We start from the raw sequence: 144,179 nt of genomic DNA on the forward strand, positions 1-144,179 counted from the left end.
GTAATTGGAAATCTATGCCGATTGTTCATTATACAAATAATATTGTATCAAAATATCCATTGTAAATTAGTGGTCTAGTCTTTTCAATATAGCTGCTATGATGATGATGATGATGATGATGATGTTGATGTTGTTGTTGTTGTTGTTGTTGTTGTTGTTAATCTTTGGTGAGATTCATAGCCTTTGGGGCTGGTTGGTAGCTGAACAGCTCGAGTCCTAACCAAGGACCTAGGAACTGTTAAGGTAACATTGGAGGATATAAGCTGTCCAAAGTAGGGTGGTTTTTTGTCAGAATGTTCAAGTCCAATGAATTTAGAATTTCCAAATAGCGAGGTAGCCTTTAGGTATTGCTCCAAGGGCTCCAATTACAATCGGGACAACACTCAATTTCTTTTTCCACAGTCGCTCAACTTCAATTTGCAAGTTCCAGTACTTTGTGATTTTTTCTTGCTGCTTATCTTCAATTCGTCACACAATCAGCCAGATGTTCAGACTGGGTTTGGCATTTTTGTTTATCAAGTTCTTTCCAAGGACCTGGTATAGGCAGATGTGGATGTTTGATAGTATTGCGGTTATCATCTATATGGATGTATTACTAAGAACAGGATGGAAGCTATTCCAAGTAAAGCCACCTTTTGCAATTGACTGATGGTGAATTTGTCACTGCGTGATGCTCCAGTTATTTTGGGATTGTACCCAAGGCACCTATTACTATTGGGACTATTTGCTTGCTTTGGTCACAGTCATTCTATTTCTATTTGCAGGTCTTTGTATTTTGTGATCTTCTCCAGTTCTTTCTCTTCTCTTCTACTGTCCCCCAGAAGTGCCACATCCACGATCCAAACTTTTTTGTCTTTCTTATCAGCAATTGTTAAGTCCAGGGTGTTATATGCCAGGTGCTTGACTGTTTAAATTCTAAAGTCCCAGAAAAAAATAGCTTCTTTATATTCTACGATTTTGTCTATTTTATGGCCCCACCAGTTCTTGCTTGCAGGCAAATGATATTTCTTGGTGCATCTTCCAATGCATCTTTATTACTACTTTGTCATGTCATTGCTTGTAGTCAATCTGTGCAATCTTCTGTTTGTTCAACTTCTTTGCATAGGTGACATTTGCTGTATGTTGATCACTTCTCAATTCTGGCTTTGTATGTATTTATTCTTAAGGCTTTCTTGCTCTTGGCCATGCCAGCTGTTTTTGTTCTTGTTGAAGTTTCTAGGCACTCCTTGAGGCATATTAACAGAATAACAGAGTTGGAAGAGATCTTGGAGGTCTTTCTAATCCAGAGGTTGGCAACCTTAGACATTCAAAGAGCCACAAAGGTCCTAATCAGAAGGCCCCTGTTCAGTTCTGGAGCCAACCGGAAATCCAGTTCCCCCACCATAGAGTCTCCTCCTAGCGTGGCATCCTTTTTCCTCTAGCTGTCCTAACCGAAAGCCCTATCAATTGTGAAGCTGACCGGTGACAGGGAGCTGCAGCACAGGGTTGAAAGAGCCATATGCGGCTTCAGAGCCACAACTAACCTCTGTTCTAGTCCAATCCCCTGCTCAAGGAGGTAATCCTATATCAATTCAGACAAACAGAAGTACTTAAAGTGATGATGTAACAACGTATCAGGCTTTGGTGATTAAGATTTGGTTGCAAACCACAGTCCCTGACATATATTTTAATTAGTCTGCCATGTTCAGCTTTGGTTATAGTATATCAGCCACAGTGTGACTCCGCTTGATAAAAATGCTGTTTACTAGAATCAAAACATCATACAATTGATTATTGTCTATCAGTGTGAAGTTATACATTATATATGTGCATGTGAACACATAGAGTATATAAAACTCTACAAAGTTTAGGTTTTGCCTTCTAGTAGTATCCTATGCATGTTTGGCTCAGTAGGTAACAAGATGGATTGCATTAGCTTTCTTCTGAAGCTAATACTTTCTATATAATCTATTACAATTGCCTATTTCTTTCATGGTTACATCCAGAAAAAGGACCAGCTTGACATTTGACATTGACAGGTTTGACATTCTCCACCTCCTACTGAGGCTCTTGCCATTATGAAGTGGTGGCCTGCTAAACCATCTGCCCCTGCTGTTTTCCTCCTCTTGTTTCTTTCTATTAAGCCCTGAGCAATTTGGCAATGATAAGGAGCAAACTGGGCATGGAAGTAACAGGAAGACAAATCATTAGCAGAAACAGTGAAGGAAGTTGTCCAAGTGCCCTCAACTCTAGAATTGGCAATATTGTGATTAACCAGATTTTCAAGTAGAAAATTGCTCCTTCAAATTTGTGGAAATAAAGAATTAGAGTGGCAGTTACAATAGTAAGAGATCAAGCTGATAGAAGAAGTGAAGCAATGCTGGTCTAGGATTGGAGAATCATCTGTAGTTGAATCAGTTATTGGGTCAGGACAATTGAACATTATAGTAAGTGTATATACAAAATAATTGTATATATCTGCACTAACCAAATATGGTTTATTTGATTTCGCTTCTCAGGTAATATGTACATACTATGTTCTGAAACTATAACTAGAATGGATGTTGTGTTAATTTTAATATTGTATTTCTTATTTTTAAAAAAAATTTAAATGCCTTTATCTTGCCTGTGAGCCGCCCAGAGTCCCAATGGGAGTGGGCGGCATACAAATTTCATTAAACTAAATTTCATTAAATTTCATTAAACTAAACTTATAGCTTAGCATATTATGCAGATGTTTTATTCACGGTTAAAAACACTTTGGCTTAACATGATACATTACTCTAGTCTTCATGTATGATTAAAGAAGTTGCCTTTTTTCTTGTATCTTTAACCACTAATATTCCAAAGTTTTACTTTTAACTTCCCACAAATTAAATATACTTTTTAAAAAAAAAACAGGCTTGTCTGTGGTATCTGCTTCACTCATGTAAAACTTACTGTTTATAAGAAAAAAAATGTTTTTATTTTCTTTATAGGCACCTTTTCTGGATATTTTAAATACAATGCTGGACCCTTATCTTCCCTTGACTATTGAGGAACAAGAAGAATGGGGAGATCCTGTGGGAGATGAGTCCAACAAAGAATATATTAAAAGTTATTGTCCATACCAAAATATTAAGCCACAGGTACTATTGAATTTTGTGCTGATTAAACATTATTGTACTATGTATAACTAAAACATTAAATTTAGAAAATTGTTCAGACAATTTAATGAAATCCACTCAAAATGAAGAGAAACTAAAACTAAGCATAATAAAAAGCATATAACTTATACTTCTAAAAAGCAGATTTCAATAAGCAATAGTAAGTAGGAATCCATGGCAGGAATAACTAATGGGAAAAGGAACTCAGCAGGGGTGGGAGTTCTTAAAAGGAGAAGATACCAAAGGCACAGTTACAAACAGTTTCAGTGGCAGGGAGGGGGAAATGGAGGAGAGAAGAAGCCAATGTAGGCAATTAAAAATATCAGTTATGCATCTTCTACTATTCAGTATTTTGATTGATTATTTATATGAAGAGGAAAGGTAGTCAAGTTTGCCAATGATACAGAATTAGGCAGAATGCCTAATACCCTAGAAAACAGAAACAAAATTCAAAATGATCTGGAGAGAGCTGAGAGAAATGTAGAATTTAATTAATAAATAAAAATGACAGAATGAAATTTCACAGAGACAAAGTCTATCGCTCATAAAAAAAGGAATGACATGCACAGGTGCAAGATAGCTTGGTTTGGTAATGCTGTCTGGATCACTGTTGCCAAAGTGCAATGGGCTACATTGCTGCGGTCAGACTACAATCTAATCAATAGGATTGCAATGACAATGCAGGCAAAACTGATGGAAGGGGATTTAAGGGGGATATATAACTCTCACATAAACAGGTAACTTTCCCATATCTATTGTGAATAGGTATGGCTGCACCATAAGCTTAACATTGTCTTGCTTTACCCTGACTTGCTTGGTTATCTATTTCCAAATGAGGAAAGAGTAGCTTCAGTATCAGCTAGGACAGAGTTAAAACCATAGCCAACGTTTTATTTGAATTGCTTTCTAGTCTCAGATAAAGAGTTTATGGAGGACTTTCAACACAAGACAAATACAACTGTTTATCAAGTCAGAGATTTGATCTTCTCAAAATTGTCATCTATGGCTACAGTCTGGATAGATTTTTCATCCATATAATTAACTCTGTTTAATGCTTTTTTTTCTGCTGACATGATAAAGCAACTTCCATCAAGTTAAAAATTAATGCCTGCACAGATTGGTATCAATAATTCCATCCTGCTAACTCAGACATTTCCTTTCCTGCTGTCACTTTTTCTTTTCTTTTTAGAATTACCCTTCTCTTTTTATCACAGTTTCTGAGAAGGATCAACGAATTCCCATGGCAGGATTGTTAAGATACATCAATAAACTTAGAAAAGCTGTACAAGATCATGCCAAAAGCAACAATTCAGATGATAAAGGTAGCGCTTAGAATTTCTAGATCACATTTGGGGTATGGCTAATGAAACAACTGCAAACGTTTCTCCAATCCACCAGAAAGAAGCATATGAAAGTAGTCATGATAAGTATGTTTTCCATAAAACTAAAAGTTCAATTTAGGAGCAAGAACAAAACTACGGCATTTACAGCATTGCTCTCTTCTTTCAAAAATCAGAGAAAAGGAAAAATGCTTTGGCCTCCTAGCAGATAAGTTGGGTTGAGAAACCAGATTTAGCAAACCTTTCACGGAATGGCGCAAGGAAGGACTACCTATATTCATGCTCTTTTTTTCTTCTTCAGTAAACTAAGATTTATCAAATTAGGATCATGATGCTGAATTAGACCAATTAATTTTTTGTGTAAGTGGCCCTTGTTTTTAGATTGGACTATATTTCATCATTTTGGAACAGGAATTGTATATATACATATGTATCCTGATATGATGACATATATTGATTATATTGGAAAAGATAGTATGTGTTACATGCAGTAAGTTAACATTTACATAAAATATAGTTGTTGTAACATCCAGAAATTAATCTGCATACAGAGAGGAAATTATTAACTTAGAAATAGATAAATTAATCAAATTATTAATTTTAAATATTTGTCTTAATATTTGAACAAATTTTCAATATTAAAGCAAATATCCCATTTCATCATTCATGTAGTTGCCAGAAATACTTAGCATTCCATTGTTATTCCTGACTGATGTGCAATTTTAATTCACCTTTTGAAAAATAGATATAAATAAATAGATAGATATAAAACAATTTCCTCTATTAATCCTTCAACTAATATCTAACTTCAAATGATTCATCAAGAATATTCTGTATTCTGTATGAGCATCTGTTCAAAAAGAGGAGAGAATTTGTAGCCAGCATATAGTAACTACCATGTTTCTTCAAAAACACGACCCACCCCAATAATAAGCCCAACCCTAATTTTGGGGAGGTGGGACTAGTTTTACCCACCCTGAAAATAAGCTGGGATGGGCGTCGCCAACACAAGTAGCGTTGTGGGCACTGGGGAGGCGGGGGGGGGCAACTGTCTGCCTGCAACTGCTGCCCACTAGCCCCTTGGGCCAGCATAAATAGTACTTTTGCCCTTCTCTTTCTGGGTACAGCGCTTCTGCTTAATAGGTCGCTTCCCCAAAGCCAGCAGCTCTGCGGTCAGCTACTTAGCTTTTTTCCTCTTTTTGGGAGGCTTGCAGGAGGTATTTGGCAAACGGGAGGAAAATAGGGAGGTGGATTTTCTTTCCTGTCATCCATTCCTCAAGCTCAGCACAGACTGAGGGAAGGATGACAGGCAGGAAAATCCCCCTCCCCATTTTCCTCCTGTTCTCCAAAAGCCTTCATTCCAAACACTGACGGTTCAGAATGGAGGTGCAGCCACAACACATCCAGCTCACCGAATCTGGCCTGTTGTACCTCAAAAAAAGACCACCTCAAAAATTAGCCCAAACACGATATTAGTATAATCAAACTGTGCTCATGGTTGTCAATTGTAAAGGATATGTTTCCACATGTGAAGCGCTTGATAATTATTGTAAAAGTAATATTAAAAAAATAACATAACTGGAACATATTTTTATTCAGAAGTAACCACCAATCACATTCTTTCCAAGGCGAGCACACACAGCACAATAATTTCAATTATACAAAGTTTGTGAGATATTAAAATAGGGGTACAGGTATAAAAAGTATTTTCCGCCTGAATTTTGTTCATGTGATGTGGGAACATTGCAGCAGCCTCAACTTCAGTTAGTGGTCACAAGTCCTTTGTTCAGTGCCGTCATAATTTTGAACGGTTACTATATAAACGTTCAAAGGACGACCTGTATTAGTTATTGAGAAACCTATCCACTGAATCACATTTTTGGTCCCCAAAAATACCTGAAATGCTCTTCTGTTGTGAAAATGAATAGGTAGAGGGCACTAGTAATTTATTTCCTGCATACCACCAGCCAGCAAATGTTCAAACAGCTATAGAAAAATACCCAGAGATACTTTTCAAAAGGTAATCAGACTTTCTTGTTTTTTTTCTTTGAAAACGTTTTGCTTCTAATCCTAAAAGCTCTTCAGTTCTAAAGAAGAATGAGAAGCAAAATATTTTTAAAGAAAAAAAACAAGAACGTTTGGTTGCCTTTTGGCAACCATGATCTGGATGATTGAGAATCTCCCTAGACATATAGCAAAATACTTTTCTGTCTGTGTTTTTAATGTGCATGGTTATTTATGTTTCAGAATAGCATATTTCCTGCCCTATTAATGTAGATTGCATTTGATATATTTTGGTTTCAGGAGCTCAAATGCCTAATATTATCTTAGATGTTCAGCCAGGAGGCAGCCATTGTTCTCCAACGTATGAGGATTCCTTAAAACAGGTAGAGATATCCTTTACAATGGATAGAGTCACAAATTAATACTACAACCTGTGAATACAATTGTTGGTCCTCTGAAATATCTTTTCCATTTCTGTATATACAAGCCTACCAAATCATAATCCCCCCCCTTCCCACTTAGGATCTGTAGCTCTTTTTTTTTATAAACAGGAATTTGTTGTAGTCATTGAGATTCTAGGTTTCGCCAATATAAAAATTTAACTTATCATAACCCATTAAGTGAATACTTTTGAAATAAACATTATTTTGGAAAGTGTTATTCCGAATCCAGGATCGTAGATGTCAAATTATCACCTGTAGCAGTAATCGTTACCAGGAAAAAGGGAGGGGCAGCTGAGATGGAGGAGGAAAGATGCACAGGGATTAGACTCATTCATCTTCCTTCTCACGAAACTGTGGATTGGCTAAATATGCATGGGATTCAGCCTCTTGGATCATATTACAGTGACCAAGGAAGATCTTCCCAGTAACTGGCTGGTAGTAACAATATACAAGGGCTTCTCTATCAGTATATCAGGGCTTTACTTTGCACTTTATACTGTATAGTCCAGATTCTGTAACTTTGGATAGAAAGGATCCATCTGCCTATAAAAGCTTCACATTCAGTAGAAAAATTACGCTGTTGAAAAGGAACTGCAATGGTTGATGTTGATTTCTCCCCAACATCAGTCTTCTTTGTTTATGGAAAAATCTGTTGAGATGGTTGATGGAATGTCTAGAACAGCAAGGAAACTAATGCTAGGGATTCTCAAGGAGATGAGAAATTGTATTCAATTTCTGGACTGTAATTTGCAGTCTTTTATAGATTTAAGTATGTAAAAACACAACTTACGCAAATAATGCATCCTTTTTTTTTCTTGTTGTGTTTAAATATTTTTAAAGTGTAGATGTGAACTTTTTGCCTACTATAGACAATACACACGCTCACATGAAAGTACTTCAGCCACAGGCTACGGTTGAAAGAAGCAAAGTAATTTTGAAAGCATTTTGTGACACCAGCTTCAGCGTTGGCTGCTGTTGTTCTGGTCACAAGCTGTGTTATACTTGACAGTAATGCTCAATTCACAGAAAGCTTTCCGGATATCAGTGAAAAGCCCATTACAGTAGCTGCCATTTTCTAAAGAGAATTCGGCAGGAAGAACTCTGATTACTCTTCAGACTGTAGACAAACCCCCATGATTATCCCCAGTGTTACAAGAGCACGAACAGCACTTCAAGGAGACCATCAATTGGGGTGGAAAGAGCTACAGAAAATACATCTCTAAAGTGTGGAAAAAGTTACGAGTACTGTGTTCTGTACTTTTTTTTTTTTTAGGTTGCAACACAACTAGCATTTCTATATAGTGAGGTTGGACTTGACAAGCAGGAGTAAAGCCAGGCTGGAATTTTTGTCCTTTTTGCAAAAGAAAGGAAAACGATTCAGCTAAATATTACCTGCCGAAGTGACTTCTTGAGAACTTTTTAACTTACTTTGGAAACTAAATTTATCCGGTGTTTGCCTGAAGAAAAGACAAGACACTTCTCCAAGTTCAGATGGTTTTGTTCACCTCAATAAAATTATTTTTTGTTTGAATTTGTCTTCCTTTCCTATATTGAAATATATGCAAATGGCTCGTAAGCAATAAGCAGAAAGCAGAAAATACAACCAAATTAAGGGGCTAAAAATCAGCAGTTAAAACTGATCAATTTAAAGCAATGCTTCAATAAAATTATTTTCATCATTTACTGAAAAACAGGCAGTGAAGCCTAAGTTCTTTTTAGGAAAGTTATTCTAAAATCTATGGCCAACAAGTGAAACAGCCCTTTCTCTGCTGTTGAGTAGAATGCAAGGAAATATTATCTATACCAGAATAGTGTTTGCAGAGAGAGAAATAAAACTATATCGTATCTTGTTGCTCTTTGATTTAAAGATCAAACACACACACCCTGAAGTGAACCTGGAAAGAAGCTGACAAGTGCAGGATTGAATTGGTATATTCCAGTGCCTTCTATTCTTCAAGAATCCTAGCACCTGCAGTCTGGACCAGTCCATGTTTGCAGATTGTCCTGAAAGTCAGGTTTATCTAGACTAGAGCATATTATAGAATCCAATGTAATATTAATATTATATGAGAAATTATTTTTCTTACTTTTAAAATTTAAACCTACCATCAGATCTTTATCCCTGCATTAGATAAGAAACAAAATGTAAGGTACATATTTAATAGAAACACACAATTTCATAGAATGTGAGAATTGGAGGAACTAGGAAAGCCAGCTAGAATGGTTCTCACAAGGCTTACAATTAATAGGAAAGTAATTTTACAAGCAACCATTTAAGCTAAGCGCAGTAAACAGTACATTGTAACTACTAGAGAGAGTTAATTTTTGGACTTCTTAGGTAATTCTAATTCTCCCATTAGAATTAGATCTAGCCTATAGAAATCTTATGAACAAGCTGGCATACCTTTTGTAAAGAAGTAACATGTAATCATCAACTAATGGATTTAGACTAATTAATAATAACATCTAACAGTACGTGTAAAGTAAATTAAAGGCACTGGAATAGCATGCCTTTTCTGCAACAAAGCACTTCTCTTTGAAATTGTCCATCATATGGAGTGGTTTGCTTGTCCTATATTCCAATACAAGTCCTTCACCTTTTTGCGTTTCAATTGTTTTCATGTTTACAACTTTCCCAGTATTACTGAAAATGGTGCTTAGCTTTATATTAGCTTCTGAAGGAATGCCAGGAACCAAAGATTGCAAATTTGTTATGGTTCCCTCTCCAAAATTTAGAACCATCATAAACACTTGATCCAACCCATCAAGTTCTCTTACATAAACAAAGACATTGGTATCATTCCATATGTAACACGTCCATCCCCTGTGAATGGGAAGCTCACTGGACCGAAGGGAATTGAGTTCTCGGTACAAATTGAGTGTGGAATTTGGGTAATTTTGTTGAATCTGAAATAAAGGAAAATCATTACTTAATTTATTAAATGCTTAATAAATACCCTTATTTGTTGTTACATAAAGTTCACTGGAGCCTTGGTAGGGTTGTGTGGGTGGTAAACTATAATCAAACATATGGTGTAACTTGACTATAGGTCAGTGATGGCTAACCTTTTTCTAAAGGTGTGCCAAAACTCTTGTGTGCACACACTAACACACATGCATGCCCACCCACCTGCACATGCACGAGAAACCTCCCACTGCACATGCACAAGCAACTACTGTGTGGGGGGAATTGTTACCCTCCCCAGGCTCCCGAGGCTTTCCTGAAGCTTAGGGAGGGTGAAAACGCCCTCTCCTGCCCCCCAGATGGGAGAGATCATTTTCGCCCTCCCTAGGCTTCAGGAAAGCCTCCGGAGCCTGGGGAGGGTGAAAAACAGGTCCAACGGGCCAACCGGAAGTTCGGAAATGAACTTCCAATTGACCTGTTGGACCTGTTTTTCGCCCTCTCTAGACTCCGGAGGCTTTCCTGAAGCCTGGGGAGGGTGAAAACAGCCTCCTTCGGCCCTCCAAAAGGCTGAAAATCAGCTGTGCCAGAGCAGAGGGCTGCCATGCCAACAAATATGGCTCCATGTGCCACCTGGGGCAAGCATGCCATAGGCTCGCCATCACGGCTATAGGTAGTCCTCAATTTACAACAGTTCATTTAGTGACTGTTCAAAGTTATAATAGCATTAAAAAAGTGACTTATGACCATTTTTATGACCATACTTATGACTATTGCAGCATCCCCATAGTTAGGTGATTTACATTCAGATGCTTGACAACTGCTTCATATTTATGGCTGTTGCAGTGTCCTGGGGTCATGTGATCCCCTCAACAAATTTCTCATTATCAACATAAATTATGGGCTAAATTATGGTCCTAAGTTGAGGACTACCTATGTGTCCTTCCTGTCCTGTATTTTAGCAAATTTTCGCCTGTGTTTTCTTCTTTAGAATATAAATTACTTTGGAACCCACACTGTTTTTGTACCACTGTAAGACATGCTATAGTTGGATAATGCACTAATTTAAGAAAATCCTCCCCACTTTATTTTCTACTAATTCTCCCCTAAAGTTCCCATATCAAGTTTTTTTTTAACTATACTGCACTGTATTTAAGACATCACACGATTTTTGTTAGCTTTTAATGGCAAACGAATGTAGGTGTTCAGATTTTATACTCACTTTCACATTTATATTTCGATAGTCAGGATTTACTGCTATCCAAGTTGAGTTGCCCTCACTAAAGCCAGCATGAAGGCTGTCATCCCATTGCATTGGGGCTTTTTCTAGAAAACGTGCCTAAAAATGAGAAGGACCTATTCAGTATTAAATTGAATTTGCATTTTTCACTAGGTACAGTTATATCTTATTTTCTGTATAGTCATATATCAACGGAGGTTACATGAGTATTAATAAAATACATTAAAACAATATAAAATGGGGTAGGTAGGAGAGCTAGCACCAAAGACTGCCACCATCTGCACTGGAAGACCTTGAACAGGAATACTGTTTGGAGCCATCTAGGACACATAGTCTTGTCCAAATAGGTATGACAAAGAACAGTGTTAGAAAGCCCATGGCTGTGACATTTTGACCTTGGTTCCTACAGTGGCCTCTATGCCTCTATGGAGACTGAGCTGTATTGTGTGTAACGTACCCTAACGATGCCTGCTTCATAATAAGCGACGTGATATTGTAATACAAAAAGCAGTGATTTATTAACAGCTTCATTAGGCATTCTTCATTAGGCATTTCTTATTCGCAGCCATCTTTTTTGCTCTCTTTATCTGCTTTTGAACTTTGCCCGTGTTTCTGTCCTCCCTTCAGTCTGTCATAAATCACGTTATCCAATAGCTTCATTCATCTCAATCCAGCTACTGTAATCTGAGATCCGGTTCCGCCGACGCTCTGCATGGAATGTCAACACAGGGAGTTGACATTGTGCCTCAAGCAGAGGCAATTCCCATCAAGGAGCAACTAGCCATTGCAGTTGCCCTGGGAGGGTTTTCTAAAAGTGAGGCAGGTAGAAGTCCCAACCAGGACAATTTGGGTTCAGATTTGCTAGGAGGGGGACACTAATGTGTCCAGGTTCAGATGCCTCTTAGTTGACTTTAGCACAGTAGTTAGAAAACTGAAGGTGTGAAAAAGTGTCAAAGAAATTAAGAAGGAGAGTCCCTGCTTGAGTGGCACATCTATATAACTGACCTTATATAAATTATGATAATTATCATTTGTAGGTGTGGTACATTTTGGGAAGGGAGATGTACCCTATTTTTGGAGTATAAAATGCATCTTTTCCCCCCTAAAAGAGCGTAGCGATGTTGGTGCATCTTATACACCAAATACAGTCATTTTTGACCTCCCGAAGCACCACCCCGCATCCCATTTTTGTGTTAAATGGGCCATTTTTTGCAAAAACGGAGACCGTTTTGCCTTCCCCCAGCCCCCAGCAGCACTCTGCAGGCTTCAGCAGGGCTGGGGGAAGGCAAAAATGCCCCTGTTTTTGTGAAAACAGGCTTTTCACAAAAACGGGGGCATTTTTGCCTTCCTCCAGCCCTGTTGAAGTCTGCAGAGTGCTCCTGGGGGCCAGGGAGCACAAAAACTTTTTTTCTTATCTCTTCGAAATTGTGGTGCATCTTATACACCGGTGCTTCTTATATCAAAAAAATACCATTTCTTGATGGAAGCAACATCCTGTTAGTGACAGGTTGAAAGAAATATGGCAGTGGAAATTGAGTTACCAGTGCCAGTTGTGCCAGTTTCCCCAGGTTGTGCCAGCCAAATTATTGGTGACTGTGTCCTTAGCTGTTGATATAAATGTTAAATCTCTAATAAGGCAGGATTCATCCATGATTCACTGCTAATGGGGAAGTAACGACAGAAATGAGATGATAACCTTGACAATAAGAGGAGCTGGTGAATGGGTTGGCTTCTTGTAACTTTTCTTTGGATCAGGGAGAGGCCTAGGATCACCCACAAATCTGCTCTCTGAGTCCATCCATAAAGAGATAATAAAATAATGGATGATCATCAGGCAAAAACCATCCATCCTAAACCAAAGTTCAGCATCTTCAAATGGGTACATCTACTTCTTCTCTTAACTACTTTCGGGAGTTTCTTGTTATTGATTTTGGGTGTGTAGAGTCTTCTGAAAGACAAGTTTCATAATGCTGCTGGGAAAGTTTTTTTCTACTCTTACTGAAAGAAGTTTTATGCAAATTTAAGGATTAAAAAGAAAAACAATTTTTAGAAAATAGCAAATGGTGGACTAGAATTTTGGAAAGTTAAACACTAAATTAAAAGGCTAGATGGATTTCAAAGAATATTTCTTATGGGATGCTTAAAATTTTATGGAAGAATATATCAAGATTTTGAAATTAACTTTAAGAAACCAAAGTTTCACATTCGTCACCACCAATCCATTCCAAGGCTGAGATTGGTATTAATCTATACAAATACTGTATCTACAGGAGCTGTTTCTGGCTCATCTAATGAGTGGCATCTGACCAGTTCCTGGAATCATAATGGTTCAGTGAGGACAATGGAGAGCAGTGGTTCCATTTTGTGGAAGCACTTTGGCACAACAAAGTTGGATTGATTTCAGCATCTTAGGAACAAGAGTCCTTGAGAGAAATTTAGGACTGAGAATTCCAGGTGAATGGCAGCAATAGGAGATGAACAAGTTGGTAGTTTTCTAGGAGAACATTTTGTAGGAGAACAGCAGCATCTTGGCAGCTTTCCTTTCTCTTCTCCATGGGATCCAGAGCTGGGTTCCCAGGATTGATGTTTGTGGATTCCATTGTGGTTGCTGGCAACCAGAGTGAGAAGTTCTGTACTGCAAGGATTTTTGCAAGCTGATTGACAAGATTGAACAAGGCTAGTCTTGCGTACCAACCTTGGGAGCTGACATGGGGAAGGGGTCTGTCTGCCAGATGTGTGATTCTCCTTGCAGTTCAGATGAGACCAGGATGAGGGAGGAGTGGGAAGGGGACTGGAATAGAATGAAGTGGGGTTTGGTAGTATGGCTGATGTGGGGTGGAGGCTCTGCTCAGGCCTAGGTGATGAATGGTTTACAAAAGAAATATAACCTGGTTGGTGGCTTTTTTATCCATTTGCTATGTCGGATTACATAAACTGCTTCAGCTTGAAGTGGAAGAGTGGGGGTGGGATTGGTGAATGGAGGAAAATGTGGGCATTTCAGTGGTGACAAGGGGAGTAATTATGGCAGATGGACAGCAGCCTCAGTGTTTAAGACAAATCCTATAATAGCCAGGCATGTTAGCTCTTGATCCTGAGGAATAAAGTCCTGAACATCTGAAGGGCAGAAGACTGAGAAAAGGCCTTTTTCATTACTTGATTTTACCTCCTCTATAACAAGCCTCTCAAAAGACTAAAGGGTTGAATTTTTAACTCACAGTTTCTGAAGTTGCATCTTCCATTCCTATTTCTTCACCATAATAACTTACAGGTGTTCCAGGAAGGGTTAAAAGAAGCATGTTTACGACATTTATATATTCTTTTCCAATCCGAGAGGATATTCTAGCAGTGTTGGAATCTCCAACCTAAAATTAAATAAGCCATTATTTCATTCCTAGTATACAAAGCTTGTATTATTTATGGAAATTCAAATCATACAAACTATTTATCCGGCAGTTTTAGAATTTATTATCATTTGATGGGCTAAAATTGGCTAGGGCATACTAAGCCAGCGGTCCCATATCTTTGCAGCTTGGCAGCCCAGCGGAGGGGGGAGGGGAACTGGGCCATGCAAGCAGCGGTTCATCACATATGAGCATGCACAGTTTATTTGTGCAGCTCTACTTGCACAGCCTGGTTGTGGATAGGCCATGGCCCGGTAATGGACCCCTGTGCTAAACCATAAGTACAACCATTAGTAGATCCATGTCACCTTTTTTCTCTTTCTCCACCATTACACTGATTTTAAATTTTTTATTATTACTATTGTAATTAACAGACAACAAAATCACACATTTAGAAGCCTTTCAACACAATTTCATCATTATAGTTTTAAGAAAGCAGACAATAACGCCTTTACAACATATGTTTTTTGTAAAATATTTCCCCAAGGAACCAACCCATAAAATTGAAGTAGACGGTATGCTACTCTCTCTTATCTTAATTTCCAGTTAATGTTGGAATTTTCTGATTTCTAAGAAAGTTTGCATTCGTATAACAACGATCTACATAATGAAGTATATAAATAGTTACATCATCTATGAAAAAAAAATCCCCGAATATTGATAGAATGGTTAAAGTTTCGCTCTGACAAAGGTATTCTTGGCTCCGAATGGGACAACTCTCCATGGCAACAATTCATTTCAAGTATTTAAAATAAATCCTTAAACTATAGTTTTGCTTTGGCACTTTTTTCATAAGTCCCCTTTATCTTGGACTGTTCTTTTCACAAACGATTATGCATCCTTTGTGAAAGAATAAATATTAACAGTTGCTTCATTAAAAATACATAAACAATTATACTGCAAACTAAAAATTTCAAAAATCCTCAAAATCAAAAACTTACCATCCAATTTGGCCATTTTCCTTGTGGCATATTCTTCATCCACAAAGCTATACTTTCAGAAATATCATTTCCTGAAACTGATTCCAAGTTCTTGAGGTGAAAATTTACAGGAAAATCAGCTTCTTGAATAAATGATGTCCCATAATACAACATCGTTTCTTCAATGTTGTTCTCAATGGTTTCTGTAGCCATAAATCTGCAAAGGAGGAGAATTTGTGTTCTTATGAAAAGGATTGGCATGATAAAGTACTTAAATAGTTACACCCTCTATGCCCAAAAGACTCTCTTAGTACTGATATGGCTGAACTATTGCTCTGACAGAAACAATGTGTACAGTGTAAGATAATATAAATAGAATGGGGAACATTAAAAGGACATTATACAGTACATGAGAAAATCCCATCATAAATGTTAGTTGAGAAACTCCAGGAACGGCATGCCATAAACAGAAAGCTTCAATTCTATGGCAAGACTGCATTCAAGATAGTGACAAAATTAGTGGACCAGAGGAATGCCATCAATATAATTTACTTGGACTTCAGTAAGGCATTTGATAAAGCAGACCATAACCTACTACTAGATAAAGTAGAAAATGTGGGTTAGACAGCATCACCACCAGATGGATTCGTAACTGGCTGACCAACCATACTCAACGTGTAGTCCTCAATGGAATCTACATGGAGGGAAGTATGCAGTGGAGTACCCCAAGGCTTTGTTTTAGGCCCAGTACTCTTCAACATCTTCATCAATGATTTGGATGAGGGAATAAAGGGGGAACTCATTAAATTTGCAGATGACACCAAGCTGGCAGGAATAGCCAACACTCCAGAAGACAGGCTTAAGATACAAAAGGATCTTGACAAACTTGAACATTGGGCATTATCTAATAACATGAAATTCAATGGTGAAAAGAGTAACGTGCTACATTTAGGCAAGAAAAACGAAATGCACAGGTACAGCAGAGGTGGTGCCTTGCTCAATAATAGTAACTGTGAGAGGGATCTTGGAATCCTAGTGGACAACCATTTAAATATGACCCAGCAGTGTGCAGCAGCTGCCAAAAAACCCAACACAGTTCTAGGCTACATAAACAGAGGGATAGAATCAAGATCACGTGAAGTGTTAATACCACTTTATAATGCCTTGGTAAGGTCACACTTGGAATACTGCATTCAGTTTTGATCGCCACGATGTAGAAAAGATGTGGAGACTGTAGAAAGAGTGCAGAGAAGAGCAACAAAGATGATATGGGGACTGGAGACTAAAACATATCAAGAACGGTTGTAGTAACTGGGTATGTCTAGTTTAATAGAAGGAAGGACTGGGGGAGACATGATAGCAATGTTCCAATATCTCCAATATCTTGCCACAAAGAAGAGGAAGTCAAACTATTCTCCAAGGCACCTTAGGGTAGAACAAGAAGCAATGGGTGGAAACTAATCAAGGAGAGAAGCAACTTAGAACTGAGGAGAAATTTCCTGACAGTTAGAACAATTAATCAGTGGAACAGCTTGCCTCCAGAAGTTGTGAATGCCGCAACACTGGAAGTCTTTAAGAAGATGTTGGATAGCCATTTGTCTGAAACAGTATAGGGTTTCCTGCCTAGGCAGGGGGTTGGACTAGAAGACCTCCAAGGTCCCTTCCAACTCTGCTATTGTATTATTGTATAAGACAAGTTTGTTCTTCTTTTCCTTTATTTTTTTTCTTTTTACACAGTATCTGTTAGATAATAAACTTGTGAACAAAATCCATATTGACTTATTGTTCAATATCTATACAGTGTTTATTCAATGTTACAGACTTCCAATCATATATAAAATAATAATCTGGGTGTGGGTAGAATAATTTCTCATTGACTATTTTTTTAGGATATGCCTGCTGTGTGTAGAGATAAAAGCCTTACATACTATTTTAAAAGATCTTCCAGTCTAAATAAACTGATTTTCTGTGATTTGCAGTTGAGGTTGGGAGAGGTGTAAAGTTCAACTGCTCCCTTCTCCTAGAAACAGAATCCTTTGGCTTTCAAGCAAATCTTAAAATACCCTCTCTCCTTCTGAGAAAATAATAGCTTTTCCAAATCAGATTTTTTTTCTATACTGAAAAACTGTGATTCTTTACTCAAAAGTTGTCATTTGTGACATCTAAAGACTTTTGAAGAGAAAATAACTTCAGAGAACTTTAGTGAACTTACTTCAATCAGGCACCAACGTTTAGGACAGAGAATGGCCATCACGTCCAGAATCACAGGAAGTCCAAAGGTGCTTTTTCAAAAGGCAACTGGACTTTCTTTGGGTTTTTTTTTCCTTGAAAACATTTTGCTTCTCATCCAAGAAGCTCCTTCAGTTCTGACTGAATGGGGGGGGGGGAATGGAAAGATTTATATTCTTTGCAGTCATCTGATCATTAGCACTTTGAAAGCTGATCATCAGATGCTAACAATCAGATGACTTGAAAAAATATAAATCCTTCCATTCCCCACCATTCAGTACAACTGAAGAAGCTTCTTGGATGAGAAGTGAAACATTTTCAAGGGGAGAAAAAACAAGAAAGCCCAGTTGCCTTTTGAAAAGCACCTTTGGGACAATCATGACCTGGATGATAGAGAATCTCCATAGACAGTCAGAGGAAGCAGACAAGACAGCAGCTGCTGCCAGCCTCTGTGATGCTGGGTCAAGATCCTGGCAGATCCTGGCAGAATGCATGTCACCAATGTCTGCCACAGATGATGAGCCACATACCTGTCCTTGCCAGCCCTTTTCCTCCAGCATCAGGTCAAAAGCAGCTGCCATCACTTGCTTAATTGCCTTTGGTTCTAACCTCTGAATAAGCACAGGAGGCCTCTTAAGAATTTATCTTAACTAACTCCAAAAAGGAAACAGTTTGGACAAGTAGTTAATTCCCCAAAGAGGCAGAACTAGAGAAGAAAACTGAAATATTTTAACATACGGTATTTGTTTTGTTTTTGTTGTTTTTCGTACTGGAAAAACACGGCATCAATCAATCATCCTGCTAAAACATGTGTTCTTATTAACTGTGAAGTGAAGCTAAAATGAATATCAGCAACAATGATTGACCTGGCAAAAATTAAAAGTCAGGTAGAATGAGACTTTGAATTGTAATAAAACACGTTATAAAAATAAATAATATTAAGTGCAACACGCAATACTAGCTGGCTGAATACTTATTCATGTTTTTTCCTTTCAAAGAAGGTATAACAGATGTATATTGCAGGATTTGAGATAATTGATCTGTGTGTTTGTGTGTGTGTGTGTGTGTGTGTGTGTGTGTGTGTATTTGCTGGGTAGGCAACAAGTATTGCCACTTATATTACAATGTAAGCTCTACTGAAATCAAAGTTTAAAATATCAAATGCTGCTGAGACTATAGAATTTGCTTCCCACAACTTCTGACACTCAGATATTTTTGAAGTCCGGTTCCCATTAACTCCAGTGAGCATGGTAATAGTCAAGAGTTTATGGGATATGTACTCCTATGCCTAAAAGGCCAAAATTACCACACAAAAAAACCAGACCATCTTCTCATAATGTTTCCCCTAGCATTGCAATTTGCTACTAACATTATCGAGCTATTTGATGGGTATGAAAGCTGATTTTCCCACAGTCAACAGCAAACAGACAGACACAGGTCTGGCCATTGCCCAACTACAGAGCAGATGGAGACTGTCCCTTCCAACACGGGCAGGTTTCTGCTCTGGAACACAAACCAGACAGGAGAGTGGCAGACGGATTTCAATACCTATTACAGTATAAATAGAACTCATATTTGATATGCAACAGTCGCTGGTATTCTGTTTTGTTTCTTAGTTTCTCTATAAGAACCAGAAATTCTCAGATCTTTATGTGGCTTCTTACCTGTTAAGTTTGCTGAGGGGAGATTTGACACTTGGGAACATTACAGCTTTGAGTAATACAAGACAAATAAAGCCAGGCTGATAGATAAAAATGAATATGGTTACCTGTATCTACCAGGTTCACTGCTGAACTTATTCATGGTATGCCGAAAACTGCGGACTATATCATGCAAGCCGACTTGGGTCGTGGTGTAGTCATGATACAGTTCAGAATAAGCTGTGATGTTTTCCTGACAAAACAGTGGGATGTTGTAATTATTCCTCTGATAATAGCCTCAAAGAAGTGCTCACAAGGTGGATTTGGCACACACCCCATACTTTTTTTTTTCAATTCCCAAAGCTCAGAGAGACTTATATTATGAATACTTTTAAAACAGAAAGTCCAAATAAACAAACTGGGCTTGTCTTTACAGCAGGCTCATGGAGCATGGATGCACCAAGGGGGCACCCGTGTTTATCCTGCCATGGGGGGCTCACAGGCTAAACATGTGCAGTCCAGTGAGGGCCCTGGGGCAGACCAGTGGGGACCCTTGGCAGGTGTTTCTGAGCAAAAATAGGCTGTGGAATCACCTTGGGATCTCGTACCTCATAGCGGCAGGACCTCTTTGTGAGAAAAAGCAGCAGGAGCAACTTACAACCTTCTCTATCAGTTTCATCATTGACTGGGTGGCGTGGGAAGCTGGCAGAGGAGGTTGCAAATGGCAGTTATATGACTGCAGTTTGCTGCTATGCTGGAATGGCAAACTGGACACTTGGGCACTTGGCTCGCAATAGTATGACTGCAGGGGTGCTGCAACGTCATGGACCGACTGTAAGACCCCTGTGTTCATCACCACTGTAATTTTGAACATCACTGAACGAATGGTCATAGCTGAAAAACTGCCTCTACTTTTATAACTCAAAAGTAGGACAGTGTGGGAAGAGTGACATTCCTGTAGTACGCCACGAATGACCCTAAGCACTCCCTAAGAACGACTCTTCCTAGATGAACAGTATTTTCTGGTAGGTTCAGAAAATCCCACTTGCAATCCTGCTTATGAAAGTTTAGTTTGAGAATTTTCCAGGAATATATTCTGAGAAGAAATCTCACAAGAACCAATAGCAATAGCAATAGCAGTAGACTTATATACCGCTTCATAGGGCTTTCAGCCCTCTCTAAGTGGTTTACAGAGAGTCAGCATATTGCCCCCAACAATCTGGGTCCTCATTTTACCCACCTCGGAAGGATGGAAGGCTGAGTCAACCCTGAGCCGGTGAGATTTGAACCGCTGAACTGCTGATCTAGCAGTAGCCTGCAGTGCTGCATTTAACCACTGCGCCACCTAACTCACTGCGCCACCTAACTCATTCTCTAAATGTCTTAGAGAATGCAGCGTATAATACAGCCAGAGTTACAGCCAAACCTATTTATATCTTCTATATTGTGCAAGAGATGTATATCTACAAAAGATTAAAAAATAACTAACTCAGAGGCAATAAATCTACGTTCCTGTCATCACAAATCTTCCACCAGCCTCTAACAGAACGGATGAAGCTTTGTGAATGAGAAACGAAACATCTCCAAGGAAAAACTAAGGAAGTCCAGTTGGCTTTTGAAAAAACCACCTTTGAGACAATCATGACTTGGATGACAGAGAACCCCCATAGAAATTTACCAGCCTCTAGTTTATGATTTGCACAATTGTCCCCCAAACACACTCCAGTTACTCTTAATATATTGCAAGTCACTGTATTACATTGACAGAAGCCTAGCAACCGATAAAGAATTATATAGCACCCAGCAAATGCAATAAGCATTTGTTCCTTATGGAAGGACAAAGCTGAAAAACTGTTACCGGCGGGAGACTTTTATTCACTTGTGGCTCATCTCTCAGATGTGTTGCTTCTAAGAGGAATTTAAGAGAACTGATGCTAAATCCATCGACTCCTTTGCCAAGCCAAAACTGAATAATATCCTAAATAAAAAGCAAAAGAAGAATGAGTGGGTTTGCTTCGTTGCACATTGTCATGCTTACAACAAGAACATTTCTCATTCTGTTCTAAACATCCAATGTTGCAATTTTTAGCTTTCTTTCATTTGTGTTCTCGTTCTTTTCTTAGATTCAGGAACAAACCTCAGTGCTGCTTGGCACATTTTGTCCAACATTCTGCATTGGCTACTGTGCTGAGTGGAGGTTTAAAAACATCTATTTCACAGCCTTTTTTGTCTGCATTTTGAGCCAGTGCTGACTCTTGGCAACCTCCTGGACAAGCTTGTGCAGTTTTCATGACAAAATTTTCAAACATGGTTTGAAAATGCCTTTTTCCTTAGGATTAGAGAAAGTGATTGGCCTAGAGTCACCCAGCTGGCTTCATGTCTAACCCAGGACTGGAACTCCCAGTCTCCAAATTGCCTTTAAGCCCCATGACAAAATGGCTTTTATTTCACTCATTGGTCCTTTCTGATTTTAAACTCTATTCTACCAGAAAAGTATATGTGAAACTAGCTTTCCTACAGTACCCGACTTTGGGTTGCAGGGAAGAAGTTTCTGTTTTTGGAAAATTAGCATCAAAACAGATGATTTGTAATAGAGAGACCCCATAGATAATACCTCTGTTTGAATCAACAGCCTTGCTGAATTGGACCTGGGCCCATCATAGCACAGCATTCCCCCCCACTTCACAATGACCAACCAGATGCTTCAGATCTGATTGCAAGCAGTTGGTAAAGACATACCTGCCTCTCATCATTGTTCCTCTACACTTGTGTGTAGAGGCATGCTGTCCCACCCTGAAAGCAATCATTTCTTTTTGCAGACTCATGCGGCTATGAAGCTATTGAATTGCCTGCAGAGAACATCTTGGTCCCTGAGCAGGTTAGATTTATCACTGAACATTCAACCATGGACCAATTTATAATTTAACAATTTCCAGCAGAGAAATACTTCAGTCTATCAAAAGGTCCCCTTTATGTTGCTTTCATTGATTTTAGGCTAGCCTTTGATTCCATACTACATGGAAGGCTCTGGAAGAAACTAACTGCCAAGTTGATAGATTATTGTTCCCTTAAACTGCTAGGGAACAAGATGGCTCAGCGGTTAAAGACGCGGAGCTTGTCGGCTGACAACCCAGGTTCCAGACCTGAGCGCTGCATAACAGGGTGAGCTCCCATTACTCGTCCCAGCTCTGCCAAGCTAGCAGGTTCAAAAACATGCAAATGTGAGTAGATAAAGAGGTACCACTTCAGTGGGAAGGTTATGGTGTTCTGTATTTTCATGTTAGCCACATGAGGACAGAAATGCCTCTCAGGCAATGCAGAGTCCCTCAGCTGAGAATCAGAGATGAGCACCACCCTTTGAGTCAGTCATGACTAAACTGATAATAGATCTCCAACATGGCACAACCACCTTTTAAATAAAGGACAATCTTGATGGCAATTTAACTGACACCCCCCCAACCCACCTAAAAGGGTGTTAAACAATCTTATAAAGCTTTATCACCTTATTGCTCTCTAGAGAACAATTTAAAATTTGTCTATAGCAAATTTTGTAGTATTCTCAAAAAAACTGCTTTAAATCTTCAGTTAATGAGAGACTTACTGAGCCTGTTAAATCCTTTAAGCATCTAGGTGTTCATTTTCAATCTTCTACTACTGGGTTCATTAGACAAATGAGCTTAACACAAGAGCTCAAGAAGCATCCCTTGAGATTACCAAATATGCATAGCAAACGGCAGCAACTACATCCTAGCAGCAAGTGGATTGAAGCAGCTAAAAAGCTAAAGATCTGAGTTTGATCCTATATGGTATGCTCACTTGTGCTTGTGCGTTAAGACATCTCTAGATTTGAGAACATCCAATTAAAATTTCTAAAAGCTATCAAACATTCTCCTCGTTTGACTTTTAATGTTCTTGAATGGCTAGAACTAGGCTGCATCTCCTTTGGGTCTTGCTTGAGACCTTAGATTCTTGTCAAAGAAGATCCTTTGTAGAACTTCTTTGATCCATCTTACTTTATGGAGTTCTTGGTGCTCGCAAAGCTTGTTTGTTTGCTTGCAGATGTTATATTATACCCAATAACTTGCACCAGTAATGTTACCTAGTCAGATAATGAAACATCTACAAGCAAAGATTCTAATTCAGAAAGCACCAAGCTGCTTCTTAAGCAGTTAGTGGTAAGAACCTATTGAGGAAAGAAGACCAAAGCTTTGGAATGATCTTCAGCTGCCTTCCTCCCCACTCTTCCAAGTTGTATTGTTTGATGGGAAGCCATCTAAAAATCTTAACAAAGAAATACTATTGATACTTACATGCATTTCTTCCTGAACATTAGGATTACGAAAATTTAAATCTGGCTGTTCTTTTCCAAACTGATGAAAATAACATTGGTTCCTCACAATATCATACTGCCAACTGGAATTTCCCAAGACGCTCATCTGATTGCATAAGAAATACAATATATTTTTAACACGCTATTTAATCTGATTCCCATGAAACCTTGAATATCCAAACATTAAAAATGGAGAATGGATTTACTTTTCTTTAAACAGCTATGTTTACAGCAAATGTATTTCACATGGCTATCAGAAAAACTACATCAAATGATGATGGTTCTTGACTTATAAAAAGTAAGAGTCTGTTTTTACTGTATAGGGGACAGATCACCACAGAATAAGCATTTTTAAAATGCTAAAAACTGACACTTGATTTTCAGCCTTTTTATTATCATACAGTAGCTACCGGTATCTCCGCTGAATATATTTTTTTATGTTTAAGTATATTTAATTATGATTATGCCTTTCTGATTTCATTGTGAGGATATCATATCATTATGAGCAATATCATCATGTGGAGTATCAGCCACTTTTTTGTGAAATAGTGGTGAATTTTGAACTGAGGAAGTTGGGTTTATAGTTTGGTAACTATTGGGTTTGGTTTTTTTAAAAAATCTAGGAGTATCTCATCTACTTCTAAGAAATGTACCCCATGCCACCAGGCAATCATTCTCTAGCCCCACGGATTGGCCTTGGCTTGTGATTTAACATCAAAGCAAAGAAAGATCCTGTCCCCTGGGAGGAAATTACAGCAGGAACTTCACTTGCCATGAGCTCCTCCAGGTGAATGAGAAAATTGGCAATGAATTCATCAAAAATGCATTTAAAAAAACCAAATCAGCTTTCTACCGGGAAACTAACAAAAGTCAATCATTAAAGCTTGTAATTTTAAATCATAAAAATACATGAGAGAAGTAGACAGACTCCTATCACACAAAGTCTTCCTCCTCCTTCTTAAAGATTAAACACAAGAGCACCCAATTCTTGCAGAATTCCCAACATACTTTTTGTGCCTTTTCAAAAATAATAATAATAATAACCTTTTTGCAAGCTAGGCTTAAAAGTTTGCCTCCTGCCATTTGGGGACCTGGTCATATTCCTAGCCCTTTGGACCTTGTTATCTACAATTAGATAGACTGGTCAACTATTTTGATTTCTGGTGATTCCTTTAATCTGCACCGTAGGTTCTGATGTCTTCATCTTCCATGTATATTCTGTATGAGTGGAGAGAAGAACTCCTGCTCCAAGAACTATGCACACTCAAACCGCACTTCCAATGTCCACATGCTTAGAGGAACACCCTATTAGAAATCATATTTGTGTAGGTATTCATATGCAAACTCCTTATCTCACTCACAACCCAGAACACGCAAGATACCTGAGTGCAGTGTCAATGCACTAACTGAGGTGTGTATGTACCAGTGGTGGGTTTCAAATTTTTTTAGAACCTCTTTTGTAGGTGTGGCCTGCTTTGTGGGAGTGGCTTGCTGGCCATGTGACCAGGTGGGAGTGGCTTGCTGGCCATGTGACTGGGTGAGCGTGGCCAACTTGTAAAATATGGTGAAACTCACTTAACAACGCTCTTGCTTAGCAACCAAAATGTTGGCACAGAAACTTGAATTTGAAGAGCACAAGTCTTAAAGCTGTCAAGTTACAAGATCCTTGCACCCCTAACCCTTTAGAAAAAAAAACCCCAGGGTTGTTCAAACTTGACAGCTTTAAGACTTGCGGACTTCAACCCCCAGAATTCCTTCTCTCGCTCTTCATCTTGATGATGTGCGGGCGGGCAGGGGGAGGGAACTGGAACCAGTTCTAAATGGCATGGTAGATTTGTGGAACCTCTTCTATAGAAGAGGTTAGAACTGGCAGGAACCCACCCCTGGTATGTACCTCAGTTGCTTTCTACCATTTTTCTGATTTCAAAGATTCCCCATGGGAAGGGGCTATGTATGCCTCCTCATTATTTACCATTTTCTCTCTTCTTTGATTCATTTACATCATAACTACTTTAATTTTATTGCAATGTTGTCCAATCCATTACGTCATGTTAATGAAAAGGATACATAAACTATTAATATGTGAACAATTACAAATACGCAGATCACATGGTGACATTTGCTTCAATGTTAAGAAGAGGAAGAGGCCCATATCGAGTTAAATACTGATAACTTTTTCTGGCTCAAGATAAATGACTATCATGAAAAAAAAAATAGCCTAACTGGATACCACAGAGCAAATATCAGGAAAATGAAATGGATTCATTTGTGGGATTAAACTGATCTACAAAAAATTATGTAGATTTATTAGGGGACTGGAGGCTAAAACATACAAAGAGTGGTTGTTGGAATTGGGTATGTCTAGTTTAATGAAAAGAAGGAGTAGGGGAGACATGATAGCAGTTGTGGCAACCCCAATATCTAAGGGTTGCCATAAAGAAGGGTGCGGTGTCATCTTATTCTTCAAAGCACCTGAGGGTAGAACAAGAAGCAATGGGTGGAAACTAATCAAGGAGAGAAGCAACCTAGAACTAAAGAGAAATTTCCTGACAGAACAATTAATCAGTAGAACAACTTACCTCCGCAAATTATGGATGCTGTAATACTGGAAGTTTTAAAGAAGAGATTAGACAACCATTTGTCTGAAATGTTATAGGGTTTCCTGCCTGAGCAGGGAGTTGGACTAGAAGACCTCCAGGGTCCCTTCCAACTCTTCTCTTTTCTTCTATTTTTGTTGACACTGCAAGCTACAGTGTGCTCTGACTTTAAGCAATATGATAAAAGAAAATATTATAGGAAAATGGAACAATGTCATCCCTGAACTTCCCATTCTCAAAGTAGTGAAACCACTTTCAGACAAATTAGCATTCTAGAAAGAAATAAAGAAGGATTTAACAATGGCTTCATTTGTTTTCTTCTGATGTCATGGCTAGCGGAGAGAGGAGACCGCTGTGATGAGAAGGCACTGGGGCTGAGATATCCACAGATGAAGTGGCATCTCACAAAGAATTAGTTATGAGACATGGGTTGTTGCCTGCTGAGTGGTTTGCACAGAGATAGGAGGAACATAGCAAGAAATGCACAAAAAGCATTCAGAGCAAGTAAAGTAAGAAAAATAGCAATGCTAATGCTTCACTAAGCAAATCACTTAGTGACTGCATGCATTTTTTGAAAGGTAAATTACTTCAAAAGTAGCTGAACTCTGCATTTTTCTTCTTTGGGAAGTTTGTAGATCAATGCTTGTAATGACTTAAAATGTCACTGCAGATGTGTCTTCTGAAAAGCCATTCCATCTGGCTTACTTATATTACACAGCAGTGCACTCTTTGCCTACAAGTATGCATGAACCTCTCTGGCAGTTTGAATTCAAGTCACTTATTTCTGACCTTAGTGATCGGGCTATTAATTGATAATGCTTTCAACTGAAAACTCTAGACTTTTTCTCCAAATAATCATTTTCTTGGAGCACGAGATGCAACTCTTAAATGTTTCACCATTGGTTAGTTCCATTTGGTATTACGGTAAAGCACTTAGGTACTTTGTCTGTTTTAGACATAATCAGTAGAAGTGTTTTTACTTCAACTGTGATCAAATTAGCAAAGCTAAACCAGTAAGAGCAAACAGACCGTTTCCGCGAACTATTTATTGCTGAGACATAAAAAAAAATTGTTTCCTAGTAATTAGTACATATCAGCATATGGCAATACCTAACAGTTCTGTTGTGCATATTGTTCCTGAATTTGTCCTTCCTGTAATTATAACAAGCTTATTTATTAACTATTTAATCAAAGCTATTATCATCCTGCGAGATCTTTAATGTGTGGGTGCCGGTGCAATCTTGACTCCTGGCAACTGCCTGGATAAGTCCCTGCAGTTTTCTGGCCAAAGTTTTTTAGAACTGATCTGCCATTGTCTCCTTCCTAGGGCTGAGACAGAGTAATTGGCCCAAGGTCACCTAGCTGGCTTTGTGCCTAATATGGGTTTAGATCGGGGTCTCCAACCATGGCAACGTTAAGCCTGGTGGACTTCAACTGCCAGAATTCCCCAGCAGCTTTGCTGCTGAATACACTGCATTTTGGTTTCTAGCCTGGTATCTTTAAGTAGTAGGGCAGTGATGGCAAACCTTTTCGGCACCGAGTGCCAAAAAGGTTGTGCTGAAACATCAGATGCCTGCACACATGCTCGTTGGAACCACGCTCCGTAAAAGCCGAACTTCCGGATTCTACCGTGCATGCACACCAGAAACCCAGAAGACAAATAGGCAAACCCATGAGCGCTGGGGGACATGGCTTTATATGCTACTTTGGTCACGCATGCCATAGGTTCATCATCACAGTACTAGACTATACGGCAAACCGGTTTGTTTCTAATTACGTTGCTTCATAGAAAATCATGCTATCCTAATTTTCTTCACCAATAGGGGTTTAAACTGAATTTAAAAAATCTGAAACGGAGGGCAAAGATACCCTGTTTGTAAGATCTGCATTTGAAGCTAATATTGGAACCCAATGCATTGCCAAACGCAGATCTGTTACATCACCTAAATATTACTTTGTATATGATTGGCAGCCTATCAAAACTTTATACTTACCCAGTTATTTGGAGGAGTGGTGATCCCATTGACATGAGCACAGTCATGCCAGATGTAATAATCCGTATATTTTCCAGTCCGATTCCGACTAAGCTGAAACCACTTGTGCTTGTCACTAGTATGATTGGGGATTAGGTCCATTATCACTTTTAAACCTTTCAATTCAAGATGCAAAGAATAGTATGTCAAACAGCCAGGCAATATACACATGCACTGTGTTTCAGAAAGAAGTAAAGTATTTTAATTTTAAAAGCATAGATGCATAATGGCAAATTGAGATTAACAAACCCCTTATACAAGTGTGCTGCAGAGATTAGTGAACTAATCCATGTGAAGCACCTGAAGAAATTTGAGATTAGAAAGAAGACTAAATGGTCATTGATGTAAAAATTGTTAGCATCCTCTCAAAAAGATTGTTATGGTACTAGTCCTGGGGAGAACTGGGATTAATTATCATTAATTCTTGCAGTTTACTATATTAATACAATTGGCCTTTCATTCCTCCATCCTTTGCTAACCCCCCCACCTTCCAGACTTGAAAACAGAAAGATTTTTAGAATTTTTTTTTAAATGATAGAGGCAGATAATAACTCTTTATGCCAGTAGGAACCTTTCCCACTCTCAATATGGGCTTTTTGCATCCAATCCAGTGGTGGGATTCAAATAATTTAACAACCGGTTCTCTGCTCTAATGACCAGCTGGGTAGGTGGGGCTTGGTAGTCATGTGACTCAGTGGGTGTAGCCAACTCAATGTCACTCATATCGATGGACGCTTTGCCTCATCTGTTACAATGTAATAAATGTTAACTGGAGAAGCAGTTTCTGTAAACAGGGCAATAAAGATTAGGCTAAAAACAATACCAGAATGTTTCCTTCCTGCTTTCCTTAAAGAATTAGCCCTGTAAAGTGGAAAAAACAAAATAAGATTTCTTCCAACAACCGGTTTTCCGAACTGCTTAGAAAGTTAACAACCGGTTCTCCTGAATAGGTGCGAACTGGCTGAATCCCACCACTGATCCAATCCTATATCATAGGTCCGTGATGGCGAACCACGGATGTGGCATGTAGAGCCATCTTTCAGGGCACTCCAGCTGTTGCCTGTTGCTCTTCCAGGTTCCAGCACACACATGCATGCTGGCCAGCTGGTCTTCACACATGCATGCATGCCAGAAACCAGAAGACCAAGTTACCGGCGTGCATGCGTACGCCCGAAACCAGAAACTCAGCTTCCCGGTACATGCATGCATGCCAGGGAACTGCTCTTCCGGTTTCCGGTGCTCCCCAGCAGGCGCATGTGCATGTTCTCATTTCAGTACTTGGTGCCAAAAAGGTTTGCCAACACTATAATAGGTTATAGTGTTGATCGAATCTTGGGTGATCTTGAAAAGGCTAAGCAAGATTGAAGCTGGTTAATATTTAAATGGGAGAAAATCCCTGAATATTGACTAAAACTGGGAAAACAGAATCACTTCTGCATTTTCCCCCAAAATATTACATGGACCTATGCATGAACCTGATCTAAGTCTAGGGGTGTCAAACAGGCCACACCCACTCCAGCTCCATGAAGAAAAAATGTGATACATCACATGACAGCAACATGACACCATGAGTTTGACATCCGTGACCTAAAAGAATCTTTACCTTTTCCCTTCACGGACGAAACAACATCAAAAATTGTTCAGGTTCAACACTATATATAATAAAGAAGTCTCCTTTGAGTCAAATTATGTCCCTAATGATTATATGATTAGCACATCCATGAAGGAAATAATTTGCTACTTGAAAGCAAAACTTTCACTCTTTGTATTCCAGTTTCAGTTTCAGTTTCAGTTGCGTTTATTTATAGGCCGCCCTTTTCCCTGAGGGGACTCAGGGCGGCTAACAACTTATATGGGAGAGGAGGACATACAATAACATAAAAACACAGTATATAATTAAAATCAAGCAACATTCATTCAACATTCGGGCAGGGGCAAATTATGGTCTTTACCCCCAGGCCTGGCGGGATAGCCAGATCTTGAGGGCTGTGCGGAAGGTCTGAAGGGTGGTGAGGGTACGAATCTCCACGGGGAGATCGTTCCAGAGGGTCGGAGCTGCTACAGAAAAGGCTCTCCTCCGCGTAGTTCCAAGTCATTCTTCCAAGTATTACTGAATGGAACCCATTAGATTTTTAAAGTGAGGCAAGAGGAACTGAGTATAGCCAACTTTACATACAGTTAGGTGTAAAAGAATAGAAAATGGTACTTCTTTCTTAACAATAAAGCCAACCTTTATCGTGGATTGCTGCAACCAGATCTTCAAAATCCTTCATGCTTCCAAGGATTGGATCTATGTCTTCAAAATCCTCTATTCCATATCCAGAGTCTTTTAGGGCTGATTTATAAAAAGATGTGATCCAAACAGTTTTTATATTAAGATACTGTATATGTTCTAGTTTTTCCTGGATACCTAATCAAGAAAAAAGTGGAACAATACTATAAATATCAAGTCACAAATTTTCTGAAGAACTGAATCATTACTGGTAGAAGATGCAATTAGATTAGGAAAATTAGATTCCCGGATTGTGTCATGGTTTAAAAAACCACTATTGTTTGGTTACATTCATACATCAAACCACAAAGAAGTAACTACATTTCAGCTTAACTGTCAAACCTGGAAGCCATCATTTACATTGGGCCTTGAGGCCTGCTACATTTTCTACTGTGGGAAAATTGGAGGGGGTTAGGGTTAGGGTTATATGGAATATGGGGGATATATAGTCAAAATAACATTCTTTTCTCAGAGAGTCAAGGGCACCTTGCACTGCAGCTGCGATGATTTGATTGGGAGATATCTCCAGTTTTGGATGGTGCCTGATTGTACCATGGGATAGACATGTGGGTGCTGGGCAGGGACTTGGACTTTCATTTGGGTGGGGAAAATCTGGAAACTTTCAGATTCAGGTTTTCCCAGATATGCCAATGTGACATCCCTAATAAAATGAAATTTTGAGGAAACTCAAGCCTCAGAGTCTTCTTTCGTTAGGATTGTTACTTGGAACCCTGAGATTAACATGTATGAAGTTAGCATTGTTCTTATACTTAATTATGAAAATCAATTATGATAAGATGAATAATACTGTAAGGAAAGATGTAACACTGGTTCAAACTGCTTAGAAATACTGGATGGGGACGTTAAAACAACTTGAGGAAACCACCTCTGCCAATTTTGATAGTGGTGGTAACTGATCAATAGGAACCAGCAGCTGTTTTTATTGCAATCCATCTTGCATTGCCAAGAGAACTAAATTGAAAGAGATTCTTAAAAGATATCATACCTTCTCAATGCTTTCTAGTGTAATGTGGAAATAGATACTATACTGTGTCATTATTTCAGATTCTTTGAGCCTTCCCATACTCTGCCTATATATCTCACCCACGATTATATATAACTTTGGGTTATTTTCTTTAGTATGTTTACGTAAAATGTAAGATTAATTTTAAGGTAATTGAGTTAATCTAGTACAAACTGACATTTGTTTACTGGATATGAACTGAAACAAGAAGTGGGACGCCCTAAATGCTCAAGGTGCAATGTTACACAATAGGCAACCTCAAGATATTGCTGGATCACAACTCCCAATACCTCCAGGGGCTTTGGCCAGTAGTGAAGGATGCTGGGAAATACAGTTCAGTAATGGAGAGACCAATGTTGTGAACATATTACCTGTAAGATTTCTATGCTGTTTTCAACCTAGCATTTGAGAATCTAAAAAGTATTTGGTTACCCATCTTAAGATGAACATTTTAAAAAAGTATTTCCAATTAACCTTTATTTGAAAGCAAGAATGTGCAACTTTCCTGTGCTGAGATCCATATTTAGATTTCAGATGGCCTGATGGAAGTTGCTTTTCACAAAATTAACAGATGGGCCCCAGACAAAAATTAAATCCCATTTTATTTCATTTACATTTATATTGAATCAGCATTAAATATAAGGACCGCTCTCTAGTTATGGGCTAGAAATTTCCCCCTTCTCATCTTAAAAGTTACAATTTGGTAATAAACTTGGGAATCTTTGGAATCACCCTCAAGTCTTTCGGAGGCTTTGGACCTTTCTTTTAAAGGAACCGTTTTCTGCAAAATTTCTTACTGTAGAACTTCTTTCTCTCTCCAAATAAGAGAATTTGACAAGATCGTCAGGCAAAAGAGCTTTAGAACTCAGTTCTTTTTAAAAACACACAATATGGCAAGGCTGCCATCCCTCAAACAGTTGAATGTACCCACCTTTGAGATCACCGTTCCCATCTTTGTCAGTGTCTTTAAATGACCGTGGATAGAGCTGATAAATGGAGCTGGCTTGCCACCAGTCAAGGCATTTGGGGGACAAGGCAATGATTGTGACCGTAGCTGCCACAAGCACCAGTGAAGCTGCAATGATCAACCAGAAGAGTATCTCTCTGGTAATCCTATAGCATGCCTTTGTGGAGTACTGAAGGAGCACCTCTTTGGGCATTCCTGCATAAGGCTGCTGAGTTAATCCATCCTGTGCTTCTATTTCCATGACGAGAGGACCAGCCCTTGGTGACCCTTCCTCAGCTGCTTCTTTGGCATCCAGCTCTTCAGCCTGAAGAAAGCCATTGTTGTCCAAGCCTTCTTTCTCTTTCAGCTCAAGAGAGAGGATTGTATTTTCTCCAGCCATTCCTTTTGTTCAGTGCTGTCTCCTCTTGCTCAGAAGCCTCATGTAGCTGAGAAGTGGGTTGAATACCTTCAATCAGTGAAATACATTCTTGTCATTTGTCCCTGGTTTATAAATAAACCTGACCAACCAGTCCAAAGTCTGACAAAGATTAAAGAGAGTCAAGTGCTCCAACTCCTTTGAACTTTTCTTTATAGTCTGGTAAAATGTTGCAAGAGAACAAAGATCTAAATGGACTTCAAAAGAAAAAAAAATTGCAGGGCTTTGGAATAGGTGGTGGCATTCTTTTTTTCCCTCTTCAGCAATGGATCTTTGTCCTTAACCCTTTGATGTCGGGAAGATGTTCCATAGCCAAGCTTCCTGCTATGGCAGTAGCATTATATTAATCCACTGAAAGTACAACTGAAGTTAAAAGGCTACTTTATTTTTAACTACTAGCTGATTGAATTTGTTTATAAATTTATAAGGCTGCCCATGACCCTGGGTGGTTAACACAAAAAGATTAGGCAACGAGTTACATTAAAATTAGACTAAACACCCAGGGCCGCCGAGAGAATTATTAAGCACTGGAACAAGACTAATATAGGCACCCTCACCTACACATGGGCACATAAATCAATAATGTCATAATTGTACATTTATTAATTATATCCAAACATAATTAAGTTCAAGCAAATATATTAAAAAGATCTTTTATTTCTGTAAAAGATAATAAAAACAATAATACACATTAGTATTTAAACAATGAAACAATATACAGATTTTTGAGATGACATTTCATAACCATTCATAAACTGAAAAGAAATATAAAACATATTCATAAATGAAATGAAACTAGATGGAAACGTAAATAAATAAGTAGTGAAATTAAAATTCAACAAATTACATAATAACTGTTTCAGATTAATAAAGGTTATGTGAAACAAGCCTGCAAGGTGGTTTTACTATACACACAATGTATAGAGTATGAAGTATATATCCAATATTGTTTTTCTTTTTCAAAATTTGGTTTTGTAATTTTTTAAAATGTACCGGCTACATCCTCCTCTCAGGCCTGTAAACACCTAAAAAGAAGGAGAGAAAATTAGCATAAAGTCAAAGCTGATTTACTTACTTAAACTAATAAGTTTTTTTAAAAAAGAATTTTATTAATCCATTTTCAAACTAACATACATACATAAATAAAATAAACACAAACAATCCCCAAAGGGAAAGAAAAGCATTACAATTAAACACATAAAGAAAAGAACAAAGAATCTGTAGATAACAGCTAACATCCTAAATTCACCTGATTTGGTAAGTCTCTAAAAAGAAAAACTAAAATTTCAGTTTTCACCAAGCCTGTCCAAGAATTTTTTTTTACCCAAAGGGAAAGATTATATGTAAAAGCAGATGAAGATCAACAATAAAACTTGCAAGGGGAATCAAAAATCAAGTCTTTCAGGCTTTCTAAAGTCTTTTTGGTTGGGAATCACCCAGATCTCTTGAAGAACTTCATTCCAGAGGACAGGCACACTGCTGTGCGGACTGCAATGGTTGTAAACGCCCTTCAACCTTTCACACTTCCTATATTCAGTTTTCTTCTTTTGAGTCTGTAAACAGCCGCATACAAATAGTAATGTGCATTCAAATTTGCAGAAAAATGTCTTTAATTTTTGTACTGTGTGACAAGTTGTCTCAGCTTTTGTTCATTCAGGAATTCATTGAAAGATAGAATTTGCCCAGGGAGGCTTAAACCTTTGACAACAAGCAATTTAAAATCAATTCCCTTTTAAAGTCATTTTCAATGGTTAAACTTGGGAAAATTGACAAATCCCATGAGAATGCAGCAATGTGACATGACAACTTGTGTGATAATAGAGAGGTCCCAAATATTTAATATGTTTGCAAGCGTTTGGAGCATTTTTTTATTTTTTATTTGAAAAAATGGAGAGGGAATGAACAGTCCATTATGAATGAGAACGTCATTGCATGAAGCTCATGTCTGGCTTAATGGGGACTAGATCATGGTAGAAAGGTCTCCTAATAGGAGTCATGTATACTTTGTAGAAGTTGAATTCTACATTTTTTGAATTATATTCAATGTCAGGGTTCTAAATAGCATCCAAAATTAAATCAGAGTCCAAGGCAAAGTATTGCTCAAAGTTCCAATTTATTAAGAAAGCCATGTTGGGCACATCTGGGAAAACCCGAATCTGAAAGCTTCCCAGTTTTCCCCATCCAGTTGAAAGTTAATGATCTTGACCCACACCAGCAAGTCCATCACATGGTCCAATCTTCTACTGCCATGCTGGCAGTTCCACCCATCCAGTTCCGGTCAGGTGCAGAGGTGTAGAGACAAAGGATGACCTTGACTTCTAGAAAGGAATTTTATTTTGGCTACCTAGCATTTAACTCCATGCCATTCCCCCTCCCATTTTCTCATAATAGAAATGGCATAGTAGAATAATAGAAAGTGTGGCAGGCCAAAGATCCAAAATGAATATGGCTGCAGGCCTGACATTCAATTTGAATTCACAATTTTTCAAAACCCTCCTTTTTATGACTTATGAGACAATAAATATGAAAGGAAGACACTCTGTAATAAGTTACAAGGCCCTAAAATCAAAGTTTAGCCTTGGATATATATAAATTCTCTTCCCAAAATTGCTGCTGCTAACCGTTTTCTTTTCCCATTCCTGTACAACTTATATCCCACTAAGAACCTAGATACGGACCTCCTACTTGTTAATATATAAAACATAATTAATGTTTAATCTTTGCAGCCAGGTTTGGAAAGGACCACAGAAATCATGACTACTAGCCTGTAAATTCTTTGTCCATCATAATAGAATCCTACATGTGTATCACCATATTGATATACCATATTTTTCAGAGTATAAGATGCACCATTTTCCCTCAAAAAAGGGGCTGAAAATCTGGGTGCATCTTATATACTAAATACAGCATTTTTTGTCTCCTGAAACCCCGCTCCCTTCACCAAAATGACCACGCACAGCCCTTAGGAGGCTTTTTTTTTGCTTGTTTTGGGGGGGAACCCCCCCCCCCAGGAGCACTCTGCAAGCACCTAAAGGCTATTCGTGAAAAATGGGCCATTTTGGGGAGGTTTGCAGAGTGCAAAAACTTTTTTTAAATTTGCGTCTTCAAAACCTTGGTGCATCTTATACTCCCAAAAATGTGTTACATTGAACTTTTGTTGCTATATTCAAAACCCGCGATACCTGGGGCAGAGATTTGAGTTCATTTGATTATTACATGACTTGATTAACCTGCAATATGCCTGTTACTTTGATAGTGTTGGATACATAACAGCAACTAACTCCATTATGGCTACAGTACTTGATTTAAATATATCAAAAAGTGGATCCACTGTATACAAGATTTGTCTAAGTTGTCCCTCCCTATGAAAGGATGTCTTCTTCCAGCAGCTCTACTTGCTCAAGAATTGGTTGAGTGACTCACTTGGCTTATACCTTTAAGATTTAAGTCCGCAAGAAGTATTATTACAATCATTAAAAATGGAGACAACCATATTTTATGCTATTTTGGTGACTGTGTGCGTGTGTGTTTGTATTGTATGTAACTATCATTTAAAAATTTCTGAGTCTTCATTTATGAATCACACTTATAATTGGGAAAATCTTCTAGGGACACCTGACATATTATAATAGTAAAAAAAACACCATCTATAAGAACAAATGTAAAAAATTAAAATGTATTCAGTAAAAGTAAGATGATGTTTAAAATAAACTATTCCAGCTGTAACCGTCATCAATCCCCAACATAATCCAAACAAGAATAGTAACTTTAATAAATAAAGATCCAAAATAAAACAATGGTGACAATTATATATTCAATACTCCTTGGAAAAGCTCCATCTAACATTTTCTGGAATGCCATAACTGAAGAAGCAGGTCTAGTTTCTTGGGGGAGATGATTCCACACAGCTGGGAAGGCAAGGTAGAAACTCTCTCTTGGCTCCAGTTCTTTTCAGTTCACTTTTGTAGGAGAAGTAAACCAAACAGATTTTAGTTTTCAATCAGAATGCCCATAAGATTTCCTACATTACAAAGGATTTTTGTATTTTTGAAGATGTCCACATTTTATATACCGTATATACTCGAGTATAGGCCGACCCGAATATAAGCCGAGGCACCTAATTTTACCACAAAAAACTGGAAAAGTTATTGACTCGAGTATAAGCCTAGGGTGGGAAATGCAGCAGCTACCGATAAATTTCAAAAATAAAAATAGATACCAATAATGCCATTGCCCATTGAATAACATATACAGCCTGCCTGTGCCCATTAAATATACAGTAGCCATTGTAAAAATTTGCTCTGCATAACAAATTATTATCACACAATACCGGTGTATTCAATGAAATACTTCACTCACCTCATGATGCTGATGTCCCGCTGTGATGATGATGTCCCGCCTCCTATGACACACGGCACAGTGATTCCTATCATTGGATCACTGTACCAGAGGAGGTGGGACATCGCTATGTGGCTGCTTGCCATAACAAGGAGGAGGTGGGACATCGTTGCAGAGCGGCAGGAGGGGGAGGAAGGGGAATTGTAAGATAGCCCTGCATTACATTAGAACGTGAGGAGGAGGGATGGTGCGGTGCACGCTGCGCGGCAAACTGACACAGAGGGAGGGGAAACTCAGGGGCACTGGGCCATTCATGAGCGTCACCCAGCGGCATGGCCCCGCCCCTTTTTCTCCTCCATTTCGGGCAAATTTTTCACTGACTCGAGTATAAGCCGAGGCGGCTTTTTTCAGCTCAAAAAGTGGGCTGAAAAACTAGGCTTATACTTGAGTATATACAGTAAATACAACTGTTAAATAAGAAAAAAATGTGGCTTTGAGTTCATTCTTGATTTTGAGCTTCATTGTTTTTCTTCTCTAATCCTTTTAAATTTACTTGTCATGAGCAACAAAAGCAAAACCACTAGAAATAAAGGACTTTTGCTCTCATCTTGTACATACAGATTTCTTGGAATTAAAGAAAAAAATTGACTAAGCAGGTCTGATGCAGCAAAGGTTGGCCTGACCAGACTTCCATAAAATGGGATTGGACATTTGTGACAAGGATTGTAGCCCGTTTGGCTAATGAAATGTCTGCAAGAAAACAATTAAGATCAAAGAGCACTGAGGACCCTCAATTTCTGGCTCAATTTTATAGCATATTGTTTGCATGGAGGAACAGATACCTGGCACCCACAATCGGAAAGATCATTGTAGCAAGAATTGAAAAGCTTTGCCCACCATTTCAGACAGCTGCTGCCAAATAGCCAATGGTTGGTTGTACATTTTCTCTTGGGTAACTTATCCATGATTGTTTTACCATTTCTTAGATTCACACTGACTCTCTGAAGCATAAACTAAGCAAACAGGTTGACAAGCTGAAATAGACTTGATTGGTTTTTAGTTCGATAGTTAACTCTGATAGAGGGACTGATTGGAAGCCACACCTATATTCCCTTGATGTTGTTTTGTGAAAATAATATACAGGTAGTTGCTGGGTTCCGACCATTCATTTAGCAACCATTCAACATTATGATCATATTGAATAAAGGGACATATGACCCATATCTGAAGTTATGCCAACAACTTTGTGGTCCCTTGGTCAAAATTCAGGTGCTCGGCAGCCTGCACACAACTTATGGCCACAGGGGAGTTTCATCTCTCCCCTTGCCTATCTAACCTTATCTATGCCCTTTTGTCTGCCTGCACTGCTGACCCAGTTGACCTCCACGCCCTTCTTTCACTTGCTGCTGAAGAGGTGTGCCTAGCCTGGCTGCTGGGCTTCAGCTGCAAAAAATGAAAAAGAAAACAAAAAACCACATCAGAGCTAGAGGGTGGCAAAATGTCCCTTTGGAAAAATCTCTTGGAGCAAGGCGTGCCCAGCCTGACCCAGGAGCCCAGTGTGAATGGGCATTCTGACACAGCGTGGCTTAAGGCTTTCTTTTCTTTCTGTCTTCTTTTTCTTTTCTTTCTTGATGTAGCGTACCCAACACAGCCCAGCAGCCAGGTTGGCATGCCTTGTCAGCAAATGTGAGCAAAAAGGCAAAGATCTGCTGGGTAAGGTAAAGGTGAAGATTCCCCTTGCACATATGTGCTAGTCATTCCCGACTCTAGGGGGCGGTGCTCATCTCCATTGCAAAACTGAAGAGCCAGCGCTATCTGAAGACGTCTCCATGGTCATGTCGCCGGCATGACTAAACGCCGAAGGCACATGGAATGCTGTTACCTTCCCACCAAAGGTGGTTCCTATTTTTCTACTGGCATTTTTACATGCTTTCTAACTGCTAGGTTGGCAGAAGTAACAAAAACTCACTCCATTACATGACACTAAGAATTAGAACCACTGAACTGCCAACCTTTCTGATCAACAAACTCAGCACTGAGCCACCGTATCCCTACTCTGCTGGGTAATGAGAAAAACTAAGGGCTGAGGTAGCTATGACTTTCCAGGACATTCAAGCAGCCCCTAAGCTGTGCAGTTCTGAGGCTGCTTGTCACCCCACAAGACAGGATGCAGGAGAGCCAAAGGGCAGAGGTGTGTGTGTGTGTGTGTGTGTGCTGAGGTAGGTGGGTGGTTGAACAGGGTTAGTTGGAGGTAGTCCCTTACCTTACTGAGGTTTAAGGATAGAAGGCACCGATAGAAGGCTTGGACTGGGATAGGTACTCACTTAACAATCTGTGATTCTTGGTTGATAGGATTGCCATCATTACACAAAGTGTTCGGTGATATCTTACTTTATGACTCTTACCAAAGGAAAGTCCATTCCCAATTGTGCTCGTAAAGTGAGGACTATTTGTACTCCTGACTGTTTTAAATTGGTAAGACATTCAGAAAATAGCCTAGCCTGGGGCTTGTATGTTAATGTATTAAAAAGTGAATGCAGTCCATATTTGAAGTTCAAAACTGTAATATCACCCTTAACATAATTTGTTGTAAAGTTCTCTAATTTTTCCTACTGAAGGTATTGCCATGACTTATATTTTTAATATACGGTGCATCGATACCCCCTTCACTTTGACAATTTTGTTATGCTACAGCCCAATTCTAGTGGTTGAATTTCCTCCCCCCCTCACCCCCCCATTAATCTACACTCAGTATCCCATAATCACAAAGTACAAATAGAATTTTGAAAATGTCTGTAAATTTATTAAAAAGAAAAAAACTGCAACACCACATTGGCATAAGTATTCAGACCCTTCACTTAGTACTTTGTTGAACCACCTTTGGCAGCAATTACAGCAGTGGTGGGTTTCAAAAAAATTTGGAACCTCTTCTGTAGGTGTGGCCTGCTTTCCAGGTCCACTGGTGGAACCTCTTCTAACTGGTTCAGTAGATTTGGTGAACCGGTTCTACCGAATAGGTGAGAACTGGTAGGAACCCACCTCTGAATTACAGCCTTGAGTCTTTTGGGGTATGACGCAACAAGTTTTGCACACCTGCATTGGGGGACCTTCTGCCATTCTTTCTTACAAATCCTCTGAAGCTTAATCAGGTTGGATGGCGACTATTGGGGCAGCCATTTTCAGGTCCCTCCAGAGATGGTCAATAGGGTTCAAGTCAGGGCTCTGGCTGGACCACTCTAGGACATTCACAATTTGTCCTAAGCTACTCCTGTGTTGTCTTGGCTATGTTCTTAGCATCATTGTCATGTTGGAAAGTGAACATTTGACCCAGTCTGAGGTCCTGAGCAATGTGGAAGAGGTTTTCATTAAGGATATCCCTGTACTTTTCCCATTCAGCTTTCCCGCAACCCTGACCAGTCTCCCAGTCCCTGCTGCTGAATGATGCTGCCACCACCACGCTTCATTGTTGGCATGATATGGGAAGTGATGAGTGATGCCTGGTTTCCTCCAGACATAACAGTTAGAATTGAGGTCAAACAGTTTAGCTTTTATTTCATCAGACCAGAGAAGCTTGTTCCTCACAATCTGAAAGTCCTTTACATGTTTTTTTGAAAATTCCAAGTGGGCTTTCATGTGTTTTGCACTGAGGAGAGGCTTCTGTCTAGCCACTCTGCCATAAACCCCAGATTGGTGGAGGGCTATATGATGGTTGTCCTTCTGGAACTCTGTCCCATCTCCACACCGGATCTCTGGAGCTTGGTCAGTGACTATCGGGTTCTTGGTCACCCTTTTAACTAAGGCCCTTCTCCCTAGATTGCTCAGTTTGACCAGGGGACCAGCTCTTAGAAGAGCTCTGGTTGTGCCAAACTTCTTCTATTTGAGAATTATGGAAGCAACTGCTCTCTTAGAAACCAGAAATTTTATTGTAGCCTTCCCCAGATTTGTGCCTTGCAATAATCCTGTCTCTGAGCTCTGCAAGACAGTTCCTTCGATCTTATGGCTCTTGCTCTGCTACAGTATGCATTGTCAGCTGTGGTGCCTTCTAGAGAGAGGTGTGTGCCTTTCCAAATCATGTCCAATATAATTTATCACAGGCTCCAATCTGTAGAAACATGCCAGCAAATATCAAAAGAAATGGGAAGCACCTGATCTAAATTTTAGGTGTTGTTGCAAAGGATCTGAATACTCATGCCAATGTGATATTTCAGATTTTTTTTTTAAAAAAAAGTAATATATTTCTAAAATACTGTTTTCGTTTTGTAATTATGGGGTGCTGAGTGTAGATTGAGAAAAAATGAACTTCAGCTTCTGTAGAATCGGGCTGCTGCGTAACAAATTTGACAAGTGAAGGGAGTCTGAATACTTTCTGAATGTACTATATTAGCTGATATATTACATTATTTTATGGGTAGCATAAAAGTTCATCTGAGATGCCATAAAAAGCCATTCCCATTTTTTAAAGAAAACTTGTCCATGACTCATTTAGAAAGTAAAGCTGCATTTACTTTCAAAATGAGTCATAGGTTAGAGTTTTCTTGACATATGCACTTTTGTAGGTGTAATGCTACACAAGAAAGACATTAGAAGACTGGGCCATGAGATACTGTCAACTGTTAGAGAAAAAGAATAGCTGGCAGCTGAATAGCGTGTGAAGACTCCGAGACCATCTCTAATTTCTCAGGCTGTAAAGGAGACAATAGCCAGGGGTGGGGGAGAATCAACTTTCAGACTTGCAAGATTCTATGACTTTACTGTAAAGTAGAATGAGCTCATCTGGTTGTGATTCCTATCTGGTTTTCCCTGCAAGTCCTACAGGATAGACTAAAATCTGATTTATATTCATGATAGCAAAATAAAGTAGAAGAGATTACAAAGTGGGTTATATTATTTCAGGCTGCAGGTAATGGATCATAGGCTTTAATGTTTTCTTGACTTCCTGTGAGCAGAAAATAGTATCCTGAATAAAACAAGTGGGTTTTTTCTTCTTCCATTCAATTTATGTGATTTTTGGAGATTGCCTAGACAGGTCCCACAGTTTTGACACTGGCCTAAGGTCATTCAGATGGCTTTGTGCCTTAGGTGGGACTATAACTCTTGGTTACTAGCTTGATGCCTTAGCCACATCACCAAACTGACTCTAGTTTCACCTGTTTTGCAGAGAAAAGGACTACTCTGCAGCTAAAATGGAAAGTGTTAGCAGACTTGGTGAATTATGTCCAGGTTTCCAGAAATAAAATTATAGAATGGTGGAAGAAATATAGCAACATAAATGTATGGTTAATACCTATGATGAATGAATGAACATTAACTCTTTTTCTTCTTCCCAATAAACAGAAAACAGAACTTGTATGAAGAGGGCAGGGACTTTTCTAGATAATCTGAAGAGGCCAGTTCTAGTTAAACAAAAGCAGCTGGGCAGCCCATCACGTGACTCAGCACTTACACAGCCCATCCTGGACTTCCCTGGGCACAAAGTCTTTTGGCTGTTGCGAATAGGAGAACTGGAAAGAAGTCCAGAAGCCGCATGATTTCTTTACCTTATTAAATTTATGAGTTTCCTCTTTGGAACATCTTCCAATGTAGTGTCATACTTTTTATTATTTGTGTTTTCAGTTTTGGTGAATGGAGTGGCTTATTGTGATGAGTTTTTTGTGACTTATTCTTTGAAAGCAGTCCCGGGTTATTTCTTAGAAATTGTGCCTATATAAATCAAATAAATCAAACCACATTAAGTACCATTCTACACATGGGGGATGCACGTATAATAAATAATTCCTTCATAGTTGAATGACTGTCATCAAAATAAACTGTGGCTGCCCTTAAAGATGACCTCTATTTATAATAGGGAACCAGTGGCTGTTTAGGGAATATTCTTTAATACTGAATTGGAAAACTTAACTGTAGTTAGATATCATAGGTTTGGTTACTATTCCTATTAAGAATTTTCCTGGTAAACAAGTTGCCACTTCTTCTGAACCAGATTTTTCCACCTCAGCCTTGTACCTCCAAACAGCTACAGCAGAATGCTTTTCCTCTGCTTTTGTTGATTTGGACTTGAATTATTTCCACACCTTAAAACTTCTTCTGATGGAAGTTTTCTTGAAGCCACCTCAGTCTGAGCTTGGCTGCCTCAAGATTCTCCCCACCCCAGTAGAACTTCTTTCCACCTTCGCACTTTTGTAGGTGTAATGCTACACCTTAGCACCAATTTGGCCTCAGACCAAAAGGGATGTTCATTTCATTGCAGAGCTCTGCTACCAGATGTTCCGAGAGCGCAATTTTCTCCAAACTGGTATCTCCACATATTGTTCCAGATGAGGAATTAAAATTCATCATATCTAATTGGGTGCCCAGTTGTTTTCTGTTCTACAATCATTTCATTGTTTTGTTTATCTTTATTTATTGAGAAAGCAGTTGAAGATTTTGAAGGGAACCAGCTGGAACTGTATAGGTCAAATAGACACATCACACAAGTGAGAATCTCTTAGCACTTGGGTGTTTTATATAATAGCAGCTTAAAGCACAGGTTAACGTTTAAGAATAAAAGCAAATAAAAAGCTCCACAGATTGGGGTTTGCAAACTCCATTCAGAAACATTAGGTTCTACCAAGTGTGATAAAAAAAAACTATGTAAAACAAGGCCCTCCAGCTACATGGCCGGAGACTAACCATTCTTCTGATCTTGGGAATAACTCACAGATCTGGCTACAGAAGACATTTCATATCCACAGCATCTTGAAAAAGAGCCCAAAGTGGGGGTTTCTACGATACCATCCTTTACTAGCCAAACCCAATAAATCAGCTATATTTACATTCTAATTAAATGGGACAAGAAGTTGGTCACCACTGTACATCTAATAACTCACCCTTTTTGTTTTTTTGAAATTTGTGTTATGTGTGCAAATGACTCTCACTTCCAATCCTCCCACCATTAGACAAAGTATAACCTTTGGAATAATCTTTGAGTATAGCTACAAGGATATGAAGGAGCTTCTGATGAGCTGCTGTTTTAGTTAAGTGTTTGCAAAGTCTCTAGACATTTCAGCTGGTCAGAATATAACTTAGTTAAAGCATCTAAGTTTGCAACTGCCTAATTATCTGTCCTCTCATAAGCTACCTTCATCAATTTAGTAATCATTTTCATGGACTTTTTGTGAGTTAATAAAGGAAGAAATAATGGTTTCCAGCAATAAGAATGTGAAAGTATTATCATTTATATTACATGCAAGGAACAAAAAAACAAATTTCAGTATCATGTTATTTTTCAGAGCCACTAGCTTGCCATATGTTTATCAGGCATTTGGGATTCATGCGGTGTCATCATCTATGCCACTAACAATATTAAAAGAAATATTGGCGCTTCTGTTCCTTTGACAGTACATACCATATGCACAATTCAAATATAATATTAAGTGGAATGAGTATTCTGTTCTATTTTTAGAATTGATTTGTTAAAATACTCCGAGTGTAAATTCAACACCACAAATAAAAAAACAAGAACAATTATGATACAAACAGTATGTTTATACTTATGAACAGATTGACATGCACCAGATTCACACATTTACAGACACCCCAGGCATCATAGAATGTTACAGCTTCATCAAATGGAGGTTACATGGTTTTCTATGTAAACAGGATCTTTAAAAGATCAGTCTTCCCCAATTGGAATTGCCTGAATGTTTTGGACTAAATTCACAACATCATAATGGTTGCTTTGGCTGAGGGGAAAGGAATTGTAATCAAACACATCCAAAGTTGATTGCTTAGAGAAAGCTGGACTAGATGTTAAAGTGATATTTACAGACCATAAAGAGCACAAGAAAGCAGCTGTAAAACATGAGGAAGCTATAGTGCCAGAGAGTAATGTTGGTAACAGATTAAATTCTTTACAATGCCAAAATGAATCCTATTCAGTCAAAATCTTACATAAATCTGCCATTTACAGATCCCCATCTCATCTATTTAGAATCCATACAAAATCTTATTGTGTTAACTTGATTGAATATAAAGTTGATCTAGCTTCAATCTCCTATGATCTTGCTTACAAGACCAGTATAAAAGCTATACAGCAACTTTAAAATTAAAAAACCCAAATATCTATTGATCTGACCAGGTTTGTTTTTTTTCCATCAACATCAAAACTTAAAACAAATCATGTGAGAGGTAAGACAGAACCTAACAGCTAGAATGTCCAGTACTAAATGATGGCTATTTGAAATCTAAACCACCTGTTGTATTTGGCAATCAAGTGAGTAGCCAACAATCTGTCACAGAAATCTTTGTGGTTTTTATTATTATAAATGAAAGGAAGCGACTTACACTGGTATTGAAGGAACAAACCCACCAATCTTACACCATGAGATGCTGCACACCTTTCCTGCATTGATCATCTGAATTTCTAAGTGGGTTTGCATAGCTTGCAAGTTCATCGAAGTTACACCTTTAATTAGCATGAAAACCAAATTTAATATTCTAGGGATGTTTTTGTAAACTTTTAAATAAAATACGTACAACAGCAAACTATATAACCAAGTTATTTTGTTACACTGATTCCTATTGATGGGATTCATTAGTCCCTGCAGTCCTGCATGTTACTAGTAGCTTAAAACCAATTCAGCTGGCAGTGGTAGTAACAGGCATTAGGTAGAAAGGCTTAATTTGGAAGTAAGCTAAGATGTAGCTTAGGATCAACTCAATAGTCTGCCAGTAACATACATGCCACTATGGCTGGCAGAACTTTGTCCTATAGAGACAAATTAGCTGGGACTACTGCTGTAAAATAAAGCCCAGCTTTACTCATCTAAATGCATCAAATTTGAGTCAAAGCCTCTTGCAGTGAGTATTTCAAGTAAGTCAGTACTTTACATGAAACAGCAAAGTAAGCTATTAATTTAAACAGTGTTGCCATATGGAGTTTCAGGGCAATAAGTATGAGTCCATTATAAATATATTTGACATGTTTAATTCCTACATTAAATTGCAGACAGCATCAAATTATTGTTATAGTAACTGCTTTCTTAAACAGTTTTGGCTGCATTTTTACACATTTCCTCATTGACTTGACCTACAAAATTGTGGCAATAAAGCTTACAATAGAATGACTATTTGAAGCAGGACATCTTAGTGAATAGATTATCTCTTCTGCAATGGCACCACCCGTCTATATCTACTGGTTTGGAACTGTAGCATTTTTTTAGTGAATGGACAGGCTCTTCCCACTCATGGAAATGACTAAATTTATTTTTTTTTAAAATTTCTACTGGAGAGAGGGAAGGTTCCCGATTCCCACTTCTTCTTACAGTCCTTAGCATTAACTCCCTTTATATTGTGAAGTATTGCCTGACCCCTGAAAAATGGGTGCAGACCCAAGGAGAGGGCAAACTGATAAATACGACGATATTTCCTTCAGTACAGGACTAGTAATCTAGAGTTCTCATTCTGGCATGAATACTTACAGCGCATTTATTATTATTCCATACTTTGGACATTTAACTGGAAAAGGAACAAGTTTACAGTCTTAGGATATGGCAGTGTAAACTCTGGTTTCTATGATATTCATTAGGTATAAAGACTAGTTTTGACATGCAATAAAAAATCTTGAACTGCATGTTGATGCAAATGAAAATGGATCTAGCTCAGTTAATAGTATCTGGTCAACCATACTGCTTCTAAGGGTAATGCAATGAAGTAGTGATAATTTAGTTCTGTTTATTTTTTCACTATTACAAACTTTTGTTATTGTTAGAAATAATACGGTTAACTCAATAATTTGAATATCACATTTTTGAGAACTGTTCAGTACAATTGTAATTAGTACAAGTTTGAGTTATTCCGTCAATGTGTTATAAAGTCCTGTTATCTTCTGAACATTCAATTCATATTAAATTCTGAACTGTTTTTGATCCAATGAAATGTACAGATCTTAATTTATGGACTACATCTATTTGCACATTACTGAGCTTGTTTATCAACCTGTACATTACTGATGCATGATTGCTATTTGAACCCAAGCATTGCAAAAAAAAAAAGGCCTAAGTTCATTACTTCTTATAGATCATGATCACAATACACATACAATATGGAATTTCCTATTACAGAACTGAATAATTTTGTCTTTGTTTTCCCACAAAATAGGGCCTCTCACCATTTTAGCAATCCTTTATTGAAGATAACAAGTTGGTTATGTTCACTGTATTGTATGAAACATCACAATATCATACTGGGAAGGTACTATCAGTACAGGATTAGACCAGAGCAGACAGTCTGAACAATAAACCATGTTGCATTCTTCTTTCCCTAGCTTTTAACAACCCCCAAAGGAAAATGAAACAAAAAAACAATAGGGACAAATACCTGTTAACATCATCATTAAAAACACCGTTTAACTTACGAGGCTAAAATCTATTGAATAAATAAAATATATTGTGGCAATAATCCTTTCTAGACCATCCCACTGCCAAAAAACTTTAAAATAAAACAAAATAAAAACATAACCAAATGTTTGGGAAATCTGGCCAGAGGCACCAGGTTATAAAAGAGTGTACAAGGATTTACACTCAAATGTAGGTAAGGGGAGGGGGAGGAAGGTTACAGAAAAATACCATGAATTTTATTTCACACAAAACCAGTTGATGACTGTCATTAGCTTAAACTACACACAAGGACAATTACATCCTCGTTTGAAACACAGTTTAAACAAATAGGAAAATGTTTACAAGGCATCCACAGCATGTAAGTCATGTACAGATGGATACATTCATTATTTCCCCTCCCCAATAGCTTTTATTTATTTTTTTAGATAAATACTCTTCTCCACTTTCAGCATTAACTTGACTCAATACATGCACAACTCAAAAGAATTAAGAAAAAAAATAAGGTTATTGCAAAAATAGAATTAAACTAAGAATCTTCAAGTACCTTACATGACGGCCACTCTGTACCATGCCCATTGCTTATAAAATGAAAGGTCACTGAACCCATGAAAATATCTCTAATATTTTCTTAGATTTAAAATAGATAATTTTAGCTGTATTTATAGTAATCTCAAAGTGATAATTTGAACTTTGTAAATAATGCAAACAATTAAAAATTATACCCATATTACACAAGACTTCTCTTTTAAGCTGATAGAAATCAAAGGGGAAAAAACTATAGAAAACCACATTTAGAACAAAATCACAATTTACATTATAATAAAGGCAAATATTCAGCATTTAAAAAAACTCGCAGCAATGAGTGAGATGTCAAAGCAAATTACAACTAACCATAAATTAAGTTGTTTGGTTTAAAAAGATGTAGCGAGAGTTTAAAGATGTGTTATACACATGCGTAAAACTTGTATTTGTTTAGATGCCTAAAATCTTCTTATATTATTGCCAAATACACTTTGTCTCAAGCAAGCAATAGGCAACATATCACAATTTGGACACTGTAGGGAAATCCTAACAGTCTGGTAATACAGGTAAAACTGGGGGAAAAAAAACATCCTATAGCATATTGCCCAACTGAATGACTTCCAAAGCCCAGAGCTGTAAAAGATTTCCATCTTGGTAAGGTGAAATAAGTGTCTTGTTACAATTATTTGCACTCAGGTGTGCACGTATTGTAAGTTTTGTTAAACATAGTGTCTTCAGGATACAACTACAATCCCATGGTACTTTATGTACATTTAGTGAAGTGCTCCAAGCATTATTCCTTGGTTTTTAGGGCTCTGGCTCCATATTGATGTAACCAATATGCCCAAGGCTGGTAAAAATACTGTAGTATAGGCAATGCTAAGAGTGGCAATATCAGAAAACACAAACATGAACAAATGATGGAAAATCCTAATAATTTCTTTCTGCCCATTTCACAAAATGTTGGAAATCCACCAGAATTTTTCCCTTGTATTGAAGAAAACTGATTAAAAGTTTTTCCCCCTTTTTTCAGATTCAAAAGCATTTTAGTAGATCTGTAAGGCTACCACGGATCTTCTAGATCTCCAGCACCCTACAGGAAAAGAAGAGGAAAACTGTTAGCGCTATATTGACCTTAAAAAAAAACCACATATCCACATTATTCTGAGTTATTACATAGAGAAAACATGCACAGATGATCAAGAAGACTCCATCTTCAGAGACTCAATCATTATTGTTCCACTCTCCCAGCCTTGTAATTTCAGTGACAGGATCAAAAGAATATATTATCAGAAAAACAAACCCTAAACCTCTGTAATCCCTATGACCAATCAAGTTTGCCTGTGTTTTCTGCTAGCTTGCTAATTAAAATAAACTGCAGAAAGAGGGGTAAAATTGTTTTACCACAAAATGAACATTTTAAAAATGACAATGAAGGTAGGATTACATTCATAAAGTTAATAAAAAAAACAATCCACATTTTGATAGTTATTATCATTTCTATATTTTTTTCAGTTTGTACACATATAAGGAAATAAGAAAAAAACTAAGGTAGAAAGTATTCACTAAATTTGTGGGGGGAGGGGAATTGTTTATTGTTTCTATTTATAGAATTTATTATATTAGGACAGAATAGCAATAAAGGTTATTAAAGTACCATGATTACTTAAAGAAAGTCAATATGCATTCAGATTATTCCACATGTTTTTATTTAATTAAAAACAATAGCTCTAATAAACACTAATTGTCAGTACATTTTAGGCATTAGATACATAGTGCTATTAAGTGCATCCTGGATACATTTAGAAAACTGGGTACAATTATAATGTCCATACTATAGTCTACCATAACACAGGACAATGACTAAAATTAACACGGCTTAACTTTTACAGGCAAATCTGTCTTTGACATGAATTATCCACAAGTCAAATACAAACGTGCAATTGTCTACATCATTGTCAATCATGGAAAGTGAGTTATAATTCAACAAACTATAAATGATGGATTCAGATCGCAATTTTAGGCTCCTCCAAAATTTTAAGTTAGGTTCTCCCCCGTCCCCCAGCACAATGGCCAAGGTGTCATTCCTTTTGGATATCACTCTAATCCAATACCATTGATATTCTAAATTCATCAAATCGAAGAACACAGATGCTGTGCTCTTTTCCATGTAGGCAGAAGGCAAGCAGTGACAGTGCTGTTAAAGCTACATTTTATAATTGTAGCAATTGTAGTTGCTAAAGTTCCAGAAAGAACATCCTACATACACAGAATGCCTCTTATGCATGTAGCCAGTACATATAAAAATTTAAAAATCTAACTTTCTAAGACATAACAAATATGGAGAAAGCAAGACATTATAAAAACTAAACAATCAGCAACTGTGAGGAAAATGAAGGCATCATATCATTTCATCATATTATTCATCACTCATTTCTGAATCTTCATTGGGGCTCTGAGTTTCAGCACGCTGGTGCTCACATTTTGCTTTAGAGTCTGTCTCTTGATTATTTGATGCATCTGAAGTTGAGGCTGTAGCTGATTCACCAGAACTTTCTTCTCCCTGAATTTTAGCTAGCCTGTAACTAATGAGCACGTCTTCCAGAAGGTGGCGGTAGTTTCCCCTATGAGTAATTCTCACTTGCCTGAGAGCATCTGTCAATTTTCCCTGTGTTGCACCTCCTGCAGCTTTGTCATCGTCCTTATTTAAGATTGAATACCCCAGAATCAGTAGTTGAACTAGGATATTTCTAAAATCTTTAATACATTTGACAAACTATTAAAAATTGTAAGTGCTGGATTCTAGTCAGCCACCTTTCAAGCAATCTTAGTCCCCCTGGGCAAAAAGTTATTTGAGAGTTAGGACTTTTAAAAAGTTAATAAAATAATAATAAAAGTATGAAAAGGTAGTTCGCCAATAGCTATGAAACTTAAATGACTGGACATAATTTATAATTTAGATGTTCAAAATAAAGATATTGTATAACTCCTATTTTTATTGTTCTATATATAAGCACTATATAAATACTTATAATATGTAAGTTATATATTATGTTTTAAGTTATAGCAGTATATTCAACAATTTGTGAACAGCTTAAGTAAAATGAATGTTACTTTTTAACTTTATTTACCTTTTACGTTTTCACCAATCAACAAAACTGCCAATGGAAAGTTTGCTGGCACATATACTGATTAGAATATTATGTACTACTATCTAAGTATATTCTAAGCAAACCCGTACCCCAAGCATGAGCTAACGGGCTGATCTACAAACAAATTCAGGAACAAATATACAAGAAAAATCCTAAGTAGTTCCATGCTTGATTCAATATGCTTTTAAGGTATGAGTTTTCTCTCAAATGTTAACTCAGCTTTGTCCAATACAACTAAGTACAGATAATTTAGGGCCAATCCCCCCTCCAAAGCCACCAAGTCTTTACACAACACATAAAATATAAAGTAATATCAGGTGGCGTACTAATATAATCAAAGATAGCATTTCAAAATCTAGTCCTGTGTTTGTCAAGCTTTTGTTCACTACGGACCGCATTTAAATACCTTTTGTGGCCATAGACTATCAGGACTTAACTCAAGATTTAAATTATAACATTTCTTCATGTCTTCACAGATCCCCTGTGATTACCTTGTGCTCCCCCCCCCCGGGGTCTGCAGACCACAGGCTGAGAATCACTGGTCTAGACAACTTCTTATTCGGATCAAAGGCACAAAAGCATTGTGTCTTCATACATCAGATATTGGGGGAGGGAGGAGAAATAGTTAGAGAGAACTGCTGTCTTCATGTCCTACTTGTGGACTTTACAAAAACATATCGTTGTATGCAAAAGAACATATTGATGTATACTTTTGTGTTAATCTAAGGCCCTTTTACAGATTATCAAGAATATATGTTAATACATGCAGCAGGCAGCAAATTATCTTGTAAGAAACTTTAAATAAGAAATCCAAGTGAATTATGTGAAAAGGGTATTATAAACTGTGTTTCTGTATCACTATATCCTCATTTTAAACTATGTTCTTCAAATTTGTCCAGTTCTGAGAAACCGGTGACAGTTTAGATATGGGGATATAAATGATCCCCCCCCCTTGAAATTCATTGTCATCTTTACTTAAGGTATACTTAGATTCTAACCAAGCAAGACAGTAGCTTTTATTATATAAAAATAGAAGTATCATAAATCATGTAGAAAGAACAAGAACTATTTTAAAAGCAAAAAAAAAAATTGCTAAGGAATGAAGAACTTCCTGCTACCCAGCCTCATATCTTAGAGCAGGGGTGTCAAACTCATGTCGTCACGACAGTGTCACATGACGTATTGGGACTTCCCCCCCTTCACTAAACCAGCCATGGGCGTGGCCAGCACATGATGCATCCGTGACACAGTCCGGAAATTTGACAGCCCTGACCTAGTTTCTACCAAGCTCAATGAAATACTACTTGGTGGTGCATTGTTTAGAATGCAGATACTGCAGGCTGCTGACTGCAAGCTACCTGCAATTTGGCAGTTCAAATCTCACCTGGCTCAAGATTGACTCAGCCTTCCATCCTTCCAAGGTCGGTAAAATGAGGACCCATTACTGGGGGCAATATGCTGACTCTGTAAACCACTTAGAGAAGGCTGTAAGGCACTGTGAAGTATATAAGTCTAAGTTCTGTTCCTATTGCTATACCTGACAGGTATTGATTAGGAAAGGTTTAGAAGAAAAACTAGGAAGAAAGTTTGCAGTTCTTGCCTACACAATCCTCTTATTTATAATACTTATCTGGAGCAGCCAACCTTCTCCAGCATGACAACTGCGTCATTTCACATCCTGGTTCTAAATAATGCCATTAATACCAAACTTCAAAAGCACCCAGTATTGAATTACCAGTAAATTTTGAAACATGGAAAATTAAAATATAAATGTATAATTGCAGAAGGTACATTTGATGTACATATTTGATGAGCTTAAGCTACTTTTGCCTAGGATACCTAAGATCACTAGAAGAGAGATCACAGCTGTGATCAAAGAGTACCATGAGTGAAAAGGTAAAGGTTTTCTCAGTGGCGATTTTCAATTGAAAAGTCCCCCCTAGAAAGACATATTCAGGATGTTATTAGATTTATTTTCAATTCATAAGGACTTTTACTGTTACCTCAGATTGATGCCACCATGCAGTGGTAAAATTTATCTTATTTCTACTATTTTCCTTTCTGCTGTCCTAGTTATTGTTTACAATGCATGCATGTCTGTACCAATGTTTTTAATACTTATTTCAAAATGTTCACTTGATACTGACCTTAAGCAGCATTAGGAAAACTGTGCATATAAGGTCGCAGATTCAATTGATGGAAAGTCCATGTAATATTAGGAAAGATACTTTTATGCAAAATTTGAATGACTGCTTCTATGCAATCAATTACCAGATTTGGTATAAAGACGGAACTTATGCTCCATGTTAGAAAAAAAAATAAACTTCAAAAACCTGGTATGTAAAACAACTAAAAATAGAAGGCCAATCCACTTTCATTAAAACTGAACTAAAACTGAAGTGAACCATTTTTTTTCTTACAGTCACTGACACAATTATCATACATGTGATGTTTAGTCTTGTAACGCTTGCCTGTAATATAAGCTGCAGAATTTCACAAAGTTGCATAATACTGAATATAACAGCAACTTAGGAGAAGAATTGGAATTTATAGAAACAAGCGAACAAAAACAAGATTCCTAAGATACAAGTACTATTTTGTATCAATGAGAATAACTGCATCGAACACAATTTGAGCACTTGACTTGGTATTATTAGTGAAAATATATTAAATGTTATGGGGAAATATTTAGCAATATAGTAGTATTTATAAAATGCTTGCTTTAGAGGTTGATACTAATCTTCAGCCAAGGTGGCGCAGTGGTTAAATGCCGCACTGCAGGCTACTGCTAGATCAGCAGGTCAGCGGTTCAAATCTCACCGGCTCAGGGTTGACTCAGCCTTCCATCCTTCCGAGGTGGGTAAAATGAGGACCCAGATTGTTGGGGGCAATATGCTGACTCTCTGTAAACCGCTTAGAGAGGCCTGAAAGGCCTATGAAGCGGTATATAAGTCTACTGCTATTGCTATATTCATTCGGCACTGAAATTATATCTTGGAAACTATAATAGATTATAAAAATAAAAGGGACAAGTAAACTGTAGGTCAATTTAGCAACACAGGCAAAACTTTTAAAACTTAAGAATTCAACTTTAGATAGGGAAATACACTACGTTATTTAAGTGTGTGTTAGATCTACACACCAAACTAGATTTTAAAGCCTTTAAAAGCCTCAAGAAACATGCAGTTCTCCCCAATTTTCATTGTTCAGCACTACTTCTTCAACTGTGGCAATTTACAAGAAACAGAATAGAAGAAAACTCAAAAGGCTTTTCTCCCAACCACTACTGTTTGACAGTAAAATAGATTCAGAAGCTACCAAATGAGCCCAAAATATTATCATATATTATAAAAAAATGAGAAGTTAAATTACAAGAAAGAAGTCTCTATTGCTGATTTTTAAACTTAGTGAGAAAATAAATTTCAGATTTAATTTTAAGCACACAAAAAAACAACAGTCTACCTAGAGCCTTGGAGAGTCAGTGCTAATTAATAGACAAAATCTGTACTAGATTTACTAATGTAGGCCATCTCCTACATTTCTACTATGCTCATGTCCGTACTGAGAACTGGTGAATATTTGATATAAAAATGCATACATATGTGTGTGCCTGTGTGTACATTTCAAGTATCAGATATATGATTCGATATATCAGATATATAGTCCATATAGTTTTGATTTACACATTATATTAGATTGGTTTATTTAATAATAGTGTGTAGATCAAGCCACAACTGCCTTGACTCATATAATGCAAAGTTGGCTTGATATGGTATACTAAATAGATCTAAATAACTATAGGTTATAGGTTATTGTGATGTGTGAACCTACCATTTGTTCTGATGCACTATAGAGAAGAAAGAAAAGTCTCTGCACCTTTCTACATGAAAGTAGGCATCCTAAACACATTCTCTTAGGATGTTGTTTCACTTATATAACAAATGACTGATTGAATATTAAAAGACAATTTACATTTCAATTTTGCTGAGTTCCATAACAAAACTCCTCCACGCATCTCTCATTTTAATTAAGCTGTTCAGTGTAATAGCTTTTTACAAGTCTTTAAAAAATGCTGTTTCACCATTAATCTGAATGACCATATTACTAATAAGTAATCTATTTATTAAATGATTTCAAATCTATATATAATATTTAGCTGAACTTATAAGGATTTAGCAGAGAGAAATATTTAGCAGTATCTCTGATTCTGGCAACTTCTAAGCATGTAGTCTTCAATTTCCAAAATTCTCAATAATGATGGCACTAACTGGGAATTTTGGTCACTGGAAAGCCACACACCAAAAAGTTCTCAATGCTGGAAAACAGCAACTACAGAAAAGGCTGACGGTAGTAACCAAAATCACATACATGCACAACACTCCAAGTTGTCTTTGCATTCAGACTATTTTGCTGAAGCTTTAAACATCAAATGGCTTAAAACAAAACTCCCTATCAGCTGGATATGTTAAACATTAAAGGAGTGAACAATTTAAAGGTGGCTTGCTGAACTTTCAAATTATGAATGGAGGTTGACTTGGCCCAAACTTGAAGCAAGAAATTCAAGTGTTCAGAACAAATTATACAGAATCTCAAGATTAAAGGCCTGTGATACTGCAAAGCACCATAAACTACAATAGAACCCAGAAGATCCATACTGATGCCAATAGTTTTAATGTAAACCTCTCCCTTTGCTTCAGATAATTTGACAATGGCAAGCAGTAGAGCATATAATTTATATCTCACTAAACATGGGGCTGTAGCTATACTATCCAGAACATTCAGAATGAACTTAAGTCATAATAGATGTAATTGGGTTCTAATTAGCGTAGGCTATTGAAAACAAAACATAACTAGCTTTGAAAAATAAACAAATCATCTAAGATTGAATGACCTAATGTTTATAGATCAAGTACAGTATCAAACCTTGTCTGCATTCCCTCTCTTATTATTCCCAAACAAAAACCAGGATTTCAGTTTAATAAATGTGGGCTCAATAATTATCCTGTCTACCTGTCTGCCTAGCTCTATCACTGAAAAAAATAAATCAGCATCTGGCATGAAGACAAAGAAGATTAAATACTGATTTGGCAAAGTAGCCCTTAATATTAATATTATATTGTGTGTTCCTGTATCACAAATACATTACAAAAATAAAATAAAGTCCTAGAGTAATGTTATATGGCTGTCTTGTGGTTTGAATGAAGCCATAATCATTTATATTAAGGTATCTGTAGTACAAATCATTTAGGGTCAACTTTTACCTTTAAAGAATTTCATTAGCACAATGATCTTGAGTACTTATACACTCAAATATAAACCGTTCCCCATAAACATAAGATTACAGTTTAACCCCATCAGGGAAAGCTGGCAATCAAAGATGACATACTTACCCCCTCATTCTCTCTGTGTGGGTTCAGCCTGTTATAAACAGCTTCAATAATATTTCTCCTACACAAAGACAAAATTTTAAAGTTACATTGTGAATAGTTTGCATAAAACAAATATTTTCTTAACAAAATAGTTGGCTAAATGACTGTATGAAACCCCTACAATTCAGGGGCAATGGGTCCTATGGCATCAGATGATGAACAACAATAGCAGGAGTATTATTGCAAGCATGCCCCTCCTTGCGGGATCTCCAAAAATATCTTGGTTACCACAGCAGTAAGTAGAATGTTCTTTTACAGATCTTGGTACTCTATTTTGCTTAGGCCAGTTAACTCAAACTATGAGACTCCAGGCAGCACACAACAGCATCACACCTTAAAATGGCATAATGCAATAAAATACAGTAAGCAATGATAAATAGAATTGCAAACTTCAACAACTTACCACTGTGACTCTGCTCAACCTGACCCCAAACCCTGGAGAAACCGCCAGGACTTTACCCACCTTCCTAGAAGCCTGTAGGGTTGGGGGCAATCATAAATCCTGAGATCGCCAGAGAAGACAAACTTCCTGGGTCCCATACAATGATATTTTTTCAATGAAGGGATCTGGAGCGTGCCTTTTGGGGGGGGGGGGGGGTGTGCCTTTCTTGTTAGAACTTATGGGATGGGCAAACATTCTTGAGAGCAGACAAGCCTCATAAATAATCCAAAGCTGTGTAGGGTTTTATAAAGGATAATCAGCACGTTGAATTGCACCAAGAAGCCTGAGAGTCAGTGCAGCTTGTTGAGTAGAGGTGTTATGTGGGCATAATAAGAGATATCTTTAAATGGTATGGTAGATACTAGTCTGGAGATGTACATATTTACTCATTTTAATGCTTAACTATTTATTTATTGAATGTATATTGCTGCCTATTCACCCATGGCGATTCAAGGCGGCTTACAGAGTATAAAACCACATTTAAAACAATCACGCTAATAAAAAGAATCAAATTAACATAATATAATATAAAGTATAATATAATAAAATTATCTCCCCACCCCAGCGACAGCAGGTCACACAAGCAATTTAATGGGCTCCACCCCACTCTGAGTTCCCCAGGCCCGCTGACAGAACCAGGCTTTCAGCACCTTCCAGAAGAGTATTAAGAGTGGGGGCCATTCTAATCTCTGGGGGAATGATGTTCCAGAGGGAGGGAGCCACCATGGAGAAGGCCCTTCTCCTGGGTCTCACCAGGTATATATCCCTCTGGGATGGGACCCACAGCATTCCCTGCCTCCTACTCTGATGGGTCAGTTAGATGTGACAAGAGAGGGTCCCTCAGATAACTTGATCCCAAGCCATGAAGGGCTTTAAAGGTGACAACTAGCACCTTGAATTGTACCCTGAAGCAAATTGGCAGCCAATGCAGCTCCTGCAGGATATTACATATAGTATATAGATATTATGCACTCCTATTTTAGTGTTAATCTTTACATCTGATATGACCAAGGCAAAAACATTCTGAAAATAGCCAGCTGTTTATATAGTTTATGGAAACTAAAGAAATAAAATGAGTAAAATATTTTGGTAGAAGCATTAGTTAGTATATTTCTCTATACGTATTGCTGAAAAAATGTGTGATATGTTATTCTGGCAAGCATCTTGGACAAACGAAAAATACCTTGGATTTCAATCCTTGTGCAAATGTTTTGTATTAAGTCAGAAAAGGACCATTTACAGTATACAGTTTTTTGTATACTAAAGTGGATCCTAGCAACATTTTACTAGAAAATTGAGATAATGCAGAACTCTATGGTCCTGGACTGCATCTACTCCACTCAAAGTAAAGGTGAAATACTCAGGCCATTGCTTTTTTAGGATATGTATTTCATTAATTACAAAAAAAAAGTATTAAAATATTTTGTATCTACTTGCATAAAAATAACAATTAATGGAAAAAATCCTGTTGAGATTATATTTTAATACATTCAAAAAGTTGAGATTGACAAAATTAACTGAATAAAAATTCAAGCTGTACCTACATGAACAGTGAACAAAGAAAAAACCTCTGCAAAAATTAAGCAAATTATTCACAAACCATTCTGTCCAGAGTCAGACATTATTACTAAAGCATGTATATCATCTTTAATCAAATCTTAACAATTTATTATCATATTTCAGCGTTTTCCTATATTTTTACTCTCCAAATTTCAAGTCTTAAGTATGCTATGAAAATACATTAAAATGCAGGTAGTCCTCCAGTTATGACAATAATCAGGACCAGAATTTCTGTTACTAAGTAATGTGATCATAAAGCATGACATCATAGGTTTGCATTGCTTAGCAATGTTGCTATTAACCGAATCCCACTGGTCAGGAGAGGATACACCCTGATCCAAGCCATTCCAGCTTGGTTTCTCCTAGCCCTGAGCTTCAGTAAGGTAAAGTACTGCTTTCCTCTTCAACTCCTCCCAACCTGCCTATCCCCCCAAAAAAATTTCTTCCCTTTTGATCATCCTGTATAGTGATACTATTCCATGGCAGTGGCAGCTCTGGGGCTGAAACAAAAAAGATGATACTTCAGCCCTGGTGCTACCTACCGAGTGCCACATCAAGCGGCACATTCTGGTGAGCCATTCCAGCACAAAGCATGAGCCACTCCCACCACCCTGCAATCTGCAGGCTCTGCCATGCCCAGCTGACTTTTGTCATCTTCGTCCCACTACTGAGAAGCTGCACCCAGCCTAGCCCTATGCCAAGCAGCTGCTGGCTTTTGCAGGCCTTTTTCCAGAGGCCACTTGAACCATTCTCCACTGTTCTCCTACTCCTTCATAAAGCTTCTGAGATCTTCCAAAGCATCACAAGACAAGGCATGCAATTTGGAGGATGATGGATATGGCCTTCTCATGCAGTTTCAGAAGGCCTCAGAAGTCTTCTGAAACATCATGAGAATGGCATGCACTACTACTTGGGAGAAATTACATACTATTTTGGAGAATGGCACAAGCAGCCTCAGGAAGAAGGCCTGGTGCAGCCAGTAGCTGCCTCGCATAAGGCCAGGTTGGGTGTGCAATGGCAGCAGGAGGAAGATAGTGACGGTCAGCTATGGCGATGGTCAGCTGGGTGAACAAGGGCAGTGAGGGTGTCTGGCATTTTGTACTATAGTGCAGTTGTAGCTGGCTATGATGTAGGGCTTGTGGTGGCACTCCTCAGTAGCAGCGGGGCTGAAACTGAAATAGGGGCCTGGGAGGAAGGGGGTTTGACTAAGACAGAAGTCCTTGGGCCTCTACATCAGCTAGATGTATGTATGCTGCTGCCATCAAGTGCTTCTATGTGGCGCAGCCAAAAGAGACAGAGAGACGGATGCGAGAAGTTGTAAGCAGATGGGCTGCCAAGTACCCAAATTTTTATCATGCAACTGCAGGGCACTATAGTGGACATATGTTTGGGGACGGGGCATTAAATTCCATTCATTCGATGCTTCTGAAATTTTGAACAATCACTGAACAAATTATCATTAATCTAGTACTACCTCTAGAGCAAATTCACAGAATTATCTAGCTTGAAGCATTTTAGAATGCAACTGAAAAAAACAGTTAAGACTGAACAGCTCCAGATAGCAAAACTTTATATAAAGTTAACAGCTCATCTTGTTCCCGATATATTATGCTACATACAAAAACACAGGAAGAACAGTCAGTAATGTAGTTACGCATCTGTCATTCTGAAATGCAATTCGTAGAATTACAGCTATTTCTACTGAATGGCCAGATCTATCCTGAAGGTCCCTGGGTAGGGTTAGCAGACTATTTCAGTGAGCTGCAGAACTAATAAAAAGTGATTTTGGTGTTGGAGAAAAGATCAGAGAAAAGTTCAGTATTTTTCAGAGTATAAGACACTCTGAAGTATAAGACAGCACCTAGCTTTTGGGGAGGAAAACAAGAAAAAAAATCTGCTTCTGCCTCCCAGCAATTTGCCTCCTTGCAGCAAACAGCCTGTTTCAGTTTCAATTTCAGCACAGCTTGATAAGCACAAGGGGGAAAAAAGTCTGCCTCTGTCTTCCAGCAAGTTGCCTTCTTGCAGCAAACAGCAAGTTTCCGTTTCAATTTCAGCACAGCTTGATTAGTGCAAGGGAAAAAAGTCTCTGTCTTCCAGCAAGTTGCCTTCTTGCAGCAAATAGCAAGTTTCAGTTTCAGCACAGTTTAATTAGCACAAGCAGCTGATTGTCTGTTGGATCAGCCTCCCAGCAATCAGCTGTTTCAAGCTGCAGAGATTGCCATAGCCTATTGCCACACATCCCGTTTTCGGCCTCCGTGAATCCCATTTTATGCCCATTCCTGGCGGTGGGGATCAGACTGGGCAAAAAATGGGGGGTGGGGGGGGCGTGGAGGCAGCAATGGCAATCCCTGAAGCCTGAAACACCTGATGGTCAGGAGATCTAACCAACAATCAGATGCTTGTGCTAATCAAGCTGTGCTGAAGCAAAAACTGAAACAGGCTATTTGCTGCAAGGAAGCAAATTGCTTGGAAGCAGATGCCAAAGGGCGGGGGCTGGCAGGGGGTGAGGCTACATTCAATGTATAAGACACACCCAAATTTCCACCCTCTTTTAGAGGGGGGGGGGAATACATCTTATACTCCAAAAATATGGTAGTTTCTAATTGTAAACAGTAACTGAGGCATGAAAGAGTACATTTAAATCTACAGAAAGTTATATGGTCATATTAATATTTGAAATCAATAAATATACAAGTCTGCAAAAAAAAACAACCCACAAATTTATTTCTGTTCTATATAGTCAAGAGTTTTGTGTATTTTTACTTACTTGCCAGCTAGACCACCTCCTGGTGGCAAGTTTGGGATATTCTCTGCAGACAAAATGCGCATAACTTGAGCAAGGTCAGGCATTCCTTCTTCACCCGACTTCTCCATAATTTCTAGTTAAAAGAAAGTTCTTAAATTATTAAAAACAAGCAGCATATCCAGAAAACAGCACATCTGATCATGAAAATATCCAGCATAAACACAATTCACAATACTGAAGATATATATTTACAATGTTTCAAAATGTATATAGATTTCATTTAAAAAAATAAAATCAGAAACAACAGAACTTTTAAATGTCAGTATCAGTCTCTTTAGTGTTGATTTTGAACCTAACTATAGAGATCACAAGACGGCTGCAATATATTATCTCTAAAGGGAAACCATAATTGTATTTGTTTTACTACTAGGAACCAACTCCTGGTACATTTAATAAAGTCATTAATTTATCCCAGAGATTCAAAATAAAAAAGGAATAAAATGATTGCTAAACTTCTGCTAATACGCAGGAAAGGTATTAAAAACCTTAAGCCTTTTAATAAAAATTGGCTACACAGAAAAGTTATCAGAGTCCTGTTTTTTTGCTACCATGGACTAATCCAGCTTTCCTCTTTTAATATAAATATTACTATTTCATGGTTTACATTAGGAAGAGAGAAAAGATATATTTTTTCATGACTGAAAAAGGCCTGTTTCCACAATCTGAATTATCTCAGATTAACGTCAGGTTTTTCTCAAATCTTCTGCTACAACTAAAATTCAACTTTGTTATTCAAATAACGAAGTTCAACTCCGATGAAATACATTTGATTACAATGGAATCATGAACTATTTCAGAACTATAGCAATAAAATATATGTAAAATATAAAATACAAGAAAAATGTTTTAATGTACCCTAGAGTTTTGTTTTTGAAAAATAAAATGTGTAAGTCAGATGCCATTTTGATTATTTCAATTTAACTTATTTTATTATTTAGTTTCCAAACAGAAAATTACTATTGAACTAATATCCATACACAATTACTCATAAGTAAATCTTTCTATTCAGCAGAGCTTATTTTAACTATCCAGGATTAAAGTTGCTGCTCCATACAATCTATGATCCTAAATAGAAACTATATGGAATTAATTGTTTTCAAATACGCAATCTTTAAATTTCTGAGGTCTAGTTTTTGCTTCTATCAGTGGCCTGTAACAGATGCCTTATCTTACACCTTCAGGGCTAGGTATTTCTTTTTTCAAATGCTATCATGCCTGGATTTTTGATCTACCAAATTTTATTTATCTAAAACAAAAGTGCAGTTTACATAAAAATGCTGCTCCACAATTTACAATCCTTTAGATAATGAGTTTCTTCTCCCAGCAATTTCCACTGACCAAATGAGAACATCAGAACTCTCTCCCCATCTACAACCCACAAATGTTTAGGGTATATGTTCAAGAGAGCTCTCCTCCAAGGTAGAACTAAGAACTGAAGGACAAGGACAAAGTCAAGTCATATTAACAGAAATGTACACTATATGGCCAAAAGTATTCGCTCACAACTGATTCTGATTATTTGGATGGGTGAGCAAATACTTTTGGCAATATAGCGTACATGTACAATCCTCATTTATATCTCCGTAATTTCTTTCTATCTTCCCAAAGAGTATCTTACTCTATTACCCTTGCACAAACTAGTTTAATCTAGTCTAATCTTGCTTATAACTTTATTAAATGGCCAAAGGTTGGAAGAATATTAAACGGGGGAAAATGTTTCTTAAGTTATCTGTTTTTTTTTCTTGTATATATGCTTTGAAGATCTTTTCTAATGCATATCGTACCAAAAGGCTTCTATAGACTTTCTAAATATAACATGATATCCCATTACCAATCCATCTCAACTATATGAACCTTAAAAACCTGGAAACAAGGATAACCGGAAGAAACTACTTTATCAGAAAATAACTTTTAAGACAAAAGCTAATGTTGGGTTTTTAAAGTACTCTCATTTTCATCCCCCAATTTAAAACAAGGTAATCACAGAGCTTTATATTACGAAAATAATATATATAACTTAAGTTAAACGTGGATCATATAGAGAAATTTCCACAACCAAAAGAAGTGTTCAATATTTTTGATTGTTCCTGAAAACAAGTGTTTAGTTTCAGTGCAAAATAAAGGAATATTTTCTTTGTTCTTTCATCTGGTTAAGTGATTATCCAATTATATAAAAACTCATAAGTCCTGATATTGAGAAATTGACTTTGCAAACTTACTAATGAAAATATATTTTCGATTATTTTGTTTCATAAAAAGGTTTAGATAACTACTCCATAATTTAATTTCTAATGCTTTATAGCTGATGTAAAATGGCAAGGTGCTGTTTCATTTAATCAAATTTCAGGCTGCATAATTAAGAAAACCACAGACTTTGTCAAAGGGCAGAGTTTGGATATTTATTAAAATCAGGAGAAATGTGAAAATGAAAGAAAGGAGAAAGGGAAAATAAGACTTGTGTTCTTCCGTATTCTCTTCAGTTTTCTTTATATTCTTCTATTCTTGAAATAAATATTCCTTCAATATTCTAACTCTCATTTCTTGTCAAGTATAAGTCACTTAAAGTTGTTACAGTTCATCCAACGTACAGGACATTGAATGACTTGGGCAATTCCTGTGGGGAAAAAAATCAAAAGCAGCACACATAGTTTGAAAAAAGATGGGTAACTTATTTTGTTGAATACTTGGTTTAACTTTATTAATGAAATTGCATATAGAATTTGGCCTTTTTATTAGTTACTGCATATAATTCTGTGTATATTTTGAACACCCTATCTCTTAAAATTACTAATTTATTCCGATATTTTAAAAATTTCCAAAGGGTCAAATGATAGTTATTGAAATACCTAAGCAATCTTTTTAAATTAACATTACAGGATCTGTTAAGTTCCTGAGACAAAAACTGTTGATTCTAAACACAGCATTTAAATCTTGTGAAGTCCTTAAACAGTTCATTGTTCTGAACCCAAATGGAATAGATCCATCTAAACTGGCACTGAGGGGGTCATAAAAGTAGTTTCTCTAGGAAAGTTCACTAGTATAGTATGTAAATTCACAGGTTCCAGCTCCCCAAATGCCTGTAGCGTCTCCAGAGTCCCTCTAAAGTGGTTGCAGCTGCAATGCTTAATGTAACAGAAAGGTATTTATTAAATACAAGTGCAATGATCTTATTATAATTAAAGTCAATACAAATTAATTTAAATTAAAGTAAATTTGACTATTATCATGGCCAAAATTCCATTTTGAAGAGCAATCTTTGATATGGCAGTCAAAGACCAACCTTAGGCCTATGACTACCTAATAAACTCCAACATTACATTCAATTACTTAATACTTGTGAGTTGTGGTTTACAACATGCCCCTTTGCATGGATTTTAAAGAACTACAGGTTACAAAAAACTCAGATGCCATGAGCAGAATAGAAAAACAGTAGTTTATCCTTGGCAATACCCTTCAAATATTAAATCTCATCTTAAATAGATTAATATCAAAAACAATAGTTCCCCACTGCCGCTAAACTGGGGGGGGGGGGGAATCAGGTTTACTAGATAAAAGGTCTGCTTCTTTATTATAATGGTTTAAATGCATAGGACTTTCATGCCAATAATCTTGAGCATGTTACCAAGGTTTTAATTCTTAATACACAAGATGTAGAAAATGATAATTACAGAAAGTGAAATCTCACTTAGTTCTGTTTATCTTCTTTTTAACCAAGTTTATGAATGTAATATGTGTAATATAACCAGCTCCACTGTCAAATTTAGCCACTTAGTGTATCATGTCACATAAATCAAGCCTATCGTTGTTTTATAATAATCATGACTTCAATAAACCTGCTAAATATAGGATTTATAGTGAAAACAGGCAGCTGATATAGGTGGCATATATTAAATGGGTCACTGTGGATTTCATTCTTTCCAAAGTTGAGAATACCTGAAAATATATTGGTTTTCTATGGAAATCTACAGCTATAATAAAATTAGTGATATTTTTTATGCTGTGTAAATAGTTTTCCAATGCAAAAACTGATCTGAACAACAGATAATTTACTTAGAAGCTCTGTATGCAAGTAATATTAGGAAAAATGACCCATCTCACAGGGACATAAAAGTTGCATGAATAAGTTCATTTCAGCAAATGAATTTTTCTTATTTATTTATATTTATTTTAATCAATTTGCATATCCACTCAACTTGCAGTAATAAATCTGAGTAACTAACACTAGGTTAAAAACAAATATGGTAAATGTTAACAAAAGAAGAAAAAACAAAAACACATCAATAGTCAACCAGAATAACTCTATTAAGCTTTACTAATTGAATTGGCTCATCTAAAACCCAAAACAACAGGCAAAGGGCCAATCTGATTTGGGGGCAAAAGGTTTCACAACAGATAAGAACTGTCTTCACGCTTCTATCCTCTTAGTTTCACCTGCAAGGGGGAATTTAAAGTAACCTTTTCCTAGTAGATAAAACAGAAGTATATTGCTTGTATTTGAAGGGTTTTACAGGTAAAGTTCTATTAGACATAGAAACCTAATTGAAGTTAATGAAATGTCTTACTATATATTATTCTTTTATAATAGTTCTCACAGATAGCGAGTTATATTCTGTACCAATGGTAGTTTCCAAATGGTTTTCAAAACACATCCAAGTTGAGTACAGAGTCTACCCTAAAGTACATAAGAGAATGAGTTCCTATTCATTCCTCTTCAAAAGGGGTTGCCATCAGAATGGACAAGTCGCCACTATTAACTCACCACAGCTGATTTTCCTCAGCGAACTCACCACGGCTGATTTTCCCCAGCCAATTCGTCATGGGACAACACACCACAAGACAACTCAATGAGGAATAACTCAAGAGATGGACAAGTAGAATTGCAGTTCATCCCAGGCTTGAAGACTTCTAACTTGAGAAGGTTCAAAACTAAAGTAAGACAAGACCTGCTACAATTCACTTGTCCCTCTCTTGAGTTTTCCCTTTTTGAATTGCCCCGTGGTAAGTCACTGGGGCAAGTCATTGGAGGAGAGTCAAACCCAACAAGTTGTCCTAGACCCTGATGCAATAGCTAGAGATGGACAACAGCTTCCATCTGCTGTGGGTTGTGTGTTCAGGAGGATTCCCAACCTCTAACCTGCTCTATTAGTGGAAATAAGACCCAGTCTACAGTCAATGTAGAAGCCAGAATTGCAGAAGGAAATCACAGAAACATGAGTATGACTAAACAAAGGCTGGTTTAATGGAAACAATAACCAATTTAGTTCAACAGACAGGATTAAGCAAAGCATCATATGACCATGATCTGCAATTTCATTTGCTTCTTTATTGACTTTGCTTCACCAAAGCCAACTGTGAAGCTTGCAAATGATGATCATGTGACTCCAGGATACTGCAATTGTCTTAAGTACACACCAGCTGCAAAGCACTTGAATGTGATCATGTGATTATGAGGATGTTGTAATGGTCAAGGCCCAGTTGTAAAGTTATTTTACAACAGTCTTAACTTTGAATGGTTACTAAACAGCAAAGTTGTTAATGGAGAACTATGCATAAATGAACTTGCAACTATCACATGAATATAATCTAGCACCCAGTTTATGATTACAACATTATAGAATCGCATAGTCATGTAGTTATCATTTGCAGCTTTCTTTGCCAGTTTCCTATAACGGAAAGCCTGCAGGATGTCACAAATAGGAACCATGCAATGTCCTTGCTTAATGACTCGTGGTGATTTGCTTAACGATGAAAGAAACTGCCGGAACTGCCACCATTAAGCGACAACATGGTCATGAGATGTTATACTTTATAAACACATAAGTGATGGATTGCCATTGTTAACTGAGGACTACTTGTATATGCTTGAATATGGGAATTAAAAAGCAGTCTGAGTTAAGAATGGAGAATTTTTGAGATTAGTTAAAAACATTCAAATGAGGGTCCTCTAATATAAATATGATTTTAAATTATATTCAAAGCTGAGAAGCAGTTAATTATTTCTTTCCACAACATTCTTCATTTTAAATTAAAACTACTATTACAACTTAAATTCCTAATATAAGCTACATATAAGAAGTAGAGTTATGATTACTGTATTTTTCAGAATATAAGATGCACCTTTTTCCCACAAAAGGGGCTGAAAATCTTATATACTGAATACAGCATTTTTTTGGCTCCTGAAAACCCACCCCCTTCACCAAAATGATCATGCAGAGTCTGTAGAAGGCTTTCAGAAAGCTCCGGGGGGGGGGGGGGGCTGGGGAGGGCAGAAATGAGTGAAAAACGAGCCCTTTTTTGCTCAATTATGCCACCCAGCCCCCAGGAGTACTCTATAAGCCTCTTGCAGGCTATGCATGCAATTTTTGGGGATGAAAAACGGGACGTTATTTTGCTCGTTTTGGGGGGGGCACCCCCATGAGCACTCTGCAAGCCCCCCCAAAGACTATTTATGCCTTTTTTGGGGGGAAAAAATGGGTCTGTTTCCGCAAAAAAACCAGAACGTTTTTGGGAGGTTTGCAGAGTGCAAAACCCTTTTTAAAAAATTGCTTCTTCAAAACCTTGGTGCGTCTTATACTCTGAAAAATACGGTAAGTGAAATTCATGAACTTAAACAAGCACAGTTTCCCTAATACAGTATATGTGAAAGATCAATTCATATGGAACACAGTATTTATGGCAGGCTTTCCCTTCATGTCCTCAAGTATACTGTACTATAGCACTCACCATATCTAACTAGTACTACCAGTGGTAGATGGTTGCAGTCTAACACTCCTGATGGACACTAAAATAAGAGCTAGTTTAAGTCTCAAATTCCCCATACTACGGGGAAGATCAAAGAGAGAGCTCTGTAGCCATTCATCTTCTTACCAATGACAGAAGAAATACTGCACTGGGAAATTAGTCAAGTGAGATGAAGGTATTCAAAAAGAACCGAGAAGATAACAAACTTTCCCTAAGCTAAAAAAAATGAGATGGCATAAGACAGAAAAATAGAAGAGAATATATGCTTAAGAAAAGCTTTGTAATAAGCATGAATTAAAGTGAAATGCAATATAGAATGAAAACAAAGAGCTGCAATATAACACCAGAGTCTGTTAAGTGAGAGGAGGCCTAGAAATGCCATAAAATATATCAAACACAAATTGTGATTGAGTTCTACAGGAATCTGTCTTGTCTTGTACCAATCTCCGCTGGTATGGCCACTTTTGCTCTCTTTGTACATCAATAGCACAAAGAAGTTTCTATAAATATAACAGACTACGTTTCTGTTCCAATCCTGACATTTATATACTGAATACAATGATCTGTTCAGAAGAAGCTATGATCCCCAAAGCCATGCCTTCATCTATATTAAAATGATCAAAGTTGTGGCAAAGAACACATGCAGTCCTCTAAGTAAGTCTGAACATTCCCAAGGGCGGGGTTCATGCCACCTCCATTCTGATGCGCACATCAGAACTCTGTAAACTGTGGCATGAATTATTGGATGCCTCAAAAGATTTATGCCACCGCAATTAAGTAGAGGAAGCAGAACTTTATTATTGAGAAAAGTGGCTGAGGCATTTGTGAAAGAAGTGAGTTTCTTATATGTAACTTCACCAGAAGTCAGGGAATGTGTTCTCAGATCATAGTATTATTTCAAGTAAACAGAGAAAGTAACTCTTGTTGAAACGCAGCTACCAAGCACCGTAAGCATTAAAGGTGGATTATATGAATCCCTTACAGTCGGGATTCAGGCATGGTATAGGAGCAAGACAGCACTGATTGCACTAGTGGAGGATGCCTAGCAAGAACAAGGGGTGGTGGTGGTACATCCATTCTTCCCGTTCTTGACTTCTCAGCAGCTTTCAATAATGATTATGGTATCCCTCTGGATTGGATTGGGGGTTGAGGTGGATTACATGGTATTGTGTTGATTCACATCCTTCCTCCAGGGTTGGTTCCAATCAGTTCCAATCCAATAAAGAAGAGGTAAGCATACAGCCCATTATATGGGATGCAGTTCTGTGCTTTCTCCTGTTTAACATCTACATGAAATGACTTAATGAGGTCATCCATCAGTTCAGGGCAATTTATCATCAGTATGCTGATGATATTCAGCTCTATAGCTGCACTCTGATTTGTCAAAGTGCTGCTATGGAGGTCACATTTTGTGTGTGGAGACTGTGGAGGTCTGGATGGGGAATGTTTCGACTCAACCCTAATAAGGCCAAGAGGATTTGGGATATCCCTGGTTCTGGGGAAGATTCATCTCTTGTTCTAGATGGGGCTGCACTATATACCAAGTAGATTATGTGTGTAATTTGGGGAACTCCTGGATCCATGGCTCCTGCCAAATAATAGGCAGCAATCTTGACTATGGTTTTTGTTGTTGTTGTTCCTGGATCAGGGCAATTTGCTCACTGTCTCTCCTGCATTAGTCACCTCCTGTTAGATTTAATATGTGTTCCACATGGCCTAGAAAAGTCTTTAGAAGTTTTAGCTGGCGCAAAATGCAGTTATGAGTGCAAACCCACTTGGCACATATGAGACTTCTGTTCCATGAACTGCAATGGCTATTGGCATGCTTTCAGGTGCATTTCAAGATATGGGTGATTATCTTTAAAGGTCTTCATGGCTTGGGTTGGAATACCTATTGCACCATCTCTCCCTAGTGAGGTCTACTTGTCCTTTGAGATCTGGCAGGAGAGACATGTTCCAGGTTCTACCCATGAGACAATGCTAGCTGGTGGAACCCAGAGAGCATTTCCTACAGTGATGCCTGCCTCTGGAACACCATTCTCCTAGAGATTGAACTTGGGAGGCCAGGAAGAATATGAAAGGGGAGCAAGGAGAATAAGACAGAGTACATTACTTTTAATATCTCTTTCAGATACTATTTGAAATGCCACCCATTCTTTTTTGTATCCTAGACATATCAACTATTAATTTTATTGGTGTGCAAATATTTATTGAATCACAGATCAGTTTACTTCTCTTCTAACAAGTAGGTACAGCAAGTATGGTGAAGTTCTCAAATTAAATGGCTGAGTCTGCAAAATACACTAAACTTGGTCTAAAAGAGGGATACTGGTTACTTCTAATAAGACACTTGCTAATTTTGTATTTTTTCATTAAAAAAGTTTCCCTAGCAGATATAACTAATCATATAAATGCAATGAAATTAAAACTTCAAAGTAACAAAGAGATATGACACTGTTAAATCATTCAGGGAATGATGAATCCAGCCAATTTGCTTAATTTTCTAACTGTGAATTTCTCAAATAAGGATGAACTCCAATATTGATGAGTTTATAGATATCATTTCTAATTTAGAGATACAATTTCATATATAGTATGATTTTAAAGCTCTTTAATCTCAATTTTAGTTCTTACCCTACATCATTTGCTATGGAAAGTGACAATGCAAAGGAAATAAAGGAAGTGAGTATAGTTTCAATGTGATATCCACTCTGGAGCTGAAATAGGAAATTCTAATTTCTTCAAGAATGCTTCCAGATTTGGAAGAGTAGTAGTAGCTGTACCTTCATACCACCAGAAAAATATATAACAAATAAAAAAATTTACATTTAGACAATATACTAAAGATTACTGATGTATGTCTACATGTATTTGAAGTTTTAAGGTGCAATGCTCACTTTCAACCAAGAAACACTTTGGATATTGCTAAAATATATTTCTGACCATTGAGCTTCTATCTGATATAAGGTTTCTAGTTAAATTACTTTTTAAATGCATTTGTACTGCTAATTTAATCAAGAATGTCTACGTAAATTTAAACACAGCACAAAATACTTATTTAACATTAATATCTACCAAAAAAGGGTTGAGCTATTATCCAATATTGCTTGTAATACTAACTGGTTTCCAATCCCAGCATCTTTCTATATACAGTATAAGCATGAAACTGTAATTCTATTAATAGCATGATTTGTTAATAATTTTGCCTGGAGATAAATGTAATATTCTCTTCACGAACATGTTTCAGAAACAAGTGTAACAGCAAATAAGTTACATTCCTTAGTTTAAGTTGTCTATATACAGTTTAACACCGCCAGGAATCTCCCAATTAACTGAAAAAAACAAGTAATCCATAAAAAAGGTATAACTCTGTAATAACATTAATCCCTTTCATAAGGAAAAAAAGCTTTATGCTATACTACTGAAACTAACACATAAAGATAACATGCATTATTTTCTTCTCAATGAGAATTTGGAAAATAAGCTCCACAAGCTAATAAAACAGAGTTTACAATAGACCATTAACTCTGACAATGCCAAGGACACGGCAAGGTAAACACTGAAATATTAGAAAATTTAAAGAAGACACTTAAAACGGTAGAGCAAATCTTCAAACATATCGTAATAATTTTAAAATACAATAATTGGTTCAACAGAAGCAAAGACTCCTTAAACATCTTCTATTCTTTCAACACTTGCCTTAGAATATGAAAAGGGTTACTTAATGATATGTGAAGTATGTGAATACAAACCACCATACTATCAGCTCTGAAAAGTGGGTTCCACCACAAAACCGCGGACGACAAAATCGCGGTCGACGAAAGCGCGTATGTGACGTCATCACAGCGCGACGAAAAAGATCGAAAATTGTAAAAATAAAGCGAAAACCTTACCCTAACCCCCCCAAACCTAACCCTTAACCTAACCCTAAACCTAACCCTTAACCTAACCCTAAACCTAACCCTAAACCTAACCCTTAACCTAACGAAAAACCTAACGCTAACCCTTAACCTAACGCTAAACGTAACGCTAACGCTCTAAACCTAACCCTAACCCTTAACCTAACCCTAACCCTAACCCTTAACCTAACCCTTACCTTTATGTGAATCGGCTTGCTGTAATTTAATTTTTATTTCAATTTTTCGATCTTTTTCGTCGCGTTGTGATGACGTCACATACGCGATTTCGTCGACCGCGCTTTTGTGGGACGCGGTTTTGACAGGTCACGGAAAAGTGCAGCATTAAAATATGCTTGATAACTCAGACTATTAACTAAAATATATGCTGTCGTTAATATTTTTCATTTTCTCAAAGTCAAAACCTTCATAATGATGCATCAAACTGTGCAGCTCATCAGCCAGTGTGCAACAAGTAGCTTGGTATTTGAAAACCTCATCTTATAGTCCCCATCAAGACAACAAATACCTTATTTTTTGGCGTATAATACACACCTTTTGCCTCCCCAAAAGAGGGTGAAACTCTGGGTGTGCCTTATACACTGAATACAGCATTATTGGCCTCCCGAAAACCAATCCCGCACATTCCATTTTTCACAAAAATTGATGTGCAGAGGGTTTGGGAGGCCTGCAGAGTGCTCCTGGGGGCTGCAGACCTCTACACCCTCTACACATTACATTTTTTTTGCAAAAAACCAAGCCTGTTTTTGTGAAAAATGGACCATTTTTGGCTCGTTTTTGCCCTCCCCAGGACCCAGGAGCACTCTATAGGCCTCCCACACCATCTGCATGCCCCCTTTTCCACAAAAAAATGGGGTGTGCAGAGGGTTTGGGAGGCCTGCAGAATGCTCCTGGGGGTGGGGAGGGTGAAACCTTTAAAAAAAAAATTTACCTCTTCAAAATCTTGGTGCGTTTTATATTCCGGTGAATCTTATAGTCCGAAAAATACAGGTATATGAGATGAAGGATCTGATATTTTTTCAATAATTGCATCCTTATTAGCTTATCCCAATCATTTTATACATTCCATCAGTAATTATTTTGTGTGCAAAAACATAAATGTTACTTTTAAGATTACAGATACATTCTATTTATTCTGTATTATTCTGTTTATATTCTAAGCAATTGCTGTTTCACCAGTAGTTTGTTACTTTACTGTTATGTTAATATAGTTTTATTTTCATTTTGAATACAAATAATTGCAAATTTATTATTTTACTTTTCACATTTTTGAACTGCCCATCTCCATCAGAGTTGTAGCTCATATCAGCAGGTAAATATCCTCAGTTGAAGATAATGTATTACTAGCACATAAACTTACCATTCTACTTGCTACCAGTATGCATTAACCATTCTTTTTTTAAGAAGATAACCTATTATCTTCTAACATTTCAAAATATAGGATGCAGAAAACATAATGACTACTGATACTAATGGGCAAAATATGATACTGGCTAGGATTATGGGACTATCTTTTTTGCAAACTCCCTCCAGAACATTATCTTAGGTAAACTTTTATGGAAAATCATACTGTGATAATAGTTGCACACCAACATTATAAACATATCTAAAATATATTACATTATTCATAAATTAAAAATTAGTTTCAGAATGACAGATTCCTCCAAGTTTCTGTGTACATTCTAATTCACACATTGTGTTAAGTATTCAGAATTATTTTCATTTTTTCAATCACATCACTGCTAATATTATATCTATTCAGCTAAAAATTTAGGTTTGACTTTTAAAATACTTCAGCCAGCAATATTGTTACCTGTGCTGAAACATGATAGGAAAACAAACATGTCACATCTAAAAATTCATCTCCAAAAATGAATGCCAACTATTAGTTTGTGTGTGTGCATACAATATGTGTACTAGCTCCTGAATCATCCTATTATGGTACATTAAGGCAAAGGGCCAACTTTGTTATACTCACTAAATGCTGGATTAGAAACCAGGATGCTAGGTGTTCCCTTAGGCACAGAAACTAGTTGAATTGAATTTGAATTGAATTGAATTTATTGAGTTTGTATGCCACCCTATTCCCGAGAGACTCAGGGCGGCTCACAATAAAAAGGGAGGGGATACAAAAAATAAAATAAAAACAACAATTTAAAACTCTGCAACAGCCATAACCTCGAATGGGGCTGGATAGTTCAACAGCCCCAGGCCTGCCGGAACAGCCAGGTCTTAACCGCTTTGCGGAAGGCCGGAAGGGTAGTAAGGGTCCGGATCTCCACGGGGAGATCGTTCCAGAGGGCTGGAGCAGCCACAGAGAAGGCCCTCCCCCGAGGAGTCGCCAGTCGACATTGGCCGGCAGATGGAATTTGGAGGATGCCTAGTCTGTGGGATCTAATGGGTCTTTGGGAGGTAACTGGCAGGAGGCGGTCTCTCAAGTACCCAGGTCCGATACCATGTAGGGCTTTAAAAGTAACGACTAGCACCTAGTTGGGTCATTTTGGACCATTCATTATACATAATAAAGACAGGATAAAAGTAAAAGTAAAATCTAAGGCTATCCATATTATCACAGCATTTGTTAAGCGAAAAGGTATGAGCAACAATGAAAAAGTATGCATTTCCAGGATACTGGGGGAAAAACGCCTGGATTTTATATGGAAAATAAAAGCACTGAATTAGACTAAACATGAAAAGTTATTGTAGCACGTGATAAATTTTGCTTGGGAAAGGAAACTAAGCAGTGTCAAGTGTGATAGTTGGTTCCAAGAGATCAACAGGAAATACCAAGGCTGTAAACCACACTGGAAAGTCAGAAAGTTTTATTTATTATAAATAAATTTATATAGCTGCCTATCTTATGCATCATAAACTTGGAGGCAGGGGGGCTTAAAAATAATAATAAAAAGCATATTACTGTCATAAAAAACACCTAGTGCCCCAACAAAACAATACAACTTTCACATCCCAAAACAACTTTCCAGATGTACACTTCTCTAACACTTGTTGGATAAGCCAGGTCTTTGGGTCCTTTCAGAAGGCAAGGAGGTTAGGTCTGCTTGATGTCAGGGCAAAGGATGTTCCAAGGGCAAAGCCAGTTCCAAGGGCAAAGGTTGCAATTGGGAAGCAGGCTGTACTATTGGGCCTACTGGATGGCAACATTTAAGGGATGAGACCTGATAGAGCGTGCAGATACCCTCAGGGAAAGGCAGCCCCACAAACAACAAATACTCATGTCATTCGGCGTTTTTAAAGGTAAAGGTGTTTAATGGCGCTCAGAAAAGAACTGGAAACTAGTGCATCTTAAGCAGCAATGTGCAACATGGGCAAACCATAGGCTACCCAGCGCTGCATTCTGGATCAGTTGTAATTTCTGGATGGGTCTTCAAAGGCAGCCCCATGTAGAATGCATTACAGTAAGTCAACCAGGAAGTGACTAGGGGATGAGCAAGGTGTCCTACTCCAGGAATGGGGCAAAGTAAAACTGAGAGGAACATAGCTGCCAGCTGCTCCTCCACCAAGGGCAGAAAATCTAGCAACAACCCCAAACTGTGCACCAGCTCTGCCTGTGGAAGTACAACCATAGGTGATGATTTCTGAAAGATGATTCCTGAACATAAAGCGGGAACCAAAAGCCCATAGCTATTCTGTCATGCTATGCCTGAGTCAAAACCAACTCTTCCCCACCCAAATATTTATAGCCTCCAGAGACTGAGACAACTCTAGGACAATGCTGCTTGGGCAGCCAGGAATAGCAAGTGATGTGCAACTGGATATGAGCAGCATACTGGTGATACTCTATGGTGCCTGGTAACCTCTTCTAGCAGCATCAGGTTATAATTTTAAAAAGGGGGGAGAAAAGAGTTAAGCTTGGAGGCACTCCACAACATTGGGGGGGAGGCTTGGTCTTGCCACCTCTCATCACCACCTTACTGATTTGAATCTGCCACAGAAGCCCCTCTCAATTCCTAGAGACAGTCCAGAAATAAACCAAGATCAGTGATATTGAATACTGTGGAGAGATCCAGGAGGACCAAGGTGGATGCACTGCCACCATCCGAAGCCCTCCAGGAATAACTCACTAGTACAACCAACTCTACACAAAGTTGAGTAACTTTATTTGACAGATGCCAAAAGGCACAACAGTCAAATATGGGCTCTCCCAGCCCCTCCTTACCCAGAAGAGATCTGGTCATCCTAAACAGAATCACCAGCTGATTATCTGCAGACATAAGAGCAGAAAAGTAAACTCACCCCATTGCTCTTATTGCCACAAGGTAAGTCCTAATAAATGGTCTCACCTGTAGCCTTGCTCTTCCTCTTTTGCCAGCAAATCTATAAGTGCCCCTTCTGTTGTTTGATCTCTCACAACTCTTTGGTAAGCCAAGGAGCATTCTGGGATTCGCAAGCAAAAAGACTGAGACAATCCAATTCCAAGGCCCTAATTATATGCTCTTTCCAAGCTTGGACCATAGTTGACCAAATTGTGATTCAGAGCTTCTGGAAAATCCCCAAGCTCGTTCTTGAACTTAACAGGCCCATTAACTGCCTAGGATGGGCTGACTAAATAGTCCCTACCTCTCTGCAGTGGGAGTTGATGTGGAGAATTCTAGAACCAAAAGGCCAATCACTTTTGGCTATGGGAAGTGTTGTGGCCCAACAGGATCTGGTTGAGCTGCTGATGGACTCGGACAGCAAGGAACCATATGAGTCTGCCCTGGACGATGTGAAGGACCCTGGGCAGGGTTCAGACTCCGAGCAGGGACCAGAGAGGCTGGTTGGACATCAGGAGGCGCCTGAGGCATGGAGCAGTGGGGAGGATTAAAGGCAGTTTGTCTCTGATGCTAGATTGAGAAGGGCTGAGAAACAGAAGCAGCAACTCCATAGGCATACTCATAGAAGATGATTAAGCACAGGTAGTTGTGGACTGGCCCCTCCCAAGAGAGATTATAGGTGAGGCGTTGAGAGGGGACATTTGCAGGAAACAACTGTTCGAATTAAGAAAATCTATCTGTGTATTCTAGCTGTGTCTGTTCGTTTGAACTATCTGGGTTGCTGCAGAGATACTATATTGAATGTGAGTTGCCTGGGCCCTCAGCCAAAGGATTCATTATCTCAGTAAATTAAACAGTGGCAAACAGCCAGGCCTGTGTTGTGGTTTATTCACAGGTTGTGGGGTCAGAACAGGGAAGTAAACAGCAAAGTTGTGTCCATCCAGTTATTAGGATCCCAAAGCATCATTACTAACCTGAAAATTCTTCCCAAACAATTGACATTTCCAATGCTGACTTCAGGTTTAGTAGACATACAGTATTTCTGTAATTTATCACATTCTGCAGCTGACATTGTTTGTTATTAGGTTTTAACAAAACTTTCTAGTATTTGTCATCTAACTATTCACATTTCCTGCTCTTCAGAAAGAATTTTTCTCTGCTGTTATATAAATAAGAAACTATTCCCATCAGCAATGAACTAGCAAGTCTAACTTACCATATTTTTTGGAGTATAAGATGCACTCCCCCCCCAAAGAGGGTGCAAATTTGGGTGCATCTTATATACCAAATGTAGACCCACCCACCCGCCGGCCTCCTCATGTCCTCTCAAACGGAGCTTTAGGAGGCTGCAAAGGCAGCATCTCAAACGGAGAGCCTCTCAAACAGCCTCCAAAGGCTCCATTTGCAAAGGAGCTTCTCTTTGCAAAGGCAGCCTCTCAAACCGAGAGGCTGCCTCTCAAAAGCAGCCTTTCAAACAAAGCTTTTGGAGGCTGCAAACTCAGCCTCTCAAACGGAGCTTTTGGAGGCTGTTTGAGACACACTCTGTTTGAGAAGCTACCTTTGCAGCCTCCTAAAGCTCCGTTTGAGAGGACATGCAGAGGCTGAAGGGTGGGGGCCGGTGGGGAGAACCTCTCAAACAGCCTCCAAAAGCTCCATTTGCAAAGGAGCTTCTGTTTGCAAATGCAGCCTCTCAAACTGCTCGTGCTGAATCAGGCTAATGTGCTGAAGCTGATCAGGCTGTTTGCTAAGGACGCTAGCCGGATGAATACCGGTAGGATGGATGCTGGTAGGTAGAGGCAGTATTTTTTTTTCTTATTTTCTTCCCCCAAACTAAGGTGTGTCTTATACTCCGAAAAATACGGTGAATACATTTAAAATTTTGTAAGGTAAGAAACTTTGTTCTGCTGAACAATCAGCAAGCTCTTAGACAAATGCTGCATCAGCATTTACTCTTGGTTGCTCTGATTCAGGTGATCTATGTGCACCTTCACCACATTCTGTTTTCTGTTCCCTTCCTATACTGTAGTCCATTTATGTTTCAAGGTGCCCCAACCATTCTAAGAAAATAATCTAACAGGGGGGGGGGGGAATTAAAACAAAAGGCAACTTCTTACCTTCCACCCGTGATTCCAAATGCTTATCCAAATCTGCATCTCTTTTCATTGCCTCATCTGAGACCTTAGGAGCATTTGAAAAGCAAACTAGAACAATACTCATGTTATCACGACTTCCCTATATTTGGGAATGAAAAAACACGACATAATTGAGATGAATGCTTATCCATTTCACAGCCTTAGATTGCCTATTTATTCAATTAACATATTTCAATAACCATGTGCAATTGATTTCCAAATTTAATTAGGTAAACTCTCATTAAATTGTGTTATTGACTAAACAGTTTCTAACAAAAAAATAAAGATGAACGATTTCCATTTCTTCTTTGCATGCCTTCAAAATCTTCTCTGGAAGACAGATAACTTGAGTGTGTTAGGCCTGCAGAGCTGCACAAAAGTCCAACCGACTAGGTAGACTGTTCACCCAATTTTGATTTTTTCTTAAATAACTTAGTGCTTAGTAGATTTATCCCACACATACATCAATTCAAAACATCTCACAAAATGCATCATTTTGCAGCAATGTTCAGCTACTCAAATCCAAGCATTGTAATCAGTGTGGCCATGGTGGTCTGAATAGCTGTGTCTTTTTACAAAAGGAAATCAAGGAGCAAAGTAATAATTTATATAACTATAATTAAACAAAATGTTATCAACAGTGGCCAAGATGGATACATATGAGCTAGAGGATACTGAAGTCTTGTAGGTTTACCACTGATATCCAAATGATGCTCATAAATAGTTGAGTCTTAAGAAAAGTTCAAGCAGGGCTCACAGAGCACCATTCTCAGTCCACTGTTACTCTTTATAAATAATTCAGAGGAGGTAATTAAAGGAATGCTTAACGAATTTGCAGTAAGGGGACTAGCTAATACTTCAGAAGATAAAACCATAATTTAATATATACTTAGTAAGAGTGAACCCTTGCCAAACTCCAGAATGAGGTTCAGTAGTGGGAACTGGGTAGGCAGTTGCAAATATAGTAAGTACATCAATACAGGACTGTAGGGATCCAACCTGGCAGCAGTCTTACGGAAAGGATCTTGGACAATTCGCCAACCACCACCTTAATATCAGCACACAATAAGATGCAACAGGTAAAAGACTGGTATAGTCTAGGCCTGCATTCACAAAAGTTCTGTGTGTAGATGTCAGGTGCTAAAAAAGTTTCAATCTCCTCTGCACTGAACTGATTACACTTGGGACTGTGTCCAGTTTGTTAATTTATATTTTTTTTATAATTTCAATATTTAAGGCCACATTGTCAGTAATTTTGGACAGCATATAGTAGTTTAAGAACAGTTAATATTTTTTAAAACAACACTGGGATGGCAAACACATTCTCAATTACAAAGTTACATCATGAACAGCAGATGCAGACATTATCCTAGTTCAGTGTCTGTGGAGCAAACAGGAAAAGTGCCATGTGGAATTCAGAGGAGAATGTTGTTCCAAAGAATAGGTGTAGTGAAAAAGAGAAGAGATAACACACTTTAAAAGAGACATGGAGAAGCTGGAGTGGATTCAAAGGATATTTGCTAGAATAAGGGATCTGGAAACCAAGCCCTATGAAGAATTAGTAAGAGAGCAGGCAGGTTTAACTTACAAAGGGAAAAATATGGAAGGGATCGACAAAGTATCTTGTCACATGCAAAAGGAAGGAAACTTGCTCTACTAATATCTTGAACAGGGCAAGGGGTAGATATATGCAAAATTCACTGAATTAGGAACAGAATATTCACCCCCTAGAATAGCATTCTAGAGGCGAAGTTTCACACATTCTGATAGGGGATTGGAATGTATTTATTATTTATAAAACAGTGTGACTACAATACATGTAATCCTTGATTTACAACTTGTTTAATAATAATTCAAAGTTACAATGGCTTTGGCGGGGGGGGGGAGCTCATGACCCATTTTGACAGTTATAACAATCCCACCATCATGAGGTTGCGTGATCATAAATCAGGTGCTTGCTGATGGATTCACATTTACATTTATGCTTGGATTTATAACTTGCAGTGACTTATGGTCACGTGATAGCAGTTTGTGACCCTCCCAGCTGGTTTCCAACAAGCAAAATTAATTGGGTAAGGTGGATTTGCTTAACAACTACTATAAATGACCATAAAATCAAGTTTGGCTTTAATGGCTCCATGGCCTAGCAACAGAAATTCCCAATTGTGGTCATAGGTTGAGAATACAAACTCTGTCAATTGAAGTTCTCAACTGAAGCTAAATAGCCAATTATTGGGATGATTTAGTGGATTTTTTCACTAGCCGGGATGGATTAAATTTATAAGAGCCCTTATATGTTTTATGATTCTCCAAGTCATAATTTTGTAATGTATCAAAGACTGAAATTCATTTAAATGATTTTAGGTACTTGACTTTAAATAGCAATGTGAATTTCATTATTATCAAATGTAAACCCTGGAAAAATCAATACTGGTTTGAGTGGGGAGGGGAAGAGTTTAAACACCGAGAAGCAAAGCACAAACAATTTCTAAGCATTTTTTCTTAAACAATATTGCCTTTGTTTCATGAAAAGAATCTAACTTTGGAGTGTTTTAAATGTTCTCTTTCGAGGTAAACATAAACATTAACTTAATTAAGAGTGAATATAAACTAGTTGTGAAAAAATTAAAAGTGCTATTTGGGTTGTATAAAGTGCATTGCCAAGCCCAAAGAAATAGCAAGTGAATGCTTAGTAAGACTGCATCACATGAAGGTGGACTCATCAATACCAAATCTATGCTATTTTTAGCATTAATTTTTGTTCAGTTTTAGCAGTAAAAGGAACATCCAAAATAATCTTAAATCTGAAAAGTTTACATACCTTGTGTAAACAAGTATCCACTACCCAATTGCACACTTTTTCCAGATCATCCGATACTTCAAGCCTAGATTTAACAAATTCACAGAGCTCTTCGTTGCTCATTACATCCCAGATTCCATCACAAGCCAAGACAATAAATTCATCTTCTTCAGCTCTTACAATTTCATAAACCTCTGGTTCTGGAGAAACAAGTTGTTCTGTAGGACCTTTGCCATCAACGCATTTGTAGTCATAGTCCCCCAGAGCACGAGACACTGCTAATGAGCCATTAACACGCTGAATCATGACACTCCCTCCTGCATTCTGAATTCTCTCCTTCTCCCTCGGATTGCAAGGCTTGTGATCTTGTGTTGAAAAACAGACCTGTCCATTCCTATATAGAACAGCACGTGAGTCTCCACAGTTGATAAAATAAATGTGCTCAGGTGAAATCATAACTCCCACTGCTGTTGAGCCACTCCTGTCCATGCCATTTCTGAGGTCTGAAAAATTGCGCATAAATTCATCAATTTTCAAAAAGCCAGTTCTGATTCCGCTCTTAACATTTTCTACTGAAGGTTCAAGAGCACAGCCAGGCTGTTCTGCTCCCCTGAAGTCTTCATTGTTAGTGATATGTTCTAATAAGTGGTTTGAGCAGTAATTGGCCACACGAGATCCTGCGTGACCATCATAAACAGCAAAGAAAGACCAGTCCTCCAAACCGTGAGGAATTCCTACAACAGCTGTGTGAGCATCTTCCATTTCAACTCTCCATCCTTGCATACTGCTGAGGCCATAACGCAGGCCATTTCCTGCCCCGTGAGCATTATGTTTCTCAGTTTTTGGTTTATCCAAAAATGCGCCCATGTTTCCTAATTTACAAAGATATCTGCAAAAGAAAATATGATCCTGAGTAGAGTAAGTATCATAATACCACACAAAACAAGGAAAAGCAAAGTCCAGCTATACAAAGTCTGTCTTCAAAACAGCCAAATTATTATAATTATTTCAGACTACTATAAGCTTCTTCTAGAATGCACTATCAAGATTTTTATTCAGTCCTTACCCATTCCACTTTAAAGAAACAAATGGCTTTTCAGCCAGGCTTTCTTAGTTAGCATTAGTTTTAGCTTTTCAAAATGAATGTAAATGTTTGTTTTAGCTGACTAGAGTCGTGATGGCAAACCTATGGCACACGTGCCCAATGTGGCACATGAAATTATGTCAATCTGACACGCACGGCCTTGGCTGTTTGTCTTGCGGGTTTCTAGCACGCATGCATGATGATCAGCTATCATTCACATGCGTGGCAGTGCCAAAAAATGCCCTGTACATGCGCCCCGGCCAGCTGATCGTTGGGTGTGCATGCACATCAGAAGCTGAAAGTTCAGCTTTTCCAGAAAGTGATCCCTTCACATGTGCAGCAATGCTGAAAACCAGCCTGTGCATGCGTGCCTCCCAGTTGATTGTCGAGTGCGCATGCATGCTAGAACCCAGAATTCGGCTTTTCCGCAGCATGGCCCCAATGAGCACATGCGATGTTTGTGTGCAACCTTTTTGGCACCTGGTGCCGAAAAGGTTCGCCATCACTGGACTAGAGTGTCCTACAGACAAAATAAATAAGCCCAAACCTTGAAATATGTAGTAATTATCTTTTTGTTACTAAATAATAAAAAATGTACAAATCACAAATCCCATCTTACATCTGCATGTCATATCTGTAAATTAGCCACAGTAGTTTTAATATGCAAAGTTCTTTTACCTATTCTATTTTAAGTATGAAGTAGCAGATACATATGCATATTTCCCAGCTATAATCAGTAATAGTTGAACAGAACACAAGCATGTGAACCCATGTATAAGAATAATGATTAAAACAGTACTCATGGTATTCAATCTAAAATAGTATTTAGTAGCCCAACATCTAAATATCAAGTTCAGACAATTTCCTATTTATAGCACAACTTCTTCTTTTTTTTTAAAGAGGGGGTAGGCAGCCGTATCTTGCAATAACTATAGGACTCTCCAAAGCATTGGAAACAGGTGCTTTGTAAATCATGTTAGCATTACAAAGCTATATTCAAAAAATAAAAACAATTGTGACTTTTACAAGGCCTATGCTGCTACTTCAAAAGCTGTCCCCAATTGCCTATGGAAATCTGTGCTTGCATTTGGCTGCTTTAATGCTCTGAAGAGAACTGCTTCTCTCACATCAATACATTTTACAAAATACAGTACTTCTTTCAAATATTTTCTACAATTCTTAAAACAGTATATATTTCCCCCCAAAGCGGACATATTTAAAAAGACTCTATAGAGCAGACAACTCCAAAGGATATAGTGAACATACAGCTTTTCAAATCAATAGTATAAACTAGATGGCATCTACAATATCCTATGAATCAGTGATGTTCAGAAATCCCAAATAACCCTCCTCACAACATCAGCTTACTTACATACTGAGTTATATAACAGATAGCATTGTTCCTGACAAAAAAACATCTAAAACTTGGTTAATGTATATGGTGCACAAGAGAATATCATTCAACTATCAAAAATTACGAACTGCTATTATACATGTAGCCATTCATTTGGTGACCAAAGATACAACAGCACTGACAACAGTGACTTGTGATCAGTCCTGACTGTTGCATCCTCAGTCACATAGTCAAAATTTGAGTAATTGGCAACCAGCTATTTACAAGAATTGTAGTATCCTGAAGTTAGTTGATTGCCATTTGAGACTTTCCCAGCCAGCTTCAGATGAGCAAAGTCAATGAGAGAAGCTGAATTAACTTAACAACCTGTGAATCCTTTAACTGCATTGATATGATTAACAACCACAGGAAAAAGGACGTAAAATTGGATGTGATTTAACTGTCTTGCTTACCAATAAAAATTCTGATCCCAACTGTAGTTGTAAATTGAGGATTATTTGTGTTTTTGTAAATATGAAGTCAATAACTTCAATTAAGAATAATGCTGAAACGGAAAACTCATGAATACTGCAGAGAGTAAGAAAACAGAACACTTTTGGCACATACCTATTACAAACATAGTTTATTAATACATTAAGTTCCAATAGCTAGATAGAGATCAGTTATGTACTCCATTACATCTAATTATCTATCAAGAAATATTTACCTGTTAACTGTACTTCTGGCGATTTTTGTTCAGTTCTAAAAACGTATGGTTTACATTCCTTCAGCCAATAGGCATAGAACAGATTAAACTTGAAAGCCTTCAAATCATGCAGTGCAATACTTCCAGTCACTTGGAATTTCCTAGGAGAAGAGATAATATTAATTAGAACATCATATTGCAGAATGAATTTGCAGTTTAGGAATGCATTAAATATTTCATTTTGTTATCTTTATTATAGTTCCAGATGCATATAATGTTAAGATTTCTTTGCAAGTCTTTATTTAAAAAGGTAAAGGTTCCCCTCGCACATATGTGCTATTCGTTCCTGACTCTAGGAGGCGGTGCTAATCTGTTTCAAAGCCAAAGAGCCAGCGCTGTCTGAAGACATCTCCGTGGTAATGTGGCTGGCATGACTAAATGCCAAAGGCGCAATGGAACCTGTTACCTTCCCATGAAAGGTGGTCCTATTTTTCTATTTGCATTTTACATGCTAGGCTGGCAGAAGTTGGGACAAGTAACGGGAACTCATTCCATTACGCGACATTAGGGATTCGAACTGCCGAACTGCTGACCTTTCTGATTGACAAGCTCAGCATCTTAGCCACTGAGCCTCCACGTCTTTTTAAAAATTTTATTTATTTTATTTATTTACATTACATCAAAACTTTCAAATAAATTTGAACAGGTACCCTGTCACTGAAAAAACAGTCTATTCATGGTACAGCTCTCTTCTAGGATAGACTCTTCCAGCATAGACTAAAATATGCTTAAATCAATTCAATGAACTAAAGGACCAACCTAAGTTAAAATATATTGCGAGCTTTGAAACAGCAGTTTTAGAAAATTTGCAAATAATAAATAACCCAAATGTATGCCGAATTCAAAGAGAAAAATTTCTATAATTAGATATTGTATTAATCAGAAAAAATATTATATCTGAAAGAAAAAAAAGACCCTCTATTTTTATCCAAGCATTTCAAAGCTGATGTAGGGAGGCCTGGAAGAGATTGGAATTACTTCCTCTGCCTTCCAATGAGAAAAGGTATTTCATTAACATAAATATTAACTTATACAACCTGGTAAAATAAAACAGGTGAATAACCCATTAGGCTACAGGATTGCGCTGCAAAAATCCAGATGACAAATAAAGAATTTTGATACTTGTTTGCTGCCATGTAGTATTCATTCTGATTTAAGCAATAATACTCTAACCCAGTATTAAGATATACTCTAACCCAGTGATGGCAACCTTTTTGTCATTGTGTGCCAAAAGTGCGTGTGCACCTATAATGCAATGTGCGTGGCCGTGTGCCCCATCCCTTGCGCATGTGTGCATTACCCCATGTGCTCCCCGCACATGCAGGGACCCCTGTACATGCACCCCACCCACCGTGCATGCGTGGCAGACCTGAAAACCACTGGCCAGCAGGAGACGTGCGAATGCATGGTGGAGCTGAGCTGGGCGACAGCTCGCATGCCTGCAAAAAGGGCTCTGCCATAAGTTCGCCATCATGGCTCTAGCCTCTATAGACTACTGATAATTTTTGGCTATATGAAGATATGCTACTAAAGTGACAGAGAATAAAAAATAAGATCAGCAAGCTGTGCAAAAATATTTCCCATGTATTGCTGCTGCTTTCTGAGACACACATTATCCCTCCCATTTTTGCTGACTGTTCTCCACTGCAGCTGCTTTTTCCCTAGATCTAATGCTACAAATTTGCCAGTTAATTTCTGTAAGAGCATGACTAAGACTTCATACACACCCCTCAAAATTTCTATTAAGAAAAAACAGATTTCCTCCTTCCTTTAATTTCATTTTCCATATTAATATCCCTTCCCACTGATTCCAATCTTCTGGCCTCTGAATATGTAACAGGATTTATCAGCACGCTGAAAAAAACTTGGCATGGCAGAAATTAACTGCATTTGATGCTGAATGGAACAAAGTAATAGATCTATGGATTTTGCCGAGAAAGAAATTTCTATAAAATTCAAAAGAAAATTTAAATTTATTTTAAATTTTATAGAAAGAATAGAGGGGGAAACAGAAAAAGAAATGTATGCATTGTGCTCTATAACAAGGTTTGATATATAATGCATTTTGCAGAAAATACAGGAACTTGCATGAATTCAGATTGAATGTATATTTGCAGACCATGCAGTTTATGAAAATATTCCGAAGCACTATATTTTTCAGTGTCAAGAATTGTATTTGGCCTTCATGTAGTAGCTAGGATCCCCTATAAAAACGAAGAGGAATTTAAATAAAAATTTTAAATAAGTGAAACCAAATTTGAGTTAGATTAATTTTTGTGAGAGAGTGACTAAGACTTCATACGCACACTATCTAAATTGTATTGTCTAAGGCCAATACAATTTAAAGGGGGGGAGAGGGAGAGAGAGAGGGAGGAAGGGGAGAAATGGAGATGGTGATATAAAATAATTAATAGTCTTTCCTTGTTGATTATATTAATTTTTTATCTTTTACATACATATTAAAGTGTCTATACCATTTTCTTTATATTCAGCATAGTATGAAGCCTACTGTTGACACAACATAAAACAAAATGGAAATTCCAATTTGTCTAAAATAAATTCTCAGAATCGGTCTGTTGGAAGGGATCATTTTAGCTATTACATCTAATTCCCTACTGAATGCAGGAATACAGATTAAAGCATCTATGATAAATGGCTGTCTAATGTCACACAAATACATGCCGTGGACAGTTGTTCAACTGTCCTCTAGATAATTGTGTCCACTGTCAAACTCTTTTCAGAGTTAGGAAGTCTTTTTCACCCTAAGATTTCATCATGATCTGCCAGTCTGTAGCTTAAATCTATTCTATGTCCTGAAATCTGGAATAGCAGAAAATAGACAGCCTTTCAGCTATTTGAAATGTACTATCGTATATTGTATCATCTTCTCAAGTCTAAACTTTTCAAAGTTCTTCAAATCTCAGATCACATGACTTTTTCAATGATGCCAAGCTGTCTTATTATTTGTACTTTGGAATCCTCTGTGTTTATAAATTTTCATTTTGTTATTTCCAAACCATTCCTTCAATCTCTCGAAATCATTTTAAAATTTGTCTTTATAAAGTATTACTTTAGAAGCATTTCTCACTCAAATGAGTGTACCTTTAAATAAGCATTTCGTTTTATTATACTCTACCCCAGTGCTTCCCAAACTTGGCAATTTTAAGACTTGTGGACTTCAACTCCCAAAGTTCTCCAGCCAGAAGAGCTAGCTGGAGAATTCTGGGAGTTGAAGTCCACAAGTCTTAAAGTTGCCAAGTTTGGGAACCACTGCTCTACCCAATAAACTAATTAAAATTTAATTTAATTAAAAAATGTTTAAAAGTAATCAGCTAGTAATTTAGTAGTCTTATTATCTAATTTATTTAATTTGAGTACAGAATGCATTGGGTACTTGCTAAAATGCTTTAAAGCTATTTGAACAGCATTTCCCTAATTTACAATTAGTTCTGGACTTATGGACCGGTCAATTAACAATTATGTGAACTTATGGGGTCGTAAAACATCATATTTCACCTCTTCTTTTTGTCCTCTTTAGGGAAAAATATTTGAGATGATTGGACTGCAAAAATTTAGGATCTTAGTGGATCATAGTATAGATTCTATGGAGCTTCTCAGTCATCCAGGTCATAGTTGTCCCAAAGGTGTTTTTTTCTTTAAGATGTTTTACTTCTCATCCAAGAAACTCCTTCAGTCCAGTTGCTTTTTGAAAGCACCTTTGGGACAGTCATAGTGTAGCTTTCATTATAGTTGTTATTGAGCTCGGACAGAGCAGAGATAGAAATGGTTGAGAGATGCCATAAGGCTCATTCTCGCTTGCTCTGTTTAATAACTACATGAGACTACTGAACAAGGTCTTTATAAAGCATGTAACAATACGTGGATAGATTTCATTCAAGATTTAAAAAATTAAAGATCAGAGGTTCCATGAATATAACTATTACATAGTGCTATAGAATCTCATAGTGCTGCTCTAGTACAGTTGTGTAGTAATGACAAGATGGAGTCAGTCATTCTAATATTTAGATCTGGCTCATTACAATTTGAGCAAGAAAAGACATAATATACAACTAAAATTGTAATTTATGCTGATGTGCAAACACACACAATGGTCTAACCAGAAAAGTGTGTTATTCTCTATTCCATTATTCAAATCTGAAGGCTAAGGGTGATCATCTTTCTACCTGATCATATCAATGTTCTAATTTATTTACTGCTTAAAATGCCTGAATGAAGAGAGATCTCATTCCATTTTCCTCTTTAAGAAGGAAGAGTAAACTAAGGATTGGTATTCCGGTCTGCAATTCACTCACCAGAAACATTTAAGTTTTCCCTAAGCTTTCTGCTTAGTGATGCTTCCAGATTAAACAACTCTCTTTTTATACTTTCTAAGAGCTACTAGAATCCACATCCTAGGTAACCCTGGTAACAGAAGCTAGCCAGCATAATGCCTTATGGCACTGGCCAATTTAAATGTACAGTAAAATACATGGTAGCTCCTTCTCCCTCAAGCGTCTATTCTAGACTTTGACTTGCAAAAGTGGTTGGGAGTAAAAGAACAGAAGACAGCTTTTCTGGCAAACTCTTTCTTTCTTTCTTTCTAATTCTACTTCAGTGTGCTTTTGTTAATTATTGCAGTTGCCTATACTTATTTACAAATAAGTAAATGAGACAAATATTGTGTACTGCTGTTCATTAAAAATCTCGTAATGAGGTGCCTTCATTTCTGACTTTGAGGTATATATACACACTTATCCCCAAAATACAACATAAAAATGGTGCAAAACCATTCAAAGGTCACTTAGCAAAGCTTTGCAGTTGTTACATTTCCCAAAAAGTTCATCATGGTTCCTATTTCAAAGGTTCTCCCGGGTATCTTCTACATCCACATAACCACACAAACAACCTTTCTTGATTTTTTGAGAAGGGGGGGATAATTTTTTTTTCACTTTCCTAATTCTTTTTATGATGCCTGAAATATATATTGATTCACATATTTATTTTCCAGGAAACCTTTATAGTGAAAATAGAATTGTAGAGCTGTAAGGCACCTTGGAGGTCTTCTAGCCCAATGCCCTGCCTAAGGCAGGAGTCCTTGCGTCATGGTAGACATGGTTGTCCACTTTTTTCTTTAAAAACTGGAGCAATGGAGCACCTACAACTCTGGGAGACAAGGTGTTTTATTGAGTAGGTAGGTAGGTATATTGAGTAGGTATAGGTAGTCCTAGACTTACGACCCCAAGTGAGCCCAAAATTTCTGTTGCTAAGCAAGATAGTTGTTTAATGAGATTTGCCATATTTTAGGGTCTTCCTTGCCACATTTATTAAGTGAAACAGTGTAGTTGTTAAGTTAGTAACGGTTGTTAAATGAATCTGGCTTCCCTATTGACTTTGCTTGTGAGAAGATCACAAAAGGGGATTACATGATCCTGGGACACTGCCATCATCACAAATACATGCCAAATGCAAACCATCTGAATTTTGATCATCACCATGAGGATGTTGCAAGGATATTAAGTGTAAAAACATGGCCATGAGTCACTTTTTTCAGTGCCATTGTAACTTTGAATGGTCACTAAATGAATGGTTGTAAGTCGAGGACTAGTTCTATCAGGAAATTTTTCATTTACAGGTTGAATACTGTATATACCCATGATGGCGAACCTATGGCACACATAGCCATTTTTTAGGGCATGTGAGGTGTTGCCCTGTCAGCTCCAGTGCACATGCGCGTGCTGGCCAGCTGACTTCAGCCTTCATTTTTGGCCATTTTTTGCCCTCTGGAAAAACAACCCAACGTGCAAAACGGAAGTTCAGGAATGGGCTTCCGATATGCACGTTGGGCCGTTCTTCGCCCTCTGGAGGCTTCAGGGAAGCCTCTTGAAGTCTCTGGAGGGCAGAAAACAGCCCTACAGGTAACCCAGGAATGGACTTCCAGGTTGCCCATAGGGCCATTTTTTGCCCTCTGGAGGCTTCAGGGAAGTTTCCTGGAATCTCTGCAGGGCCTCCAATAGTGGGGGAAGCCATTTTCACCCTCCACAGGCTCCTAGAAAGCCTTTGGAGGGCGAAAAATGGGTCCACCGTGCACCAAAAGTGGGGGTGTGTGTGTCATGCACATAGAATTATAAGTGTGGGCACTCCCGCTCATGACCCCCCTGCACTCCCCAATTTTGCCACACAATGGGAAAAAGGTTAGCCATTAGTGGTATATACAATATGCATATTCAAGAAAAGCAGATAATCCATTGCACTCTTAAAACCATTTGCCACTAGACTTTTATTCCCTTCCACTTTGGAATCCTGCTGATCAAGGTACATGAAAGATCCTATTACATACATGTATTCCAGCAAATGATTAATGGATCAGCTAGAAAGGCTTCAGAGTTCTTATCTCATGTTTAAAACTGAGAAACAGATCTTTTGAAAGGTAAAAAACGTGTAATTATGAAAAAGTATCAGAGTGAGTATATATCACATATTTACCTATTCCCACCATATTCTGTATTAAAAGATTCCCCAACATATGCTAGACTTCTTTGCTTTGTTACAGATGAACAACAGCTATGATTTTTCACTTCTCTCTAAATAATATGTATGTTTCTATCTATACCAGCTGGGGCTGTTACTGATAGGTTGACTAGATCGGCGAAACATGGCCTTCTGGGTAGAATCTCCGCTCTCTCTGCCAGTACTTTCCTGATTACCCTTGAGATGTGGGGAATTGGAGGAAAGGTGTATAGCACCCCTCTGGGGCTATGGAATGTGTAATGCGTTGACCCCTTAGCCCCTGGTATCGCGAACAGGGCATAAAACCTGGGTAGCTGGCTGTTTGATGGAGTGGCAAACAGGTCTAGGATTGGAGCCGAACCTTTCAGACAGTGTCCTGAACAGGTCGAGTGCAGGTGCCACTCTGCATGATCGACTGTGGCTCAGCTGAGCCAGACTTCCTGTACATTGGATGTTCCCGAGATACGTTCTGCTAGCAACGATAGAAGATGCCATTCCACCCAGTGCCCCAAGTGCCTGGCTTCTCAAATGAAGGACCTGGAGGGGGTGCCCCTTGATGGTTAATACGGGCCTGGTGGCTATCTTGTCTGTTAGGATACGTGGTAGCTGGAGACAATAGGAGGGCTAAGTGGGTTGCTTTGAGCTCTAGCCAGTTGATGTTGTTTCGTACGTCCTCCTGTGAGCACTGGCCTTGTGCCATCTGAGTCTGCATGTGGGCTCCCCAGCCAAACAAACTGGTGTCCATGGTGATGATGAGACAGTTTGGCTTCTTGAATGTGCATCCCTTGGCTGTCGCCAGGGACATCCACCACTGGAAGCACTGAAGGACTTCTGGTGGGACCAGGAGTCTGGCAGTTGAATTGCCCCTGCCAGATTTCTGGTAAGGCAGGAGGAACCACTGCAAGGCCTGGCATAGGCTAAATGGGAAACAACATTCTACAGATCTGAAAGAAAAATATACTGGATAGTTTGTGTAATCTTAACAGAAAAGTATTTGAGCTCATTGCCTACCTTTTTTGACCGGGGAATTTTGAATTCAAAATATCTGTTAGAATTTAAAGTGCTTCTTCACAATTTCAGTGTGGCGATTTGTTGTATTTTGCTTGCTAGTACCTAAGGTCTGCCTTGTAAGAAATGTGCCAGTTGTAAGAAATGTGCTTAGTTTTTATTATTATCTATTTGTCAATTGCATGCACATTTAAATCAGAACGTTAAAAATGCTCTGAATTATTTATTGGTATTACAATAACAGATCCTGTCACCTGGGAATGGATTTCATTTAGTAATTGGTGAAAAGAAAAAAAGAGCTTTATGGGCTATTCTAGCTCACAAAAAATAGGAAGTTAGGGTTGAAGAGAACTCATATGAAATACTTTATAATTCAGCAGTTATGATAATAAATAAACATGTTTATCAGCTCCTAAATTTAAAAAATGCTAAATACCAATGCATACAGCATGATAGGAGCAGTAACATTTTACAACTGTGACTCTATTTCTATTTCCAATGTTTCTTCCACATAGGAAAGTCACTTTTGTTACATTTAGCAATACATTTTTCTCTGTTTAAAACTTTTTAATTAGATGGTTACTCAATTCAACTTAGAAAACAATAGGTGGATATAGACTTAAATCGTCATCAAATTTATTTACATATTTTAAAAACGGAAAGGTAAATTATATCAGAATTCTGAACATGTATCAATTTAAACTACAAAAGAAAAATGAATATACTGTTAGTCTTAATATTAAACATTTGTCATAACTCTCTAATGAAATATGCTGGAAAAGGATTTAGAATGAAAATGTTATGCGAAACTTCCCAGAAATACAAGTGGCTGCTGTTTAAGATATAGTTCTTTGAGTAAACAGAGAGCTCTTCCAATGTTCCAATAGAAGAGAATGATGATGCTACCTAGTTGGGTAGTGAACAAGCAAACAAGCAAGGACTCCACTATGTATAAAATAAATAAATGTTTCTAGGATGAGCTGAATTCTGAAACTTAAGTGATGCTGACATTTCCACTTCATCCAATTTTGAGACAATATAATAATTCTAAAATAGAACTATTGCAATATAAAATGATTTTTTTTAAAAAAAACCTTTTCTTTTGATGAGAAATAACTCCAGCATCCTAACTTTATTGCAGAACGCATGACACATTCATAATCAGCTGATATCCATAATCAGCAATGTTTAAGTTGTAGAACGCCTCACATACTTAGGAGTATTCCAATGGCAAGTACAATTTAAAATTATATGAATAAAACTGTCTACTTGAACTTGGGGAAAGTTCATGTGCATAAGTATTGAATTAACAACTTTTCATATCACTAATTCATGAGTTGGTTCATGAGTTGAAAGAATGGGTTCTTGATGTATTAGCCATGCAAATGAGAATGTAGTGTTGGCTTATCTGATATGCTCATGGAGACAGCATCCTTGTGTGGGTTATTCTTGTACCATCCAATAGAACTGAGTCTGCAAAGTTTAAGTCCCGCCTCTTCCTGCTGAGATCCCCAGCTTTTATGACAGAACTAATATGCAGGCAGACATGCATAAAAAGAAACGATCTCTCCCTAAATAGCGGCCAAGACCCTAAGGGTGGGGCGGGATGCTGTCTCCACTTCTTAAGAAAATGAGCGTATCGCGTAAGCCAATGCTTCATTTTCCTTACTCAGTGGAGATAGCATCCTTGTGTGGGATATAACAAAGCTTGTCCAACATTATGGGTGGGAAACAGTCCGGGACGAATCCCTCTGACTAACCCTGACCTGCTGTAAGACTCGCCTTCCAAAGGCCGCATCAGCCAATGCATACCTGTCAATTCTGTAGTGTCTAATAAAGGTGGACGGAGATGACCACGTGGCCACCTTGCATACCTCATGTAAAGGTGCCCATGTGCCCCAAGCGGCTGTGGCAGCCACGCTACGTATTAAATGTGCAGTAATATGATCTGGAATTGGATGATCCTGAGAGGAATATTCCTTTGCAATGCATGCCCTGATCCACTTTCCTAATGAGGAAGAGGACACCTTGAGGCCCAGAGAGTCTGGCTGAAAAGATACAAACAATGCTTCAGTGCGACAGAAGGTCGACATCCTGCGTAAATAGATCTTCAGTGCTCTTTGAATGTTACAGGTGTGACAGCTGCATTCTAGGCAATGGATCGCTCAGGACAGAAGTTAGGAAGCACCATTTCCTGAGTGCGATGAAAGATGGATTCACCTTAGGGATGAATGCTGGGTCCACCCTGAGAACCACTCTGTCCGTATGGAAGGTGCACAGATCCTTTCGCATGGAAAGAGCCGCCAGCTCCAAGATCAAGCGAGCGGAAGTGATTGCCACCAGGAACAAGACCTTCTGCGACATGAAGAGTAAAGAAGTGTCTCCCAAGGGCTCAAAAGGAGCTTGGGTGACGGCCTGAAGGACGAGAGGCAGGTTCCAAGAAGGATAGTGATGCATGGTGGGTGGACACAAGTTAGCTGCGTCTTTTAGGAACTGTCGAATGAGCGGTTCTGAGGTCAGTGATCTGTCAAGGCCAGGACATAGGACGGAGGACAGGGCCGTGACCTGGCGACGGAGGGTACTGGGCACCAACCTGGCAGCCAACCCGTCCTGCAGAAATTGGACAATGTGGCACATCCGAACTCGGAGGGGAACCACGCTCTTGGGTCAGCATAAAGAACAGAAGGCCTTCCAAGTGAAGGCATAGATATGGAGGGTGTCCTGGCTGCCTGGATCATCTGAATGACATCTGGTGACAAGCTCTCAGCAGTCACTGAGCGGCGCTCAACCTCCATGTGGTCATCTTGACTCACTGTGCATCCGGATGTGACATGGCCCCCTGGAAGAGAGACGTGTTGGAGAGGGGAATCCTCCACAGAGAAGCAACAGAGACAGGAGATCCGCGAACCACGGGTGACGCAGCCAATGTGGCGCTAGGAGGATTAACTCCGCCCTCTCCTCCAACAGCTTTCTGATGACCCGCTGGATCAGGGGAAATGGAGAGAAGGCATAAAGAAGGTCCTGGGGCCAGTAACATCACAGGGCATCTCTACCCTCCGTGCCTGGAGTTGCACACCTCGAAAACAAGGGACCTTCTTGTTGCGGCTGGTGGCAAAGAGGTCAGCCATGGGGACTCCGAACCTCCTGGTGAGCTCTCTGAAGTGGGTTGTGTGGAGTTCCCATTCAGCCTGATCTACCTGTGATCGGCTCAGCCAATCCACCGTAATGTTGTCGGCACCTGCAATGTGCTCGGTCTGTATGAAGAGGAGATGCGTCTCCGCCCAAGACAGCAGCTGTTGGGTCTCCTTCATCAGCCGCTTGGATCATGTTCCGCCCTGCCGGTTGATGTGGGTTTTCGCTGTCATGTTATCCGTCAGGATCAACACGTGCTGCCCCTTCACTGACGGCTGGAAGCGCAGAAGCCCCAGGTGAATCACTCAGTTCCAGGAAATTGATCGTCTGTTGCTTTTCAAAGTGGATCCACTGACCCTGTGCCACCTCCGTGTTGGAATGAGCCCCCCATCCCAGCAGGCTGACATAGGTGGTGATGGTCATCCGGCTCGGTTCTTGGAACAAGCAGCCCTTTGTTATGGCCTGAGACGACTACCAGGCCCGGGAATTGCGGACCCTTGGTGGCAAGGTGATCCGAACTGACGAGCAGATGCTGTCCTAATGAAACGGCAGGAGCAGCTATTGGAGGGGCCTGCTGTGAAGTTTGGACCAGGACACCACTGCAAAGCACGAGACCATCTTGCCTAGCAGTTGAGACAGTTGGGGAAGTGGAACCCTGCGCTGTCTCCGAACTGCCAAAGCTAACTCCTGACAGGAATACCCGACCTAGACTGGTGTCTATGAGGGCGCCCAGGTGAATTATGTGCTTGGTTGGAATTAGGTGACTCTTAGAGTGGCTGATTGAGAAGCCAGAACTTCTACTGCCTCCCGCAGATCCTTGTGGACCTAGTCTGGGGACTTGGACAAGAGAATGTCATCCAGGTAGCACATTATCCGTATGGGACAGTCTCATAGGTGGGCCACCAAGGCTGCTAGTAGTTTGGTAAATACCCTGGGCACGGACGAGCCCGAATGGGAGAGAGCCTGATACTGGTAGTGGAACCCCCAGTAGCAGAAGTGGAGAAACTGCTGGTGCCCTAGACAGATTGGGACGTGGAGGTAGGCATCTGTCAGATCTATTGAGGTCAGGAAGTCGTCCCCGTGGAAACCCTCCAAGTTGGTCAATAATGAGTGCATCTTGAACTGCCGGTAGACAATAGAAGACACCCCCCCCCCCGAAGCTTTGGGAACAATGAACAGAAGGGAGTAAAATCCCTGTCCCTGCTGTTCCTCCGGCATTGGCCGAATGGCCTGGATGTCCAAGAGATGCCGAATTGCTTGGTCTACTAGGCATCTCTTTTCCTGATTCCGGGATACGGGACAGAGGAGGAAACACTTCGGAGGGTAGGAGAAATTCTAGGGAGAGGCCTGTTTTTACTGTCTCCCTGACCCAAGCGTCGTTACCTCCTCCCATCGGTTGGCAAAGGCCAATCAACCGCCGATGGGAAGGTTCCTGCCGCAGTCACTTTTGTCTGCGGAAGGGACAGAAATTTCCTGTACCTCGATAAGACTTCCTGGAAGGGGAGAATCGGTGGTAACCTCTACCCATCCTGTCCTGCTGCTGTTGAGGACCCTGACGTCCTGAGTAGTGTCTGGCCGGATGGGAGAACCCATAACCCCCGTGCGGGTTCCGAAAGGATGACCTGTGATGATAAGCAGCAGTCCGGTTCTCAGTCCTGTGGAAAAAGGAGGGGAGAATTTTTCTGGGTTTAAGGGGAGCCCCGAACAGTTTGTCCCTCGTGAAAGGTTCGGAGATGAGGCGCCACTTGTTCTTGGCATTGGCCTGCCAAGGCCTCAGTCACAGAAGGCGCCTGGCCACAAAGGTGGACCCAACTGATTTAGACGTGAACCTGGCCACATTAATGGAGGCATCTGCCGAGAATTGAAGGGCTGCTTTCAACTTATTGAGGTCCTCGAATCCGAAGCCGGGATCCTATCCCTCAGTTGCTGGAGCCACAGGAGAGCAGTTCTGTTAAAGAAGGATGTGGCCATGGTTGCCCTAACCACCCACACTGGTGACCTTTAATGAGGATGTGTTCCATCCTCCTATCCTCCGCCTTTAAGGCATCCTCTGGATTGCTTGGAACAACATTAGGCGAGGACAATGCAGCTATCGGAGTGTCCACCGAAGGGACCTCCAAGGCCTTGGCCAAATCTGGTCCAATATTGTAAAAGTGTCTGCTTGGGCAGTAGGAAAGGGACCAGACCCCAGGAACTTCCACTGATATTGGACCACGTCTGTGAAGAAGGGAGATGAAGGAACCACCTCTTTTTGCACAATGGGCTCGGTAAACACCAGTCCAGCTGAATCCCTCTTGGCCGCCGAGGACTTAACAGGCCTGGACCGCTTCTAGATTAGCTATCTTCTGGGCCTTGATAAGGGACCTAAACATAGTTGGTTTGAAAAGCCCAGCTAAGGGAGTTTGCTCTAAATCTGAATCCTCATCATATAGCTCAGAGTCCTGAACATCCTCCTCATCCCCTGAGGATGAAGAGCTGTCTGATGATCCCTTGGATCTTTCTACCCGTGCCATTGGGGAGATGGCAGAACCTGCAGGCCCTGGAGTGACTGTCCCTTCCGGGGCAGAGGGTTGAAAGGCCTCTTCCGTTTCTCTATCCCCTATCTCAGAGCCCTCACTGTCTGGAGATAGATCTTCCTCAGAACAGGGGACTTCGGTTGGTGCAGGTGTCTCAGAAGAAGCTGGAACTGGCATCGCCTGGGCCATGGTCTCTGTGCCTCCTTTTCCGCCATATAAAATTGTTTGTCTAGGGCCCTTTGTCTTCTGAGTTCTGCTCTCTGCGTGGCCTTAGATTTGCCCTTGGATTTGCCTTCCTTCTTGGGAGGAGGGGACTTGCGCCTGCTGGGTAGGCAAAGGGTCGATGGGCCTTCCAGAGGGTCATCCAAGAGAAGGGATGAGGCCTCTCCTGCACTTCCTTCCATAGCAGCTGACACTGTCTGACTAGCTAACTAAGATTAAAATAATGGAGGTGCCTATCCCCACAAAGGGCACACCAGGGCCCAGGTCAATGAGAGCAGATAATTTTGATCATGTGACCATGGGGATATCACAATGGTCATAAGTGTGAAAAACGGTCACAAAAAGGGAGGGGTGAAGAAAACTATAAAAATGTTATGAGTAAATATTTAATTTCTACCTTGAGACATTTTTACCTTTTACTTAAGGTATTACTTAATATAATCCTTCCTCACTTCACAGTAATCACAGCCTATTTCACTGAACTGAATCCCAGAAAATTAACCAGGTATGCTTTAAGATAGCCCTATTCTTGATATGTCTTTTGTTTCTCTTTTCTCACACTTTTACTGAATTTAATTTTAAAGCAGCTTTCTTTTTCATGTTATCATTTGTAAAGCTATAGTACAACACTACATATTAAAGCCACTATCAATACTATTATATAGAATCTTTTGGTATAATTTTGTATTTACTTCCAAATATAAAATACAAAATAAAAGAATTATGATACAGAGAGAAAGACATAAGTGTATAAAACAAAGTATCAAGCATACATATAAAATATATTATACAAAAAATAAGTAAATATATTTAAGCAACAAAAATTATACCTCACCCTTGCAAAATATGTCACTAATCTATAAATGTCTGCATCTATATTTGCAAAATTGCTATATAAATTAAAAAATATCACAATTGTAGAAATCTAGTACCATTATAAGTTTGACCTACTATCTACTATAAAAAAGTTAATAGGCAGTCCTAAGCATGAAGCTAAACCTCAGAGGCCTGTGTTAATAATCTATTATTGTATTTAACTCACAGAAAGTCCACATGCGACTTCTATTTTCTTATAAACCAGTATTCCCATTGTCTCCAGTCCATCCAGAATCAAATAACATTGACTGATCTTGATAAAAATAGCTCCCAGTTTACTAGCTCTTGAGCTTGATAATTCTGAACAGTTACACTAGTAGGACATGAAGGGAGCATCAGGTCTGCAGAAACTAACATTTTAAAAATCTGATAATGACACTAACAGATATTCACAATGTGACACTATAGTGCCAAGATAAACAACCAGGAATTTTTAATTAAGGCAGCACATTCTTTATAGTGGAATTTTAAGAAGCAAGGAGTATCACAGTAATTGACTCATAAATGTAATACAAGGACTTAAGATAATGATTTACATAAAGCTTGCTTATCCACTAGAATTATAGACCAAAGACAAGAATGTTAAGAATTCAGAGTAAAATAAAAGATTTCACGAGGAATAAAGTATCACTATACAGAAATAAAAAATAAGAACATTTCTAGTCTGGAAAATCTAGGTGCTCCTAATTTAGTCAATAAAAAGTCTAAATATTGATGTGCCTATTTGAGATCATTTGCTAAAAATAAGATGTTAATAAAAACTGCAATTCTCTCCGCTTTTAGATCTGTGGCTTTGAAAATATAAAGCTGCTTGAGAGGGTTTGCCTAATGATTTTAACCTATAGTAATATTTAAAAAAGGCTACTCTCTCTTTCTTCCCAATTCATTTAACTTTTTTCTTTCCTTTTTCCATTTTTTCCCTCAGTACACTTCTCCTTTCTCCCCATGTTTCTTGCTGTTTTTGCTGCACTAGATGTCACAAACACATTACATTTGTGATGCCACTAGTAAACTTCAAAGTGCATTTTAAAATGCTAGCATTAGTCTTTAAATCCTATCTGTCAGTGTCAAAATGTCACTGCCTTTTTCAACCACCAGCAAACCAGACCCAGGGGGGGAAATGCATGTAATGCCTCACTATCAATAGGCATTTGCCCTCACTATCTTCAGGTGGTTAAGAGAGATTTTTTAAGTAGTTAGGATAAAAATACTATCAAAGGGGTTTTATATATTGTACCAGTTAACTGTGACTTTTAATTATTTGTATTATTATTGAATTATATACCATAGATATTTAACAGTTTATATACTGCCAAGTCATATGACTTCAGTGGTAAAAAAATTAATACAAATTGATTTTTTGAAATTTACATGTTTGCATACATTATGAATACATATTACTAAGCGGTCACCTGCAGAGATGCACAGTAGGGCAACTCCATTGGTATCAGCTGAAAAGACCGTTGGTCTTACCTGAACGGTTGTTAATGTGCACTGCGGGAAAATTCAAGCATGGGTTAACTTCTGTCCGATTGCCTAAAGACTGCGATGAAATCATTGGCCACGCTCCATTGCTCAACTACTTCCAGTTTTTCGATGAAGGTGTAGACCTCAAAGACGTCCTTGAAGTTCCTGATCACAACTCGACGCTGGACCAAGACGAAACAGGGAGGGTTGAATTCTCCCACAGCGCACAGAGAACAAGGCATACAAGCCTAATAAAATCAAATCAAATCAAACCATTCAGGTAAGACCAATGGTCTTTCTCCTGTGCGCTGCTTGGAAAATCCAAGCATGGGATATACCCAAGCTTAGAGTCTCAAGACGGGAAGCCGATTGGTCCAGGATCTGCTCCAAAGAATGAACTCTCTGCAGTACTCGTTGACCAAAGGATGCCTCAGCCGAGGCAAATAAATCCAGCTTGTAGTTTCTGACAAAAGGAGAGGGCCTTGACAGAAACTTGTGCGGCCCAGGCCGCCATCGTTGCTGCGCTGAGTCGAATGGGCTGTAATATGGCCTAGAACAGGACGAGCTTAGTGTTCATAAGACATCATGATGCAAGCCCTCAGCCAACATCCAATGGTAGAGGGGGTCACCCTTTTCCCCATGGAGGAGGGCTGGAAGGAAATGAAGAGTGATTCCGTCCATCGAAAAGACGCTGTCCTCTTGATATATCTATGAGCACCCTCCGGACGTCTAAGGTATGCCACCGCCTTTTGAAATCCAGCAATACAATCTCCTGTGCCCTGTGAAACCAGGAGTTTACCTTTGGGATGGATGGATCTAGCTGTAGGATGACCCCTCCAGAGAACTCACCCCTTCTCAGGATGTCCCTTTCAAGTATCAGACAGTCAACTGGAGCCACTGAGGGTCTGAATGAATGAGAGACCCCTGACTGAGAGGCACCCTGTCTGTGGGAGTTCTCCAGGGCCATGATGCTGAGATTGACTAGGTCAGCGTACCAGAGGTCTCTGGGCCACTGAGGGGCTACAAGAAGAACCTCTGCTCTCTCCGTGAGCACCTTCCTGATGATCCTCAGAATGAGGGGAACAGGAGGAAAGGTATACAGGAGCCCCTGGAGCCAAGGGCTGCAGAGACTTGACTCCTTCTACCCCTGGTGTTTGGAACCTGGAGAAGAACCTCGGAAGGTGTGAATTTTCTGGGGTGGCAAAGAGATCCACTGTTGACCGGCCAAATCTCTCCGATAGGCATTGGAACAGGTCCGCATTAAGACTCTGAATTGGGTACCCCATCGGTTATCATGTGCCTCGGCAGCTACATTGTCTGTCAGCAAGAGTACATGTTGACTTGTTATCCTGTCCTGGAACTGCTAGAAGCCATATGAGCTGCTCTGAGTTCCAGCCAATTGATGATGTTCTCCAATTCCTCCTGTGACCACCGGCCTTGAGTAAGGCGAGACTGGCTGTGGGCATCCCAGCTGAAGAGGCTGGTGTCTGATGTTAGGGTCACACAGGTGGATTACTTGAAGAGGCATCCCTTCTACAAGGGAAAGGAGGTCCACCAGAGGAGGGAGTGGAGGACTTTCAGTGGTACCTGAACTGTGAATTGGAGCTGCTCCTGCCAGATGTGATGCGGTAAGAGGAACCATTGTAATGTTCTGGCGTGAAACCATGCCCAATGGATAATTGTGATGCACGAAATCATTTCCCCCAAGAGTTGGGAAAGAAGTATCAATGGCACTGACCTCAGTGACTGGATTCGATGTATCATCACCCTTATGCTGGTGCACCGATCTTGGGAAAGGAAGACCTTGCAGGATGTTGTGTCTATGATTGATCCTAGATGAAGCAAATTGGTGGATGGAATGAGGTTGCTCTTTTCCCAGTTCATCAAGAATCCATGAATCTGCAGGAACTGGAGGGTGCAAGTCTCATTGTGCTGGCCAAATGGAGGATGTCGTCCAGGCAGCACTGTATCCTCATGGGTCTGGACCTGAGATCTGCAGCGACCAATGCGAAAAGCTTGGTGAAGGTCCTGGGTGCCGATGAGAGGCGGAAGGGCAGGGCCCTGTATTGGAAATGGCACTCCGCATAGCAAAACCTCAGGAACCTTCTGTGCAATGGGCAGATGGGAACATGAAGGTACATTTCTTTGAGATCTAGGAATGTTAAGAGATCCCCCTCTCAGAAGCAACTCAAGATGGATTGAAGGGATTGCATCTTAAAAGTGTTTGTATGCCAGATGGATGTTGAGCTTCTTTAAGTCTTGGATAGCTCCCCACTTTCCGTAATTCTTGTTCCAAAGAATTAGAAAGAGAATGGAGTAAAACCCTAGACCAGGGGTCGGCAATCTTAAACACTCAAAGAGCCATTTGGATCCGTTTTCCACAAAAAAGAAAACACCGGGAGCCACAAAACCTGGGTGGGTGTGGCCAACTCATCACTCCCACCCAGTCACATGACATCCCCTGCCAGACATGCCTACCCAGGTTTCATGGCTCAGTGTTTTCTGTGGGAATAGGATCTCTCTCTCTTTTCTACCCCTCCCTCTCATTTGTTTTTCTCTATTTTTCCTCTCCCTTTCTCTTCTTCCTTCCTTCCTTTCTTTCCTTTCCTTTCCCCCGTTCCTTTTCTTTCATTCTCATTGAATAAGATAGCAAATCCAAAATAAAGTTATTAATTGTAGGAAATTGCTTCTCTGTAATCTTTTCATTGTGAACTCTAAGTTGATAAAAGCTGGCAAGATTGTACTAACAGCAATAGGATATATATTTTTTTCTTTTTTGAGTTTGACAATATAATGTTATCCAAAATTATAAATCTTATTTTCAGATGCATTTTTTTGCCATCTCTGTTATTTTCCTTAAAAAAAATCAGACTTGCTTCAAATTTGTGCCTTCTGGCAAACTGCAGTTTTCTTGGCAAGAGATCTAGCTTGCCATTGCTTTTGTCATAGGTCTGAGAAAGTTAGTTTCTTTCTTTTGTTCCTCTTCCTTTCTTTCCCCGATTTGTTTCCCTCTCTCATTCTCTCCTTCCAGCTCTTTCATTTCTTTCTCTCTCTCTTTCTCCCCTTTTCTCTTTCATCTCTTTCTTGCGCGTGCAAACAAAATACCCTCCTGGGCCGGGGCGGAGAGCAGATTGTGCGTTGGGGTCAGCAGGGAGCCGCAGGAGGGGCCAAAGAGCCGCATGTGGCTCGTGAGCCACGGTTTGCCGACCACTGCCCTAGACTCTCTTGCCTGGTGGGACTGCCTCAATTGCCCTGATGTGCAAATGATGTTGAATCTCAGCCTTCTGAAGTCCCCTCTTGGAGGGGCAGTTGAGAGTAGGGCACCAAATGAAATGTCTCGAGGGACTGGAAATGAACTCTGGGTGAGACTTAACCTTACTGTCTGCAGGACCCATGCATCCATGGTCGTCGTCTCCCATTGGTCAGCAAAAAGTTGATAAGGCAGGCTTATTTGGAACAAGGGCCTCCTGACTACCCTCTCAGACTAATGAATCCTTGTTATGCATGGAGGGGAGGGGTGTTCTCTGAGAGAAAGCAGGTCCACATCAATCTGGGCCTGCAAGATGAGCGGGGGGGAGCATGCTCTGGTACAGAGGGATACAAATGGCTCCTTCCAGAGAGGGCTACCTATATGCCTTGAAAAATGATCTCCAAAATATAAGAGCTCGTTTTGGGAGTGAGGCAACGGCCATGACCTTACTCTAATCAGAGACCTGCTGCTACGGGAGTAAACGTTGCTTCAGGTGCCGACTCACTAGCTCTGCTTTCAGGCACTGCCCCTGCTGATGTTAAACAGTCAAAGGGGGCAAATTCCTCCTCAAAGCATGCAGTCTGTAAAGATGGAGTAAATGGTGCTCTCCGGTGACCAATCCTGTATCTATCCTCCCTCATGAGGAGAGGCCCGCTGACGAGGAGAGGCTGACTACGATGGAAGAGATGCCTCCATTTCCTCCATGGCTGCTGCTGAGGCCCGCTGGGCCTTGGCGAATTGTTTTGCCAGTACCTTTTGGCATCATTGGGCCTCTCTATCTGGTGCGGTGGGCTCCTTTTTGGATAAAGACCCCTGCGGTTTAACTGCCCTGGAAGTACTCCTGGTGGATTTGGTTTCCCGGGGATGAGTGCTGGAGGAACTAGCTTCAGAAGTCCCCGTTAGAGCAATCTTGAAAGGCCTAGATTCCACCATGTGACTGTTCTGCTCAATTCTAAATGAGGCCTGGCCCAAGAGTGATGAGGTCTGGAGAGGCCTACTGTGAGGGAGAAGCAAATGGCCTTAATTGGCAGGGGGAAATCACACTCAGCACCTGCAAATGGCCCAAATCTGTGTCACAGACCACCCATGCGGATCCGTTGACCCTGGGGTCCCACTGATGTGCCTGGAGTGTGACCGAATTCTCAGACAGTGACTCCAGGCATTGAATCTGAGATTGTGTGCATTGTGGTAGGCAATAATGGCGGTTGCGGCAATATCAGCTGGATCATCAGAAGAACGAAGCTCCTAGGCAACGCTGCCGGTCAGCGCTCTGAAAGGCGTGCCACATTCCCTTCAAAGCATGCCCGAGTAACGGGCTAGGCGACAGAAGGAACGCAGTGAATGGTGCATGGAATGAGCCACCAGCGCCGACTTGGAACTTGGGAAGGGCTCGGAAAGCCGTGTAGCGGCTGATCTGCCTTCCCCAACTCCTCAGAAGGGATTGCTTCTTTGTTGAAAAATCCAGGTTGGGATGAAAACTGCTGATTGCCTAAATCTATACAGAGATCACACATCTGCTATGCTCTGAATGAGAAGAAAAACTGGAAGTAGTCGAGCAGAGGGGGCGTGGCCAAAGATTTAATCTGTCTCTAGGCAATCGGACAGAAGTTAACCCATGCTTGGATTCCCCGACTTATGACCCTTTGAAGTTATAATGGATGTCCACAGAACTATTTACAATCTATTTTCAGAGTTACGATGGCTACACACACTCCTGCAATCACATTCTAGGTGCTTGGCAACAGCTCACCTTTATTGCTGTTTCAAGTGTCTCAGCGTCTCAGAGTCACATGAAAACGATTTCCAGCAAAAAAAAAATCTATTGAGGAAAAGGCATTTGCTTAATGTGGCATTCAACTAACAACTGCAGTGTTTGCTTAATTACAATTGTTAAAAACGATTGTAACTTCAGTGACAAAGCAAGGTGAGGGACGTGGCAAGCCCGCTAACAGGCACTGCCATGATGGATCTGAAATGACAGGTGCTTTTTAGTATTATATTTATAAGCTGCTTAGAAGGCTTCACTTTCATTTTTATTGCTTGCCCTTCCTCCTCACTGATACAGATGCATTTCTCTTCAATCATACAGTTTGTAGTGTATATAGATTTGCAAAACAATGGGATAAAGTGTTTTATGATTTATCTCATGGTTGGATTCATTGAATGATTTTACCAAATATACAGCCTCATGTTACATGACTAAGCTCCATTTCATGCTGAATAAACTAAATTATTAATGTATCTTAACTAGAAAACAATCATTAGAATTTTACTCGAAAAGCATTTATTAAAATAAATTTGATTAAAAAACCAATTTAATTTTTAAAAATCTGATGTATTTTATTTTTTAAAAAAATATTTTTTTATCCACCCTATTCAAAACTCCCTCTGCTTCTGCATGTCTCTGTGCCTTTCCTGGATTCAATTTCCCTTTCTATGCACTGCATACCAATCTTCCACAGCGTATACATTCATCTCCCCATTTTTATAAATCCAATTCTATAAATTCCTATTTGTGCACATAATTTCTAGAGATATTGCCATTTCTGCTTTTCTGTATTATAATAAAATATGTTGAAACTGTATATAGATGGATTTCTTCACTTTTTTTTAAATCTGTGAGAATATTTCTCATTCTGATAGAAAAAGGTCAATTGTATACGTATCTTGCATATCATGGGGGATGACACCGTGCACTAAGCCATAAGTACTGAATGAATCACAATTGAATGGTTTCTCTGCACAACACAGTAAAATACTGCTTAGTATGCTGCATGAACTTATGTTGTTTTTTCTAATAGGCAGAACATAATGACAAATGCAAAGATTCTATGAACACAAGACTTGTTAGTTTTAGAATTCAAGGTCAAAGATATACTAAGTGGCCTCAAAACCAATTCACTACACTGAACAGTTCTTAGCAATTTAAATACTAAGTGTTTATTAATAGATAGAAAACCAGCAACTTCTGATATTTAATGCTGGATTAGACTCATTTTTTAAAAAAATGATATCAACATTTTGCATAAGGTTGAGGGGTTTTGAGGCAGGAAAAAAAAGTATGCTGGGTAAAAAAAATCAAAATGCATATGGAAAAAATGCTAAGGCTATTATACATGAAACAATATATGGCATATTGTGTATGTTACTGTGAAGTTCAGGAAATCACCCAATAAAATCAGTTGCTAAGGAAATGTCTATTATACATCAAAACTAATACTACAAACTAGTTCATAATTATGCAGAAAGTATCATTCTGGGCCTTTGTAAATGGAAGGTTCAACAGCTCCTATAAGAAATTTCCCAAGTTCAAGAGGACACAATACTCTAAAAGTAATGAAAAGTGATTACTTTTGCAAAGAATAGAATGAGATTTAATTTCTTCAGTACATTTCAGCAGCACTCAAAAATTACAGAAGATACACAATTTTTTTTTAAATGCTATTATTTCTGAACTCTGAGGTGCTGGAAAATTATTCATATACTTTAAAAGCAGCTTACAAAGATTTAGTTATTTCTGTAGACATGCTTCCATATATTTGCAAGTATACTGCAGTTCTCTATTATTTGCAGTAACATCTGTACTGAGTTAGCAAGAATCTTTAAAACAGCATCCATTATTGAATGATTTGGTAACCTTAACCAAGTAGCAAATGAAACATATAGTAAAATCTATTCATTTCTGCTATCTAAATATTTTCTATTATCTAAATAATTATGATGTGGGGGGGGGGAGGATCTGGTATGTAGCCTGACAGTTCCTGAAGGGAAGCAAAGCAAATTATATTCCTTTTTTATTCTTCTTTCCAACTAAACTTTTCTATCTTACTTCTTTCACTCTGTTTGCCACTTCTGGCATATACTATATTTACAGTGGTCTTACTACCGATTTATTCTATAACAGCTCATTATAAAACTTATTATAGAATCATAATCTTCAACTCCATGAAAAACTAGCTGTGTGCAGTTTCTTCAGAAGAGAGAATTTAAAATTGGAACATGAGATAAGCAGACCACAAATACACTGATTTCAAAGCCTGAAACGTTCTCATGTAATTGCAGACATTAATCTGTTTTAATTATTGAAATCTAGTGAAACTAAGGGTGAAAGGTATATTTCTCAAAACCAAATTTGATTATTATTAAATAGCAACTTTTCCTTAGAGATTCATACTCTGAACCTCCTTATTGAACTCTTGCATTGTACTTTTTCATAGTAATAATGAGAGAAACATTAAATATCAAGGTACTTTGCAATCTCATTCCTAATTTAAAAAATGTGGCAAGTCAAAGGAACAAGGTATGAATGCAATGCAGTCACTGTTTTCATTAAGTTTCAATGATTAAGACATAATAAAGTATAAGTTGTTTGGAAAATTTGCAGTACACTTTTTCAGATATTCAGATAAAGCATACCATTTAGTAGAAAAAGAACTAAAAATAGCTTCACCCTTAACATTGGATACTAAAAAAAAAGGTGGGGGAGGGGCAGCAAGTCTGTATGGTAGAATCCACAGCTGAGGAATAAGAGAATATTAAGGAAGAATTCAGCTGGTGCCAAACTGACACCAGGCTTCCTGGCTATATTCAGTTTGTTCTAAACATAAACAATTCATATGCTTTAAATGGTCAAGCTACTATCTGGCTTTTGGCAGAACTCCAGAGAAGTGAAGTTCTACGTTACAAAGTAGCCACTGAAAAACACGCCTCTGACATGCTTTGGATATTTTTGTGAGTTTGTATAATATGAATGCTTTCTTTGCTTATTTAGTGTGGGGTCTAACAGTAATTCAGGATTTCATAGTAAGGACCAGCCCATGAGTGGCAATCCTTTTCTTCAAGGAAGTTGCAGGATCACTTTATTCATCCCAATTACTATTTTATTAATAAACTCTAGCAGTATTGCACTACTATTGCCAGTTTAAAATAGCCAGAAGCCCTCAGTTAGGAAGTACAGTATTTTATGATTATAATTCACTGATAATTTTAGACAATATAGAAAGTTATGATAAAAAATAAGATGGGATACGCATAAACATAACCAGTAAGTTGTGGGTTAAGGCCACCTGTCCAACCCTACAATGTTCTACTACCACTAAATATTAGAATATTTCTACACATTTCTTATAAAACTCTCTTTTCTATCCATTTAAAGCTAGAAATCTGTAGCACTGATAGGAAACTAAGATGGAGTCAATAGCTGGCAGCTAGATAATATAAGTAAGCTTGGTGAGCTGCCATTCCTCTTATTCAATTTTAGTTGTTAGATTATAACTGGGCAATATGCAAATACTGCTGCTACATTGTAAATCGCCTGGAAAGTTCTATAAAATACTATGGGGTGATATATTAGCTTAAATGCCATTTCTATCACAGTTGACATATTCAAAATCTGCTTTCTGCAGCACACAACAATAAAATACACAGGAAAACAAAATATTGTTCTATTACATTGATTTTATACCAAACCTGCATTAAGCTGCTAGAGGTGAGATTTCCGAATACTTTAATATTCTAATTAAAAGGCTATATTAACTCTAAGAACTGTACATATTGCCATATTGCCTGTAGCATCTAAGCTTATTGAAACATTGACAAAACTACTTTTAGCATATGCAAAATCAATTTACCTTGTATTCAAAATTTGCAAGTATTTTTGTAGTACAGAGCTACAAAGAATCCTCCTTCCCAATTCAAATTTTTCTGTACATAGATTGCCTGAAGGTATCAGAATTTCTACATTAAGAGTTTATAGCAGAGATGGGGAACGATGGCTCTTTTATTACTTGTGGACTTCAACTCCCAGAATTCCTGAGCCAGAATGGCTGGTTCAGGAATTCTGGGAGTTGAAGTCCAGAAGTCTTAAAAGGGCCATCATTCCCCACCCCTGATTTATAACATTATGTTGCCACTGTTGTGACAATATTCCTAATTTAAGTCAGGCTTTATATTACCAAAATAATTAGATGCTAGTATAAAGTGTTATTGCAGACATGATTCTATAACATTTTTTGTATTTCTTATTTGATTACTGGCCAGAGCAGCTTACAATTTGATTTATTAGTTGTGGCAGCAACTAATCATTCCCTAGGCAATGTCTCTATTCCCTCCACTGTATTATAATGAGACCTATTGTACAGTCTTCACAACTCTAACCAGTAGAAAACACGATCTTAAGAGCTGCAGAAAAGAACATGTGACAGAATAAAACCACCTACTGGGGGCAAAGAAAACTCCTGTCTAATCAGCTGTGATAAATCACAATGTTTATATTATGGAGGGCAAGAGATTCCAATCTTAACTTTTAAGGACTTAAAGCTTCAAGAAATTATGTTAGAGGGGAAAAAGCCATCCTATTATATATTTAAGTTGGATCTTTAGCAAAATAACCACAACACTACCACTATACAAAGATAAATTCTATATAGAAAGGGATTGGTTTCCAATAGTGATGCTTTTTAAATATGTCTAAGTTATCTGTGGCAAGAAACTAATAGAATGTCAAGCTTTCAAGGATGATTCATTTCTGTAAATTCTTAAATACTTTTAATCCCACATTTTTCACAGGTTACATACACCTAACCAAAGTCTTGTGGTAAATCCACATTAAACAAGCTATACTGTACTCAGATTAACTTCACTAGTTTAATATATGTATGTGGATAACAGCATCTGTAAGTGGCACATGGCTATGTAAGATAGTCATATCTACAAATACCCACGTTTTCTCTGTATCACTGTCTCATTCTGCTAAAAATCATACCTCATAAATTTCATTAGTCATATATGGAAATATATGACTTGAATAAAAATTCTCAAATTATTATTAATCTAATAATTCATCTTACAAATAGCATCTCCCTTTAACAATGCTAATTCCTTTGATTAAATAATTATACATCCACTGAAACAATCAAATACCAGCTACAAATAAGTTCAAATTTACAACTCCATCTTTATATTACTACTTTGTCATGAAATATCAAGATGTTTTTCCAAAGCAACTGCAAGTTAATTTCTATCTATTCTTCAACTTTCTAGTCACCATCTTAGTTTTTCCAATCATTATGCAAAATTAGAAAATTGTCTTCCACTTGTACTCCCTTAAAACGAAGGTATAGACAGCAATACAAAACTACAGAGAATCACTTATGGGATTGAAATAAGAGATTTTCAAATATTTTTTTAAAAACAGCTTACATTAGACATGCTTTTCTATTGAGGTAAAGTTTAAAATCACTTTGTAACGCCTATCGATAAAAGTAAATTAGTCAGCAAATAAATAAGCAGCCCTCAGATCTGAATTCCAATCAACCGCCAAAAGATATAGATTTCACTACTGCGTCCATCCCCAAAATTACGAACAATGTGGGGGCTATGTCCTTCAGGGCCAGCATGGAGACACTTATCCCCTGTTGGCAACATTAGTTCCCAACCTGCATTAATCCCAGAACCGCCCCTGCAGAGATTGTACATTCCAGAGGCTCGCGTATTTCTCCAAATCAGCAAATCGGGGAGGCCAGACCCTACTGATTTATAATTATTATTATTATTATTATTATTATTATTATTATTATTATTATTAGATAACTATAAAATTCCACCCTGTGGTCTACATCCAAATAACGGAGCCTTAATATGTATTGGAGAAAAAGGTCCTCCGTTCGCCCAGGCCTCTCCTTCCCATCCAAGGCAGGGAACCGCGGGATCTCGCTCATCCAGCCCACATCCCATCAAAAGCTGCCTTCCATCCCAAACTGCGCCTTCCCACCCCGGAGGCCCCTGTGGAGGAGCCGCAATCGGCCACGAGGGGCCTAGGATCCGAGCCCCCAGAGCCCGCCAGTCTCCATCCTGCTCTTCCGACAGAAGACCCCTTCCATCTCTCCCCACCACCACCCCCGGCCTTACAGCGCAGATCCAAATTCAGCCATTGCGCTTTCTCTCCCTCCCCCCCCCCCGCGGTGGCTGCCGCTGCCCGCAACACCAGCGGAGGCCGAGGCCGTCCTCCCTCTTCCTTCCACTCTGCGTCAGTTCGGTGTTTTGTTTTGTTTTTTTGCTGCGCTCAACGTCTCCCGCCTGACAAGGCCTCGTTCTCCCCGTCAGCCTTCGCCCATTCCCCGCCCTGCAATCCTTCCCTCCGAAAGAGCCGGCCCGGGCCTGTACCTGGCGCCGCAGCCTCTTAGTTTGCCTAAAAACTCCGCGCCCGCCCGCGAAGGAGCCTCCGTCTCCCCCACTGAGGCTTCGGGTCGGGTCAGGCTACAGCTCGAGCCGCCGCCGCCTTCTTCTACTTTCTCCTCCTCACGCAGCGGCCTCTCCTTTCGTCGGCCTCTGCCCTCGCAATCCAAGCGCAGCCAGCAGCGCAGACATGTTGGAAGCCTGTATCCCAGCGGCCGCTACTAGGCCCTCCCTCCTTCTCTGCCGCGCAACGTCAGAATGCACCGGGTGGGAGGAGGGGACAAGAGCCCCCTCCCTTACCAGAGCCTCGGAGAGAGAGAGCGAGAGAGAGCTGGGGAGTGTGTCGAACCGGTATTTTTTTAAAAAAAGAAAAAGATTTACTGTTACTGGTCGCAATGACGGTCACTCAAACGCTCTGGTCCCCGCCCACATTTCCATTGGATCCCTCACCTGTCAAACCTCACAATCTAAATACCGATTGGTTAATTTATTTGCCATTTATAAAACAACGCCCGTTGGCTACGAGTCTCTTTCTCAACTTCGCATCAATTGGTCGAGAGACGTCATGTTCCCGCCCTCATCTATGTGCTTCTAGAAAGCTAGATGGTTATGTAGTATGAAGCTTCATTGGTGCCACACGAGTGCCAATTGACTTATTCACCCCGCCCCATTCCCTACTACTTCTTTCTCTTACAAGATATACACTGATTTCCCCCCCCCGAGCCCGCCTTTCTATTTTACCGTCATTCAATTGGCTAAGAAAGATGTCTATCTTACCTAGCTTCCGTGTCCTTTAAAAGAGTTTCTCAAATAGCCGAATAGGCTAATGTCAATAATGGATTCTGATTGGGTAGGGCTGCAAATGAGGCGGGGTGGAGGGGAATGAGAACGAGGCGGTGTTTGAAAAGCAATCGAACTAATTGCCCTCCCTACTCCACTCCCCAAGGCCATAATGGACTCTTGTTTTTGATTGGCTAAACACTGGAGCGGCCTTCTCTCAAGTACTTACCAGGAAGGGGGGGAGATACCCGTATGTTCTGCTGCATTACATCATTGCCAACCAATAGGAAAACACCGAGGACCTCCGTTTACCTTTGGAAGACAAAATGGCCTGAAGGTGGTAGATGTTTCTTTCCGGGCTTTACAGCGGAGTATGCTTAATTTTTAAAAAAAAGCATAAAACCCAGTTGAATCAAATGGGAAGTAGAATCCAGGAAGCATGCCTAGGAGCCTTAATATGAAGCAAGCATCTGTGGATTGAATTAAGCCACTTTCCCAAATGCATGAAATTTTAGCCTCAGTTGGCAGATAGATACACATGCACAATCTGCCCGAGGGAGGATATGGGGAGCTTATTTAAGATTAAAAGTGGGAGAAAGAAATTAAGACATTAAACCACTCCGGGAAATATTTGGGGAAAAAAATTATGCATTGCTCAAAACACTTCTTGTTTCATTGGGAAAAAAATTACACTGAATTCAAAAGGCCCCAAAAGGACAATCTTAAGGGCTTCATGAGGTACTAGAATACAATGAAAGAGCTGGAAGGGACCTTGGAGGTCTTCTAATCCAGCCTCCTACTTAAGCAGGAGAATCTATATTATTTCAGATAAGTGACTGTGTAGTCTCTCATTAAAAATCTCAATGATGGAGCGCCCACGATTTCTGAAGGCAAGCTGTTCCACTGATAGATTGTCCTCACTGTTAGGAAGTTTCTCCTTAATTCCAGGTTGCTTCTCTTTTTGATTAGTTGCCAACCATTGTTTCTTGTCCTGCCCTCTGGTGCTTTGGAAAATAAATTGCCCCCTCTTCTTTGAGGCAGCCCTCAAATACTGGAATACTGCTATCATGTCACCCTTAATTCTTCTTTTCTTTCGACTAGCCAAACCCAAATCCTGCAACCGTTTTTCGTATGTTTTAGTCTCCATTCCTTTGATCATCTTAGTTGCTTTTCTCTGAACTTTTTCCAATGTCTCAACATCTTTTTTGTAGCATGGTGACCAAAACTGGTTGCAGAATTCCAGGTGGAGTTTTACTAGGGTTTTATAAAGTGGTACTAGTACTTCACGTGATTGTGATTCTATGCCTGTGTTTATACAACCCAGGATTGTATTACCTTTTTTGACTGCTGCTGCTGCTGCTGCACACTGCTGGCTCATGTTTAAGTGATCATCCACTAGACTCCAAGGTCCCCCTCACAGTTACTGTTTTTGAGCCAGGTCTCACCTAATCTGTACTTATACCTTTGATTTTTCCTGCTCTTCTCCACACTGAAATTCATTTTGTTGGATAGGATTCTAATAGACTTAGACGTATTCAATACACATATGTACCGTATTCCAATCTTTTACTAATTTCATTATTAGGCAGCTACTGAGACCTGGAAGCATTATAGGCAATCTCAAGGACGGCTTTTCTAGCATTAGTTAATGGAAATTCTGTATCACAACATCAAGCTTCTTCTGGCCTATAAATTCCACCTAGATTTTGACACTTGAGCACAATCTAGCAGGATGTTTAATCTGGACTATGAGCTGCTATGAGTCCTGACTGAAGAGTTTTGCTTGCTGTACCCTCATATCTCTGCATCATCATTAGTTTAAATTGCTTCTAGATGGAGATTCACACCTAAATGTGCTTACAGTGGAAATGTCTACAGTTTTATTATTTTAAGCAAACAGTGCCCCTGCACTGCAGGAATTGACCTGCACACTGCATTGTATGGTAAATGTTGGCTAGTAGTATTAAAGCTTAATGATACTACTAATTGAAGAAATGAAGCTAGTACTGTAAACTGCAACATTGCAAGGTGGCATTAAGGAATAAATGAACTGCTTATCATGAGACGGTGATTCATTGAAATGCTCGTCGAAGTTGGTTGCTGTTTCATTGTTCAAACATGACAGAAAAGTGTTCATTAATTTCCTAAAAAGGTTCCTTTTATACAAGTTACCTTGAAACTAAACAAAAGACTGCATCTTCCAAAAAAACCAATTGATAGATTCATGGAAAACATACAGTTTGTTGTGTCATTGGTTTTTTTTTTTGGGGGGGGGGGGTTGAGGGTGGAATGAAAAGAAAGGAACAGATGGAGCACCAGGTCAGAATCATGCTGGCCGGTATCTAGGGCACAGTAACCATGTGGTGCACATGGGTCAGTAATGGAAGGGAATTGGGTTTTGAAGGCCAGAACAACCAGCTGAAATAGATTTATGCTAAAGAAGGAATTGAAGCACATTACATGAATAGAATAAAGTAGAGTAGAGCAGGATATGATAGGATAGAGTAGTTGGAAGGGAACTAGTCTTCTAGTCCAATCCCCTGTTCAGGCAGGAAACCCTATGCCCATGATGGTGAACCTATGGCATATGTGCCACAAGTGGCACGTGGAGCCATATTTGCCGACACGGCAACCCTTGGCAGCTCTCAGCTCCGGCACACATGAACGCGCCAGCCAGCTAATTTGCAGCCTTCCAGAAGGCCGGGGGAGGCCGTTTTCACCCTCCTCAGGCTTCAGGAAAGCCTCTGGATCCTAGAGAGGGCAAAAAGCAGGTCCAACGGCTCAAACTGGAAGTTCGGAGGCTTTCCTGAAGCCTGGGAGGACGAAAAATGGCTCAACAGGCCAACCAGACGTTTGTTCCCATGTTGGCAAACCTATGGCATGCAGAGCCATATTTACCGGCACGGCAGCCCTCGGCAGCTCTTAGCTCTGGTGCACATGTGCCAGCCAGCTCATTTGTGCCCCCCTGGAGCCTGGAGTGGGCGAAAATTACACCTTCCCCCATGCAGGGGGTTGCTTGCGCATACGCGGTGGATGGGTCACTCACGCATGTGCATGTGAGTGGGCACACGGACGTGCGCAACAGCGTGCACGCACAAAGTTTTGGCACACTTTTAGAAAAGGGTTAGCCATCACTGTCCTATACCATTTCAGACAAATGATTGTCCAATCACTTAAAAACTTTCAGTGTTGGAGCATTCACAACTTCTGGAGGCAAGTTGTTCCATTGGTTAATTGTTCTAACTGTGAACTGAACAGTAGGACAGATACGACTATTTACAGGCAGAGCCAGAAAGCAAAGTTGCATTAGCTTCTGATTGGGGATGAATTAAAGCTAACATCATGCATTCCTGCTCTCCGCTAATGAGGGTCCCTTGTGATTGTGTTGGATATAGAAGTGTTCTTGCCCAAAGCAAGACAACCCCACTGTTACCGGATGCTTCTTGTTGGTGTAATGCTAATTACCTAGGATAATTCCCCTGACATACTGTAAGAGGGCACCCAGTATAACATAAAAATATTGTAGTTGGGGCCTCCAATTTTTTTCAAAGAAGCTCTATTTGCCATGAAATAAGTTGAAACGATAAAGTCATACATCAAAAGCAAAGTGTCTAATCTATAAACTATAGAATAAAGAATGGTGGATGCCATTTATCTATATCAATTTCCACTTATTTCACAGCAAATTGGGATTCTTGGGGAAAAAGAGAAGAGTAATAATACTTTTAGCTGTGCCTGTAAAACGTGAAGCCTACTGTGATACAACCTTGTCTATTACAAAGTGTGGAAAACTTTAAATATTTTCTTTTCCATTTTTCGAGGAAGAGAAAGTACCTCATTCTCTTCCTGCTAGTTGCCTCCTATTCAACTCAAAGAGCTAGAATCTATTTTTTTTCGGTACATTTCTATACTTGATTTTTAGTACTAATCTTCTATGACACCCATCTCACTTAGGCTATATCCGTGAAGATAGCAAGTTAGCATTGATTTTAAGGCTGCAAACCTCTGCGCATTATTAAGCTGGATATAAATCTCATTGGTCAGAATGAGATGCAGAGTGAGCATTTGTAACTATAATGTTAATACCATTTACCTCCTGGTTCACTGGTTCTCAACCTTTTCTTCACCACGGACCCTCTTTAAATACTTTTGGTGACCACGGACCACCAAGACTTAATTCCAGATTTTTAAATCATAACATTTCTTCAAGCCTTCACAGACCCCCCCGTGACAACATCACGGGCCCCTAGGGGGTCTACAGACCACAGGTTGAGAATCACAGGTTAAATGTGCAAGATTGAACTGCATAATCACTTGATAATAAGCATCACTGAATAATAGCCAAAGCTGTATTGCAGTGCACCTGCTTTGTGTGCGGAGATCCCAGGTTCAAGCTTTGGCTTCTCTGGGTATGGCAGAGAAAAGTCCTGCTTGATTATTTGTAAAGCTACTGCCAGTCAGGGCCATCTGTACTGAGTTACATGGATGAATGCTGTGACTGAATATAAAGCAGCTTCTTACATTTCTTAATGGGCTACATGAGCTTCCCCTGCTCCCTACTGTTTTGGACAAGCCTGGGCTTTATGCTCCAGCTGGAAGAAGAGGAGGAAATCTGCTAGGATAATTTGCTTTTTAACATATATTGATAAAATTATGTGTATTTTGCTTGAAACCTCAATAAAACATAAACCATGTTAAACAGTAAAACACATATTTCCCTTCCTGCTTAAATTCAGAGCAAGGGGAAATGACATTTCCATCTGGGTAAGTGTGGTCATTCTGAACAAAGTATGCAAAGTCAATGAACGAGTTATTTGAGCATGGTATGAGATCAGGCTGACAATTAGATCTGCCTTTCCTTCCTATTCTGCTGCCTCCCCAGTTTTAAAGATTAAAGATAAAAACACTGAAAAAGCACTGAAAAAAGAACATTACATCTCTGGGTTTTACTGGCAAAGTGAGCAAAAAGAAGTGTTTACTGTTCCCCAAGCTCAAAAATTCCAAATCAGTGAAAAATTAACAAGTGAAATCAAAGCCACTAATATGCTGAAAATATTCAAAGGGACCATAGTGTGAAAAATACTGACCCAGTGTTAAAAATACAGACTCATAATTGTTAAAAACTTTTATCTAAATATCTACATCTTTAGAAATCTAACAGAACAGAACAGAAAAACAGAGTTGGGGGGGACTTTGCAGGTCTTCTAGTCCAGCAGTCCCCAAACTTTCCAGCTTGATGACCTGGCCCAACAGTGGGAAAGCATGTGAGTGGAAGGGGCACGAGCATGCACACAGCTCCATTTCTGCAAGTGGTGTGCACGGGTATTCTCCATTCACACAAATGGAGCTTTGTGCACAAGTGGAGGGAACTTGCACTCATGCACGAAGCTCTACTCATGTGAGTGGCAAGCACTTGCGTTCGCATGCAAAGCACTGCTCACCCAAGAGGAGGGCGTTTGAGTGGAGGGTGCTTGTGCTCTCATGCAAAGCTCCACTTGCTCGAGCACAAGCACTCTATGGTCACAAAAGTGGAACTTCACACCTGAGCACAAGTATCCACCACTCACATGAGTGGCATTTCGCACATGAGCACAAGTGCCTGCTGCTCCCACAAGTGGAACTTCATGCACATACGTGTGCTTGCCTGCCACATATATGAGTGGCACTTAAACATGTGCACTTATCCATTTCACCCTGCGGTTTCGGTTTTGAACAGGCTGCGACCCAGGGGACTCTATTCTAGTCCGAATGCCTGTTCAAGCAGGAGACAATATCCCATTTCAGACAAATGGCTGTCCAATCTTTTTTTAAACCATCCATAATACTCATGTACTAGTAGTTCAAGTTCACCCTGTTTTTTCCCCAAACTTTAAGTTAGTGCATAGGTATCTGAATTGTTATGGCTGACTCTGAGTATGCTTCCTACATCTTGTCTGTATCTGAATTTTTCTTCCTTCCCATAAATACTCTACCTCCTTGTTTGATTGGTTGTCTTGGGGATTTATGTTTGAGATTAGGTCTTAAAGATCCTAAAGATTGGTCAGCCTCCTTCCTCAGTTTTAGTTTAAAACCCTTCAGATAAGCTGATCCAGTCATTTTCCAAATACATTCTTCCCAGTTCTTGTGAGAAAACTCATCCCTTGCCAGAAGCTCTTCTTGAAGGTAATGCAAACCTTCCCTGAATTACAGTCTCTTTTTGTCTAGACTAGAGAGATATAAAGCAAGAAATTTCACCTTACTTTATAATAATATAGATGCTAATTCACTTTTCTTGACAAGGGAATTACAAATTATGAACACTAGAAGCTGCATTTTGTTCAGTATCAAGTGATGAGGGAAGACTACAAAAGAATCATATTGAAAGATCAAAATATATAACAGTAATAAAAGTCTGGTAGTAAGCAGACATTGAAACATTCTGATCCTCAACTGGCAGGAGTTTGGAAGGTGAAATAAATTCTTGAACTGATCCAGAAAGCCAAACCAAGGCTTTTAAAACTGGCACCTTGAAAAGTAGAGGATTTAGTAAACATTACTGGTGTAATGGAATAACATTGTTATTGCAATGCAATAACAAGAATTAAAGGATAAAGCTTATTCCAAAGAATATAGGCCAGACATAAAGAGAAGAAGGATGCCATCAAATATAAATGTTCACACACACACAAAAACACACAGACACACATATACACAGAAACATATATGCATACATACATATACACATAGAAAGGTACAGATGCATTGAGATTCAAGAATTTTATGATGAGAGTTCACCCAAGAACATTTTAGTAACACTACAAGAAAGAGGAAATAGCAAATATATTATTGAATGTTCTATAGCAGTAATGGTGAACATTTTTCTACTCGGGTGCCAAAAGGGTGCACCCGCGAAATAACATTTGTGTACGTGCCCACACCCATAATGCAATGCCTTCCCCCTCTGCGCTTGCATGCACAACCCTCTTACTCTCCCTCCCACGCATGCGCTTAGGCCAGGGGTGGGTTCCTGCCCATTCTAACCTCTTCTATAGAAGAGGTTCCACAAATCTACAGTGGCGTTTAGAACCGGTTCCAGCTCCCTCCCCCCGCCCATCCGCACATCATCAAGATGAAGAGTGAGAGGAAGAATTCTGGGAGTTGAAGTCCACAAGTCTTAAAGCTGTCAAGTTTGAACATCCCTGGGTTTTTTTTAAAGGGTTAGGGGTGCAAGGGTCTTGTAACTTGACAACTTTAAGACTTGCACACTTCAATGCCAGAGTTCCTGAGCCAACATGACTGGAGGAGGAATTCTGGGAGTTGAAGTCCACAAGTCTTAAAAGCTGTCAAGTTTCAACACCCCTGGTTTTTTTTTCTAAAGGGTTAGGGGTGCAAGGGTTTTGTAACTTGACAGCTTTAAGACTTGCATGCTTCAAATGCCAGAGTTTCTGAGCCAACATTTTGGTTGCTAAGCAAGAGCGTTGTTAAGTGAGTTTCACCACATTTTACAAGTTGGCCATGCCCACCCAGTCACATGGCTGGCAAGCCACTCCCACCAAGTCACATGGCTGGCAAGCTACTCTCACCAAGTCACATGGCTGGCAAGCCACTCCTACTTGGTCACATGGCTGGCAAGCCACTCCCACAAAGCAGGCCACATCTACAGAAAAGTTTCTAAAAAAATTTGAAACCCACCACTGGCGCAAGCCTCACTGAAGCCTCTGGACTTCCAGTAGGCCCATTGGGCTGTTTTTCACCCTCCCAGCTTTCCTGAAGCCTGGGGAGGCTGAAAACGACTTTCCCAGCCCTTCGGAAGGCCGAAAATCAGCTGGCCAGTGTGTCCATGCATGCTGGAGCTGACAGAGTAAGGTGACCAGACGTCCCGATTTCAGCGGGACAGTCACGATTTCTAACAATTTGTCCCGTGTCCCGGGGCGTTTTAAAAAAGTCCCGATTTTCTGGCTTCATGTTGAAAGCCCAGTGGATTTGCTTAAAAATCCTAACCGGACACTCTGTCTAACCCTCTCTCTCTGTCTCAGTACTTTCATTGAAGATATTAAAACTTTAAAGCAAGAAAACAGACTCCCCCCGCCCCTTTTACCTCATTTTATAAGAAAAAATGATCAAGTACCATAGAGCTCCAGGAAATACTTGGCTAGAGAGGTAGCGAGTGTTCCTTCCTGGATTTTCTGGAGGGGAGGGGCCCGGAGATTGGAGGTCAGCTTGTGTGGAAAAAATGGTGGCAAAGTTTCTTTGAAAAATATTTTCCTGACTAATTTCACAATTTTAATTTGCTCAGTTCTTTGTATTAACATCTACATCATTCTGGATTGACTTGGAATGCTCACTTGTGCCTGCTGGTAAGTGAGCTGGGTTTTTTTCTTTTATTTTTTAATGTATTTTAAAATAATATTTTATTTATTGTGCATAGGATTTTTTTAAAATTTATTCTGTGTGGATTCTTTTTTTAAATTGTCTTAGACTATTTAAAAAAAGATTCTATCCAAAATACAACATACCAAAAATTTTCATATAACGCAAAAATAGTATTGTAATTTTTTTTTATTTCAACAGAACTACAATTTACAGATATAAATTGTAACTGTTGCCAAACATCAAAATTTTGATCGTGTGACCATGAGGATGCTGCAACACTTGCTAAGTGTGAAAATGGTCGCTAAGTGTGAAAAATGGTCATCAGTCACTTTTTTCAATGCCATTGTAACTTTGGTCACTAAGCCCATTATACCACCTTTCTTGCCACAGTTCTTAAGTGAATAACTGTAGCTGGTATGTTGTATTTTGGATAGAATCTTTTTTTAAATAGCCCAAGACAATTTAAAAAAAGAATCCACACAGAATAAATTGAAGTAAAACATTTCAAACTATTCTTTCTATGCATAATATATTTCAAAGTATTGTACTTGGCTACCTATCTACCGAGGAAAACTTTTTGTGAAGAAGAATAAAAATATAACACAGTTATCAAAATAGGGGGAAAGGCTCAATATGACTCACAGTCATAAATCAGCCACTCCATATTCCCTTGGAGCTCAAGAGAAAATTCAGCATGCTTATACACCCACACTATACAAAATATATACAAGAGTTACACTAACTCTGAAGAAATAGTGGAATAGTATCATTAAAATGGAATCTGTGGGTGTGGCTTGGTGGGTGTGGCTTGGTGGGGATCATGTGACTGAGTGGGTGTGGCCAACTTGACATCACTCATGACAACCCACTAAGCCATGCCCATAGAACTGACAGAAAAGTTCAACCAGCCAAGTATTCTAGCATTCAACCTGGCTGCTTCTTGCCTCCTTCTCATATTTGCTCTGTCTGTATGAGCTCAAGAAGGAGAAGAGAAGTAGCCATGTTGAATGCTGTGGCAGAGAGAAGCTGAACTTTTCTCCCTCCCTTCACAGTGGAGCCTTTATAGTCTGTCCCTTTATAGTCCCCCCGCTCTCTCCTAGGATCGTGCATTAAAAACTGCAGCCAGCAGCTTCCTTCTGAGTAGCTCTGCTGTGATGCCATCCCTCTGGCTGCTGCTGATCTCCTGGCTGAGTCTGACCGAGAACAGCACCAGCAGGCAATGGGGAGCATCTGCACATTGCACACGCATCCCATTGCCTGCTGGGGCCGCTTGCACCAGACCTGACCAGGAGAACAGCAGCAACCAGAGGGACAGCGTTGCAGCGGAGCTGCTCAGAAGGCAGCCAAAAATGACCGCCAGTGCCTGGAGGCTTCTTGGTGCAAAAGGCGGGTGAGCCTTGCCATGTCCTCACCACCACCACCAAGGCATGAAGGTAGGTGAGCATGGGCCAAGGATGGAGCCGGGGAATGGTGCATTCCCTGAACCAGTCAAGGGGGGTGGTGAGCAGGCAGTGGCTCCGAGGAAAGGCCGGAGCTGGGAAATAGTGATTCTCCAACCCGGCTGAGATGGGTAGGTGGTGGCTGCAGGGCTTGGGGAATGGCACATCCCAAGATAAAGGGTAAGTGGGCGGCATGCATTGCTTATCTTTGGTGAGCTGAGCAGAGCTGGCCAGGTGAGTAGCTGGGCCACATGGCAAAGGCAACAAATATAGGGCGGGTGGTGGATGGGGTGAGCGACAAGAGGCTGGAAGGGGCGAGCAGTGCACAGCCAGAAGGGGTGAGCGGCTGGAAGGGGTGAGTGGCGAGCAGGTGAGCGGGCAGGCGTGGGCAGGGCCAGTCAGAGGTTGTATTTACCAGTTTGGCAAACCAATTCAAATCACTGCTACTGGTTCGCCCAAACAGGTCCAAACTACTCCAGACATCAACATTCTTTTAAAGTAAATGTCAGCAAACTGGAATTCATTAACTTATCTTTTTAATTGTTCCTTTTTCAAGTCCAAAATGAGCAATGCAGGCTGTTTGTTATATATCTGATTCTGAACAGTTTCGGTAATAATAACAACAGAATACATGAGAGTGCATAACTATCCTGCTTTTAGGACCTTTTAAAACCTTCAACAAGAGGGATGTTTTATTGTATTTGCTATTGTATTACATTTGTTAAATACTTATACTCTACCCTTCTTGGTTTTGTCTCACTAATTTTTGTTGTTTTTCCTACTCACCTGAAATATGGCAAAATATATTGTATATTTGCCATTTTATCCCCAGCTTTTCTCTTAAAGTGTCTTCCTGAGTTCGGCACATCTTGTCTAGTTATTTTATTGAGCCCTATAACTGTACAAAATATTAAAGGGATTTTTTTTTGTGATTTTGTCAACATTTTAAAGTTAGCTTCTATTTTCTTATGCCACTACCATGAAACTCAAGACACTACTGAAGATGTTTTCTGTCATCTGTCTCACTAATCAATGACTTTTTTTTATTATGACATCTCAATCCAAGCTCAAAAAGAAGCTTTTTGCATTGAATGAAGTTAATCGATAACTAGCATGAAGGACACCACAGGGTATTGTGCAATGGAACAGAGAACAGCTTTTACTAAATGTCATTTCATAACATCTCCCTGTGGTAGTCAATCTATTTTGGGTCCAATAGGAAGTCATAATTCAATTTCTTTTTGAGGTGCAGTGGGCAGATTGTAGAAATACACAGAGTAGTGAATGAAAAAAAAGAAAAATATTTCAGGCACATAGCATCACATGAAAACACTTTTATGTGGTTCCTTGACAATCAGTTTGATGTGTTTATTATTACATTTCTGAATATAAAAGCAGTATCTTTGTTATATCATTCCTCCATAAAGAAAAGGGTACTAAACTTTTTTACATCAAAATGTCCTTCTGAATTTTCTCAAAAGAATGCAAATTTGCATCACAGACTATATATATCGGTTCTAAATGAAGTTTCCTTTCAGTTCAATTAGACTTACTCTCAGCTGATTTCATTTCAACATAACATCAAATTAGTTATATAAACAAGCGGAGGCATTTTTATTTCCTTTGGCATGGTCACCAGAAAGAGATTGATTAAAAATGAAAGCAAAACGTTACAAATGTGATTAGTGACTATAACAACATTGACTTAAGTTTGTGCTGTATATATGGGCACTGGACACTGTATTTCTGTACAAATAAATAGATTTTGTTTATGCATTGAACAAAACTACTACTTTATGAATGTTAATTACTTAATTTGCTAAACTGCAGTACAGACCATAAGCAAAGAATATGCTCTACAAACAGCAGTTCCTTATCCATGGTGAAGAAGTGCTGTATTTTACAGAGAATAACATCCTATGCTACAACTCTCTGTCATGTACAGGCATAAAATAGGTGATACCTGGCTCAATAATAATAACTGTGAGAGGAATTTTGGAGTCCTACTAGACAATGAATTAAATATGAGCCATCAGTATGCTGCAGTGACCAAAAAAGCCAGGGCAATCCTAGACTGAATTAACAGAGCGATAGAAAGAATCAAGATCACGTTAAAATACCACTTTATAATGCCTTGGTAAGACCACATTTGGAATATTGCATCCAGTTTTGGTCACCACAATATAAAATAGATGTTGAGATTCTGGAAACAGTGCAGAGAAGAGCAACAAAGATGATTAGGGGGCTGGAAGCTAAAACATATGAAGAATGGTAGCAGGAATTGTTAGGTTTTTGATGTTTTTTATGTCAATTTTTAATTAGTCCTGTTATTCCCTTTTTCTTGCCCCACCTCCTTTTTGTTAGTTTGCATCTCAAACTTTTTTATAAAGATATTTGCAAAAAAGAGAAAGAAATAGTTGCTACGATAGTTGCCCTAGCTCAGTGGTGGATTTCAAATCCCGTTCCAGTATGGTTGGAACAGGGCCGGTGATGTCTTCATGGACGCATGCAGCACGCGCGCACAAGCACGCAGTGCGCGCATGAGTTCAAGTGCCACCACGATGCTCCAGCTCTCCGGGGAGTGTGGTACAGGTGCTGTATGCACCTTGTGCCTGCGCAGAAGCGCAAAAGCCTTTAAACTCCAATGGTATCCAGTGCTCCGGGCTGGTGCCGGTACATGCGTACTGGGGCGTACCGCCTGCAACCCACCACTGCCCTGGCTAAAGTCACAGGTTTCCCCCTCTCCATTAGCTTTAAATCTTTCCAAAGGAAAATGAGTAGATAGTCCTATTAGTTATCTAGTCACTAGATGACCATGGATTCTGGATGGAGTCCAGAATGTTATTGTTTCATTTTTGTTTATGAAATCCTAAGAAACTCATCTTAATGTGTACCCTCCAAACCTTAGACAGCAGTTTCTAGATAAAACTTTTTCCATCCTCCAAATGTTTGACATTTACCAATGTACATTGCTTGGTTAATCAATTTTTGTTTACATGTTTGGTTCTTGCCATCTGCTACACTTCAGCTGTTGTGAACTGATGCCAAACCTTCAATGTACAGTCGAATCCATCTGATTCCATTACTGCATTATTTGGATGCTTTCTGCAGAAAGCAAAACGGTTATTCCTACGCCTTATTCCTGCCTAACTCAGATATACTGTATTGTCATTGCAATTAATACTGAAAATATATTAATGTATAAATCAGTCCTGAGTCCATACGTTTGTACCAGAGGTGGTATTCAGCAGGTTCTGACCAGTTCTGGAGAACCAGTAGTGGAAATTTTGAGTAGTTCGGAGAACTGGTAAATGCCACCTCTGACTGGCCCCACCCCCATCTATTCTCTCCCTCCCGAGTCTCAGCTGATTGGGGTGGGGTGGGAAATTTTTCAGTGTCCTTTGCCTGGAGTGGGGAGGGAATGGAGATTTTACAGTATCCTTTCCCTGCCACGCCCACCAAGCTACACCCACCAAGCCATGCCCGCAGAACCAGTAGTAAAAAAATTTGAATCCCACCATGAGTTTGTGCTATTATAGCTTTATTTGCCTTGCCATTCTGAATGTTTTATAATGACATGCCACACAGTATTGTAAAATTGCACCTGACAAAAATACATCTTTGAATATCATCCTATATTTTTTGGCATTTGTTTGATAAGCATATCCTGTTAAAGTAGCAAAAGTAGCAAAATGTGTGTGTGTGTGTGTGTGTACACACACACACACACACATACACACAACCAGAAAAATGTGCATACTTTGATGATGTATTGTCAGTAAGTGGAAAGCATTTAAGATTCCACAATTTAAAAAAAAGAAAAAACCATTTAGCAGAGGAAAAGTATGAAAAAATAAAGTATAATTAAACTATTGTTTCCTTGATAAATCGAAGTAGAAAGTGGTGATTACTAAATAACTTTTCTGTATAGGTCAGGATGAGTAAAACATAAATTCAACTGAGACCCTCATAGTTAGAGATAAAACTATGTTACATAGTTACAGATAAAAGGAAAAGATAAATTAATACAATTGAAGCTGTTATGAAATGCCATGGCAGATATTAGCAGGTAGCAAACCAGGCTGGCCTCAAAAAAAGCTAAGCAGACACAAAGTTGGCACCAGGAAAATCCCAGAGCTGTGAGCCAGACAAGGACATATTGAAGAAAAGATTTTTGAAAAGCCACTTTTTTATGCACATCCCAAATGTGCTTTTTCAAGAGGCAACTGGACTTTCTGACAACAGAGTTGAAATGTTTGGTGAACGTTTCCAATTTCTGTGTTTCCTGTGGACAGATATATTAAATTCACACAGGAAGATGTTAAGGAAAATAATCTAGCCTTCCTGGATTGTGCAGAACACATTAGGGAAGACAGAAGCCTTAACATTGAGCTTATAGAAAACCCATTCACACAGACCAATGTTTACATTTTGATTCCCACCACCCAAAGGAGCACAAAATGGGAGTCATCAGAACTCTACACCAGCAAACTGAAGGCCTGTCCACCAGCAAAGATGGGAAAGAAAAAGAACAAAAACATATCAAGGAAGCCCTCAGAAGGTGTGGCTAGCCCAAATGGGCCTTCATCAAATCTCAAAAAAGACCCTACAGGAGCTCTTCTATAACAGACAACAAAAAGAACAATAGAGAAAGCAACATTGTCATTCTATACGTTGCAGGAATATTGGAAAAGCTCAGAAGGATCTTCAGCCAACACAACATACGTGCACACTTCAAACCCAAGAATACACTAAGGCAGAAGCTTGTCCACCCCGAGGATAAAACATCCAGACACAAACTGAGCAACGTGATATATGCAGTACGATGCAGTGAGCCGTGTGCAGATCTGTACAAACAAAACAACCACTTCATAAACACATGGCACAACATAGGAGAACAAACCCATCAGGGCTAGATTCAGCAGTCCATCTGCCTTTAAAAGACAAAGGCCACTCTTTTGAAGACAGCAGAGTGCACATTTTGGACAGAGAGGACCGCTGGCTTGAAAGAGAAGTCAAAGAGGCCAACTATGTCAAAATTGAACAGCCTTCTCTCAACGGTGGGGGGGTGGGGGTGGTTATGACCATCACATATCTCCAATCTACAACACAGTCCTTTCAACAGTTCCAAGAAGGCTCCACACCCATTTGCACCATTGAGGTGATCCTGATGACAATCATAAACTGTCATTCCAAGTAATGCACCCGTAGAAATCAGAACTCCGAGGCAGGCAGGTTCCTCAAAGAACAGTTTTATTGGGTACATCCTATTGGCACAACTAGTGTAAGCTGACTCTAAAGTTCCTGTAGCTTTCACCTAATTAAAAGTAAAAGTTTTCCCTTTCCCCCCAAGTCACACTGTCCAATCCAGGAGCTAGATGATTGCTTAGCTACTTTGTTCCTCCTCTGGCCAGCCACCTGTGGGAATGTCCATGGGTTCCCACAGGAAAGTTTAATAGTTTTGGTTCCAAACTCCCTCTAACAATTTCCCCCTCCCTCTGTGGTGTGGCAGCCCAGAAGCCTCCAAAGTGTCTCCAACCATGATCACTTCAGGTTTGACATAAACCTTCAGGTGACCTTAATGATTAGCTAAAAGAATGCAAATGACCAGCTATCTGCAAGGAGTATAAATTCCTCCATTCCCCACCATGCAGTCAGAGCTGAAGAAGCTTCTTGGATGAGAAGCGAAATATCTTTTTTTAAAAAGCCAGAAAGTCTAGTTGCCTCTTGAAAAAGCACCTCTGGGACAACTATGATCTAGATGACTAAGAATGTCCATAGACATGTTAAGACAGCAAAACAGAGTGGTCATCCTTGGCTACATGACTCATTCCTTGAAGTGGCAGCAGTACTAGAATGCAGTTCGGAGATTTGAAACATGTCAGTCACTCTGGAAACATGCCATGTGGCTGAGGGACAAATGACCCATTCTGTTTTACTAAAGTCTGTACAACCTTTTGGAAATCTCCAGGGCCACATGGCGTAATTCCAGAAGCAGCCACCATGTTTCCAGCAGCCAAATTGTATTCTGTTAGCTGTAAATATTACCACCCTTCTGGAATTGTGCCATATGGCCATACAATGAGCCAATCCATTCTAGTGCTCTAGATGGTCTTGGAGCTGTGCTAAAAATAATTGAGGAGGAGAGTGTTTGGCATGCTGGGCTGGAAATCACGCCTAAGGCCTGGGGAGGTCATCCTGGTGGAAATGGGAAAAGGCCTGTGGGGACCCAAAGAGTTAAAAGCAGATCCCAGGGTATCCTGGTAAAGGGGGGGGAGCCTTGGGAGGAACAGAGCAGGTGGGCATGGACCTGTACTAGGCTTCCAAAAGCCTCCTCCAACACTGAAGTACTCCATGTGCCACTTAACAACCTACACATTCATTTAACAAGTGCATTGGGAAGAGGAGGGATAGAAGGATCATTAAGTGAGATATTTCACAACAGATGTCACACCACGTGGCCATAATGGGCAGGTTCCATAAAAGTCATATTTCGAGGACTATTTGTACTTTACCTAATGTCACTAGACTTTGAAAATACATCTTTTCAACAGCCATCTTTTTCCTAGCCAGGTAGAACTGCTGCAGTTATTCTATTTATTTTATTTATTTAGTATGTCAAACATGTTCAAGAGAACAGGTATAAGTATAAACAAGGACATGAACAAAGGAAATGAGTACAAATGTATGGGGACGGTAGGACAGGGACGGAAAGCACGCTGGTGCGCTTATGCACTCCCCCTTTACGGACCTCTTAGGAATGGGGTGAAGTCCACGGTAGACAGTTTAAGGTTGAAGCTGTGGGGGTTTCAGGATGTAACAACAGAGTCAGGTAGAGCATTCCAGGCATTGTTGCTGAAGTCATATTTTCTGCAATCGAGTTTGGAGTGGTTTACCTTGAGTTTGTATCTATTGTTTGCCCATGTACTATTGAGGTTGAAGCTGAAGTAGTCGTTGACAGGTAGGATGGTGTAGCAGACAATTTTGTGTACTATGCTTAGATCAGACCGTAGGCGGTATAGTTCCAGGTTGTCCAAGCCCAAAATTTCAAGCCTGGTGGCATAAGGTATTCTATGATGAGCAGAGGAGTGGAGTACTTCCTCTAGTACTCCTGTAGTACTCCTCTAGTCAGTTGACTAGGGCTTTTCTCCTAAAAAATAAACTGTCCAGCGTGTACTTCATAACTCATTAGAAATCATTAAAATAAACAGATAATATGCATATAAACTCTCATCCACCTTATTTCAATATGAGTTATATTGTATGCAAGGGCAGCTGGAGGTTTCTCTAAAATGTCTTTTCTTCAGGCAGCAGAAAGAGTGCTTTTGATTTATACTCCCCTGATAGAATTTCCAAATGGAACAAAAATATATGCAAGAGAGCTCTGGGTCAGAAATCCCCACTGAAAGTACAGTGGTGTTCAGCCAAGCATTCCCATGTCATTTTGGTCCAGAACAAGAAACTAAAAGAAGCAGTTCTAAGGAAGGCATAACTTGAAACAAACCTGAAACTTTAATCTGAGCTACTTTCCCCTGTCTGCAAGCCTTCCTCAGCAGCATATCAGCACATCCCCTTTCCTTGAGAAGTCTCCATCTAGACATAAAGAAGGCATTTTGCCAAAAACAGGGGAGGGGAGAGTAGAAGCTGAAAGTCATTGGCCAAATTAGCATTGTGTGATCTTAGCTTTCAAATGACCTCCTTGCTGTATAAACAAGATTATGTAAGTGTTCTGGTGGAAGTGCAGCTGTTTTACAGCACTGCCATCTTGAGGTTGGTAAACAGAGGATTGCAGCAGGAGACTGTTCTCATTCTCCTCATAACCTTCACAAATCGGTCGCCAGGATGTGATTTGTGAGACTTGCAGCCCAGTCCTTTCCATAGCTATTTAATTTAATGCTTTTACACAATTGTTAACTTTTTCTGGATAATTGTTTAGGCTGAAATCATTGCTCAGTTCTGACTTCGCCCATTTTCTCTCAGAGCAGTGCCTTCTATTGCATAGATTTCTCCTCTGTCTTGCACTCAAAAATAATTATTTGTCACAGGGCAAATACAATCTCTTTTTCTCCAGTGAATTATTCAGAATAGCATATAGACCAGTGATGGCTAACCCTTTTGTTGTCGTGTGCTGAAAGGGTGCACGCGCACCCATAATACAATGTGTGTGTGAACACACACACACCCTGCGCCCCGCCCCACGTATGCATGTGTGAACCCCCGTGCTCCCCTCCTGCACATGCACATGTGACCTCCGTGCATGCGCACGCATCTCCAGCATGTGCCCCGCCTCTGCGCTTATGCATCAGAGACCCAAAGAACAGCTGGCCGGTGGGAGGACCTATAGGTTCATCATCACGGATATAGACCTCAGCTGTGTGACTGGCATAGGGCCTTTTAAAATAATCTCTAGGAGATTGAAAGTGCTGAACGTCATAAATCTCTCCCCAGTCTGCTTGATTTTGAAAAAGTGTGCCTTATTTCTTCTTTTTAATTTAAGTGATTTTTAAATATCTTTGGAGATTATTATTTTACATGTTCAAGTGCTATTGAACCTGGTGGCACAGTGGTTAGAATGCAGTATTATTGCCGGCTAATGCTGCCCATAGCCTGGACTTCGATCTTGATGGGTTCAAAGTTAACTCAGCCATCCATCCTTCCAATGTCAGTAAAATGAGGACCAACTTGTTTGAGGATAGCATGATGACACTATAAATCATCCAGAAAGTGCTGTAAAACACTGTGGGGCTATATATAGGTCTTAGTACTATTGCTATTGCTATCATCCTACAGTAAGACCAATTGTTAGGACTATTAATCTGTGAGCAAAATGGTGCATCCGTAGAGCAACAGTTTTTGAAACAAGGTATCTCAAAGGGGCTAATTTACAAATCTGGGACCCACAACTCCTGTGGAATTAGGCAAATTTTTAAAACATTTTATGACATAAAAATCATCATAAAACAGGTTATGAAATAATACAAAATGTCGTAAAATTTCCTGTTCTGTTCAACACAGTTCAACAAGGGTATTTGCAAGGCAATGTATCTCTGAATGAATCCAACTTTTCCAATGAAGGTAGTACATTAGACATTCTGTGCTTGTTGAAGGTATTGAGGAATATGGTAAGAAAATATCTATGAAAGGATGACCCAACGGGTCATCGATTGTCTGTTTTATACACAGAAACTGATTACATTGCTATTTTTATTATACAATACTAAATATTATTATACATCTTGATACATATGGTGATTGGATAGTTGTAGGAGAAGGAGTGGCAGAACCTGGGGCAAAGTCAAAAGATGAGTCAGCCTATACCTTCAACTTAGCCACAAACAGATTAAGTCCAATTTATCTAGAATTCTGCTGACTTTTATCTAACATTAAGGTAGTGGTGTTAGTTGAATAGATTCTTGGGCATTGGCATGGTTGGTAATAAATCAGTTTAATTGGAACTTCATGTATGGTCCTGATTTTTTGCATCTGACAGTAATCTGCATTTTGCATCTGACCTTTGCAACAGGCTTACTGTACCATGATAGGTTACCTTGACTTTGAGAAATTACTATGGCAAGACTGCTGCTTCATTTTTGTTCATGTATCTCAGATGTCTCAATCTGCAGTAAAATTCTCAAAGGTGTTCAAGTCCTGAAATATATGATACTATTCCTTCCCTAGGTAAAGGAAACAAATAAATATGTAATCTAGATTTGAGACAAACCACAAAGAATTTCTGTTTCAACACCATTTGGAGTAAATAATAAGATATGTACTACTTTCTCTGATTTCTTTTAACTAGTAATTTTGATTTAGTTTGCAGCCACTTTGTTCTTTTTGCACATATAATGAATACAGGTAGTCCTCAACACAATCACCCATTTAGTAATAGTTTGAAGTTACAACAGCACTGAAAAAAGTGACTTATGACTGTTTTTCACACTTACAACCATTGTAGTATCCCTACACTCATATGATAAAAATTTGGATGCTTGGCAAATCAGGAACTGATTGTATAGGTTCTGTACAGTGTATGAGAAAATATTCTTTCTGAGTCGCAATTTTCTATGCTGCTCCAGGATTCAAGACTTGTTCTGAGAAGAAGGTAGCTGAGGGAAAGAGAAAAGCAGATTTGTAGACTTACTTAAAGCTGCATGCCTGCACACAATGCATATACCAGAATAAATTGATATAACTATATATTACCTTGCCGACAAAAGTGTACATAGTCAAAATTATGGTTTTCCCAGTTGCAGTGTATGGCTGTGAAAGTTGGACTATAAGAAAGTCTGTGTGCCAAAAAATTGAGGCTTTTGAACTAGGGTGCTGGAGAAGACTCCTGCATGTCCCTTGGATGCAAGGCGATCAAACTGGTCAGTCCTAGAAGTTCCTCCTCGCACATATGTGCTAGTCATCCCAACTCTAGCAGATGGTGCTTATCTCCATTTCAAAGCCAAAGAGCCAGCACTGTCTGAAGACATCTCCGTGGTCATGCGGCTGGCATGACTAAATGTCGAAGGTGCATGCAGTGACTCAGTGGCTAAGATGCTGAACTTGTTGATCAGAAAGGTCGGCAGTTCAGCAGTTCAAATCCCTAGCACCACGTAATGGAGTGAGCTCCCATTACTTGTCCTAGCTTCTGCCAACTAGCAGTTCAAAAGCATGTAAAAATGCAAGTAGAAAAATAGGGACCACTTTGGTGGGAAGTAACAGTCCTAGAGGAGATCAACCCTGACTGCTCTTTAGAAGGCCAGATTCTGAAGATGAAACTCATATACTTTGGCCACCTGATGAGAAGGAATGACTCATTGGAGAAGAGTCTAATGCTGAGAAAGATTGAGGCCAAAAGAAGAAAGGGACGACAGAGAAGGAAGTGGCTGGATGGAGTCACTGAAGCAGTAGGCGTGAGTTTAAATGGAATCCAGAGGATGTTAGAGGACAGGAAGTCCTGGAGGAACATAGTCCATGGGGTCGCGATAGGTCGGACATAACTTGACAACTAATAACAACAAAATACCTTAAAAAAGAATCCAAATTGTAGCTTTTGCCATTATTATTTTTTACAGGTGGATAGATGCATGTGCTCAATCTCTGTAATAGATTGGACAATTTTTAAAAGGATATAAGGGAGCCGAGGTGGCGCAGTGGTTAGGGTGCAGTACTGCAGACCACTTTAGCTGACTGTGATCTGCAGTTCAGCGGTTCAAATCTCACCGGCTCAAGGTCGACTCAGCCTTCCATCCTTCCGGAGTGGGTGAAATGAGGACCCGGACTGTGGGGGCAAGTTGCTGACTCAATTTGCTAAAAAATTTGTAAACCACTTAGAGAGGGCTGAAAGCCCTATGAAGCGGTATATAAGTCTAATAAATAAATAAATAAATAATAAATATAGCAATTACTTTCAATAGAAGAAGATTAAAGGTAAGTATGCTAACCATTGATGTGACTGTTCATCTTTGGCAAAACCTAGATTCCCAGGTTTTGCCAAAGCAAAGTTTTTTGATTGGCAAAAAACACAGAGAAACAGAAATAGCCTTTCTTACAAATTAGGCAGGATAATTTCACATTTTATCTCATAATGCAGCTTCTATATGGCTCTTAATGGCTCATCTGGGAGAGGGGAACAAATAGCCCCAGAGCTAACGCTAATGTTTTTGTCAAGTTCTATAGTAGTGCTGTTTCGGAAAGTCCATCAATAAGTGAGAAAACATGTGAGTTTTGCGTGTGAGTCACACACACACAGACGAGACATTTCTGAGTGGGACTCAGAGGTGGTAAGTGGTACCGCATGGAACAAGCAGACTGGCTGGATAGGCTGAGTCACCCTAAGGTAGTTTAGTGTGTTCTAGAATCCTACCTGGTAAAACCTATATTTTTTTATCACTGCCCCTTTATATCTAATTCAGAATCTCATTTGGTCCAGCATAAGTCACTTTACTGAGAAAGTACAGCAAATTCACGTAGTCCTTGTTTAGTAACCACAATTAGGACTAGCAATTTGGTCACTAAGCAAGTGTTGTTAAATGAAACCGTAACTGTCCTATTCATTTTTCCTTTGTTTCACAGACCTGTGGAGATCATAAATGCAGGCACAAAGCTATTTTTTTTATCATTACTGTAACTGCGAACATTCATTAAACAAGGCAGTCACTAAACAAGGTTTATGTTAATTACTTTCATTTTTCCCAAGGATATGGGCATGGTTCTCAAAACTAGTCTGATACATGAAATTCAAATTGTTCCTTAGCCTTAGAAAAGAGTTAATAAGTTAAACAATTAACCATTTGTTTCCTTTTTGTAATAGCTTAAATTAATGTCTGTCAGCCAAATGATATGGCTGGCCTTGACTCAAGCCTTTAAGCCCAGTCAGGACATTTATTTCTTATTTATTTGGCTTTAAAACAGCATATTCAGATGTGCTGGAGGATAACAACTATTGGAGAAATTGTGTCATACTTTTGTCTTGGCCTCCTTGGCTGAAAGTTGGATTAAGTCCAGGAAAGTAAAGGATGTGATAATTATAATAACTGCCAACTATATGTTGGGAGTCAAGTCATTCACCTAGCAACTAAACATTCACCTGCACTGTGACTCTTCAAGCTAAGAAAACCTCCTCCTCTTTTTCTTCAAGCTCCAGACAGATAAATGGTTATACCCTGGCAGGTGATGTGGAGGAAAAGGAAAGGTGACACGGGGCAGTTCAATTACAGTGATAAAGTGATGAGCTGTAATTATGGGAGAGTCAAATTCAAACTGAGGCTTAAAAAGAAGGTCAAACGGAAAAATAGGATTTATCTAGAATTGTGTCTTAGCATATAATAATCTGATTGCAGGTGCAATTTGGGGACGGTTACTTGTCAGATGGAGCTCTCTTCCTACATAGAAGATGCTGAGAAGTGCTTCTACCTTATGGCACTCATGTTCTGGGAATAAAATCTATAGAGACATTAGGTTTGCCATCTGTTTTAATGGACAGAAGGCCTCTGTTTTTGACTGCTCCATGGCAGGCAAACTCTGCAGTAGCATTTCTATCCATGAATAAGCAGGGCTACAAAAATATTAGGAATCTCAAACCAGAGGCCAAACTAAAAATCATTTACCTTTTCCTTTGTTATAATCATAGGATGAGCCTCCTTGTCTCTCTTTGCTGACTTCCTATCAGCTCCCCCCAAAATTCTCTGTCTTTATTTTCAAAGCCAGCCCTTCACTGTCTGAACTTCCATCTTTTTGATATAGTCCTAGCTGTAACTGTCACTCCTGCATGTCTATGGAGATTCTCAATCATTCAGGTCATGGTTGTCCCAAAGATGCTTCTTTTTAAAGAGACAACTGAATTTTCTTGTTTTTGTCTGAAGACATGCCACTTCTTATCCAAGAAGCTTCTTCAGCTCTAGTTGCCTCTTGGGAAAAAATAACATCTTTGTCGACCCTGCAGTTCTACTGTTTCAGATATTTAGGTTTTCTCCATTTTCAAAGGACTAATTCTTCCACGCTGCCTGTCCCAGAACATATTTTGGACACTATACTTTATTTTTCATTTCTTTTCAACTCTTCTTTCCATGAAACCTCATTGTTCTACTGCAAACTGTAATAAAAGCTCTAGTAGCTAAGGAAGGTAGCTGGGATTCTGAGAACCTAGTCCAAAACAACTGGATGCCTTCAGATAGAGGAAAGCTGTCCTATCAGTAACCAAGTGGCGCCATGGGCAATTGCCTATCATTTCCTGTTAACCCCCCCCCTCTCTCCCTTCTTCTACTGTTTCTCCAGTTGCCACCATGATATTTTGCAAGCAGTAGGAACCATTGGACTAATTACACATCTTCATGTTTATCTATTAGTTCTCTTAGGAGAAAATTATTTTGGTCTGTCTTCCAAGCTGGGTCATGAAAACAAACACTCTGGGAAACTTGCTTGAGACATAATTTATTTGACAGCATAGTTGTCTGTACAGCTCTCAAAGGTAACCGTGAATTGAATGGGAGGGCAGGGGAGAGACAGGAGGGGCAATAATATTTGTCCTTTATCAGATTTTTGCAGATAAGTTGGAGATGTGTTAATGACAGGGAGGAAGTCTCTGTGAGACTTCTTAATTATTAATCTTTTGAGGTGTTACAATTTTGGGTGAGGGGTCTGGCTGGGGGGAGGGAGAGCCTATCTTTGTGTAGTCAAAGGCTTTTCTTGTCTTGGGGGGATTCTTCATGATTGAGTTAAGTTGAAGTTTGTCAACTTCTTAATGGGAGATGTGCTTGATCAATTTCAGCCTGTGTTTTAATATAGCCGTAAATATTTTAAGCGATCATTTGTTCGATCATCTGGGGATTGTCTAGTGGGTAGTGGGGATTGGTTTTTTGGGGAAGTGGAGTGGACTGGCATGGAGTGGGGTGAGAGATGGGGGGGGGATTTGGTGTTTCATCCCTCAGTGTCAACCTGCAAAGTATCCCTGGCACTTGGCCCTCCCAAGCTCCATTTTCTCTGGCAGAGGGTTTCAGGATGCCATTGCAGCTGAAAACGGAGCTCGGGGGCCCATTTTCACTGGCAGAGCACTTGAGCCAAAACAGGCACTGACATGAGTAACATTGAGCTGACCATGCCCACTCTGACCACGCCCACCCTGACCCTCCCAAGGTCAAACACATCTCTGATACGTCCCTCAATGAAGTCAAGTTTGACACCACTATTGTCAATGTTATGTTATGGCTGCTATTTAAAGTACTTCTGCATACTCTGCTGCTCGACTTTCTTTTACAAATTTCTCATCCAAACACTTGACCCTATCTAACCCTCTTCAGTAATTGAGAGACCAATGAGATCATAGCCCTTAGGTGATGAAGCTGAGCAAATGAAAAACTGATAACAAAACCCAACCAGCATGATTGACGTATCACCAAGTCAAGCAGAATAAGCTTTCAGAAAGCTCTATATATATACATTCTATTTCCTATTATCATAAGAGGAGATAAGAAAAATAAGCTAAAACAGGAGAGCTGTGCGTATAAGTACTTGATGGCCATAACCAAAAAAAATTATTATACAAAGACAGTTTGTTGCAATAGAAACTCTTCAGGCACTTGTAAGATGTTCCCTTCAGGAAATACTGAAGCAAAAACCATCTTGAACATTTTGGCAGTTGACTATTATTTTTCTCTCTCTCAGCTTCTTATTTCTTATTAAGTCCTTCAATGCAATATTGCACAGTTTTTTCTAAATATTGGGTTCACCAAGATTCTTGGTGAGCCAAGGTGGTGCAGTGGTTAAATGCAGCACTGCAGGCTACTGCTAGATCAGCAGTTCAGCGGTTCAAATCTCACCGGCTCAGGGTTGACTCAGCCTTCCATCCTTCCGAGGTGGGTAAAATGAGGACCCAGATTGTTGGGGGCAATATGCTGACTCTTTGTAAACCGCTTAGAGAGGGCTGAAAGCCCTATGAAGCGGTATATAAGTCTACTGCTATTGCTATTCTATAAAATTATATTGTTTAATTATAAGGGGGAAAAACAGATAAAAGACCAACCCTAAGTGTTCAATGTATCTTCAGACACAGACATTTATCTCTGAGCATTCTTAAGTGATTTCATTTTTTACCTCATCACTAGATAACAATACTTACATTGCAGCAATCAGGGTACAATATAGGTTTTATGTATGGAAGGTAGACTGACTTTCTCAGCTGATGAATGAATGATATGCAGTGATCTTAAATTGGTGCAATCCAGGCATTAAATCCTCTTATCTTCACTACAGGTTTGGTAGCAGGGGCACGCATGTGTGCATGTACAGAAAGTCCATGATAATGTCAGGATGGGTGGGTGGAGCCTCTTGCCGCCACTACCGGTTCATCTGAACCGGTGTGAACTGGCAAAATACCTTTGGTGCAATCAGAGCTTTTATAATCCATCCCCTCAAGCAGAACATTCTAAGTCAGGGGTGTCAAACTCAATTTCATTAGGGCCGCATCAGGGTTATTTTTGATCTTGGGGTGGGAGCATGGCCAGGGGCATGGCAAGGATGAGCATGGCCACCACAACATCACTCGTGTCAGCACTTGTGGTGGATCGCATGCTCTGCCAGCGAAAATGGGCTCTCAAGCTCCGTTTTCAACTGTGACAAGCTCCATTTTTGCAGGCAGAGGCACCATGGGCTGGCCAGATCTAAGCACCCCGTGGACCAGATGTGGCCCACAGGCCTTTAGTTTGACACCCCTGTTCTAAATATACCTTCCAAAGTTTTCAGAATTTACCTCCCTTGCTAACTTAATCAATAGGCCTTCCTTCCTTCCTTCCTTCCTTCCTTCCTTCCTTCCTTCCTTCCTTCCTTCCTTCCTTCCTTCCTTCTTTCTCTTTTTTTCCTCTCTTGAGATGAATTCATTTGCAAAACCATCAAAAATTATTCTGAATGTTTTACTTTCCCTACAGCAAACATGAAACAGATGCATCGTTGTTCTTACATTTCTTATGAAAACTACATCACAATAGCATATGAAAATTATTTAACATTGTTATCTCAGTTGTGGCAAAATATTGTTCTCTGTCAAATTTGCAGCCATTTCTTTGTAAGTACTAAGAAGTCACTTGCTCTCCATGCATCCAATCACCACGGCAGGGATCCCTAAAATCTGGAATATACTTATTCCATAAACGCAAAATGGTCCAACCTCATGTCTTTGTTACTAAATTTGTGCATATGCTTTTCAGGCATGGGAAGCTACTGAGTAGGCAAGTTGATATTGGACAAATCCCTGATTAGACTCTTTGTCATGTTAACCATCCCTACTGTGCTGGAATTGATTAGTTACATTTAGAGAAATGCTATTTGAACAGTAAGTCATTTAGCCATCTTCTCATTTTCACACATCATTCAGCATCCTACTGTCCTATGGCCCATTCTTTCCTCCTGTCTTACAACAGCCCACACAGCATGTCCCCTGCCATTGTTTGGCATAGTTTAAGATGGCATGGAGAAGAAAATGGCAAGGTAAACATGTGGTGATCATTGTTACTAAAATGGTTAGCAGTGCTGTGGCACTTATTCTTCCATGGAGCAAGGAAGGAAAGGAAGTAATGGCAGTTCAATCAATGCAATAAACTACTTGATACTGATAAGTTTAGAATGAAGCCGGAGGACATTTGGATCTTAGCAAAAGGCTTTGCATGGAAGAAGATTCAGCACAAAGCAGAAAATGTATTGTGATGAGGCTGAAGCAGGTTTTCTTTTTAAGTAACACAAAAAGTAGCATATTTCAGGCTTGTTGAAAATGTTGTGCAAATTGTGATATAACTTAGTTCTAACTATCACAATGGGCTTCATGCTTAACATAATTCATACTTATTACTATTACTGTTTGAGTGAGTGTTTAGAGTAACAGTGTTTGTATATTATTTGTCTAGCAAGGATTCCTTTTTTTTGTAAAAAATAACATCTGTTGATAGGCATGGTTTTGCCATTACTGCATTTTTTTTAAAAGAGTCTTGGCTGCCATAGCTGAAATCATGCATTGGCATGAAATACTATAATAAATATTAGTTTATGAGCAGAATATGCCCGTTGACCTGTAAGCACTTTTCCTGATTTAATAAAAAAAGGAAAATTCAAAAAAAAAAAAAAAACCAAGATAGAGGTGAAGAACTATCCAGCAGTAGCAGGATTATGACTATTAGTAATCTAGACATACTAAATAGTTTTAGGACAAATCCAAAATTAATTAGGAAATAATTTGGTGATCAAGAGTTTTGTCTATAGAATTGGAAAGCAATATTTAAACTGGACAATACCTCTACTTGCATCTGTTTAAGTATAAATGGTCCCTTGGATTGGGGCCAGAGACCATAATGTATTTACTTTTTGAGATCCAACACATTACACTGTTTGATTCACTATATCTATAAAAACATATTTAAATAAGGAAGAAGGAAGAGACATTCTTATTTGGCTTCTTCTTGCTCTTAGTGAAGACTAAAGTTATTGGCTGAAAATGAATTTGCTTTTTCTTTGTCTCTAAGCAAAATATAGTTTAAGTTAGCATCAGCAGGGATTATTTGTATATGAAAGGAATAAGAAGAGCTATTGCCAACTGCTTCCAGTGCCTGCCAAAATACACGCTGTGTGTTATTGCTGATGTACAGTCTTCTCTGTTGTGACACTTGAGTTCTGCAATCTTTATTTAAAATGTGCTGAAGTAAAATAGCCCGAGTCTATATATAGCAGAGGTGTCAAACTCGATTTCATTGAGGTCCACATCAGGGTTGTGTTTGACCTTGGGGACTGGGGTGGGTGTGGCCACGATGGGCATGGCCACTCCTATTGGGGTGCCTGTAGTAGCCCAAGCTCTCTGCCAGTGAAAATACGCTCCCGAGCTCTGTTTTCAGCTGCCACAGCCTCCTGCAACCCTCTGCCAGTGAAAACGGAGCTCGCCCTCCCAAGGGAAGGAGGAAGACAGTTGCAGAAGGCTGTGGCAGCTGAAAACGGAGCTTGGGAGCCAATTTCCCTGGCAGAAGCACCGCAAGGCAGTCCTTCTCTGTTTCCAGGATGGCCGCACAGTCCAGATCTAAGTACCCCATGGGCCAGATCTGGCCCCCGGTCCTTGAGTTTGACACTCCTGATAGGAACATATGGAATATGTAATGGTACTATTGGAATACAGAAGAAAATTAAACAGACAAAAATGCCAGCTTCCACAAATAATCCATAAAATATAAAAAATTTAAGCAGGTTACAGGGAAGAAATTGATGGTTAGTTCAAAACGCTTTGTAACCTTTCTTTTGAGAATTCCCCATTGGTCACAAATGAACTTATTTATTGAAGAAAAAAAGTAGAAGTGCATTGCAAATTTCCTTTCTTAAAAGGAGAATAAATAAAAATGTAGTCCTTCTACTATGGCTTCTGAAGATGTGCCAGCTTGTAATTATAGAATGATTTTTTTTACCTGCTAGCTGAGACATAAAACTATATACCAAAGATGCCAAACTCTTTTGGACCAAAGAGCCCATAAAAAATTGGCATCACTCGAAAGTCATGCTGGAGGCCAGAGCAAAAATTCAGCCTGATTTTGATTCAATCTAATTGTTTAAAAGAGTTGGGCTGGGGACAAGAAAGTGAAGTGGCTGTTCATGTACATGCGTTCAGAGGCGGCTTGGAACAGGTTTTTAAAGGGCCATATGAACATCAAAGTACCTCGTTGGAAGGACTGAAGATTGCAAGTTGAATTGGTACTATAAGGACAGGTGGCTGTTTTCCCGGGTGTGCATATGTAAAATATTCAGGAGACTAATTTACTTATAATGCAGCTTTTTAATCCAAATAACAAAAAAGTCGAAGAGAAAATCAGGCTATTTTGATTAACAATGATCTAGGATTGCAGGAGACCACAAGGGCTGCCCACCCCTCATGTAGGAATTAGGAACAAATCGGATATGATAGACAGCTACAATATTTAGTTGTTTAGATTTAGGGGCTGACTGATTCCAAATAAATTCTAGGTAGTTCACAATATACTAAATAATAAAAACACCATAAATAAAGGTAAAGGTTTCCCTCAACATATGTGCTAATTGTTCCCAACTCTAGGGAGCAGTGCTCATCTCTGTTTCAAAGCTGAAGAGCCAGCACTGTCCAAAGACGTCTCCGTGGTCATGTGGCCAGCATGAGTAAATGCTGAAGGCGCACGGAATACTGGTATCTTCCCACCAATGTGGTCCCTATTTTTCTACTTGCATTTTTACATGCTTTTGAACTACTAGCTTGACAGAAACTGGGACAATTAATGGGAGCTCTCTCCATTACATGCCATTAGGGATTCGAACTGCTGAACTGCCGTCCTTTCTGATCGACAAGCTCAGCGTCTTAGCCACTGAGCCACCGTTTCCCTTAAAAACACCATACAAAACAGTTAAACAAATTGGAATCGGATTGCTCAATAACAAAAAAACAACAACCCCATATTAATTGAAGCTTACTCACATCTACTTTGATATAATAAAACATAAGTATGTTAGGAAGTGAGCCAAAAATATTTTAGGAACTGAGTTTGTAAGACCAGAGTGTAAAGCATACTGTCTACCTGGCAAATAAATACACAATAACGAAGTAAATGTGGGTGGATATCACTATCACCAGGGATGTGCAGTCAGGGGAGGCAAGAGAGGTGGGGCCTCACCAGTGTCATGAGGAAAAGAAAAGAATAATTAAAATAATTAAAAAGGCTAAGGTAGTTGCTGCCAGTCTCCAGAGTCAGTGACTCTGAGTCGGCTTAGTGCTAACTGCAGAGGGAGGCTAGAAAACTATGGGTCTCCTTTGCATAAGGAATTTTTCGCCTTTTAACCCTTGCTCAGAGTTAAGCAAGGGTTAAAAGGTGAAAAATTCCTTATGCAAAGGAGGCACGTGATTCTCCCGCCTCCTGGTCTGGGAACAGCAAATCATGCCTGTTGCTTTTTTATTTAATTTTTTACATTTTCATCATGGCGGGCGGACAAGAGGAGAGTTGAAATCCACAGCTGGAAAAAGTATGTGGATCGGACGGAGGGAGGGGGGAATTCAAAATTATTGTAATTTAATTTGTAATTTTTTATTGTGAGGAATTTGTGTGTGTGTGTGTGTGTGCATGTGTTTCTTCACAGCGGTGGGGTTGGGGAGGTGGGGGGCGAGGCGGTGGAGCACGGCAGCGGCAGGGACATTCTCGCCGCTGTGTCCAACAGGTCAGGCATATCATGTTTATGTCTGCCATAAACGCGAGACGCGTGGCATGTTGGACACAGCGGTGGCGGGCTGATGCTTGCTTTCTTTTGCCAGGCTCCTCGCACCTGCGTCCAGCCCACTAGAGCTCGACACACCAGGGGAGGAATGGGCTGGGTGAGCTGGCTGGCTGGGAAGAGGGGAATCATGGCCGCTCAGGCCCCGATGGCAGGGCTTTAAAGTGGCGGCAGGGCCCGGCGGCAGGGCTTTAAAGACCCAGTGCCGCATCAGCCATAGAGCAGGACATGTCCCACTCTATGCCGTATGCGGCGGCGGGGCTTCGGCGGGGCTTTCGTGCTTGCCTCACCGGCCATGAAGCTCACCTCACATCACTGACTATCACATACCATAAATCCCAAATCCTTATCTATCTATTGGGGCTTTAAAGTGGTGGCAGGGCCCCTAGCCATGAAACTCACCGCACGTCACTGACTATCACATACCATAAATCCCAAATCCTTATCTATCTATTAGGGTAGTTGGATTAATTTGAATCAGAAACTGTCCTCTGACATTTCAAAGATATATTTTATATTGTTAAATCATTTGGTGCAATTCATTTATCAACTGAATATAAACATTTTCTCTCTACAATACTGCACAAATCTGAGGACCATGTTATTATTCCAATTGAATGATACTGCATATTTGTAAATACTCAAATACTTGCACAAAACAAATATGAATTCAATAGATGTAATGAATAAAATAAAATAAATGTTTTAGTTGGCATATAATGTCTTTTTTAGAATAAATTCCACTGTGCCATCCAGCACATAAATTAGAATTCTAGTTTGGCACTGTTACAAAATAAGAACTATGAGAAGGCGCTTTCTAAAGAAGTAAGAATAATACAGTGTTATATAGGCAATAATAATAGGCTAATAATTATTATACTAATGCATCAGCCATTTGAAACCAGATAACTAATTTAAACACATTCAAGTCACAAATAATAGCTCAAGCAAGTCTTTCCCAATAAATGAAAATCTTGTTTTTATTGCCTGCAGGTTCCAAACCATTCTTAAACAGGATTATCATTATTATTAAGCATATGGCATACAGTGTCAGGACACACAATGCTAGACACACAATGCAGTTCTGACAGCCTAGAATGATAGTTTATTCTGTTCAGTGCTTACACGCCTATCCTTGGTGCATGGGGGGGGGGGGTTGTGA

At 39.2% G+C, this 144,179-nt stretch overlaps 3 protein-coding genes across 9 annotated transcripts in view; 1 reads left to right on the forward strand and 2 right to left on the reverse strand.

Annotated features, from left to right (window-relative positions):
• Nucleotides 1-8,443, forward strand: part of PREPL (prolyl endopeptidase like) — a 31,484-nt gene extending 23,041 nt beyond the window's left edge. For 5 of the 6 annotated variants that reach the window (XM_087717705.1, XM_087717706.1, XM_087717702.1 and 2 more), the window contains 4 exons: nt 2,958-3,107; nt 4,315-4,447; nt 6,770-6,852; nt 8,186-8,443. In XM_087717705.1, coding sequence (XP_087573831.1) covers nt 2,958-3,107; nt 4,315-4,447; nt 6,770-6,852; nt 8,186-8,242 — 423 coding nt within the window. In that variant the 3' untranslated portion in view covers nt 8,243-8,443. Of the gene's footprint in view, nt 1-2,957; nt 3,108-4,314; nt 4,448-6,769; nt 6,853-8,185 lie in introns of those variants that run through there. The other variant, XR_015696939.1, reaches the window with a different exon arrangement.
• Nucleotides 8,406-33,145, reverse strand: SLC3A1 (solute carrier family 3 member 1). Its single transcript, XM_087717707.1, has 10 exons — nt 32,432-33,145; nt 30,435-30,614; nt 28,166-28,320; nt 23,555-23,680; nt 21,103-21,222; nt 19,373-19,497; nt 15,397-15,592; nt 14,270-14,416; nt 11,037-11,153; nt 8,406-9,819 (listed from the first exon to the last, which is right to left on the reverse strand). The coding sequence occupies exons 1-10, from the start codon at nt 32,844-32,846 to the stop codon at nt 9,379-9,381; spliced, it is 2,022 nt and encodes a 673-aa protein (XP_087573833.1). The 5' UTR covers nt 32,847-33,145; the 3' UTR covers nt 8,406-9,378.
• An 11,578-nt stretch (nt 33,146-44,723) lies between these two features.
• PPM1B (protein phosphatase, Mg2+/Mn2+ dependent 1B) lies at nt 44,724-111,999 on the reverse strand. Of its 2 annotated transcripts, none has more exons than XM_014052938.2 (7): nt 111,696-111,991; nt 84,516-84,655; nt 81,393-82,260; nt 78,554-78,671; nt 61,469-61,580; nt 56,661-56,718; nt 44,724-49,211 (listed from the first exon to the last, which is right to left on the reverse strand). In XM_014052938.2, exons 3-7 carry the CDS (start codon nt 82,236-82,238, stop codon nt 49,182-49,184), a joined length of 1,164 nt encoding a protein of 387 aa, XP_013908413.1. In that variant the 5' UTR covers nt 82,239-82,260; nt 84,516-84,655; nt 111,696-111,991; the 3' UTR covers nt 44,724-49,181. The 2 variants fall into 2 exon arrangements, with proteins under 2 accessions (XP_013908413.1, XP_013908412.2); XM_014052937.2 differs by lacking the exon at nt 44,724-49,211 and adding an exon at nt 49,805-50,819 and having other exon boundaries at nt 111,696-111,999.
• Between the last annotated feature and the right edge of the window lie 32,180 nt (nt 112,000-144,179).

The sequence above is a fragment of the Thamnophis sirtalis genome, unplaced genomic scaffold (genome assembly GCF_051295495.1).
Source record: "Thamnophis sirtalis isolate CommonGarterSnake01/CBP01778 unplaced genomic scaffold, rThaSir2_p1.2 scaffold_6, whole genome shotgun sequence".
Lineage (NCBI taxonomy): Eukaryota > Metazoa > Chordata > Lepidosauria > Squamata > Natricidae > Thamnophis > Thamnophis sirtalis.

What these genes read in the sequence shown, in the direction of transcription:
- PPM1B (XM_014052937.2), bottom strand. Translation starts at nt 82,238, where the DNA reads ATGGGCGCATTTTTGGATAAACCAAAAACTGAGAAACATAATGCTCAC. An exon ending in TGGATACTTGTTTACACAAG is followed by an intron (nt 78,672 to 81,392) that starts GTATGTAAACTT and finishes TCCCAAATATAG; the next exon opens with GGAAGTCGTGATAACATGAG. An exon ending in TTTGGAATCACGGGTGGAAG is followed by an intron (nt 61,581 to 78,553) that starts GTAAGAAGTTGC and finishes TCTTTTAACTAG; the next exon opens with AAATTATGGAGAAGTCGGGT.
- SLC3A1 (XM_087717707.1), bottom strand. Translation starts at nt 32,846, where the DNA reads ATGGCTGGAGAAAATACAATCCTCTCTCTTGAGCTGAAAGAGAAAGAA. An exon ending in ATGTTCAGGAAGAAATGCAT is followed by an intron (nt 21,223 to 23,554) that starts GTAAGTATCAAT and finishes CTTTTTATTTAG; the next exon opens with GATATTATTCAGTTTTGGCT. An exon ending in ATCGAAATATAAATGTGAAA is followed by an intron (nt 9,820 to 11,036) that starts GTGAGTATAAAA and finishes CCTTTATTTCAG; the next exon opens with ATTCAACAAAATTACCCAAA.